General features: G+C 39.0%; 8 protein-coding genes and 1 long non-coding RNA gene across 16 annotated transcripts in view; 6 read left to right on the forward strand and 3 right to left on the reverse strand.

Moving 5' to 3' along the window:
- Positions 1–3,711: 3,711 nt before the first annotated feature.
- LOC137040944 (leukocyte elastase inhibitor-like) lies at positions 3,712–21,552 on the reverse strand. The gene is made up of 6 exons (XM_067416785.1): positions 20,451–21,552; positions 9,950–10,087; positions 9,750–9,867; positions 9,491–9,633; positions 6,542–6,709; positions 3,712–6,467 (listed from the first exon to the last, which is right to left on the reverse strand). Exons 1-6 carry the CDS (start codon positions 20,682–20,684, stop codon positions 6,054–6,056), a joined length of 1,215 nt encoding a protein of 404 aa, XP_067272886.1. The 5' UTR covers positions 20,685–21,552; the 3' UTR covers positions 3,712–6,053.
- On the forward strand, positions 12,388–14,368 carry LOC137040949 (uncharacterized). Its single transcript, XR_010898012.1, has 4 exons — positions 12,388–12,599; positions 12,675–12,790; positions 12,926–13,020; positions 14,000–14,368. It is a non-coding gene; the product is annotated as an uncharacterized lncRNA (long non-coding RNA).
- A 114-nt stretch (positions 21,553–21,666) lies between the features above and the next one.
- On the forward strand, positions 21,667–30,393 carry LOC137040941 (leukocyte elastase inhibitor-like). The gene is made up of 6 exons (XM_067416784.1): positions 21,667–22,006; positions 25,323–25,460; positions 25,543–25,660; positions 25,798–25,940; positions 29,322–29,489; positions 29,645–30,393. The coding sequence occupies exons 1-6, from the start codon at positions 21,773–21,775 to the stop codon at positions 30,056–30,058; spliced, it is 1,215 nt and encodes a 404-aa protein (XP_067272885.1). The 5' UTR covers positions 21,667–21,772; the 3' UTR covers positions 30,059–30,393.
- Positions 30,394–31,456: 1,063 nt separating this feature from the next.
- LOC137040945 (leukocyte elastase inhibitor-like) lies at positions 31,457–55,695 on the forward strand. 5 transcript variants are annotated; one of them, XM_067416790.1, is made up of 7 exons: positions 48,696–48,785; positions 49,868–50,037; positions 52,199–52,336; positions 52,419–52,536; positions 52,664–52,806; positions 54,254–54,421; positions 54,496–55,695. In XM_067416790.1, the coding sequence occupies exons 2-7, from the start codon at positions 49,870–49,872 to the stop codon at positions 54,907–54,909; spliced, it is 1,149 nt and encodes a 382-aa protein (XP_067272891.1). In that variant the 5' UTR covers positions 48,696–48,785; positions 49,868–49,869; the 3' UTR covers positions 54,910–55,695. The 5 variants fall into 5 exon arrangements, with proteins under 5 accessions (XP_067272892.1, XP_067272891.1, XP_067272888.1 ...); XM_067416787.1 differs by lacking the exon at positions 48,696–48,785 and adding an exon at positions 49,698–49,767 and having other exon boundaries at positions 49,853–50,037; XM_067416789.1 differs by lacking the exon at positions 48,696–48,785 and adding an exon at positions 49,700–49,767.
- LOC137040947 (leukocyte elastase inhibitor-like) lies at positions 39,024–76,505 on the reverse strand. The gene is made up of 7 exons (XM_067416793.1): positions 76,354–76,505; positions 43,018–43,196; positions 41,177–41,314; positions 40,977–41,094; positions 40,718–40,860; positions 39,524–39,691; positions 39,024–39,449 (listed from the first exon to the last, which is right to left on the reverse strand). The coding sequence occupies exons 2-7, from the start codon at positions 43,183–43,185 to the stop codon at positions 39,039–39,041; spliced, it is 1,146 nt and encodes a 381-aa protein (XP_067272894.1). The 5' UTR covers positions 43,186–43,196; positions 76,354–76,505; the 3' UTR covers positions 39,024–39,038.
- Positions 55,811–67,511, forward strand: LOC137040946 (leukocyte elastase inhibitor-like). Its single transcript, XM_067416792.1, has 7 exons — positions 55,811–56,287; positions 56,430–56,606; positions 59,963–60,100; positions 60,183–60,300; positions 60,417–60,559; positions 63,037–63,204; positions 63,294–67,511. The coding sequence occupies exons 2-7, from the start codon at positions 56,439–56,441 to the stop codon at positions 63,711–63,713; spliced, it is 1,155 nt and encodes a 384-aa protein (XP_067272893.1). The 5' UTR covers positions 55,811–56,287; positions 56,430–56,438; the 3' UTR covers positions 63,714–67,511.
- serpinb1 (serpin peptidase inhibitor, clade B (ovalbumin), member 1) lies at positions 70,190–76,493 on the reverse strand. Its single transcript, XM_067416794.1, has 7 exons — positions 76,354–76,493; positions 76,030–76,208; positions 72,732–72,869; positions 72,532–72,649; positions 72,252–72,394; positions 70,735–70,902; positions 70,190–70,647 (listed from the first exon to the last, which is right to left on the reverse strand). The coding sequence occupies exons 2-7, from the start codon at positions 76,195–76,197 to the stop codon at positions 70,240–70,242; spliced, it is 1,143 nt and encodes a 380-aa protein (XP_067272895.1). The 5' UTR covers positions 76,198–76,208; positions 76,354–76,493; the 3' UTR covers positions 70,190–70,239.
- A 6,781-nt stretch (positions 76,506–83,286) lies between the features above and the next one.
- On the forward strand, positions 83,287–139,908 carry mylk4b (myosin light chain kinase family, member 4b). Of its 3 annotated transcripts, XM_067416798.1 has the most exons (15): positions 83,287–83,411; positions 91,845–92,065; positions 122,857–122,944; positions 124,590–124,947; positions 128,812–129,032; positions 129,113–129,218; positions 129,734–129,827; positions 130,610–130,719; positions 132,170–132,311; positions 136,732–136,802; positions 136,890–137,018; positions 137,097–137,249; positions 137,327–137,405; positions 137,597–137,645; positions 138,516–139,906. In XM_067416798.1, exons 2-14 carry the CDS (start codon positions 91,934–91,936, stop codon positions 137,639–137,641), a joined length of 1,728 nt encoding a protein of 575 aa, XP_067272899.1. In that variant the 5' UTR covers positions 83,287–83,411; positions 91,845–91,933; the 3' UTR covers positions 137,642–137,645; positions 138,516–139,906. The 3 variants fall into 3 exon arrangements, with proteins under 3 accessions (XP_067272899.1, XP_067272898.1, XP_067272896.1); XM_067416797.1 differs by lacking the exons at positions 83,287–83,411; positions 91,845–92,065 and adding an exon at positions 101,765–102,254 and having other exon boundaries at positions 138,516–139,905; XM_067416795.1 differs by lacking the exons at positions 83,287–83,411; positions 91,845–92,065 and adding an exon at positions 119,179–120,354 and having other exon boundaries at positions 138,516–139,908.
- A 1,776-nt stretch (positions 139,909–141,684) lies between these two features.
- The window catches only part of gmds (GDP-mannose 4,6-dehydratase), a 105,611-nt gene continuing 103,116 nt past the window's right edge, over positions 141,685–144,179 (forward strand). Inside the window, exon 1 of one of the 2 annotated variants that reach the window (XM_067418443.1) lies at positions 141,685–141,985. In XM_067418443.1, the coding sequence (XP_067274544.1) occupies positions 141,890–141,985 (96 nt within the window). In that variant the 5' untranslated portion in view covers positions 141,685–141,889. The remainder of the gene's footprint in view (positions 141,986–144,179) is intronic. The other variant, XM_067418444.1, reaches the window with a different exon arrangement.

Here is a 144,179-nt window from a genome sequence, read left to right on the forward strand (position 1 = left end):
AGTAAACACAGTAGCATATTTTAAGATTGATTTAAAAAAGTAACTTCAACTAAGTAAATACAAGAGACAGAAGGAACTTACATGAGCTCCTGTGTCCCAAATGGGCGCTCCCTGGAGAGACCTCGGTAGTTGCTGTGGGGAACACGGTGAAACAAGTGGGGTCTGGGCAGGAACAGACACTTCATTTTGGATATTCTCTTGCTTTTGATCCTGCTCCAACATTACCCTCCACTTCTCCCTCAGCTGCCTCGGGATTCTGAGGCTTGAGACAGGCACAAGTACTGGGGCGTTGCGTAAACGCTGCCTAAGCAGCTCTTTGCTCCGCAGCTCAGGGTTTGTGACGTGTATCCACTCGGAGCTCGTGTTAATAACCGATGCACAACAGACAGGGTCTAGCTTCAGGGAAGGGGCTAGAGGCTTCTGTTGCAGCAGCTCCTGTTTAGGTCTGTCCAAAAACTTGCCTGGCATGGGAGCCAAAGGTGCCCTCAGAGGCTTGTTGGGCATAGGCGTTTTAGAAGAGGTCTTTTTTAGATTCTCAGTTATATGCTCAGAGATCCCGAGTTGTCCACTTTGCTGGGACCCGATGGGAACAGGTGCTCCCTGTGGCTTTTTTGGTTTTGACTTTCTCTGCTGCTCTGTGGTCTTTAGTGTGTCATCTGAGAAGCCTGAGTTCGGGACCTTCTCGGATGCATCACCCAGGGATGAGGTGAGGCCCTCCTGTTTGAATCTGCCTGGCACAGGTGCTCCCTGGTTGGACCTGGTGGGCACAGGTGCTTCCTTCAGCTCAGATGTCAATGCTTCAGGGATCTTTGGTTTTGGCCTGCACTCTACAATCTGTTCTGGAATGGGTGCTCTATGTGGGGAGCATGCAAGCACCTTTGAGACAGGTGCCCTCTGCAGAGACTTGGCAGGCTTGGCAGTTTCTAAAGAGGCCTCTTTCAAATGCTTAATTAGGTACTCGGGGATCCTGAGTTTCCCTCTTTGTTGGGACCTCATGGGCACATGTGGCTCCTGGCAGGACCCAGCAGGCACAGGTGCTCCCTGTGGCTTTTTCAAAGTCCACTTTCTCCTCTGATCTGTGGAACTGAAACCTGAGTACTGGACCTTCTCAGATGCACCAGTGAAGGCCGGCGATGAGGCGAGGCCCTCCTTCTCAGAACTGGCGGGCACAGGTGCTCCCTGTGTGGACCTGGCGGGCACAGGTGCTCCCTGAGTGGACCTGGCGGGCACAGGTGCTCCCTGCGTGGACCTGGCGGGCACAGGTGCTCCCTGCGTGGACCTGGCGGGCACAGGTGCTCCCTGCGTGGACCTGGCGGGCACAGGTGCTCCCTGCGTGGACCTGGCGGGCACAGGTGCTCCCTGCGTGGACCTGGCGGGCACAGGTGCTCCCTGCGTGGACCTGGCGGGCACAGGTGCTCCCTGCGTGGACCTGGCGGGCACAGGTGCTCCCTGCGTGGACCTGGCGGCAACAGGTGCTCCCTGCGTGGACCTGGCGGCAACAGGTGCTCCCCGCGTGGACCTGGCGGGCACAGGTGCTCCCTGCGTGGACCTGGCGGGCACAGGTGCTCCCCGTGTGGACCTGGCGGGCACAGGTGCTCCCCGTGTTCCCCAACACTTGCCTGAAATGAGGTCCCCATTCTCCACAGGATACTCAGGGATGGGATCTGAAATCTCCATAATTGCCCACCAACGCCCTGCAGCAAGGGCCGCCGTGAGCTCATCCGAGTATTCAGATGTCTCCTCTGTCTCAAAAATTGTGGGCATAGTTGACATGTTCGTGATGTTGGAGAAAAATGATCTAGACATGAAAAATACTTTCTATAACTGTGAAAAACTATGAAAGAAAGAGAAAAGGAAGCGATGAGTTGAGTAAACATACAGTATACATACAGTATATCAGTTGGTCAATGAAATATAAATTATCAACATTTACAGAAAACTGGTTTAATCATTATTGGTTTGCATATCAGCCTCCCAATTTCACACAAACCGCCACTGTGTAGCATTTATTCATCTAAATGTACTGTAAATCAAGACAATTACATCCAAGTTTAAGCAGATTGTTCTCTGAGGTAAATTAAAACCAGTTTAAAAAGCATAGCATACTCACACACTCGCCGACTCGCTACAAAAAGCAAAGGCCGTTGCGCTCAGCATTATACTCGCCGAACGTTCTAAGGCGACCTGTGACGTTACAGTCGAACTCGATCGTTTATCAGCGAGGCCGGTTATTTAGATTTAAACTGAGCATGCAATACAAATACAAAGAGCAAGCTTTTTTTTATTTTTTTATTCATGATTATCCATACAAATATTTGTGCTGTCTATTATGTTTAGCATTTGCAGCTGGTGCATAAACTGGAGAACTGCGGGTGGGCATACGTTAATTATTAAGCAGACCACTCATCAAACTCAGTCAACAAATATTACAATAAAAGCACATTTCTGAAACCGTATAATTCTCAAAAATATATATTTTCTATTTATCTATAATAATATTAGCAACATATCATCAAGATTGCTTTTATAGTCTACAAATAAAAAAGACGACGTTATTATTAGGCTAAAATTCGACTCTTTTGACATTCTGCCATATATCGCCAACAATTAGTTCCCAAATAAGTATCTTTAAGAACAGAAGCACAGATAGGACTGTCGTGTGTGTGCGTGCGTGTGTGTGTGTGTGCGTGCGTGTGTGTGTGTGTGGCTACCCGTTACAGACGCAACAACATAGAAATAAATGTTTAATGACAATATACACATAACTGTTGAATAAATGTTAACTTAAATGATGCACACAATAAAAAGTAAAATAAAAAAGTGCCAGAGTTTAATTTTTTTTTTAAAGTGCTACTCTAATATCGTATTAATAAAAGGCTATTATGCTAAATTAACTGCTAAAGTGTTTTAAGATGACGTTAACATTACAAAACACTAAAGTGTTGTATGCCTATTTATAAAATAAAAATGAATAAGTGATTTTGATGGAGGGGCATAGGCCTACTTTTAAGTTGTTTACATTTATATGCATTTGATCGGTTCTTTATTTACATGCATGGTTGCTTGACATGATTTCGTTTTCTCAACTTTCTTTTTTCGTGCACAACTAAAGTCATAACATAATACCTTTATAAATCATTAGCTAATGATTAATTAAAGCAGACAACTGGAAGTTGAAATGCATGGCTTTGACCCCTTGTGGTAATTAACATGTTAATTTAAATTATTAGTTAATATAATGTTATTAAGGAATTAATAAATTGACATATTTAACTAATAACAGCTTAATGATTACTTTATCTAGCCTATTATCATTTTGAATCTTCATTAGTTGCTGATGCAGTAATCATTAATAAATGGGTTAGTTCTTCATTAGTATTACATTAACTCCTGATTATCTGTGCATTAAGCATGAATTAATGCATATTAGTGCACCCGAATTGTAAAGTGTTACCGTAATTTCTCGCTAGAAATGACATTGGGGACCGAGGGGTGGCAACACTTAAGTAAGCATCTATGCGTGGTTCTTGTGGATTGAAGTAATAATGTAGGGTACATATTCAGTGTATATACACAGGGCACACATTTTTAATGGCCTATAAAGACTGTTGTGTGATAGATTTAGCCTGAACCGGATAGCTGGACTGGAAACTTAAAGTGAGTACAAGTTCATATCAATAATAATTTACAAAGCATGACAAACAATACAGATTATATATGAATATAAGCCTCAGTGCATCAAGTACTGGTTTATTTAATCACCAACAGATAGCAGATACATATAAACCACAAGTAGTGCATTTAGTTTAAGATGTGGTGCGTTCAATCACCAACTAGGCTAATATTTTCAAAAGAAAAGAAACAAAAATACAGGTTTAAGATTGTATTGGTTTAACGGATTGGTTTACAAGGTAAACATTACTGACATATGGTCCTTTAACCGCTTCAGCTCTGCGCCCCACCTTTGGGTGCTGGTGTCAAGCTCTCTCTTCTCTTTCACTGTCTGAGCTCTCTTCCTCCCTTAGCCGTCTCTCTTCCATCTCTTCATGCTATATTTTTTTCTGTATCATCAACTCTATCTAGCTGTTTATCATCCATTTCTATTTCTTTCTTCCACCACTCCATCTTCTCCTCTGCTGCCTTCCACAACTTCATTTGTATGTATACCTTTTTCTCTTATCTGCACTTTCCACTCCCACATTATCTGACTCTGATTTTTCTTTGCGTTTTGGTTTAAAAAAACAACTATGGATGTCATGTCAGCCTTTCGTTTCATAGTATCCCGCAAGACATAACAATAAGTACAAAGTTATAGCTTTCTAAATGTACACTACAGTAAATAGTTTTAAAGTTAAAGTTTTTAAATAGTTAGTAAAACATTAAGCCTGTTTCACACACAGCCTACTCGTCTGCAGGGCCTACGTAACTGATCCGCGATTGTATACCACAGACACAACATTTATTCATTATTTTTATTACAAATCCAAAGGTTTTTACTGAACATGATGGCTTGTCAGCATTACAATACACCCTTGCATAGATGGCACGTTTAATCGCACTAGGCCTACATTTACATTTACAATGTTTTATTCAATTAATCACTTTATATTACATTGCTCACGCAAGTGGAAAAACATTTTACATCAAAACTTACAACAGAAAAAAAATCTAGTCTTTAATTTCTTTCATTTTGAATCTTTTTACAAGAAATCTTTTTCTTGAAGGTTTCTTCACCTTCAAGAAAGGACGAGTGCTCTCCATTATGTCTCCCTATTTACCTAAATGTAATTTTCCTTGCTTTATCCAAAGCAAAAATGTGTTGACTTTGAAACGGATTAGACTTAAAATGATATGCATCTGTGGTGAAATAACTATTTTCACTTCAAAACATGTTTATTTTAATGCAAACAATGCTCTGTCACTTTAATTCAGCGCGTCCAGCAGCAGAGGCGGACAGTAGTGGAGTATTTTTACTTTCTACTCAAGTAATTTTTTAAGTATACTTTGTGTCTTTCTTTAGAAAACTTTTACTTCACTGCATTCCAAAGCATAATATATAATGTTATACTTTTTACTGCACTACATTTCATAAATAAAAGTTGTTGTTTTCTTATCTTTAATACTTCATTACATTAAAAATTTGGTACTTTTTACTTGTAAAACTTACTCAAGTAAAACGTTGAATTACTTTTACTTAAGTAAAAGTATACAGTACTACATTTTTTAATGTAATTAAGTATTAAATGATATCCAATATGAAATGTATTGCTGTAAAAAGTACAATATTATGTTTTATAATGTTGTGAAGTAAAAGTTTTCAGAAGAAGAACACTGATAAAGTACAAATACTTGGAAAAACAAAATGACCGCATCCATGTGCAGCGTAAAGGCTGTAATCCGGTAACATAGGGACGGGGGAAAAAATATACGCACTGCAAACAGAGTATGTGTAAAACAGGCAATAAAGTCATTTATTTGTGATCGCTAGTTGCGTTGCTGATCACTAAGCAGTTCATAAGAGTCATTTTGTTTAGAAAACTACGCAGAAAGATGTGTTTTCTTGCTATTATTCATTTCATCAAATTGAAGCGCTGCTGATGTAAATCGGAAGGGGAAACCATTTATATTTTATATATTGGTAATTTGGAATACACTGCTGGGGTGGCAATGGTCTTTCTTAGGGTGGCGGTTGCCGATCCACCCCTGCGTTTTCCAGGTCTCAGAACATCTGACTAAAATCCGAGTCACTATCACAAGTGCCCATCTCTGTCTCGTAGTAGCCATCAAGCGAACTCACAGAGTAGCATTATAACAAATCAGCACACTCAGATGGGTCTAACATGATAGCGTTGTGTTTCAAGTGGAAGAAGCACTCATCTGACTAAAAGCTCAGCAAATCCAGGCGTCATCAAGCTGCGTCTTTGTTTTGAATAAGCGACGAAAGATTACATATTGTGGCTTTAAAAGGAGGTTCAATATTATTATTCTTTCTATAAATTATCTGGAATAATCTCATTTGTGAAGACATTCAGAAAAAAAAAAACATCACGTTTCTAGACTGGGCCTCTGAATCTGCCAAGAAAGAGGATGCTGTTAGTGGGGTTGTGTCTGATAAAGAAAATGAAGGGGTGATCAGCCCTGAAAATCTGGAATTCTGGAATCCAGCTGTTGGTCACCAAAAGGACTGCAGTTGCTGCTGTCGCCTCAGTGCCTTCCTCATTCACGTTCACAAAGGCCTTGTGAATCATCTCTGAAATGAAGAGGCCGTCCTGACTGCTCATGCCAGTCAGATTAGCCTTTAATTCCTCGAACACAGAGCTCATACCCATCCTGTGCAGTGTTGCTGATAGGGAGCTCTCAAACTCCACCTTGAACTTTGGCAAATAGACTTTGACATCCATCCGTGTGGTCATGTCATCTCTATCGGTCCAGTCAAGCAGCTTGTCAAGGGTCAACTCACACTCCAGCTGTCAAACACACACACATGCTGAAAAATAACATACACAGCAACAAACTATCTGATTATGGGACTTTTGCTGACCTTCAGAAGAGGATCAGAGCCGTCCTGAGTTTCTTTTGGAAGAAGGATCAACATGCTGAGCTCCTCATTTTCATACGGCAACTCCAGCACCTGCACATCATGCTCTGGGATGCTCCTGATGGGAAATATTTGCTCCTGGTACATCATTTTCACAGGCCGGCTCTCATTCTGATGGAAGACAAATGTTATCAGATGAAGAAATACACAGCATATAAAAAATTAACTTTTACAGAGTATCTATTTACATCATGTGCAAATAACTCTCCTTGTTTACACTAACTCCGCTCACTAACTTCTGATTGGACCAGACAAAATTACAGAAGACACTGGACTGTTTACAGTAGCAATGGTGTTTGACATGAAGTTTTGACGCAAATCAATTCTTGGTTCAAATACAAAAGGCACACACCTGTCTATATAAGGTCCCACAGTTAACAGTGCATGTCAGAGCACAAACCAAGACATGAAGTCCAAGGAATTGTCTGTAGACCTCAGAGACAGGATTGTATCGAGGCACAGATCTGGGGAAGGGCACAATGAACACAGTGGCCTCCATCATCTGTAAATGAAAGAAATTTGGAACCACCAGGACTTCCTAGAGTTGTCCACCCGGCTAAACTGAACGATCAGGAGAGGAGGGTCACAAAAAACCCAAAGGTAACTCCGACAGAGCTCCAGCATTTCTCAGGAGAGAGAGGAGAACCTTCCAGAAGAACAACCATCTCCGCAGCCCTCCACAATCAGGCCTGTGTGGGAGAGTGGCCAGACGGCACATGAAGGACTCTCAGAAATCATGCTGTGGGGATGTTTCTCAGAGGCAGGAACTGAGAGGCAGCTTATCCAGAGACCTACTTGATGAAAAGCTGCTCCAGAGCGCTCTGGACCTCAGACTGGGGCGAAGGTTCATCTTCTAACAGGACAACTACCCAAAGCACACAGCCAAGATAACAAAGAGGCTACGGGACAACTCTGTGAATGTCCTCGAGTGGCCCAGCCAGAGCTCAGACCTGAACCCGATTGAACATCTCTGGAGAGATCTGAAAGTGGCTGTGCACTGAAGCTCTCCATCCAACCTGATGGAGCTTGAGACGTCCTGTGAAGAAGAATGGGACAAACTGCCCAAAAATAGGTGCGCCGAGCTTGTAGCATCATACTCAAGACTTGAGGCTGTAATTGGTGCCAAAGGTGCTTCAACAAAATAGAGTAAAGGCTGTAAATACTTTTCACATGTTTTTCTTTATTTTTTAGAAATGTGCAAATATTTCAAACAAATTTATTTCACGTTGTCATTATGAGGTTGTCCCCTACCACATTCAAGCAGGCTCAAGTAACCCCATTGCTTAAAAACCCCACATTAGACACATCACTTTAGAGAACTACAGACCTGTTTCTCTCCTACCATTCATAGTGAAAACACTTTTACGAGTTGTTTTCAACCAGGTCTCATCTTTCCTCTCACAGTCTAATCAACTGGACGTAAACCAGTCAGGTTTCAAAAAGGGCCACTCAACTGAGACGCCATTATTGTCAGTTCCTGAAGCCCGGCGGATGGCAAAAGCTGCATCCAAATCATCAGTCCTCATCCTTCTTGATCTGATCTGCTGCCTTTGACACTGTAAATCATCAAATTCTTCTGTCCCTCTCATCAATGGGCATCACAGGGACTCCACTCCACTGGGTTGAGTACTATTTCACAGGCAGGTCTTTCAAGGTTTCCCTGGAGAGAAGAGGTATCCACATCAGCTGTCACATCAGCTGTCCACGGGGGTTCCTCAGGGCTCAGTGCTTGGACCTCTCCTCTTCTCCATTTACACTACATCATTGGGACCCATCATTCAGGCACATGGCCTCTCATATCATTATGCTGCTGAAGACACACAGCTCTTATTTCAACCAGATGATCCCATAGTACATGCTCAAATCTCAAGCTGCCTGGCGGATTGTTACATGTTTGGAGGAATATGGCTGTTTTTTTCCCCCTTTCTCTTTCTCAAGCTGGGTTTTTAGCCACTTTTAGCTACTTTGGGATGTAACACAGATGTCTTGGCAGGGATGAAAATACATCACCTGCAGCTCAATTTAGCAAAGACTGAGCTGCTCGTCTTTCCTTCTAATCCGAGCCTACAATACGACTTCACCATCCAGCTAGGTTCATCTTTGATTACCCTTACAGGATCGGCCAGAAATCTTGGAGTAATCTTTGATGACCAGCTGTCCTTCACAGAACACATTTCAAAGACAGCTCGGTAATGCAGGCTTGCGTTGCACAACATCAGGAAAATCAGACCTTACGAAGCATGCAACACAGCTTCTTGTCCAAGCCCTGGTCATTTCTAGACTTGACTATTGCAATGCGCTACTGGCTGGACTTCCATCTTGTGCAATCAAACCGCTGCAAATGATCCAGAACGCTGCGACACGTCTTCTTCAATGAACCCAAAAGGGCTCATGTCACACCTTTCTACATCTCTGCATTAGCTACCACTCGCTGCCCGCATCAAATTCAAAGCTCTGACTTTTGCTTATGGATCCACCACAAGCTCAGCACTTTTCCACCCCTTTTCGGTTTTTTGCTACTCTGAGTAATATCCAAATCTCTGTATTTAAAAGCACTTTTTTTGCGTTTCTTCGCCTCTTTATGGCAGAACGCTTTCTGTACTCCTCATTTGAAAATCACTTTGGCTAAACGCGTCTGCTAAATGCATAAATGTAGAATAGGGTATTGTTTTGAGGGAAACAATTTATTTAATCCATTGTAGAAAAGGGCTGTAACATAAAATGTGGAAAAATTGAAGCACTGTGAATACTTTCCGGATAACCTCCGGATATAGTGTAAACTATAGCTAAGAAAACATTTAAACTGTAAATCTGTAAGCACAATCAGTTGTAAAAGATTTTAAAAAGTGATCTCCAGTTAGCATCACCCTTGAAATAAAAAGTGGATTGTACCTGGTTTATTTTAAATGGCATTTCTTTAGTGTTTCTTGCATGAAATTTGTGCCTCCAGTCCCCTCTTAAGTAGATGGCATTAACCAGAACTAAACTGGTCATCACAGTCACCACTCCCGGCTTGAGAAGATCTTTGATTTTATCTGAAAAACACAAGTTTGTGTTTCTGACTTCACATCTGTGGCTTTTAAAAAAGGTTTTCTCGCAACAGATGATTGTTTAATTTGAAACAGAAGTCTATATGAAGTGTTGTTCTCACTCTCCGTCTGCTCCTCCACCCATGTGTTAATGAGCTTTCGTGAGTCCTCAGCCGCTCCAATGAAGTCCACAGCCTGAAGCTCAGCGTGGTACAGCTTCAGCGTGGACTCCAGATACTCCTGCAGCACAAAATAAAGCCACCGTCTCACAGCACACAGAGAGCATCAACATGTCTCATTATTACAGGCCGAATGGACTCACGGGTAAGAAGCTGTAAGTTTTCTCTCCATAGAGGCGGTTGGCCAGTTTGAGGATGTAGGAGGCCGATGGACTGTTGATCGATGAGGTGAGGGACTCAAAATGAGAGTGAACATCAGAGACAGAACTGAAGGACAAAACCTGCAGAGCAAGACAACAGGTGAATCTCACAAAACCCCTCAAGAACATGAACATGTTACACTTCACAAAATCAAAAGAAAAATGTATGCATAAAAAAAATTAAGTCTATTTTTAAAACCATTAATATGCACTGATTAGGCATAACATTATGACCTAATATTTTGTTGGTCCCCCTTTTGCTGCCAAAACAGCCCTGACCCGTCGAGGCATGGTTGTTCACACTGCAGTCGAGGGGTCGGCTGCAGTGTGAACAACCAAGGCGGATTTGATGTGACTTTTACATCAATCTCAAACTGTCACGGTTCATGGGTTCAGTGACTCATTCGCTCACTGTGTTTGTGTGTTGGAGGCGTGGCTACTGATTGCTCCTCTCATCACCTCCAGCTGCACCTGATTATCTCCCCTATTTATTCACCACACTCACCCACTATCGCGCGCGCGCTTCCCTGAGGTTCTTAATCTGGTCTTCTTTCCTGGAGGATCCTCGTCGTTGGATTACCCATTGCGTAATTATATTATACCCATTGCAGTCCTGCATGCCTGCACCTCCTGGCTGGAATCCTGTCACAAGCAGCGGGTCAGACTTCCTGTTTATCTTGCTTTTTGTGAGACTTGAGTCAATAAAGCTACTAACTCGCTTTTGGATCTTGTGTATTTTTCCAGTACACCTAAGCTGATACAAACTCGCTCCAATTCTTACGCTTGCCTGTTTTTCCTGCTTCTAACACATCAACTTTGAGGACAAAATGTTCACTTGCAGCCGAATATATCCCACACACTAACAGGAGCCGTGATGAAGAGATCAGTGTTATTCACTTCACCGGTCATAATGTTATGCATGATCTGTGTATTTTGGGATTGTGATAGCATGAGTGTATGACTGTCAAAAAAAATATACGATCAGCAAGTCATGACAACATATGCTTTTACATGATTACTTTTACTCATCAAAATAAGTTAAGCAAGTTTCAATGCATTTTTAAGCCAGTTTAATTGAAATAACTTATGAATTAAGTTGATTGTACACTGTAAAAAATCCAACTTGCAAATTGTTGACTCAGTTTCAGATTTTAAGTTGAGTGGACAAATTTTTGACCACAATGTTGAGTTTACTTATAAGGACGATTTCACTGCAAGTTTACTAATATGTCGTCCACTGAACACAAACAAGTAAGTTGAGAAAACTTAATGTTTTAATTTATTCATAACTTCCCGTCATCGCGCATGCGCAGAATGTCAGCGCTGTATCTTGCACGGGGTTTCCTCCTTCAACCACGCTTTGGAAGGGACTGGATTTCATCTGGTTGAGGTAAGTTTTCTTTAAGCTTTATGAATAATTTAAGCTACATATATGGCACACCTTGTTTGTTAAATGTTAAAAGACTAAACTCATACTAAAGCATGTGATTAGTTATCTTGTTTGTTATCTGTTATGTTCGTTGATCCTGTTAGCAATCTGTTAACATTTGAAGGTATATATCAACATATACAGCTAGAGTATGGCTGGATGGACTATATTTTTAATGGAGACTATATAAAATGTAGGCCTATTTTGCTAGAGATTGTACACGTAGCACAGTAACGTCTATTTAAAGCTTCACTTTGTAATAAACTTTTTTTATGTTCAAAATTGACGAAATAGATACAATGAGCAAGTACTTTATGAATCCATTTTTTAAACCGTGTTTTTGTCTTATTTTGAATCATTACGCTACACCTATAATACATGTTTATTTTGGGACTATTTTAGCTCAGTCGGCGTCGATGCGGAGTAGCACAGTACTTTCGGCGTGACTCGTCCTCATAGACATAAACAGAGAGAAGTAGCTCCGACTACAATGTTCTTCCGCAAGACGCATGCACACCGTTTTGTTTTGATTAACGCGCGCCAAAAGTTACAGCTTCAACGTTATTGTCAACTTAGAGAAGTGTGAGGAAACATGCTTGAACGAGAAAAGAATAAGAAGGACGTGCATGATGTTAAAAATGTTAAAGACAGCATGTAAGTGCTAATCTTTTGTGTTTATTGCAATTTGATAGTGAAACATATACCCAATTTTGTCAAAAAGCTCACAGTGGGTAGCATTACCTTAAACACAGTAGGTTATGTCTTAATTGAACATAAATAATTTAGTGAATCCAAGATGTTTTAGTAGGATGTATTTGATATGTGCTTTAGCTCTTAAAGTGAAAGCAATCTAAGTACCTGCCGTCTTGTGTATATATTGTTACTCAAACAACAAGACAACATCACTTAATGCTCTTTTGTATCTTTATAAATACATTTATATTTAATTAATACAGTGAAGACTATGCATTGGGTTGTAATATCTTTTTATTATTCCATTTCTGTAATGCTACATGATATATTAACATACTGTAACTGCTTTTGCGTTTGTTTTTGTATTTGTCCTGTTTAGAAAAGAAAAAAAAAGCACCAACATCAAACATCAGTGATGCACTGACAAAAATCTGGCAGATGTGCAAAAAATGTGACCTTTTGAAAGATCAGGTGAGTTTATTATTTTTAGATCTAAATGAAGTGTACACTTAATTTTTACTGTTTTAACAAAGTTTTTTTTTTCAGGGTCTGTGCTGAGTATTACAGGAGAGCACCTTTTCCCTTCATTGGATGAACACACATCTAGTTGTACAGAGAATGGAGATGAGATGAAGTTCTTACTAGACCAACATGAACATCAGGTAATTGTTTAGCATGTGATATATGTTTGATTAAAGGTTGAATGGTGTCATCTCTCTGTCAAGCTAAGTCCCATGCCTCTCTTAGGATATAACTTGGATATAACTTGTTCCATATTTGTTTTTTCTGTCTTTCAGTCACTCCATTGTACTTGCTCAAAGAAAGGCCACAACTTTCAGAGGGACCTTTGTTTATAAGAGAAAAGTTTGGAAACATCCTGAAGACTTGCCTGGTAAGATGATGTGTGTCATCATCAGCATATACACTCATGCCTGAAATACTTCACCTGTTCACCTGTTTATCAGGTCCTTTTAGGTGTACAGAACTTATCATTTGCTCTCTGTCAGCCAAAAGGCAGAGTAAAGAGACAAAAGCAGGGTACAAAGTCATGGTAAAAAATACTAAATTGAAAAATCATATTTGAATCTTTCTCAGTGATCAGTTTGATTTCATCTGAGAGCACAAATTCAACAAGTTGTTGTTGAATCAGCATTGTAATTACATCAATGCTGAAATGGCTTCTAACAGCACAGGTTCAGGTGTGGCAGTGTTTGGGCTTGGGAAATATATTATGTTTATCAGTTATAGTTCAATGGCTGAATTTGAACAAGCTTAAAAGGTTAGTTCAACTAAAAATGAAAATTAGCCCATGGTTTGTTCACCCTGAAGTCATTCTAGGTGTATAGGACATTCTTCATATACGCAGAGTTAAATAAAAAATATCATGGCTCTTCAAAGCTTTATAATGGCATTGAATGGTGGTTTCTGTTTTGAAGTCCATAAAAGTGCATCTATCCATCATAAAAGTGTATCATTCATTCAAGCGAAGTAGCGTGTTTGTGTAAGAAAAATATCCATACTTAAAACTGTATAGACTAAAATATCTAGCTTCCAACGGTATGCAAGTCAACATGCGCTTGTGTGTGGGGCAGTTATATGATGGATAGAGTAGCTGATGGATGGGTAGGTAAAAATGCGCTTTTTAATATATAACTCTGATATAACTCTGACACAAAGAAAGTTATATACACCTAGGATGGCTTGAGGGTGATTAAATCATGGTCTAATTTTCATTTTTGTGAGGAACTAACCCTTTATAATCAGGGCCACCTTTACTTTTCAAATAAAGTTACATGAGCATGTTTAGGAACACACTGAACACACTGTGGTCCACTGGAAAATCCCTAATTTTATGCTTATTTCTATTGCAGGACATAGAGCCAGGATAAAGGGAGAAGATGAGGATCTTAACCATCTTTGAAAATGATGCCACCATCCACTCAAACCCAAATATAAGGTGCCTCTCTGTAGTACTAAGAGCAGATTGGACCAGGTAATGTGCAATACCTTTGCTGCAATTGTTACTAAATATTTTTTTCAAAAGTGTTTAATGTTCTTGACCCCCAGTGCTCAGCAAGAGTCTGGTCCTTAAAAAAATTGCTGCAGTCTTTATGGATAATCATAAGGTTGAGCATTTATTTATTTATTTCAATTTGTACTCTAATTTAGTGCATAATCTTTTTTTGTTTATAAATATTGAAGAGTGGAGTAGAAGTTCATCACCTTCTAATGTACCTATTGGAGACAGAAAATGCTGTTTTGCAGAATTGTCAATAAATTTTTTCTGTAATGATGGCAATGTATTTTGTATTGTGTTATTTCAGTGTGGTTTGTTCTGGGTGCATTTGGATTCTTAATGTGGTGGGTACACAAGTATCTGGGTTAGATATTTGAAGAAAGTTGAACCAACTTACAAAAAGTACAACGTTGAGTTAACTTAAAAAAATAAAGCAACCAGCTGCAAAGCATTTTTGAGTTTACTGAACTCCAAGACCTCTGAAGTGTGCTAACTTGTTTCTTTGAGTTGGACTGGTAAGTTGAAAAAGTTGAACCAACTTTTTGGTTTCAAAGTTGAACCAACTTACAAAAAGTACGAAGTTGAGTTAACTTAAAAAAATAAAGCAACCAGCTGCAAAGCATTTTTGAGTTTACTGAACTTCAAGACCTCTGAAGTTGGGCTAACTTGTTTCTTTGAGTTGGACTGGTAGTTAGATGGACTTACTGAGTAAAGTATAATTAACTTAATCAAATAAGTTTAGTGAACTTTCAAAAATGATTTGACATAACTTCAACCACTGAAGTTGAGTAAACTCAAAAATGCTTTGCAGCTGGTTGCTTTATTTTTTTAAGTTAACTCAACTTTTTTTTTTTTTACAGTGTACTTTAAAATGTTTGATATTTTGAATTGTATTACACAATGATGAGTAACACGTGCATGAAATCAAATTTTAAAAATGCATGCGTAATTGACGTGCTGTCAAAGGGAGGGCTGCGAGGTCAGAATTTGGCCCAACCCCAGAGTCCCACCCACTAACAGGAGCCGTGATGAAGAGATCATCGGTGTTATTCACTTCACCTCATAATGTTATGCCTGATCAGTGTATTTTGGGATTGTGATGTATGATAATAGCATGAGTGCATCACTGTAAAAAAAAAAAAAATCTGTACATGAAATCAAATATAATAATTTATGCGTAATCGACGTGCTGTCTGGGGGAGGGCTCACTCTAAAAAATAAAACATTGGGTCAACAAAAAAAAATATGTTAACGTTTTCCACTAGAATTTTAATGTTAAGACTACTGGCAGAATTACATTAATTCTAAACGATATTTTGAGTATGGTGAATTACCTTTTATGCAACAATAAAACACATTTTTAAGTAACATGAACTTAATAATTTTCTACATGAATGCAAGTAATTAAGTTGATCCAACATAATGTTTTAAGTTAGGTGAAGAAGTTTAGGCCACAATAAAAATGCATTTTTAAGTAACATGAACTTAATAATTTTCTACATGAATGCAAGTAATTAAGTTGATCCAACATAATGTTTTAAGTTAGGTGAAAATGTTTTTTGGCCACAATAAAACACATTTATAAGTAACATGAGCTTAATAATTAAGTTGAGCCCTGTCCTATAGAAAATAATTTTTCCTGTGTTTTCCAGGAGGCAATTTTTTAAATATAAACAGACACCATTAATGATAAAAAAAAAATTTCCTAATGATATTCAGGCTTACCATGTTTTTGCTCTTCTGTCATGACCGTGAGAAAAAATCTTTAGCCACACTCAGCCTCCCGTTTGTTCTGACGCAGAAAAATATAACGTATATGTAATAAATAAAAAATATATATCGAACGTTTTATCGAACGCATTTTTATTAATAGCCTATTGATTACATGTCTATCTCGAGACATGTCGTTTTATCGCCCAGCCCCACTGTAACCCATGTGTTTAACTAATTATCACATTCACGGTCTTAACGTGAATATTAAACCTTATGAAATATGGTTCTCCAAAATAAATTCTTAACAGACGAGAGCAGGCTGTAAAACACACTTTTTTTGTGGTAAAATACGAGCAGAAGGTTAAAAAAAAAGAAATTTGGAGAAATAAATAAAACGAAATTTAGGAAAAAATAAAACGTAATTCATAGGGCCCTACATAATTCCGACTGGTTTTGAGCAAGTATCTGAACAAATAGTGTAGCTAAGTTAGCTCAATTAGTGACAGGCTACAGCTATAACGTTAGCTAACTTTACCTCCTCGGTACACAGACTAGTTATAACGTTACTATCAACACTGCGCAGATTTCAGAGTAAGGACTTACAGATTTCAGTATTTGGTTACAAGTATATTTGGCCACGGGCCAAAAAAAAATTGCCACTAGATGGCGGGCCAGAATATAGTCAAGGGATAATTTAATAAATAAATAAATAAATAAAAATAAGTCAAAACATAAAAGAGGATTTGAATAAGCCCATTATTGGCATGTTTGATTGCTCTTAACGAACTATGTTTTATTATTTCCACTTTCCATATTGTGAATTATAAATGTATTTTAATTTGATTGTTACACATGGAACCTATTGTAATACTTATTTGACGTCATGTAGCATACTTTTAGCTCAGAATTATTCCTTGGCGTCCTCACGTAGTAAACTGCATTTTTTTTTTGCAATCGTTTGCGTTTTGGAGGCAGGCTAAACTCTCCAAGTACAGAGTGATGTTAACATTTAAGATAGCACTATCAATTGAGTCTAAAGAGGAAAGTTAACAGCAAAAACAGGGCATACAATAAGAATGGGAAGACATCTGTGCATGCATCCTACCTGGTTTTGTGAATGCAAAGCTGGTGTATGTCTAATCTGCAACGAAGTTGAAGCATGGCACCTTTTTGCTGGTTCTTGTCAATATTTTTTGATAAAAAGGAAGCTGAATTTGAGTTGTTATTGTTCACGTGTTGGTGCTGACGCCCCGCGATATAATCAAACGTTTCAATATTTCACTGTTCGTTTTGTCATCATACCAGACATTTCATGACGGCTCTTTTAGAGGCGTGTCTAGCGATCTATTCCACAGACTCTTGAATGTCTTTCAGAACTTTTCAAATTGAAAGCTCTGAATTTATCCTAAAATAAAACATTACTGCTGAAACGTTGCTGTATTTTTTTTAAAGGCAAAATCACTAAAGACCAAATTGATTGAATGTTGATATAAATTCGCACTGCCCGCTCTGAGCGGGGCTCGAACTCGGGTCTTTTCTACACGGAAGTCTGACGCTCTAACGATGAGACTAAATGCTGTGTAACTTTCCACTGGCCACTAGACGAAGTGATCGACTCTTGAAATAACGGGAGTTTACCTGCACAGTTCTCATTAACTCGCCTTCGTTACACTGACAGATATATTTCAGAACCAGCCGCTATCAAAACAATCTGCCAGATTCGGCAGATGCGGGCGCGCCGCGGGCCAGATATTATCGCTGGCGGGCCACTTTTGGCCCGCGGGCCGCCAGTTGCCGACCACTGAAGGCTGTCACCAACTGAATCCTGAGCGAATGCGAATATGTGTAATTAAGCATAAAACTACTTACCATTCACCACATGCTTCACTCGTCTCGTTGCATGGCCTTGCGCGCGGAAACTGTGGGCTAGCTGTTTGCACGTCATCAAATTGTTTTTTACATTAACAGAACTTAAAATTAAATTGTTTCTTGATTAACTGAAAATGTTAAACTCTGACAAGTCATGATAGTATATTTCATCAATAGGCATAATTTGTGTGTCATCCCAACTCAATAAAATAACAATTACAATTAAAAAGTCTAATAGTTTCTCAGAACTTGATTTTTTATTTCACAACAATATATATATTTAAGTAATGACTAAAGGTCCTCTGAATTAGTTTTTAGAGTGCTGTGAGGTCAGAATTTGGCCCAAACCCAGAGTCCTCCCCTTCCTTGACTGGGATAGAAACAGCCAAGAGTGAGGCGATGGGGTGGTGGAGGGATGCTGTGAAACTTGTCGTGGGACAGAGCTGAGAGACGGATATTATATGTGTAATATATACTTGTTTCCTCTTTTGCTGAATGGTTGATTTACACCTGAACGTGCTCCTCCAGAACTTTGTTAAATAAAACTGAATTTATAGTTTATGTCATTAAGAAATGTGTTTGATAACTTTTCATATGGCATTTATTAGAATGGGTTTATGTGAGGATTGTTACTTAATTGTTAATTAAAAGTTATTTTTTAAAACCTAATAAATGTTGAATTTAATAGCTTTCAATTCTACTGCAAAGTTGATTGTCTATCATTGGCTATAACTTAATTTTATCATAATATAGATGACCAACATAATAAAGGCGCAACACGGGAAACATAATCAACACAATAGCGGAGAAGAAAGAAAGAAAGAAAGAAAGAAAGAAAGAAAGAAAGAAAGAAAGAAAGAAAGAAAGAAAGAAAGAGGAGAGCGACAGCAGCTGTATTTCGGTGCGCTCCATCGGGTTTGTCTTGACAAAGTCGGACCAACAAGATCTTAAAGCTGCTGAATTTGCTGCCATTGCTGAAGACATTAATTTTGAATTGCAGCTTCAGGCATGGTATAGCCCAACACGATGGGCTCTAACTAGAGTTTTTACGGATGAAAATATATATTCAATATATATATATACAGTACAGGCCAAAAGTTTGGACACATTACTATTTGTAATGTTTTTGAAAGAAGTTTCTTCTGCTCATCAAGCCTGCATATATTTGATCAAAAATACAGAAAATAAATAAATATTGTGATATATTATTACAAATTTAAAATATTTGGTTTTCAATTTATTATACTTTAAATAATCATTTATTTCTGTGATCAAAGCTGAATGTTCAGGATCATTCCTCCAGTCTTCAGTGATCACGATCCTTCAGAAATCATTCTCAGATGAGGATTCATTATGAGTGTTGGAAACAGTTCTGCTGATTAATATATTTGATGAATAAAAGGTTAAAATGTGACCAAAGAAATGACTCGGCGGACAGCGCTGTAATTGATTTAGCACAACTACTCGCTGCCATAGTTTGACCAAACTCCACAATCATTCCCTTTAAATGGTTTGCCAGCTGATGTAGCCTACCTTTGGATAATAAAGGCTAATTAAAAAGCAAACAGACATCATGACAATTGTATTATTTGGATGAAAACACTTAAATTAGCCTCACGTCATTGATTTAATCCATATCTCCCGATTGCAATGTAACATTTAATTGCGAACCTATTATTTATTTTGTAAATAAAGCTTGTCATAATATTCAAGTCTAAAACAGCATTCACATAAAAATGTTTTGAGTAAACGGTGTGCATACATAGGGGCATGAAATGAACAACAAGAAGAATAAACGAAATTCGTTAATAATAGCCTATAAATATTTCTCAAACGGCAGTATTCCCCCGCCGATGACCCAATGCCCGTCCACTGGATCTGCTCTGGCGCCGAATATCAAAATATACTAAGTTGTAGACTAGCTACATTAATTTGGAGAGTAGGCTAAAAAAAAAAACTTTAAAAGTAGCTATTAGCCTATAAATAATTGCAATTAATTAAAATATATTAAATATATATTAATGCTAGTTTTTCTGCATTCTATAATTTATCTGAATAAAAAAAAACATTGCATAAAATCTTTACAATAAAAATCACCATGAAAAAAAAAAAGCTTCCCGAAAAGCTGCATTCACACGAACGAAAACGGCCAGGAATAATTGTGTGCTATTAAGGTACGCTAATTAGGCTACATGGAGTTGTATTCGTGAATATGTATCTTGTAAATATGATTTGATTTAGGCCTATGTAAAGTTGAAATTAGCTTTAAAAAAACTCGCTCATTTAAACGTGCATTTATTGCATCCAATAAGTGTTTAAAATGCAAATGCATATTTCAGTTGATATCTTGCCCTCTTTGGCTAGCTGCTGATGCTGTAAACTCAATTTACGAGGCAAACTGACTGTATAACAGCACTGAGAAGGCTCTGTTTATCTTTTAATCAGTTTAGGGCCATTCATACAGGGCGCGTTTTTGAGGTTAAAACGCTAATTAGATCTATAGAAAGGTTTTCTTGTTGTTGTTTTTTTAAGAAACGTTTTTAAAATTTGGTTTAACTTGAGTGCCGCGCCATGCACGATATTCTGCAAAAATAATAGATGCGTCTGGGTGATGCTTCCATAAATAAAGAAAAAAACTGTATAAAAGTAAGACTTGATTGACTTCTGAAGTTTGTCAAGTAGGCTAATGTATTTAAAATGCCTTGAAATAGTATTCCTCATACCTTCTCCATTTCTTTGGCTGTGTCTCCTCGGGCTCCCAAGTAGACCATAGCGAGCGCGGCGCTGACGCTCAGCGGGGAAAAGAACATGTTTCCCTCCGCGTTACTCGCGCTCAGAGCCCGATAGAGATCCAGAGCGAAGAGACTGTTAGCGCGACTGAGACCCTCCATAGCTGGGGATGAAGACACTGCCACAAATAAAAGCCAAAACATCGGGTTTAAGAAGTGACGAGACATTTTGAACCGAGGCGTCGGAGTTCTGCCAAGAGTAGGCTATCCTAAGGATGAGCGTGCCAAATGAAGCCTCGAGTCGAGGATTGTGTTTTTAACGGAGAAATTACGTGACCACTGACAAACTAGGCGTCTGAGTTTGTATCAAAGTCGAGAATAAGGATGAGCGTCCCAAATGAAGCCCCGGGAATTGTGTTATTAACGGAGAAATCACGTGACCACTGACTAACGAGGCGTCGGTGGCGTTTCTGAGCAGCACTGCAAGCGGCAACATCCCGCAATACAAAAGTGACTTAAACTGAGTGAGAACTAATCATTTCACTGTTTTTGGGGGGGTTTTATGGTCGGAAGGAAGTGGAGGTGTGTGTAGGGGAAACGGAGATCCGGGGATTGTGTTATTGAAGGAAAATATGTTTTGTGAGTAGGCTATTGTGACCGACAATAGGGTACCTCTATAGGTAGGCCTATTCATCCAACAGGAATGTGCAGTGAGCATGTTTTCATAGATGGGAAGTTTAAGAAAGAAAGGGGTAATGATGATGAACCAGTTACAAAGTTTAGGATAGAAGAGAGAAGTTTTAGATGTAGGTATTTTAGATTTTAAGTGCAGAGAAACAGGAAGGAGGAGAATATTTAAGATAGGCTACTATTCGATTTTTTAAAAGGAAACTGGACTGGACAAAATAATACAAAGGGAAGTTAATAGCTGTGCCGCGGTATTAATGTAAATTAATGTTATAAAAAATGCACCCCCCTCAGTTGTCATGAAGTGCAAAATTGGCTATATATAACCTAGCCCTAGAGACCAAAAGCACAATTTAAAGCAGGCTGTAAAGATTTTTTTTTTCTGCTGTAAATTTGGGCATTTTATATGAGGCTCAATGAGATTCTGGTCCTTCTGGAGTCTGCAGTTTAACTCACTTCTGTATTGGCTTCTAGAGAAACTGGGGGATGCTGCCGCTTGCAGTGCTGCTCAGAAACGCCTCCGACGCCTCGTTTGACAGTGGTCACGTGATTTCTCCGTTAACCTAAAATTCTCGGGGCTTCATTTGGCATCCTTATTCTCGACACAAACTCCGACGCCTCGGTTCAAAATGTCTCGTCACTTCTTAAACCCGACGTTTTGGCTTGTATTTGTGGCAGTGTCTTCATCCCCAGCTATGGAGGGTCTCAGTCGCGCTAACAGTCTCTTCGCTCTGGATCTCTATCGGGCTCTGAGCGCGAGTAACGCGGAGGGAAACATGTTCTTTTCCCCGCTGAGCGTCAGCGCCGCGCTCGCTATGGTCTACTTGGGAGCCCGAGGAGAGACAGCCAAAGAAATGGAGAAGGTATGAGGATTACTCATAAGCCTTTCCTTACTTTTATACAGTTTTTTTTAATGTAAACGTCACCCTAGACGCATAACTATAGCTTTTGCAGAATATCGTGCATGACGCGGCACTCAAGTTAAACTAACTTTTATGAAATCGTGTCTATAGACCTATATGGCGTTTTTAGCCGCAAAACGCTTCCTACCTATGTAACTAAAAGATAAACAGCGCATTCTTATTTCAGTGCTGTTATTTAGTCAGTTTGCAGCATCAGCAAGCCAAAGAGGGCAAGATTTCAACTGAACTATGCTTTTGCATTTTAAACAATACATGTTCTCTCCGTACATGCAATAAGTGCACGTTCTTAAATGAGCGAGTTTGTTTGCTTGTTTTAGTTCATTTCAACTTGGCATGAATCATAAATCAAATCATATTTACAAGATTTTCACGAATACAACTTCATGTAATTACCTAGCACACATATTTCTGCCCGTTTTCGTTCGTGTGACTGCAGCTCTTCTGCAAAGCGCGCGAGTCGTGCCGCGCCGTTACTTTAATTTAATAAAGGAAAACATTGTGCAGTAGGCTACTGGAAATCTGGTGTTATTGTTCTGATTATTTGTTAGATTTAGCAAAACTTTCAACACAGAGCCCTCGTTTTAATCAATGCACGAATGGTAAAAACATTACATAATCAGTTCCTCAATTCTGATGGGATGGGCTCAGTGAGAGCTGCTGTGCTCTGCACCACTGACTCAGGCCGTCACATAGAAGGGGGAAAAAGAGAAAAAAGTTCTTGCTCCCAGGGTTGCGAGAACAAACTGTTTTGGGAGTTCTCGCAGCTTGTTCTCGTCTGAGCCATAGACATAACACTTTTTTTTCTGAGCAGAACTTTTTTCTTGCGGTGTCCGAGTGTGATCATTGGTCATAAATCTAAAGTGGGCGGGGTTAATGCGGTGGCACCTGATTCTCGTGAAGCCACCTCGAGAAAACAGACAAATATCTTTGTTCTTGCAGAGTAGGCTATGTCCCACACCAACTCGAGATGAATACCCTCACACCGAGTCAAAATAATGTAATAAAATAATATACATTAATGTATATATTTAATATATGGTTATTAATTGCAATTATTTTATAGTGTAATAATTTCACAGTTACTCTGCAAATTAATGTAGTAACAACTTAAAAATGTACTTAAAGTATATTTTAAATGTTATTTGTAATGTCATGTTTTTATGAATGGAGGCCAGTATCTCCGATACTAATATAAAGATACTGATGTCTCTATGAAACATATTTAAAAAAATTAATGATAGACAATCAACATTAAAGTATTGAATTGAAAGCTATTTAATTAAACATTTATTGGGTTTTAAAAATACTTTTAACACACAAACCTATTATAATGAATGTCATATTTACCTGTGGCCTTATCACCTGAATAAAGTTCTCAAACACCTTTCTTAACGGCATAAACTTTAAATTCCGTTTTATTTAAAAAAAAATGTCGGGAGGAGCACGTTCAGGTGTAAATCAACCAATCAGCGCAAGAGAAAGCAAGTATATGATACTGATCATATAATTATTAGAATATCATCAAAAAGTTGATTTATTTAACCAATTCCATTCAAAAAGTCCTGTTGGAAAATGAAATCCGCATCTCCATAAAGTTGGTCAGCAGCAGGAAACATGAAGTGCTCTAAACTTCCTGGTAAGCTATATGGCTGTAGACCTTGCTTGGACCTCAGAAAACACAATGGACCAACGCCAGCAGATGACATGGCACCCCATTTCATCACTGACTGGAAACTTTACACTTGACCTCAAGCAACATGGGTTTTAAACCTCACCTTTCTTCCTCTAGACTCTGGGACCCAGATTGGAAATGCAATATTTACTTTTATCAGAGAACATATCTTTGGATCACTCAGCAGTCCTTTCTGTCTTTAGACCAGGTGAGACGTTTTTGACACTGTTGTTCAAGAGTGGCTTGACACAAGGAATGCGACAGCTGTAACCAATGTCTTGCATACATCTGTGCGTAGTCGTTCTCGAAGCACTCCAGCTGCAGTCCACTCTTTGTGAATCTCTCCCACATTTTTGAACAGGTTTTGTTTCACAATCCTCTCCAGTGTGCGGTTAACCCTATTGTTTGTTCACATTTTTCTTCCACAGCTTTTCCTTCCCTTCGCCTCTCTATTAACGTGCTTGGACACAGAGCTCTGTGAACAGCCAGCCTCTTTTGCAAGGACCTTTTGTGTCTTGCCCTACTTGTGCAAGGTGTCAATGGTCATCTTTTGGACAACTGTCTAGTCAGCAGTCTTCCCCATGATAGTGTATCCTACAGAACTGAGAGACAATTTTAAAGGCCCTTTGCAGGTGTTTTGAGTTAATCGGCTGATTAGAGTGTTGCACCAGGTGTCTTCAATACTGAACCTGTTCTCAATATTCTAATTTTCTGACATTTTGAATTTGGGATTTTCCTTAGTTGTCAGTTATAATTATCAAAATGAAAAGAAATAAACATTTGAAATATATTAATCTGTGTGTAATGAATGAATATAAAATAAAAGTTTCACTTTTTGAATGAAATTAGTGAAATAAATCAACTTTTTGATGATATTCTAATTATATGACCAGCACCATCCGTCTCTCAGCTCTGTCCCACGACAAGTTTCACAGCATCCCTCCACCACCCCATCGCCTCACTCTTGGCTGTTTCTAACCCAGTCAAGGAAGGGGAGGACTCTGGGTTTGGGCCAAATTCTGACCTCACAGCCCTCCCCCAGACAGCACCTCGATTACGCATACATTATTATATTTGAGTTCATGTACAGATTTTTTTTTTATAGTGATGCACTCATGCTATTATCATACATCACAATCCCAAAATACACTGATCAGGCATAACATTATGAGGTGAAGTGAATAACACTGATGATCTCTTCATCACGGCTCCTGTTAGTGGGTGGGATATATTTGGCTGCAAGTGAACATTTTGTCCTCAGAGTTGATGTGTTAGAAGCAGGAAAAATGGGAAAGCGTAAGGATTTGAGCGAGTTTGACAAGGGCCAAATTGTGACGGCTAGACGACTGGGTCAGAGCATGGAAGCCCCACCTTGCAACTTACAGGACTTAAAGGATCTGCTGCTAACATCTTGGTGCCAGATACCACAGCACACCTTTAGGGGTCTAGTGGAGTCCATGCCTCAATGGGTCAGGGCTGTTTTGGCAACATAAGGGGGACCAACACAATATTAGGTCATAATGTTATGCCTGATCAGCTCATCTTAATGGTTGTGAGATTCACCTGTTGTCTTGCTCTGTGCAGGTTTTGTCCTTCAGTTCTGTCTCTGATGTTCACTCTCATTTTGAGTCCCTCACCTCATCGATCAACAGTCCATCGGCCTCCTACATCCTCAAACTGGCCAACCGCCTCTATGGAGAGAAAACCTTCAGCTTCTTACCCGTGAGTCCATTCGGCCTGTAATAATGAGACATGTTGATGCTCTCTGTGTGCTGTGAGACGGTGGCTTTATTTTGTGCTGCAGGAGTATCTGGAGTCCACGCTGAAGCTGTACCACGCTGAGCTTCAGGCTGTGGACTTCATTGGAGCGGCTGAGGACTCACGAAAGCTCATTAACACATGGGTGGAGGAGCAGACGGAGAGTGAGAACAACACTTCATATACACTTCTGTTTCAAATTAAACAATTACATGCAAATTAGTTTAGACCTGTTGCTAGTATACAAGCTTGATCTTTAGACAAAGATGTGAAGTCAGAAACACAAACTTGTATTTTTCAGATAAAATCAAAGATCTTCTCCAGCCGGGAATGGTGACTGCGATGACTCGTTTAGTTCTGGTTAATGCCATCTACTTAAAAGAAAACTGGATGCACTTATTTGAAGCAAGAAACACTAAAGAAATGCCCTTTAAGATAAACCAGGTACAGTCCACTTTCTTTTAAGGGTGATGCTAACTGGAGATCACTTTTTAAAATCTTTTTACAACTGATTGTGCTTACACACACATGCACTAATTTACAGAAAGTATTGACAGTGCTTAATTAATTTTTTCCAGATTTTGTTGTTACGATAAAAAAAATCCCTAAATTCTACAAACAATACCCAATAATGACAATGTAAAATAAGTTCGCTAATAATAAAAAAATACGTTTTTCCATATTTATTTCCGCAAACATTGAACATAAGATTAATGTAAATCTACGTTAGACTCTGGCAGATAAACGTGTTTCCCTGGCAAAGTGAAAAGATGAGCACGAGATCCAGACAGAGAGGTGGAAAGAAGAGGTGGATGGCTTTAAGCACTATGCAACCCCACTGTTGCACATTGAGAACATGCCATACCTCAAGGCCCCCAAAAATGCTGTTCTCCCTCATCTGCAAGCCATGGAGAGAAAAGAGCAAGCAGCTGCCCACACTGAGGAGATTCAGAAACTAGAGCGGGAAGGTTATGCAGTCAAGGTGGAACCAAGTGCAGAAACATCCTCAACCAACAACTGGTACATTCCCCATTACCTGGTCCAACACAATGGAAAGAACTGAGTTGTATTTAATTGCTTGTTTCAATATCAAGGTCAAAACCTTAACAAGCTCTTGCTCCTAGGGCCTGTGTTAGGTGCATTCCATTGCCATCAGCAGAAGACAGGTCACTTCTGTGATTCCTCTGGAGGGGCCTAAAAACACAGTATCCACCCAACGTTTATGAATGACAGGTTCTTCTCTTCGGGAGAGCGACACCCACGAATCAACTCTTTGGCTTCTCTGGAATCACCAAACGGACACGCTTTCTTACAAGTATCGTCCCATAGCAACCACTGAGACAACCATTCGTACCATTTACAAAATTGTGGCCAGTCAATATGACCCTTTGGGGTACCTCATTCCCTTCATCACTAGAGCCAAACTCATAGTGCAGCACCTTTGGGATAAGAAAATAGACTGGGATGAACCACACTTACCTGAAGATCTTCTACAGAACTGGTCAGAGTGGGTAGATGAGCTGCCTGTCCTGCAAAACATCGTTCTTCAAAGGTGTTACACCAGCCTAATCCGAGACACAGACCTGAGTCAGAGAAAGGTACACATTTTCTGCGATGCCTCTGAGCATGCTTATAGTTCAGTTTATGGTTCAGTCGCTTACCTCCACACAGAGGATCAACGTGGTGAGGTAGAGGTGACCTTCCTCACAGCCAGATCATGGATGGCACCCAGAAGACAACAATCGATCCCTCGCCTGGAACTCTGTGCTGCGCTGACTGGGGCACAGCTTGCCAAAGTAGTCAGAACGGAACTGAACCTGCCCATACACCAATTCACTCTGTTGACTGACTCCACTACAGTCCTCACTTGGCTGCATTCAGACTCTTGTCGATTTAAAGTGTTTGTCAAAACCAGAGTCGCAGAGATTCAGGATCTAACAGAACAGCACACATGGCGTTATGTACCATCAACTCATAACCCAGCAGACGATATAACACAGGGTAAAAGCCTATGTAGGCTGGGAACAGACAGCCATTGGTACCAAGGGCCATCCTTTCTCAAAGATCCTCTAAATCTGTGGCCAGAAATCCCACATCCTGTGGCTGGGAATGAAGAGGAGCTTTGTAAAACAGTTAACTGCCTTCTTACCTGCTTCACATTTAGTCAGTCATTTCCTGACATTAGGCGTTATAAGACTTTCAAAGAACTACTAGAGTCCACAGCCTGTCATGGGGCGGCCGGCAATAGTCTGAGAGCTGATGACTACAAAACAGCAGAAATTTGCATTCTACATCAAGCTCAAGAGGAGCGCTTCCCCTCGGAGCTGGAGCAGTTAACCACAGGCAAATCACTTCCGAGGAGCAGTCAGTTGAAGGCACTTGCCCCCGAACTTGACCATGAAAATCAGCTGATCAGAGTAGGAGGTCGCCTACGGTGAAGCCCTTTTCTAGATCCGGATAACGTGCACCCCATTGTCCTAGACCTGAAACACCTGGTCTCTAAATTGCTCATACAGACTTACGGCACTAAACTCCACCATCCAGGCCCTAAAAGAGTCTTTGCCGAGCTTTGGCATAAATATTGGATTCTCCGAGGTAGAGAGGCCATCAAACGGTGTCACAGTGCTTGTGTTGACAGTGAGAAGTGGAGAAGAAACCCTGAGGTACCAAAAAACATAGACCTCCCTCCAGCTAGATTACGTTTATTCAAGCCTGCCTTCTACTCAACAGGAATGGATTGCTTCGGTCCATATACTGTTAAAGTAAGTCACAGAAATGAGATGAAATGGGGCATCCTGTTCAAATGTCTAATGACTCGGGCAGTTTACATCGACGTCCTTCACAGTCTCAACTCTGATTCATTCCTCATGGCTCTCAGACGATTTGTTTCTGAACAAAGCAAGCAAGCTGTTATCAGATCAAGAGACCAATTTCAAAGTAGGGCAGAGAGAACTGACAGAAGCATATGAAGCCATTGTCCCAGTACTGCAAGAGCAAATACAATTCCACTTCAATCCTCCTAATTCTCCACATTTTGGTGTGAGCTGGGAAAGAGATATTCATTCCGTAAAACAGGCCTTGCGGACACACTAGGTGCCCAGTCTGTCACCTTCGAAGTACTGTACCCTGTGTTGGTGGAGATTGAAGGGATCTTAAATTCCAAGCCACTAGGCTACACTTCATCTAACATTTCTGATCTTGACCCCATCACACCAAACTCCCTTCTGATGGGGTGACCAGATTCTTCACTTCCTCCTGTGACATACCTGGAATATGAACTTATCATTTGGCGCAGGTGGTGCCATAGCCAAGTTCTTGCGGACCAATTCTGGATGCGCTTCATCAGGTTCTACCTTCCCACCCTGCAAACGCGCCAGAAATCGCAATATGAAAAACCTGACCTCCAGGTTGGCACTATCGTCCTGATCGTTGACCCCAGGTGTTAAATGTATTCCCTGGAGTAGACAGCAGAGTAAGATCAGCTCAAGTTAAGGTGGGGGACAGGTTTTACACACGCACAGTCGCACAGCTAATCAGATTGCATGCCATACCAGATTAAAGCTATTTTGAATGGTATAGGTTAAAGGCCTTTTTATGATTATACATATGGGGCGGCTGTAAAAAAGGCCAACATGAAGGTTACATTTCTAAATATCAGAAAGCCATATGCCAAATCACATCATCTGTCGCATCATCCGTCCAGTGAGTAAATAGCATTTGCCAATCAGGCGGGTTATTTGCACATGATGTAAATAGATACTCTGTAAAAGTTACTTTTGTATATACTGTGCATTTCTTCATCCAATAAAATTTGTCTTCCATCAGAATGAGAGCCGGCCTGTAGAAATGATGTACCAAGAGCAAACGTTCCCCATCAGAAGCATCCCAGAGCATGATCTGCAGGTGCTGGAGTTGCCATATAAAAATTATGAGCTCAGCATGTTGATCCTTCTTCCAAACGAAACTCAGGACGGCTCTGATCCTCTTCTGAAGGTCAGCAAAAGTGCCATAATCACTTTTCAAAAAAATAATATAGTTTGTAGCCAATGTTATTTTTCTGTGTGTGTGTGTGTGTGTGTGTGTGTGTGTGTGTGTGTGTGTGTGTGTGTGTGTGTGTGTGTGTGTGTGTGTGTGTGTGTGTTTGACAGCTGGAGAGTGAGTTGACCCTTGACAAGCTGCTTGACTGGACCAAATCAGATAAAATGTCCACGCGGATAGATGTCAAAATCTATTTGCCAAAGTTCAAGGTGGAGTTTGAGAGCTCCCTATCAGCAACACTGCAAAGGATGGGTATGAGCTCTGTGTTCGAGGAATCAAAGGCTAATCTGACTGGCATGAGCAGTCAGGACGGCCTCTTCATTTCAGAGATGATTCACAAGGCCTTTGTGAACGTGAATGAGGAAGGCACTGAGGCGACAGCAGCAACTGCAGTCTATTTGGAGGGCAGTGCCCTGGTTCCAGAAACCCAGATTTTCAGGGCTGATCACCCCTTCATGTTCTTTATCAGACACAACCCCACTAACAGCATCATCTTTCTTGGCAGATTCAGAGGCCCAGTCTAGGAACGTGAAGTTCTTTCCTGTGCACTCAAATGAAGTTGTGAAGAAATACATTTCAGTTGTGAAGAAATACATTTTCTTCACAACTGAAATTGTCTTCATGAATGAGATTATTTCAGATCACTTATAGAAAGAATTACAATAATATTTAATCTTTTCAAAGCCACAATATGTAATTTGTTGTTACTTATTCAAAACAAAGCCGTAGCTTGATGACGCCTGAACTTTTAACCAAAGCTTTACAGAGTATTTTTGTATTGCACTCATTATATTGCACTATTAATGAAGTTTGTTTCTCTGTATGTTTATATACAATAAACATTTGGATTTGCATACTACATTATTGTCTTGTGCGCTATACATTTATGCAAAGCAAGGCTATTATCAAGCTGTTGGAAAAACGAAGACAGGCCAATACAGATTTATATGAACATTTTTCAAAAATACTATAAATTTCAGCATATTATATGGGGATTCTTTGATCTAGCTGAGTGTGAACCTGGAATTCATGTACAAATCATAATGGCCGCGAGACGAGACCAGTGTGTCATGCAGCTGGCACTCATTAACACTCGTCACTGGCCTGCTCTCGCGGTCCCTCGCCCCGCTGCTTGCCACAACCGCGTTCCAAATTATTATGCAAATTGGATGTAAGTGTGATAAACATTCAAAAAAATTATAATTCAATTAAACTCATGGATGGTATTGTGTCTCAGGGCTCTTCGGACCACTGAAATTAATCTTAGACATCTCTGATAATTAGTTTGCCAGATGAGCCCAATTAAAGGAAAACTTAAGAAGGATGTTCCACATTATTAAGCAGGCCACAGGTTTCAAGCAATGTGGGAAAGAAAAAGGATCTTTCTGCAGCTGAAAAGAGTCAAATAGTGCAATGCCTTGGACAAGGTAGAAAAACAATAGATATTTCACGAAAACTTAAGCGTGATCATCGTACTGTGAAGAGATTTGTGGCTGATTCAGAGCACACACTGGTTCGTGCAGATAAAGGCAGAATGAGGAAGGTTTCTGCCAGACAAATTCATTGAATTAAGAGAACAGCTGCTAAAATTCCATTACAAAGCAGCAAACAGGTATCTGAAGCTGCTGGTGCCTCTGGAGTCCCGCGAACCTCAAGGTGTAGGATCCTCCAGAGGCTTGCAGTTGTGCGTAAACCTACTATTCGGCCACCCCTAACCAATGCTCACAAGCAGAAATGGTTGCAGTGGGCCTAGACATACATGAAGACTAATTTTCAAACAGTCTTGTTTACTGATGAGTGTCGTGCAACCCTGGATGGACCAGATGGATGGAGTAGTGGATGGTTGGTTGATGGCCACCATGTCCCAACAAGGCTGCGACATCAACAAGGAAATGGTGGAGTCATGTTTTGGGCTGGAATTATGAAAGAGTGTAGGAGCCCGAGGAGACACAGCCAAAGAAATGGAGAAGGTATGAGGAATACTCATAAGCTTTTCCTTACTTTTATACAGTTTTTTAGTGTAAATATCACCCTAGACCGTTAGACTGTTGTGCTCGCATCTCTTACATAGCCCTGCTCTTTTGCAAGTTCTCCCACTTGGAAATCATGGAGGAGTCTGAAATTGTCATCGTAGGTGCATGTCCACTGTGAGAGACAATTTAAAAAAAATCAGAAATCACAATATATGATTTTTTAACTATTTATTTGTATGATACAGCTGCAAATAAGTATTTGAACACCTGTCTATCTGCTAGAATTCTGACCCTGAAAGACCTGTTAGTCTGCCTTTAAAATGTCCACCTCCACTCCATTTATTATCCTAAATTAGATGCACCTGTTTGAGGTCGTTAGCTGCATAAAGACACCTGTCCATCCCATACAATCAGTAAGAATCCAACTACTAACATGGCCAAGACCAAAGAGCTGGAGACAAAATTGTACACCTCCACAAGGCTGGAAAGGGCTACGGGAAAATTGCCAAGCAGCTTGGTGAAAAAAGGCCCACTGTTGGAGCAATCATTAGAAAATGGAAGAAGTTAAACATGACTGTCAATCTCTCTCGGACTGGGGCTCCATGCAAGATCTCACCTTGTGGGGTCTCAATGATCCTAAAAAAGGTGAGAAATCAGCCCAGAACTACAAAGGAGGAGTAGGTCAATGACCTGAAAAGAGCTGGGACCACCATTTCCAAGGTTTCTGTTGGTAAACACTAAGACGTCATGGTTTTAAATCATGCATGGCACGAAAGGTTCCCCTGCTTAAACCAGCACATGTCCAGACTCGTCTTAAGTTTGCCAATGACCATTTGGATGATCCAGAGGAGTCATGGGAGAAAGTAATGTGGTCAGATGAGGCCAAAAAATAACTTTTTGGTCATAATTCCACTAAACGTGTTTGGAGGAAGAAGAATGATGAGTACCATCCCAAGAACACCATCCCTACTGTGAAGCATGGAGGTGGTAGCATCATGCTTTGGGGGTGTTTTTCTGCATATGGGACAGGGCAACTGCAATGTATTAAGGAGAGGATGACCGGGGCCATGTATTGCGAGATTTTGGGGAATAACCTCCTTCCCTCAGTTAGAGCATTGAAGATGGGTCAAGGCTGGGTCTTCCAACATGACAATGACCCGAAGCACACAGCCAGGATAACCAAGGCGTGGCTCTGTAAGAAGCATATCAAGGTTGTGGCATGGCCTAGCCAGTCACCAGACCTAAACCCAATAGAGAATCTTTGGAGGGAGCTCAAACTCCGTGTTTCTCAGCGACAGACCAGAAACCTGACTGATCTAGAGAAGATCTGTGTGGAAGAGTGGGCCAAAATCCCTCCTGCAGTGTGTGCAAACCGGAAACGTTTGACCTCTGTAATTGCAAACAAAGGCTGCTGTACCAAATATTAACATTGATTTTCTCAAGTGTTCAAATATTTATTTGCAGCTGTATAATACAAATAAATAGTTTTAAAAAATCATACATTGTGATTTCTGGATTTCTTTTAAAAATTTAGATTATGTCTCTCACAGTGGACATGCAGCTACGATGACAATTTCAGACCCTTCCATGATTTTCAAGTGGGAAAACTTGCAAAATAGCATGGTGTTCAAATACTTATTTTCCTCACTTTACATAAAGATGGCCGAGGCTATAAGAAGATTGCCAACACCCTGAAACTGGCTGAGCGTCAGCACGGTGGACAAGACCATACAGCGCTTTAACAGGACAGCTTCTCAGAACAGATCTCTCCATGGTCGACCCAAGAAGTTCGTGCACATGGTCAACATCATATCCAGAGGTTGGTTTTGCAAAAAACAGATGTTTGAGTGGGTTGAAAGGGATTGAGGGGTGAGCCTGTCATTGCTCAGACCATACGCCATACACTGCGTCCCAGAAGAAAGCCTCTTTTAAAGATGATACAGTGGCAAATTTTCCCGTCAAGTTTGTTTTTATAAATCAATGCTTATGCAGTATATACAGTATAAAGATAAACTGTACATATGTATTGATAGACTATATATTCATTGTTAATGCCTGAAAGTCTTGATGATGATCTTGCATTATAGATAATATAGATAATATAATTTGCCTTTTTCACCTAATTTTGCCTTGTTCACCTGCCCCCATCTGACAGCAATTTAAACACAAACTTATTCAGCCCAAAAGGACCCATGTCACATCTCTCTTAATTTCTTTGCACTGGTTAACAGTTGCTGCTCTCATCAAGTTTAAAGCTCTGACTCTTGCTTATAGATCCGTCACAAGCTCAGCTAGAAGCTCGACTCCCTCTACACTCCCACCGGAAGCCTTTGCTCAGCTCGTGGTGCCATCACAGAAAGACATGAAATCCCTTTCCAGAACATTTTCATTTACTGTTCCCAGCTGGTGGAATGATCTTGCATCTGGATGGCAGAATCACTGACAACATTCAAAAGACAGGTATAAACTCATCTCTTTCGTGAGCACTTAATCTTATCATAAAAAAATATATAAATCTTGTTTCTCTATTTTTCTCTATTCCCTCCCTATTCTAGCTTATGCTACTCTGAGTAATGTCCAAAACTTTGTATTTAAGGCACTTTTTGCATGTCTTCACCTATTCGGATCGCTTCCTGTACTCCTCAGTTGTAAGTCACTTTGGATAAAAGTGTCTCCTAAATGCATGTAAATGTAGTTCGAAAGTTTTGCACAGATTTGTAGGGCAAACCAGCGCTGGGTAAATATTGGACAGAACACATGCTGGGTTAAATTAACCCAGTGGCATTTTAATCCAGCAGGCTGGGCTGTTGAGAAAACCCAAAATGTAGTCAATTTTTTACCATTAATGGATTTGCTATTCTGTGTTATTCTTGCTGGGTTGTTTAAAAAAAATCTCCTGTGCATCAGCCTACTGTAAAACTAGACAATCATGAAAGAACAAATGAAGAATGCATGTTTAGACTGTTAAAAGAATAATTTTTATTGCTTGACAAATTGTACAATACACAAATGTGTTAAAATTGGCAAAAATTACAACTACAAGCCTAATATATTCTGTCAATTTATTCACGTTTAAATTGAACTTTTATTTTGACGGGTTGCCGTGACTTTTGAGTCTGTGTTCATGATATGACATGTGCCCCCGTCATTCACACAGAAACGCAAGACATGGAAGAGTAACGTTAATATTTAAATAGTATTTAATATACACAGACACTCGTATATATTCGGCTACAGTCTGGAGCCCTGCGTGACGCGACTGAACGCAGCTGCGGGACCGAATATAGTCTACTTGTGAGTCGATGCTATACAGATACTATCGTCACATTTTTAACATTTCAGTATGTACTTGGTACCGAAATACCGGTACTTGTGACATCCCTACATACAACCATGTTTAATTTTCGTAAGGGGATCATGGTTCTGTGTAATCACAAACTACCACGAGCCAGTACATTGCATCTTATTCTGAGGTAAAACTTTTGTCGTCTTAACGTCATGTAAGCTTAAGAATTGTTGCTGCGAAGAAGAAAAAAAACTATAATTATGCTAATTAAAATTATTATTATTGAAAATATATGAACTTATCTTAAAACATCTGCAACCAGTGGCTTTGCCTTTTGCATTGTCCTTTCAAAATGACAGTTTGGGAGCGAATTTAAACGAATCAAGGCGGGAAGCACGTGAAACAACCAAGCGCTGGGTAGAATCAACCAAGCATTGCGACCCAGCAGGTTTAACCCAACGACTGGAAATTTGAAACTACCCAATGGTGTTTAAAATGTGATCAAATAAACCAACAAAAATTACCCAACAGTCTTAACCCAGCATTTTGGGTTAAAAAATAACCCAGCATTATTTAGAGTGTAGAACCTGTAAAGTGTTCATCTATGTGTCAGGTGCATGTCTTTTAGATTTTTGATATTTAATAATAAAAACTGTCATATCACATGGAAATATGGATTTCAGGCTACTGTATGGGCCCATACACAAAATATTCTAGATTTAAATGTCATAGCTGACAGAACGCTGATGATAAATATTGTTTTCAGACAAATATCTGTTTGTGTTTCTCTGTCTAGATTAAGGATCTTTACACACAATCTTAACACCCGATTCAATGTTCTATTTTGTTTCGACAATAGATTTGTGCTTCTCATTACAAGTTTGTTTACAATAAAAGTTTGTTTATTTTACATAAACATACAGAGAAACAAAAAAACTTCATTAAAAGTGCAATACACTGAGCGGAGTAGTAGAAACGCTACAAAAGTGATGTGGCTAAAGCAATCATACTACGACCAAGGTGAGAAGAAACCCAGAAAACTATTGGCATGGAGAATAAAAAATGCAAACAAACAAAGCTATAAACTCTGTTTTGCTAAATAATGGACAAACCTTATACCCCAAAAGGTCTAAAACCAGGCAAATCCCCAAAAGATAATCATATCAGCCTATTTCATTGATTTCTTGCGTTACAAAAATACTCTGTAAAGCTTTGGCTAAAAGGATTCAAATTCATATACTAAACATTATCCTGCATGATCAGAATGGATTAGTTCTTGGTAGGCAGGCCTTTAATAATACTCACAGAATTTTAAACATATTATATAAAAAAGCATAACACCAAAGACCATGCAAAAGCGTTTGATAGGTTTACCTGTTTGAGACACAGAAATAAGCATGTTAACCATGTTATCAATGACATCATGCCCACGTTACCCTCAATTTCCGGTTAAATCGGTTAAATCTGGTGTTTTTTATTTACCGCACAGAGTACCATGTTTTACCACCTAACCTCTTTCACTCAGGGCCATTTTCTGGATTTGGCCTACCCAAATTGAAAAGCTTCCCATTCACACATACACTGGTCTAGGTTCCAAATTTTGGTGTCATTTTACAGGAAACCCTTTGAAGTTACATAAAAAAACTGCTAAAAGTGATTAACATGTAAGTACATTTTGTCTAAGCTGTAATAACCCCCCCCCCCCCCAAAAAAAGTTGGCGTTTTTTGATTTTTTTTCTCTCCATAAATTCATTTTTGAAAGTGTGTAACTCAGGCCCTGTGTGCTCTAGGCACCTGCAGTCAGTTTGGGCTATTTCCACTAAATTACAGAAAATAGTGGAAAAAAGAATTTTGTCTGTGTCATGTTGTATGCCAGATTTACTCAAATGGGTCTGAAGGGATGACCCCTCTTTTTTTAACCCTTTTTGCCCCTCCCCCGACCCTGCTACCCCCCTCCCACCACCATATACAGTCATATAAATGCAATATCCCAGTGTCATTAAAGGGTCATGAAACCCCAAAACACTTTTTTTGAGATGTAAACAGATATGTATAGGCTGCACATCATTGAAAACACTAAGGGTACTCATTAATGGTATTCATATGTGAAAATAGTTATTTTTGCATTTTTCAGAGCGATTTCTGTCTTCCAGTTTGAAAAGCTTAGTCGGAGCAACGTCACAAATGCTGACGTCAGCGCGGGCTTTTCGGCCTAAGTATGGGCTGCTGGGCACATGCTGACGTCGACCGCTCCGAGCGATTCTCGATATATATTCATGACATAAAGCTCATTCAGTCCAATCCCTGCGCTGTAGTATGCATACAAGATAATTTAGTTAATATGCATGAGACAGTCACTTCTGTCAGGCTCGTCTTCCGTCATTATTGTAGAAATATGGTGGGGAAGTTTTGGAAGCAGCGTGCGGAAAAGTCAAGGAGGTAAGCTAGGCGTTATGCTCAAACAAAGTAATGTAAGGGCGCGAGCGAGCTGTAACCGGCGCCGTCTGTGGAAGCCTTTGCTACAAAGGCTCGCTAAAGTAAAATTATCTTGAGCAATCGCATGCCGAACCTGCAAGCGTTAACTATCTAATTTATGTCAGGAGTGCAAAATAACCAATCTGTAATCTGTAGGCTAATGAACAAAAGCCACGTCCTCTCCGTTTTATTTGTGGTCACAGCCATGCACTAAACCGCATGTGTTCGGGCTCTTAATGAAACAGTGTGCATATTTGGACAGATATAGATTTAACTGCCAAGTGACCGCGCGGATCGTCACGGCAACCCAGCGCGCGTCGCTCTGTGCTTTAGTGATCAAACCCCTTCGCTTTTACCCCGATCTAGAATTACACATCTCTGTCGCATCCATAGACTGTAGGTCGCATCGCATGTTGGGTGGGTTACGTTCTCTTATCACGTTGGCGCGGTGTTCATCTTGCCAAACAGCATGCATATTTGGACAAATATAGTTTTATCACCTTTGCAAAATATTTCGTCATGCAGAATAACATTTATTTTCATTTCTCACTGAATTATGCTGGTTTGAAGAGCTGAATGATTTGCGATCTCTGCTGCACACCACTCATAGCTCTCTCATTCGCTGTACTCATCCTTCATTTAATCTCACTGTGGTAGCCTAAACTATGCCAACGTGCACAAAGAACATGTCTCAGAACCGCTGTAACTGCTGCTGTTGGTATCGCTAATCTTAATGCACCTACTGACACTCCCCTATTTATGCAAACATTCCCTCTTTCCACACAATACCATCCCACCGTTTCACAGTCGACAACTCCCCTTTTAACAAGCTTTTTCAAATCGAAGGTGTGAAAAAACACCACTGCAGCAGGGGGGTTTCATGACCCTTTAAATTAATTATACATACTGGAAGCAGCCCAAAGTGTCTGCAGGGTCCTAGAGCACACAGGGCCTGAGTTACACACTTTCAAAAATTTATTTATATAAAAAAAAATCAAAAAGCGCCTAATTTTTGGGCGGGTTATAACAGCTTACACAACATATACTTACATGTTAATCACTTTTAGCAGTGTTTTATGTAACTTTAAAGGGTTTCCTGTAAAATGACACCAACATTTTGAACCTACACCACTGTATGTGTGAATGGGAGGCTTTTCAATTTGGGTAGGCCAAGCTAATCCAAGCGGAAATGACATCAGAGTAATTCAGTGTAAATACATTACTTTGTGTAAAACAAATGCCAAAGTGATGCATATCTCCAGAAAGTAGAGACTCTAAGCTTTCAAATGGTGCCACATATGACATCATAGCTCCTCCACAGACATTTAAAATGGAAAGTAAATACATGACAATGTCATTTCCGACCCTATACCGGGTCCTCGAAGTTTAAGTAGCTAATCTCTCACTGCAGTGTGAACAAGTGTCTCATAGTAGCGCTGAGTGAACGCACAGAGTAGCATTATAACATAACTCTCAACACAATCAAATGTGTGTGATATGATAAAGTAGTGCTGCGTTCCCACACACACACACAGGACCTGAAGAAGGAGAAGTGCTCATCTTACAGAATAAAAGCTCTGCGAAATCAAGCTACGGCTTTGTTTTGAATAAGTGACCTCTAGTGGTGAAAAATTACATATTGTGGCTTTAAAAGGAGATATTATAATTCTTGTTCTATACTCAATAATTCTTGAGTATTATAATTCTTTCGGTAAATGATCGGAATAATCTAATTTGTGAAGACATTCAGAGAAAAAAAACATCACATTTCTAGACTGGGCCTCTGAATCTGCCAAGAAAGAGGATGCTGTTAGTGGGGTTGTGCCTTACAAAGAAAATGAACGGGTGATCAGCCCTGAAAATCTGGCATTTTGGTCGACTCCTGTAACACTCCACAAAACAGACTGCAGTTGCTGCTGCCGCCTCAGTGCCTTCCTCATTCACGTTCACAAAGGCCTTGTGAATCATCTCTGAAATGAAGAGGCCGTCCTGACTGCTCATGCCGGTCAGATTAGCCTTTGATTCCTCGAACACAGAGCTCATACCCATCCTGTACAGTGTGTCTGATAGGGAGCTCTCAAACTCCACCTTGAACTTTGGCAAATAGACTTTCATCCGCGTGGACATTTCATCTCTTTTGGTCCAGTCAAGCAGGTTGTCAAGGGTCAACTCACTCTCCAGCTGTCAAACACACACACATGCTGAAAAATAACATACACAGCAACAAACTATCTGATTATGGGACTTTTTCTGACCTTCAGAAGAGGATCAGAGCCGTCCTGAGTTTCGTTTGGAAGAAGGATCAACATGCTGAGCTGCTTATGTTTATACGGCAACTCCAACACCTGCAGATCATGCTCTGGGATGCTTCTGATGGGGAACGTTTGCTCATGGTACATCATTTCCACAGGCCGGCTCTTATTCTGATAGAAGACAAATGTTATCAGATGAAGAAATGCACAGCATATCCAAAATTAACTTTAAGTATCTATTTACATCATTAGCAAATATTCTGCCTTGTCTGCAAATGCTGTTTACACTAACTCCGCTCACTGACTTCTGATTGGGCCAGACAAAATTAATCAAACAATACACCATAATGACAACATGAAAGAAGTTTGTTTGAAATCTTTGCAAATTTATTAGAAATAAAAAAGTGAAAAATAATCACATGTACACAAGTATTCACAGCCTTTGCCATGACACTCAAAATTGAGCTCAGGTGCTCCAGTTTCCACTGATCATCCTTCAGATGTTTCTACAACTTGACTGGAGTCCACCTGAGGTAAAATCAGTTGATTGGACATGATTTGGAAAGGCACACACCTGTCTATATAAGGTCCCACAGTTAACAGTGCATGTCAGACAGGCCTGTGTGGGAGAGTGGCCAGACGGCACATGAAGGACTCTCAGACCATGAGAAACAACATTCTTTGGTCTAATGAAACAAAGATTGAACTCTGGCCTGAATGCAAGCATCATGTCTGGAAGAAACCAGGCATCGCTCATCACCTGGCCAATATCCTCCCTACAGTGAAGCATGGTGGTGGCAGCATCATGCTGTGGGGATGTTTCTCAGTGTCATGATCTGGGAGACTATTCAGGATCGAGGGAAAGATGAATGGAGCATGTACAGAGACATCCTTGATAAAAGCAGAGCGCTCTGGACCTCAGACTGGGGTGAAGGTTCATCTTCCAACAGGACAACGACCCAAAGCACACAGCCAAGATAACAAAGAGGCTACGGGACAACTCTGTGAATGTCCTTGAGCGGCCCAGCCAGAGCTCAGACTTGAACCCGATTGAACATCTCATGAGAGAAAAATAGCAGCTATAGCCAAGTAAACATTTAAACTGTAAATTAGTGCATGTAAGTACAGTCAGTTGTAAAATATTTTAAAAAGTGATCTCCAGTTAGCATCACCCTTGAAACAAAAAGTGGATTGTACCTGGTTTATCTTAAATGGCATTTCTTGAGTGTCTCTTGCATTAAATTTGTCCATCCAGTCCCCTTTTAAGTAGATGGCATTAACCAGAACTAAACGGGTCATCTCAGTCACCACTCCCGGCTGGAGAAGATCTTTGATTTTATCTGAAAAATACAAGTTTGTGTTTCTGACTTCACATCTGTGGCTTTTAAAAAAGGTTTTCTCGCAACAGATGATTGTTTAATTTGAAACAGAAGTCTATATGAAGTGTTGTTCTCACTCTCCGTCTGCTCCTCCACCCATGTGTTAATGAGCTTTCGTGAGTCCTCAGCCGCTCCAGTGAAGTCCACAGGCTGAAGCTCAGCGTGGTACAGCTTCAGCGTGGACTCCAGATACTCCTGCAGCACAAAATAAAGCCACCGTCTCACAGCACACAGAGAGCATCAACATGTCTCATTATTACAGGCCGAATGGACTCACGGGTAAGAAGCTGAAGGTTTTCTCTCCATAGAGGCGGTTGGCCAGTTTGAGGATGTAAGAGGCCGATGGACTGTTGATCGATGAGGTGAGGGACTCAAAATGAGAGTGAACATCAGAGACAGAACTGAAGGACAAAACCTGCACAGAGCAAGACAACAGGTGAATCTCACAAAACCCCTCAAGGACATGAACATGTTACACTTCATAAAATCAAAAGTAAAAATTATGCGTAAAGAAAATGAAGACTGATCAGGCATAACATTATGACCTAATATTGTGTTGGTCCCTGTCAAGATGTTATGACCTGTCAAGGCATGGACTCCACTAGAGTAGTTCCAGTAATATCGGGCACCAAGATGTTTGCACCAGATCCTTTAAGTCCTGTAAGTTGTGAGGTTGGGCCTCCATGGATCTGACTTTGTTCAGCACATCCCACAGATGCTCGATTGGATTGAGATCTGGGGAATTTGGAGGCCAAGTCAACACCTCAAACTCGTTGTTGTGCTCCTCAAACCACAAGTACATTAAATAAAATATAGATATAGCTGCAAGCTGCAATGCACAACAGAAGCAAACAAGGAAGCTAGCAGACAAACTGCAAAAATGAGTAAAGACATTTGGAGACAATTTTAAGCAAAAATGTTGAAACCCCAGACTAATCGAGTTGTATAGAGCCAATTATATGTTTTCCAACATCTTCCAGTGTTAATTTAATGAAAAACATAGTAAGTTAATTTTGTTTACCTTTGCTGAAACCATGTGAAACCATTTATAAAAATCGTTGGGCTTGTTTAATGAAATGTCTCTTCATTAGTTATGTGTGTTAGATTTGATTTAATTTATTGTAATGTCCTTGAAAACAAATTCATTCAACATTGGGAAAGTAAGTCAGTAAGTAATTCATTAAAATGTAATGTAGCACATTTAAAATACTGTATTGTGTGACATTATGTAATTCAAAGTATATTGTACAATGTATAGCTAAGTAATAACACATTGTATTGTTATTGACTACAAAGTGTATATTTTTAGTCATTTGAATGAGTCAAGGTAAATAAAATATATATTATATTCATAGTATATTGCTTGTGTTCTGAATATACTGGTAATTAATTTTTTAATTTATTAAAACACAAATAAAGTATGCTATAACACAAAGTGTACTTATAATACAAATAAAGTGTACTATAACACGAATAAAGTATACTTATAATACAAATAAAATATACTTAACTCAAATAAAATATACTTATAATACAAATAAAGCACATTTAATATCACTAAGCACGTAATTAGTCCCTATACTTAAAGTGTACTAAGTATACTTAAAGTAGTTCCAATTTAGCACACAAAAATATACTAAATACACTTAAAGTTGTGCTTTAACACAATTTAATTACAACTTAAATATACTTAGTACAAAATTAGTTGTGTCAAAATAGCACACTTCAAGTTAACTAGTCATTAACACGCTTCAAGTATACTGAAAATGAGTCTGGCCGCAAGTATAGTATTTTTTTTTCACTAGGGTTCTCCCGAAATTAGTTTATAAAACTTCAATTATGAACAATAGGCTATTTATTTACCATATTTATTTTGACTCTTGGTGTGAGGGTATTTAGTAAAATCTCGAGTCAGTGTAATATTTATTTAGAGTCAGCACTCAGCAGTGTGTATGATTCACAGAAACAGCTGCTCTCACATCACATAAAGCACCACAGTCATTATTAGAATCCAGTGCTGAAAAATCTGATTTGAAATTTGCCAAGTGTGCTAATTTATTATAATCGTAATGACACTGAAATGAATCGCACCAATAATAACGCGTCAGTTCCTCATACCTTCTCCATTTCTTTGGCTGTGTCTCCTCGGGCTCCCAAGTAGACCATAGCGAGCGCGGCGCTGACGCTCAGCGGGGAAAAGAACATGTTTCCCTCCGCGTTACTCGCGCTCAGAGCCCGATAGAGATCCAGAGCGAAGAGACTGTTAGCGCGACTGAGACCCTCCATGACTGGTGACTCTGCTACAAATTGTGAGCCGGACAGCCAGTGTTGTCTAAAATACAGTTCCTGTGAAGAACTGTTCATGTGGGTTCATGAATATTCATGATATGTCCCGTGTGTGGGCGTGGCTTTGAGACAACGCAAACTAACGGAACTGAAAAATATACAGCACGCCCCTCAAATCGCATCCTGTTTCATGGATTATTTCGAAAAAAGATAATGACGTTACAATACTAGGCATTAACTGCAACAGTCAGTTGACACTTTAAAAAACAATTGTTTAGAATTTTAGACCAATTGAATAGTTTGTGTGATGTGATAGGACATCGTCTGAGTTGTTGTGCAAGATTGATTAGGCATTCAGATGTTTCGTCTTATTTAAGAGCAATGTATGAGCGAATAACCTACACTCGTCTAGGCTAACACGCATTTTCCCCCATGTCTTTATAGCTTTTTTATTTCATTTGTGAGGCTTTAATTTTAATAGTAAATTTACTTGTACCACTCCGACACATTTTTAAAGCTTTATCAAAGCAAAATCTTTACATATAGGCAACACCTGCTGTTATACTTTGTTATGCTGTTTCTATGATTAACTTTTTCATATTCTCTATAACATGAGCCACATATTTATAAGAAATGGCTTAAATTATATATTTAGGTCTTCTTTATCACTTAAACAGATATAGCATAATAGACACTAAAAATACTATTTTGTATTTTACAAACTTTTTTGATATATGCTTTCAAATTCATCATGTCCTCTGTGCAAAGTAATCAACTTTCACAAGAAGTAAACCATGAAAAGGAAAAAAAAACTAAAATTATTTTTAGATTATGATGTAGAATACACTTAAATTTGGCTAACTGAAAAATTTAGATGTGATCAGTCACTAGAAAATGTTCAATTGGAGACCTGATTTTTTATTTGCAGTGTGGGCTAAACTCTAATTATACATATAAATCATGTGAAACTATAGTTATTTATTTGTTTGTTTGTTTGTTTATTTAACAATTTTCTTAATTTACTGTGTCCCTGAAGTCATCTTACACCCTATTAGTACGTTCTTTCTCGACTTCCAAAAAAGACCACAAGTCCATGGAGACCATTTTCGTAAATAAAGAAATGTATTTTTCCTGCTGCAATTCAACTGTACAAACCGAAGTAAACTTCAGCTCTTACTCCTTCCTTTTTTGTAGTTTTTGAATGGTTATCTCACTCTTAAAGATCCACCCTGTTATAAAGCTATATGTTTTGAAGAATACTTGTCAGATAAAAAATGTAAAACATATCTGACATTAGAAGGTTGTAGAAGGTTAGCTCTATATTGCAATGTCAATAATAATGACAACAAGATTAATAAAACATTTTTCTTAGCAGGTATGTTAACAGAAACACTGGCTAATATAATTAACAAGAAACTCACACCAAGATAGCGGAGAACTGAGAACAGTTTTTCACGGGAACTGAATATTACACAACACCTTGAACCGAAAATATGGTAACACCGGTTACCTACTTGCTGAGAACCCCTATGAGAGCCGGTGATGTGTAATATTCAGTTCCTGTGAAAAACTGTTCCAGTGGGTGGAATATTCATGAATATTCATGATAGTTCCCGTGTTGTGGGCGTGGCCTTGAGACAACGCAAACTAATGGAACTGAAAATATTCAGCACGCTCCTCAAATCACATCCTGTTTCATGGATTTTTCGAAAGGATAATGAAGTTACGATGTTAAGCATTAACTGCACAGTTTGTGTAATATGATGAATTGTCTGTGTATGTTTTCCTGACATATGCATTCAGATAAATAGGTAAGGAAACAGAGCAAACAATGAGCGAATCGTCTAGGCTAACATTATTCATTATTTGTGCACTAATAAAATGTTTAAAAACTATCTTGGTGTGACTTCAGGGACACAGTAAATTAAGAAAATTGTTAAAGAAACAAACAAACAAATAAATAACTATGATTTATATGTATGATTAGAGTTTAGCCCACACTGCAAATAAAAAATCAGGTCTCCAATTTTCTAGTGACAGATCACATCTACATTTTTCAAATTTAAGTGTATTCTACAACATAATCAAAAAATATATTTCTTTTTTTTTTCCTTCTCCTGGTTTAGTTCTTGTGAAAGTTGATTACTTTGCACAGAGGACATGATGAATTTGAAAGCATATATCAAAAAAGTTTGTAAAATACAAAATAGTATTTTTAGTGTCTATTATGCTATATCTGTTTAAGTGATAAAGAAGACCTAAATATATAATTTAAGCCATTTCTTATAAATATGTGGCTCATTTTATAGAGAATATGAAAAAGTAAATCATAGAAACAGAAAGTATAACAGCAGGTGTTGCCTATATGTAAAGATTTTGCTTTGATAAAGCTTTAAAAATGTGTCGGAGTGGTACAAGTAAATTTACTATTAAAATTAAAGCCTCACAAATGAAATAAAAAAGCTATAAAGACATGGGGGAAAATGCGTGTTAGCCTAGACGAGTGAAGGTTATTCGCTCATACATTGCTCTTAAATAAGACGAAACATCTGAATGCCTAATCAATCTTGCACAACAACTCAGACGCTGTCCTATCACATCACACAAACTATTCAATTGGTCTAAAATTCTAAACAATTGTTTTTTAAAGTGTCAACTGACTGTTGCAGTTAATGCCTAGTATTGTAACGTTATTATCTTTTTTCGAAATAATCCATGAAACAGGATGCGATTTGAGGAGCGTGCTGTATAATTTTTCAGTTCCGTTAGTTTGCGTTGTCTCAAAGCCACGCCCACACACGGGATATATCATGAACTGAAATTTACACAACACCGGTCGAGCCAGTTGTCGAAGTTTGCCTAATTAGTTGGCGATCAAGCCTGAGGTGAGGCACGTAGGCCTGTGTTAAGTTACGTAATATTACTGTTGCAGACAGTTAGCGTTGGATTCTGAAGAAAATAGACGAGAGATGGATCATCTTTAGCGTTCACGGCATAGGCCTATTTATTTATTTTCTAGCTGACGACACTTCAGTCTCACGGTCAGACAGCTTTCAAACATCCTCATTACGCAAACGCGTCTTTTTTTATTTTCTTTCAGTATACACTTTCAGAGCCCCCTTGTTGTGGCATACACATATGCATAACAGAGAACAGTATAACATTACATTATATACAACTGAGGACATAATGAACATATTTTAACAGCCTGCTGGAAATATGCTTATTTATTCCCAGATAGCAACATTTGATTTGTCTGGCCCACCACCGTGTCCTTTTTACCGTTCTGGCTGGGTCCCCAGCAAAAAAAACTACTACTGGCCCACATCTTGTTAAATCTCTTATTTATTGTGTTCTTAGCCCAGATCTGGCTGAGAGTCGGCTGGGTCCCTGGGCCAGATGTGGTCCAGAAACTGGCAGTGAAACACAAATTAAAAAAAACATTAAGGATTTTAATTATAAATTAACAAGAACATTTAATATAAACATGTATTAACAATAAGCAAATACACTATAATATTAACATATAAACAACACATTTTTTAAACCACAAAATAACTATATTATATTTACTGTAGCCTATATATCATTCTCTTTCACACACAAAAAACTCTTTCTACGGAGCCCCGCACGTGCATGACATGCAGGAAAAAATAGTATAAATCATGCTCATGATTTACTAACAAATATCCCATTCAGTTCAGTGTTGTTTCAGTTCTGTTCAATAACTTTGAAAAGTTAATTAATTATAAAATGTTCATTTGAAATATAAAGCAGCTCTGGAGAAAACAGTGATGTCATCGTCTAGCTCAGTTCATTTCTCATTCAATAGTGTCAGTGCAGTCAGATCAATAATATTGTTGAATATTACAGTATGTGTCCCCAACTAAGCAATCCAGAGATGAGAGTGTCAAGAACCCAAACTCCATCAGGTGACAGAAGGGAGAAAGGAGAAAAATTGTTTCATATTTCCTCAGATTTAAAATATCTTTAAAAAAACATACTACAGCATTCTACATCAAGCTCAAGAGGAGTGCTTCCCCTCGGAGCTGGAGCAGTTAACCACAGGTAAATCACTTCCGAGGAGCAGTCAGTTGAAGACACTTGCCCCTGAACTTGACCATGAAAATCAGCTGATCAGAGTAGGAGGTCGTAAGGGTAACGTGCACCCCATTGTCCTAGACCTGAAACACCTGGTCTCTAAATTGCTCATACAGACTTACGGCACTAAACTCCACCATCCAGGCCCTAAAAGAGTCTTTGCGGAGCTTTGGCATAAATATTGGATTCTCCGAGGTAGAGAGGCCATCAAACGGTGTCAGAGTGCTTGTGTGGACTGTCAGAAGTGGAGAAGAAACCCTGAGGTACCAAAAAACATAGACCTCCCTCCAGCTAGATTACGTTTTATTCAAGCCTGCCTTCTACTCAACAGGAATGGATTGCTTCAGTCCATATACTTTTAAAGTGAGTCACAGAAATGAGAAAAAAATGGGGCATCCTGTTCAAATGTCTAATGACTCGGGCAGTTTACATCGACGTCCTTCACAGTCTCAACTCTGATTCATTCCTCATGGCTCTTAGACGATTTGTTTCTGGACGAGGCAAGCCATTCAAGCTGTTATCAGATCAAGAGACCAACTTCAAAGTAGGGCAGAGAGAACTGACAGAAGCATATGCAGCCATTGTCCCAGTACTGCAAGAGCAAATACAATTCCACTTCAATCCTCCTAATTCTCCCCATTTTGGTGTGAGCTGGGAAAGAGATATTCATTTCGTAAAACAGGCCTTGCGGACACACTAGGTGCCCAGTCTGTCACCTTCGAAGTACTGTATACTGTGTTAGTAGAGATCGAAGGGATCTTAAATTCCAATTCGATCTACTGAGTTGTGGGGACAATAAATGGGTTATTCCTGTATACTTGATCTTCTGTGTTATACATCTCTCAGCGGATGCTCAACCGATAAATTCAAATTGGGAGAGCTTCTAATAGCTATCCTATTTACAGTAAGTGTCAAGGCCAGAAAACCACACTGCATGCTCGCGATCTTTGGGCCCTTAGACGGCACTGCATCACATGAAGCAATGCTACTTTAATGGAAATCACAACATGGACTCTGGGATACTTCCAGAAAACTTGTCAGAGAACACAATCCACCGTGCCATTCGCCTCTGCTGGATAAAACTCTAGAGGTCAAAAAAGAGCTGCAGAACTTCATGTCACACACCTTACCCCTTCACCATTGCTACTGTAACAGTCCAGTGTCTTCTGTAATTTTGTCTGGCCCAATCAGAAGTCAGCCAGCAGAGTTGGTGTAAATATCATTTGCCAACAAGGCGGGTTATTTGCACATGATGTAAATAGATACTCTGTAAAAGGTAATTTTGTATAAGCTGTGTATTTCTTCATCTGATAACATTAGTCTTCCATCTGAATGAGAGCCGGCCTGTGGAAATGATGTACAAGAAGGAAATGTTCCTCATCAGAAGCATCCCAGAGCATGATCTGCAGGTGCTGGAGTTGCCGTATAAAGATGAGGAGCTCAGCATGTTGATCCTTCTTCCAAAAGAAACTCAGGACGGCTCTGATCCTCTTCTGAAGGTCAGCAAAAGTCCCATAATCAGATAATTTGTTGCCGAGAAACATGTTTTTTTCATATGTGCACTCAAATGAAGAAACACACTTTCTTCACAATTGAAGTTGTCTTCTCAAATAAGATTATTTCAGATCACTTATAGAAAGAATTACAATAATATTGAATATCCTTTCAAAACCACAATATGTAATTTTTAGTTGCTTTTTCAAAGCAAAGGCGTAGCTTGATGACGCCTGGACTTTTAGCCAAAGCTTTATTTTTGTATTGCACTCATTATATTGCACTATTAATGAAGTTTGTTCCTCTTTATGTTTATATACAATAAACATTTGGATTTGCATACTACATTACTGTCTTGTGCGCTATCCATGTGTGCAAAGCAAGGCTATTATCAGGCTGTTGGAAAAACAAAGACAGGCCAATACAGATTTATATGAACATTTTTCAAAAATACTATAAATTGCAACGTATTATGGGGATTCTTTGATCTAGCTGAGTGTGAACCTGGAATTAATGTACAAAAACATAATATAATTGTATAAAATAAGCTTATCATAAAATTCAGTGAACAAGCTAAACTTAAATGAAGCCAATGGATTTTATTACAGTATTGTATAGTGTAGTGTTAGTATAGCGCCACTTCTGTCAGATGTGAAGAACTGTAATTATTCAGCCATGGAGGGTCTCAGTCAGGGACAGAAGACTGTCTGACAGGACACACAATATAATAATAGTGCCTTTAAAACTGGTGGATGAGTAGATATATCTATCTATCGATCTATGGGTGGATAATTTCCTTTTTTCCACTTCTTTAACTGTTGCGAATTTACATTATGCATTTAAATTAACATTACCCAAAAATTATAGAAGGAGTGGCCAGAGTTAATAAAGGGGCGTCCTGCAGAGTGTAGCCTAAATGTGTGCAAACACTTTCGCACAAAACCCCCAGCACAACTGAACGACGGCAGAAGGACAGCGTTTACAAATGTAAAATTAATTTATAAGTAAGTTGAAAGATGGTTGCACAAACTCTAGTACTTAAACCCGATGTTCTGGCTTGTATTTGTCGCAGTGTCTTCATCCCCAGTCATGGAGGGTCTCAGTCGCGCTAACAGTCTCTTCGCTCTGGATCTCTATCGGGCTCTGAGCGCGAGTAACGCGGAGGGAAACATGTTCTTTTCCCCGCTGAGCGTCAGCGCCGCGCTCGCTATGGTCTACTTGGGAGCCCGAGGAGACACAGTCAAAGAAATGGAGAAGGTATGAGGAATACTATTCCTAGCATTTTAAACACATTAGCCTACTTGATAACCTTCAGAAGTCAATCAGATTCTAATAATGACTGTGGTGCTTTATGTGAAGTGAGAGCAGCTGTTGCTGTGAATCATACACACTGCTGACTCAGACTAAATGTTACACTGACTCGAGATGAATCACTGAATACCCTTACACCAAGAGTCAAAATAAACAATTAATATTGTTCATAAAGAAAAATGGCCTTTTTGGCCTTTTTTTGTTTGGCATTTTCATGGTGATTACTATTGTAAAGCTTTAATGCAATGCTTTAGTCAGCTATGACAGTAAAACATTAGTGCTGTCAATCAATAAAACATTCTGTAAATCAATCACACATTTTTCTTTCTGTAATTTATTGTAATTAAAAACAATTTGAGTTTTAGCTAAATATTGTAATAATTTAATTTCACAGTTACTCTCCAAATCACTGTAGAAAACAACTTAATGAATGAAGGCCAGTATCACTGATACTAATACAGATACTTATGTCTCAATAAAACTGATTAAAAAAAAACAAAAAACATTAATTATAGACATTCAACATTACAGTATAATAGAAAGCTATCAATTTCAACATTTATTATTTATTAAATTTAGGAAACATGGTAAATTCACCTATTTGTTTCTCATTAAATGTCTGTTTGTGTTTTGGTCAGTGATAACACACACCCCCAGTTTACCGAGTAGTATTTCGACACCACAGGTTGCCAGTTGGCAGAAAACACAGCATATGAAGGCCATGGAAGCCAGCCAACAAACTGGGTCAGTGAACGCAAGAAAAAGCCTCAGAATCCATCAAAAAATTGTCAATTGTGCTCTCTTCAGGTGTGTGTCTCGAACTGGCAACCTGTGTGAGCGTCAAGTCTTAGCTGGAGGGGGCGGGGCAAACAACTCTCCAATATTTTGAATTTGGATTGCAGTACCCATTTCAATCCTATTTCTCCATTTTCCCTTTGTTCTTTCATTAACATAAATGACAGACGTCACAGCGACTGGTTTATTAGGCTGATGTCACTTTAAGATCTGCTGCATGATGCGGATCTGACGCGCTGTCATGCGCATCTCATTTTGCTTCCGATTCATTTTAGACGTTATTTAACTCATTGAAGTGTGCTCTTGTGGAGCCGTCTCAACAAAACGGACATTTTGGCATAATTGTGTGAACGAAAGAAACTCAATACCGGTATGAGTCTTTCTCTGCGTTGGCCTTGACAGCACTTATATACAATGATCAGGCATTAGTGGGTGGGATATATTAGGCAGCAAGTGAACATTTTGTTCTCAATGTTGATGTGTTAGAAGCAGGAAAAATGGGCAAGCCCAAGGATTGGAGCCAGTTTGACAAGGGCCAAATTGTGACGGTTAGACGACTGGGTCAGAGCATCTCCAAAACTGCAGCTCTTGTGGGCTGTTCCCGGTCTGCAGTGGTCAGTATCTATCAGAAGTGCTCCAAGGAAGGAACAGTGGAGAACCGGCCACAGGGTCATGGGCGGCCAAGGCTCATTGATGCACGTGGGGAGCGAAGGCTGGCCCGTGTGGTCCGATCAAACAGACGAGCTACTGGAGCTCAGACTGCTCCAGAAGTTAATGCTGGTTCTGATAGAAAGCTGTCAGAATACACAGAGCATCTCAGTTTGTCGTGTATGGGGCGGCATAGCCGCTGACCAGTCAGGGTGCCCATGGTGACCCTTGACCCCACCGAAAGAGCCAACAGAGGCACGTGAGCATCAGAACTGGACCACGGAGCAATGGAAGAAGGTGGCCTGGTCTAATGAATTATGTTATTTTATAATATATCAGTGCTGTAAAACTGTTAGCTTAAAATTTTCAGCTTAATTAATTTCCACTTAACTTACATTAAACTGGCTTAAAATAAGTTGGATCTTGTACAACTTGTAAAAAAAAAAAAAAGGTTTTGATGAGTTAATGTAATATTCTCTTGACTAACTGATCATATAATTTTTAAATACTCATACTATTGTCATTACAATGTCAAAATATAATGGTTGTAAAAATAGTCTTCATTTTCTTTATGCATACATTTTTCTTTTGACTTTGTGAAGTGTAACATGTTCATGTTCTTGAGGGGTTTTGTGAGATTCACCTGTTGTCTTGCTCTGTGCAGGTTTTGTCCTTCAGTTCTGTCTCTGATGTTCACTCTCATTTTGAGTCCCTCACCTCATCGATCAACAGTCCATCGGCCTCCTACATCCTCAAACTGGCCAACCGCCTCTATGGAGAGAAAACCTACAGCTTCTTACCCGTGAGTCCATTCGGCCTGTAATAATGAGACATGTTGATGCTCTCTGTGTGCTGTGAGACGGTGGCTTTATTTTGTGCTGCAGGAGTATCTGGAGTCCACGCTGAAGCTGTACCACGCTGAGCTTCAGGCTGTGGACTTCATTGGAGCGGCTGAGGACTCACGAAAGCTCATTAACACATGGGTGGAGGAGCAGACGGAGAGTGAGAACAACACTTCATATACACTTCTGTTTCAAATAAAACAACATGCAAATCAGTTTAGACCTGTTGCTAGTATACAAGCTTGATCTTTAGACAAAGATCAGAAACACAAACTTGTATTTTTCAGATAAAATCAAAGATCTTCTCAAGCCGGGAATGGTGACTGCGATGACCCGTTTAGTTCTGGTTAATGCCATCTACTTCAAAGAGAACTGGATGCACTTATTTGAAACAAGAGACACTAAAGAAATGCCCTTTAAGATAAACCAGGTACAATCCACTTTTTCGTGGGTGATGCTAACTGGAGATCACGTTTTAAAATCTTTTGCAATTGATTGTGCTTACCCACACATGCACTTATTTACACTTGAAAATAGTAATACACTAAAATATTGCCAAAAGTATTAGGACAACCATCCAAATCATTGAGTTCAGGTGTTCAATCTCTTCATGGCCACAGGTGTATAAATCAAGCTGTAGGCATGCAGACGCTTCTACACACATTAGTGAAAGAATGGGTCGCTCTCAGGAGCTCAGTGAACTCAAGCGTGGGACTGTGATAGGTTGACAACTGTGCAATAAATCCATTCCTGAAATTTCCTCACTATTAAATATTCCACGCTACACTGTTAATGATGTTATAACAAAGTGGAAACAACTGGGAACAACAGCAACTCAGCCACGATGTGGTAGGCCACGTAAAATCACTGAGCGGGGTCAGCGCATGCTGAGGGTCACGGTGCGCAGAAGTCACCAACTTTCTGCAGAGTCAATGGCTACAGACCTCTAAACTTCATGCAGTCTTCAGATGAGCTCAAGAACAGTGTGTAGAGCTACATTGAGTGGGTTTTCATGGCTGAGCAGCTCAAGCCTTACATCACCAAGTGCAATATTGCATTAAAGTTCATGTACATGTTAAGTAGGCGTCCCAAAACTTTTGACAATATAGTGTATTTATTATACTTCTAAATAGTTGCAAATACTATTTGCATCTTAGTGTTGTTGTACATTAATGCAATTACAACAGTGGAAATGATTGTATTTAATAAAATGGTTAAATGGAGGCCACATTATTGGGACAACAAAGCCCTCCCTACACCATCCTTAAATGGGGCGGCAGTGGCTCAGTGGTTCATGTAGGTTGTCTACAAACCGAAAGGTTGGTGGTTCAATCCCCGGTTCCACCTGACCAAGTGTCGAAGTGTCCATGAGTGAGACACCTAACCCCAGCTGCTCCCGACGAGCTGGATGGCGCCTTACATGGCTGACACCGCCGTCGGTGTATGAATGGGTGAATGTTAGGCAAAAATGTAAAGCGCTTTGGATAAAAGCGCTATATAAATGCAGTCCATTTACCATTTAAATGATAAATCCTTTATTATTAAACATAGGTTAGACCCTTTATATCCTTTTTTCTAATATTTTCTTAATTTTTATCGAAAAATAAATACCTTTCCGATCTGATATGTGGTGGAAAAGAGGAGTAGAGCTTCATGTCACACACCTGACCCCTTCACCATTGCTACTCTAAACAGTCCAGTGTCTTCTGTAATTTTGTCTGGCCCAATCAGAAGTCAGTAAGTGGCGTTAGTGTAAATAGAATTTGCCAACAATGCGGGTTATTTGCACATGATGTAAATAGATACTCCATAATAGGCTAACTTAATTTTGTATAAGCTGTGTATTTCATCATCTGATAACATTTGTCTTCCATCAGAATGAGAGCCGGCCTGTGGAAATGATGTACCAGAAGAAAAAGTTCCCCTTCAGAAGCATCCCAGAGCATGATCTGCAGGTGCTGGAGTTGCCGTATAAACATAAGCAGCTCAGCATGTTGATCCTTCTTCCAAACGAAACTCAGGACGGCTCTGATCCTCTTCTGAAGGTCAGCAAAAGTCCCATTATCAGATAGTTTGTTGCTGTGTATGTTATTTTTCAGCATGTGTATGTGTTTGACAGCTGGAGAGTGAGTTGACCCTTGACAAGCTGCTTGACTGGACCGATAGAGATGAAATGGCCACACGGATGGATGTCAAAGTCTATTTGCCAAAGTTCAAGGTGGAGTTTGAGAGCTCCCTATCAGCAACACTGCACAGGATGGGTATGAGCTCTGTGTTCGGATCAAAGGCTAATCTGACCGGCATGAGCAGTCAGGACGGCCTCTTCATTTCAGAGATGATTCACAAGGCCTTTGTGAACGTGAATGAGGAAGGCACTGAGGCGACAGCAGCAACTGCAGTCTATTTGCTTGGCTGTGCCCGGCCTAAACCAGAATTCCAGATTTTCAGGGCTGATCACCCCTTCATTTTCTTTATCAGACACAACCCCACTAACAGCATCCTCTTTCTTGGCAGATTCAGAGGCCCAGTCTAGGAACGTGCACTGCTCATCACCTGGCCAATCTCATCCCTACAGTGAAGCATGGTGGTGGCAGCATCATGCTGTGGGGATGTTTGTCAGTGGCAGGATCTGGGAGACTACTTAGGATTGAGGGAAAGATGAATGCAGCATATACAGAGATATCCTTGTTGAAAACCTGCTTCAGAGCGCTCTGGACCTCAGACTGGGGCGAAGGTTCATCTTCCAACAGGACAACGACCCAAAGCACACAGCCAAGATAACAAAGAAATGGCTACGGGACAACTCTGTGAATGTCCTCGAGTGGCCCAGCCAGAGCTCAGACTTGAACCCGATTGAACATCTCTGGAGAGATCTGAAAGTGGCTGTGCACTGAAGAAACTGGCCAAAAATAGGTGTGCCAAGCTTTGGCATCATACTCAAAAGACTTGAGGCTGTAATTGGTGCCAAAGGTGCTTCAACAAAGTATTAAGCAAAGGCTGTGAATACTTATGCACATGTGACTTTTTTTAATTTCTGTTTTTTTCTTTTTAATACATTTGCAAAGATTTCAAACAAGCTTCTATCACAATGTCATTATGCGGTGTTGTTTGTAGAATTGAGGAAAAATTATAAATTAATAAATTTAGGAATAAAGCTGAAACAACAATGTGGAAATGTGGAATAAGTGGATAATCTCAGTGTAGATAGCAGCTATAGCTAAGAAAACATTTTATTTTCAAGTGTTTCACAATCAGTTGTAAACTATTTTAAAAAGTGATCTCCAGTTAGCATCACCCTTGAAATAAAAAGTGGATTGTACCTGGTTTATCTTAAAGGGCATTTCTTGAGTGTCTCTTGCATTAAATTTGTGCATCCAGTTTTCTTTAAAGTAGATGGCATTAACCAGAACTAAACGGGTCATCGCAGTCACCATTCCCGGCTGGAGAAGATCTTTGATTTTATCTGAAAAACACAAGTTTGTGTTTCTGACTTCACATCTGTGGCTTTTAAAAAAGGTTTTCTAGCAACAGATGATTGTTTAATTTGAAACTGAAGTGTATATGAAGTGTTGTTCTCACTCTCCGTCTGCTCCTCCACCCATGTGCAACATCAATATGGTGTTGAATTCGGTATTTTAACATCATTGTCTTACTGTGACTATAAGTGACTATAAATGTGGATGAGGACAGCCTTGTTTTGCCCTCCAGGTGGGCGTTACTTAAGCGTGTGACGACACGTGAAAACTGGATTGCTAGACGTGATTGGCAAACGGTTTGTCAGCATAGCCTATACGCTGACCCTTCTGCTTGTCTAGCATTGTATGGGGGTTACTGATGCTTTATTTATACCGCATGACTCTCGCCTCTCTCTCATACAGACGTACGTTTGGGACAAGCATCCTTCATAAAATGTAAGTAGGGCAGGCTACTTTATCTATACACATGATGCGACCACGTAACTGTAGTTGTGTTTCCCATAGAGGATCTTCCGCGCTAGTCAAACTTCTGCGCGAGTGAAAAGCTGATCTCATTATGCGTTGGCTCTTTTTGCAGTCACCAGCCATGGAGGTTCTCAGTCGCGCTAACAGTCTCTTCGCTCTGGATCTCTATCGGGCTCTGAGCGCGAGTAACGCGGAGGGAAACATGTTCTTTTCCCCTCTGAGCGTCAGCGCCGCGCTCGCTATGGTCTACTTGGGAGCCCGAGGAGACACAGCCAAAGAAATGGAGAAGGTATGATTATAGGAGTCAAGAGAACAAGCAGGGTTTCCAATAAATTTTTAAAACTGTGAGTCAACCTAAGTAACTAAAAATAAAGAGATGGGACCCTGTATGATGGGAAATGGGGTGAGGCTCAGATATCAGAAGCATAGCACATAGTTTGAGCTTATACAGAGATGCATTGATTGAACACAAGTCTCCCCATTAAAAGCCATCTCCTAAGCACAAAATTATGATCTCATAATTTTATGTAGCCAATATGACAGATTTGTGCTGAACTGTATCCTTTTTTGAAGTGATTCACATCATATTTCAGGTAAATTAAAACTGATGTAGACAACGCTGTTATAAAATTATACTAAAATATGGAATATGAAAAAAAAATAGCTAGATTTATGTTGCAATATGAAAAAATACATTGTCACCATGTGAAAAGGGTTCATTGTGTTAGGGGTTAACAGCTTATGACCCAAGACCAGTTGTGAAAAATGAAGACCAAGAGTCAGGAGTGTAATTTAATTAAAATATTTTTTTTTTAACTTAAGAATAGTTTGCAGTTTCATCAGCAGAAGCCAGCTTCAAGTCTCACAAGGAGTTCGTAGGTCCCGCTCTTACCGTCTCGTTGCCTCGCCCTCTCGTACATACAATTGTCCCAAAAGTTATACTGTTTTCAAGGTCTATCCACATCATTCTGATTGGCTCAGATAAAATGCAATGTAAGCAACTTTCAGATAGGAGCACATATCGCCAAACTAGGTAAACAAGTCGTTGCCCCATAACCAGAATTGCATCACCGTGACCTCCACAGAAAAGAGTCTTCAAGTCTGGCATTGTCTGCAGAAATGTCCATCCAACATTAGGCCTGCACAGATCTGCTACACACACACACACACACACACACACACACTAGAGAATACCGGTTTCCTCCAAGGATGAGAACATCTAAACTAATTATCAAAACATTTATCCAAAGCATGCCGATAACATACTTTCTCTCAGTGAGAGGTACACACAATAGTACAGGCAATATTCGTCTAGACTCGCATGTCAAGTGTGAGCAGACGGGCCTTCCCCTTTCTCTCCCTCCCTCTCCCGAGCACGTGCACGGTGTTTTACCAGTTGAGTATGTGCATGACTACATGATGCCTAGCCAGGAAGCACGCAATGCAAGTCTCTTTCAGTCTAGATCGGGCCTACTACAGTGTCCGACTCTGAGGATTTAGGGCCTGTTTCCCTTGATGACGCTTTCCCGCCTAGCGGCCAGCAGGCGCGGCCTTCTGCGGCCAATTCAGAGCTTATTGACGTGCTTTCACTCGCAACCGAGAAGCTCGTGATCGACTGGCCAAACGAACCGCACGAATCTCAAACCTCTAATCTCTAAGCTCGTTGAGAGGTTTTTGAGTGGTATTAGTGCTCACCCAGCGAGGAGAAAGCTGCCGTTCTTTAGTGATCTGCATCAAGAGATATCCAGATCCTGGAAGCAGCCATTCTCCACCTGCCTGACTAACACTGCAGCTGTTTACTTTACCAAGCTCGTGGGTTCAGTGGAGCACGGTTATTCTGCCATTCCGGTGGTCGAGGATACGCTGGCCTCTCATCTTTCCGACCTCTTCGCGACTGAGGAGTTGTCCCAGTGCCCATTTTGGTTCTCCCTGAGCCCTCCAGCCATGCTGGGTCTGGATGCATTCGCTCATCCTTGTCCAAGGCTGAGACTTTATGCATTTCCGCCCATCAAGTTGATTCTGGCGGTTCTGCACAGTGTGCGTCAGAGCGGAGTCTCTCTCACCTGCTGGTGGCACCATTCTGGTCGTACTAGATATGTTTTTCAGAGCTGATTCCCCTTCTGGACTCCCCTGTATGGGAGATTCTGATCAGGGAAGACCTGTTGTCCCAACTTCAGAGCAGGATCTGGCATCCTTGTCCGGAAATTTGGAAGCTGTGGGTCTGGCCAATCAAGGGCCACCCACTATGAGCGAGTCTTCCTGCTGACATTCAGGAGACCATTGATAGTGCTAGAGCTCCCTTTACTAGAAAGCTCTATTCCTCAAAATGGGGAGTTTTTGGGATATGGTGTTCAGCTCGGGCAGTGTTTTTTAGCATTGCTTAGGGTGTATATAGCTGCCATGGCTGCTCATAGGGAACTGGATGAAGTTCCGTTAGGGAAACATAGATTGGTTTCCTCTTTCATGAGAGGGGTAAGGTGCCTGAGACCAGTTCGCCCCCCTGGTGTTCCCTTCTGGGACCTGTCAGTTGTCCTGGTGGGATTGTCGGAGGCTCCCTTGCTCGAATTCTAGCTCGAATTCTGACTCTTAATGTGGCTCTTTTGTTGGCCTTGACCTCTCTTAAGCGAGTAGGGGACTTACAAGCTCTTTGTTAGTGAGACTTGTTTGAATTTTGCTCCTGGGTTAGTTAAGGTCTTTTTAAAACCCAGGCCGGGTTATGTACACAAGGTTTTGTCCACTTCTTTTCGCTCTCCGCCATTCTTTCCACCCTCCACCTTTCACCTCTTCGGAGGATGAAAGGTTGCTTTTGCTTTGCCCGGTTCGGGAATTGTAAATATATGTGGACCGTTCGGGTGGCTGGAGGAAGTCTAACCAATTACTGGTATGTTTCGGAACCGGCCGTCGGGGGCTGCTTCGAAACAGAGAGTTTCACATGGGCTTACAGATGTTATTTCTTTGGCTTATGAGGTCCTTCACCTCTCGGCATTCTGGCTCACTCTACTATGGCGCGTGCGCTGGTATAGGCTCAAGGTGTTGAGCAGAGGGGCGGCGCTGTTCCATCAGCCAATGAATTGGCATGATTCTATAAGGGCTTCAAACAATCGGCACACCCAGAGGGCGTTCCCTAATGCGTTACTACGCAGCGTCTTATTCCCTATTCAGAGAACATATGTTACGTGAGTAACCTGAGATGTTTTTGCTACAAATTCAAATTAAGTGAGCTACTCAAATTATCCAAGTAAAATAACCAACAAAGATTTATTTGTAAAAAAAATTTACAACATTTTTATTAAAATGCTAAATCTTGATATCAACAACTCAATTTCAACTAGTAAAACCTCTATCCTTCTTGATATCAGAAATTGTATTTTCACTTGTGAAATCAATATAGGCCGCCATTTAAATTATATTGTTGATATTCATCGTTATCGGCCCAATAAGAATATTTGCCTAAAGATGATAAATAAATGTATTATTTCCTTCAGCTGAGACACTTCAGATGTGCACTCTTCACATGATGGTAATGAATTGCTTGAAATAGGATTGGAATCACTTTAAAAAAGGAAAATACAGTTCAGCGCACATCTGTCATATAGAATAAGTTATAATATGCTGACAAAGGAGAACTTCTCTTTCCCTGTGCAGGTTTTGTCCTTCAGTTCTGTCTCTGATGTTCACTCTCATTTTGAGTCCCTCACCTCATCGATCAACAGTCCATCGGCCTCCTACATCCTCAAACTGGCCAACCGCCTCTATGGAGAGAAAACCTTCAGCTTCTTACCCGTGAGTCCATTCGGCCTGTAATAATGAGACATGTTGATGCTCTCTGTGTGCTGTGAGACGGTGGCTTTATTTTGTGCTGCAGGAGTATCTGGAGTCCACGCTGAAGCTGTACCACGCTGAGCTTCAGCCTGTGGACTTCATTGGAGCGGCTGAGGACTCACGAAAGCTCATTAACACATGGGTGGAGGAGCAGACGGAGAGTGAGAACAACACTTCATATACACTTCTGTTTCAAATTAAACAATCATCTGTTGCTAGAAAACCTTTTTTAAAAGTCAAAGATGTGAAGTCAGAAACACAAACTTGTGTTTTTCAGATAAAATCCAAGATCTTCTCAAGCCGGGCATAGTGACTGCGATGACCCGTTTAGTTCTGGTTAATGCCATCTACTTCAAAGGGAACTGGTTGCAGAGATTTAAAGCAAGACACACCAAAAAAATGCCCTTTAAGATAAACCAGGTGTGATTCTTATTTCACATGGAAACATGAATGTGCTGATTCTTTTATGGTTTCAGCTGGTTTTAAAGGGATGGTTTCCCCCAAAATTTAAATTTGCCCATTATTAACTCACCCTCAAGCCATCCATAGGTTTATATGACAGCTTTATAATTGCAGTGAATGGCAGCCCCAAAAAAGTGCATCATCCATTATAAAAGTGCTCCACGCGGCTCCGGGGGGTTAATAAAGGCCTTCTGAGGCGAATCGATGGGTTTTTATAAGAAAAATATCCATATTTAACATGGTACAAAATAAAATATCTAGCTTTCTCCAGACCGCCTTTTGTATTCAAAATATTAAAAAAAATGGTAACTGGCGCAATGTATGTCAGACATAGCATTAAGCATTTTGAATTATGAGAGGCGCTACACTTTCTGTGTAAGTTGTATTCTACATATTGTCTCTTCTTCTTGAATCTCTCCTTCATTGTCCAACTCCGGTTGAACATAAAAGGTTGGACAATTTCTGACTTTTTCAGTGTGTGTCTGCGTGAGGTAATCAGGGCTGCTAATGCAAGCTCTTGAAGCTCCGCCCTCTTCCTGAAAGGGGCTCATTTGCATTTAAAGGAGCACACACAAAAACGGCATGTTTTTGCTCACCCTCAAAAGCTGACAATTTTAACATGCTATAAAAAGTTATCTGTGGGCATTTTAAAGGATTAGTTCACTTCAAAATGAAAATTTCCTGATATTTTACTCACCCCCATCTCATCCAAGATGTTCATGTCTTTCTTTCTTTAGTTGAAAAGAAATTAAGTTTTTTTGAGGAAAATATTTCAGGATTTTTCTCGACATAATGATTTATGGAACCAATGGTTGAAGGTCCAAATCAATGCAGTTTCAAAGCGCTTCGACTGGCTCTACACTATCCCATATGAGGAATAAACATTAAACAAATAAACATTTATATACTTATTAACTTCAAATGTGCAACTTAGTAGGTGGAATTACTGGCCCAGTGTTAAAACAAACGTGCAAAGACTAAATCAAACACCCTTTACAAATATAAAGGCAACACAACAATGTTTGAATTGTTTTAAAGTTGGAGGAAAACAGTACTGGGTACTGGGTCGGTACTTCCATTTGCATCATGGTCGTGACCTTTCCAATGTGATGTTATACACACACCTAAAGGATTATTAGGAACACCATACTAATACTGTGTTTGACCCCCTTTCGCCTTCAGAATTGCCTTAATTCTATGTCTATGTTCTCATTATGTTTACGCCAAATTCTGACTCTACAATCTGAATGTCTCAACAGAAATTGAGACTCATCAGACCAGGCAACATTTTTCCAGTCTTCAACTGTCCAATTTTGTTGAGCTGGTGCAAATTGTAGCCTCTTTTTTCCTATTTGTAGTGGAGATGAGTGGTGCCCGGTGGGGTCTTATGCTGCTGTAGCCCATCCGCCTCAAGGTTGTGCGTGTTGTGGCTTCACAAATGCTTTGCTGCATACCTCGGTTGTAACGAGTGGTTATTTCAGTCAAAGTTGCTCTTCTATTAGCTTGAATCATTCGGCTCATTCTCCTCTGACCTCTAGCATCAACAAGGCTTTTTCGCCCACAGGACTGCTGCAGACTGGACGTTTTTCCCTTTTCACACCATTCTTTATAAACCCTAGAAATGGTTGTGCGTGAAAATCCCAGTAAATGAGCAGATTGTAAAATACTCAGACCGGCCCGTCTGGCACCAACAACCATGCCATGCTCAAAATGGCCTAAATAAACTTTCTTTCCCATTCTGACATTCAGTTTGGAGTTCAGGAGATTGTCTTGACCAGGACCACACCCCTAAATGCATTGAAGCAACTGCCATGTGATTGGTTGATTAGATAATTGCATTAATGAGAAACTGAACAGGTGTTCCTAATAATTCACATTTAGGTGAGTGTACATCGTGAAGAACAACAACACAGAAGTTGTGCATTTAAGGTTAAAATGTATATAAATGTTTTTGTTTGTTTTTTAAATGTCAGATGGTTTGTCTAGATAAGACCCTCTTCCTTGTGTGGAATCGTGTAGAGCCTGAAACTGCATTGATTTGGATCTTCAACCGTTGGTCCCCATTGAAATCCATTATGTGGAGAAAAATCCTGGAATGTTTTCCTCAAAAAAACGTAATTTCTTTTTCGACTGAAGAAAGAAAGACACGAACATCTTGAATGAAATGGGGGTGAGAAAATGATCAGAAGGCCAAAGTGAACAAATCCTTTAAGCTAAAACTTCACACACACACACACACACACACACACACACACACCCTGGAGACCTCAGAGACTTATTTTACATCTTGTAGAAAGGGGCTTTACAGGACCCATTTAAAAAGGTGCTAAATTTACCTTCATAAAACCTGCAGAAACCCCAAATCATTTCCACCTGACAGAGTCCTATTCTTGCTTCTTACTCTCTCATTCGTACATGTTTCTGTCTTCAATTAGAGTGAGCGCCAACCAGTGAAAATGATGTACCAGAAGAAAAAGTTCCCCTACAACTACATCTGTGAGCAGCGCTTGCAGGTGCTGGAGTTGCCATACGTAAAGGAGGAGCTCAGCATGTTGATCCTTCTTCCTGAGGAAACTCAGGACGGCTCTGATCCTCTTCTAGAGGTCAGCAAGAAGTATTTTCTACTGATCTTGATTGTATATGGTATCTTATATGTTTAGAGACTCACAATATATGTATGTGTGTTTGACAGCTGGAGAGCGAGTTGACCCTTGACAAGCTTCATGAATGGACCAACAGAAGCAAAATGGACACCCAGATAAATATCAAAGTCCATTTGCCAAAGTTTAAACTGGAGGTTGAGAGTTCCTTAGCAGACACATTGATGGGGATGGGGATGACTTCTGTGTTCCAGGATGGAAAGGCGGATCTAACAGGAATGAGCAGTCAGGGTGGGCTCTTCATTTCAGCGGTGGCCCACAAGGCATTTGTTGTTGTAAATGAAGAAGGCACAGAGGCGGCAGCAGCCACTGCAGCAGTCGCGGTTACCAACTCTGTGGATCAAAAAGAGGAAAAAAAGATCTTTATGGCAGATCACCCGTTCTTATTCTACATCAGGCACAACCCCACCAACAGCATCCTCTTCTTTGGCAGGTTCAGAAGCCCATCTTAAATTTGTGATGTCTGTTTAAAGGTGCCCTAGAATGAAAAATTGATTTAACCTTGCCATAGTGAAATAATAAGAGTTCAGTACATGGACATCACATACTGTAAGTCTCAAACATCATTGCCTCCTCCTTCATATGTAAATCTTGTGCATGAAAAACACCACAGAAAAATAAGTGATTCTCAACATACCGCCAACCGTGAAGCAATCGTTTGTGATCATTAATATGTCCGCCCCCAACATTTGCATCTGTTCAAACATGTTCATTGTCAGGCGGAACCGAATCTTCGGGACTGCAGGTAAACAAGACACTTGAGGATACCGAAAACGGCTCTCATGGACACACGGCATGTTCCAGGCTGTGTAGGGGACGTGAGGACTTTTCATTTGTCAAAAGTCATGGTTGATGTTTATTAAAATCGGATACCGCAAAAATTTAATTCAAAATCGTTAATTTGTTCGGCCCATTTCAAGCAAGCTTCGCCCAGCGTCCTGTACTTAAGAAAGGGGCAATTACAACTGTATTCCTGAAATCAGTAAGTAGGAATTTACCCACTTATTGACTAAAGTTAGCTGTTTAAACAATTTCTTATTAAATTGAAAGTTTCTTAGAGAGACCGCATTGTCTAGATAACGCAAGATGCTAGTACAGTAACAATAGGAAACTCCAAGTACCATACAAAATGAAATAGTGTGTCTAATGACAAAGGTTAATATTATTTCATAATACAAAATAACTGTTACAACCGTAGATACGTTGCTTACAGATCGTTTACTCGATCCCTCAAGCAAACCTCACCTGAAGTAATTTAACAAGGCTATTCATTTTGTAAAAATATATATATTTATATTTTTGAGAACTGAAAGTGAAAACATGCTTGTATTTCAGAGTATATTACATCGCGTGCATATGGTTGCCCAGATTGAAGTGTTTAGGTAAAACACCGAATAGTATACGTGTTCTTTTCACAGAAAAGCTCGGATTGGGGAGTTTAAATTACTGAAATCTGGCAAACGCAAACACGCAAGCTCCCTATCAAGCTTTGTTTATACTTTCAACTGGCTCCGCTGCGCGAGCCTCCGCTGACTGCGCGCGCTCCTCCCCAAATGGGCAAGGCGTTTATACTTGACATGCTCGCCGTTGTGCTATTCTTTGAAACGACAGAGGGCGATCTGAAGTAATTGTTCTATAAACCCTCAGGAAAAAAGCGGTGAGAAGAAGTGGGCTAATGTACACAGGTGATGATATTTATTTTAGTATATTTCACCAAAAACACACTTCTAAAGAATCGTGTAAAACTCAGTAAACCTTGGCTTGATATTATTACTTGTGACATGAGAACAAAATATATGTATGGTATAAATATACATATACAAAATAAATATACATATATTTTTTTAATTAAGGGGTAATTATACTGTAAGTATTTTTTAATTAAGGGGTAATTATCCGTGTAGTTACGGGGTAAGTATGAATGTGCGGGCTGTAAATTAAAGTGGCTCTTGTTCTCCTCTTGTTTCATGTAATTACAGGGTAAGTACAATAAAAACACAAATACAATCTGATATCATTCAGAAACCTTTATTTAAAAAATGAAAAAAAAAACTTTAGATTTAGAACACATTAATTTGCTTCATCCTCCTCATGTTCCTCTTCTTTTTCTTCCTTGCCACAGATGAATCTTAAGAAGGATACCACATATCTCTAGCTAGTATTCTGTAACTGTTACACTGAAAATACAGTGCGTGCAGAAATATCCTCACCGTTTACTCGTCTTTTCAGCACATCTCACTGATGCTCGATTGGATTGAGATCTGGGGAATTTGGAGGCCAAGTCAACGCCTCAAACTCGTTGTGCTCCTCAAACCATTCCTGAACCATTTGTGCTTTGTGTCAGGAGCATTATCCTGCTGGAAGAGCCACAGCCACCAGAATACCGTTTCCATGAAAGGCTGAACATGGTCTCAGCAATGCTTAGGTAGGTGGAGCTTGTCAAAGTAACATCCACATGGATGGAGGACCCAAGGTTTCCCAGCAGAACATTGCCCAAAGCACCACACTGCCTCCGCCGGCTCGCCTTCTTCCCATAGTGCATCCTGGGGCCATGTGTTCCCCAGGTAAGCCACACACACACACCCGGCCATCCATGTGATGTAAAAGAAAACGTGATTCATCAGACCAGGCCACCTTCTTCCATTGCTCCGTGGTCCAGTTCTGATGCTCACGTGCCACTGTTGGCTCTTTCGGCGGGGTCAGGGGTCAGCATGGGCACCCTGACTGGTCTATGCCGCCCCATACACGACAAACTGAGCTGCTCTGTGTATTCTGACACCTTTCTGTCAGAACCAGCATTAACTTCTGGAGCAGTCTGAGCTCCAGTAGCTCGTCTGTTTGATCGGACCACACGGGCCAGCCTTCGCTCCCCACATGCATCACTGAGCCTTGGCCGCCCATGACCCTGTGGCCGGTTCTCCGCTGTTCCTTCCTTGGAGCACTTCTGATAGATACTGACCACTGCAGACCGGGAACAGCCCACAAGAGCTGCAGATTTGGAGATGCTCTGACCCTTGTCAAAATCGCTTTAATTCTTATGCTTGCCCATTTTTCCTGCTTGTAAGACATCAACAGAATGTTCACTTGCTGCCTAATATATCCCACCCACTAACAAGTGATGTGATGAAGAGATCATCAGTGTTATTGACTTCACCTGAGTGGTCAGAAATGTCATGCCTGATCTGTATATATGTAGATGTCTCTTCCAAAAACTTTGCAGTGTGTAATAATTAGTCATTGTTCCTCTTCGCAGCATGGAAAACAATACTTTTATTCAATGGATTATAGCTATATAACCTTGAAAGCGCAAAAGAGCCCAACAGACTGGGCCGTCTGACCAATCAGAATATCTCACAGAAAGGAGGAATTTAGAGAGACTGATTCATCCAATGAGTTGTTTGAGGATCATTGAAAAATGTGGTGATGTGCAATGAATATTGAGAAAAAAATTGTATTATTGTTTTTTACCTTTGATGCATGTAAATGAGACTACAAAACAAAATTAGGAGGCTTTAAAATAGCATAATGGGGCACTTTAAAATAAATTTCAAAATGTTGGTTCAGTAGTCCCTAACGGATGACAAAATGTGCTTCTAATTAAGTGATAAAAAGCAGTTACAAAGTTTTAGAAAATACACATAGGCCCTATTCATCTCTTTATTTCAACATGCAACACATTTTTAGTTTTACTTCCAAATTGTTTGTAATATCTAATTAATCTAACTTGCCCTGCAAAGTTTCCATGACATCTCATTTCCCTGCACATGAGTTCCTGAACACGATGCTATTCGCTCGACCTCAAATACCGCTCTGAAGCTGTATTAGAGATAGTGCTGATGTAGTGTTTCAGCTGCATTTCCCATTCTTTAGCAAACAGAAGCATAAGCCTGCCTCATGACTTCTTTTTGTCAGCTTGCAAATTTCCAGAGAAGCACCTGGCTGCAGCCTGCAGATCGAGGCGGGGCTGCACGTGGGGGCGGGGCTGCACGTGTCGCCCCGCCCACAACGCTTCTCATTGGTTAGTGCCAAAGTATGACGTCGATTGAGGCGGGGTTGCACCTGGAGCGGGACTGCACGACTCGTCCCGCCCGCAACTCTTCTCATTGGTTAGTGGCGTCAAGTCTGACGACGACGTTACGGCAAACAGGAAATGCGGTTAATAATATCGTTTCTTATACTTACTTATGAAGTACTAGCATGCATAAAAAACTAAACGGTGAATCCGTTAATTACTTATACCTGGTGATAATATATAGGCCTAGTATCAAACACAACACATTGTAAATTGGTTAATTTTTGGAAAACGTTTTATGTATGTAGTAGTGTTGTCAAAAATATCGATATTTCGATATATATCGATACTGGAATATCTGAAACGATACGATTCTCAGTTTTTACAGTATCGATATTAGCTGCGCTCTCCTCTCCGACCGTCAGCGAGCTGACACACACCGGCATATTCTCACTCAGCCCGGTTAACCTCTGAGCATGGCGAACGCGCGTTCTGCTGAACTTTTTCCTCATGACAGTGTGTTAGTGTTAGTGTGTGATCGGTCTGAATTTCGCGCGGGATTGCACATAAATTAATTCTAGCCTACTAATGCCCGCAGATTTCGTGCTCCACATTTGAAGCGCACACACACATAGCCTACCCTAATAAAGCCGCCTCTGACATGATACAAGTGCAAACATTTGCTTCCTTTTCCAGCATATTATTGGTCAAATACACTCAAAGAATGATCAGTGCACATCTGGAAGAGTATTAACGTAAACACAGTCGCAAACAGTTCAGGAAGAACGAGTAACAGGAGCAGTGTTTAGGATCCGTGCGTCTGTTAGTCTTAAAGGGACCGCAGTCATTTGCTATTCAAACTACAAAAAGACAAACGATCAACTGCTCTTGACTGATCGACTTGTGTAACTTTAATAGTTTCATCTGTACGCTATTGAATTTTTTACTAAGAACATTATCCAATGTTGTTTTAAATGTAATTACTATGCATTTTTTAAATTCAGTTTCTTATCTGAATGTTAGACCTACCTGAAAAAATAAAGCAGTCTGTTTAATTTTTATCTTCTATTCTATTGCATTTATTTGTGCTATTGTTTGTAATCTGTTTATTTGTTCTTATTTTATTACTGTTTACTCATCTTTTTAAATTCAATTTACCATTAGAAATCAAGCTTTCTTGTGCTGTGTGTAAGCTACTGCAACACAATTACCCCATTGTAAAAAATACATTGAGATGGCAAAAATTTTTGAGATAATTTTAATAGTAATTGATCAATTGATCAATAATTGTTCAAATCAAAATGATGCCCAACCCTAAGGAACATGCTGGCCACATGAATTTTTAGTAAAAAATAACAATGAATAATAAGTTCTGTTGTCATATTAAGCATCTTATCTTATTTATTTATTAATTTTTTTACTGTGGTATCGATTTAGTATCGATATATCGATATTTTAGTCTGATATCGTATCGAAGTCATAATTTTGGTATCGTGACAACACTAGTATGTAGACTACTTTCCTAACAAGGTTAGGTTACTGCTTTTGACTTCACATCGCAATTGTAATGTTACAATGCAATAGTTTTAAATTATTTGTATACTGTATATTATTTATTTATAACTTATTTGTAAGTTATATATCTTATTTGGTTGTTTATATTGTTATTTTAGTATATTATTTGTGGTTACACGCATGCATTAACATATAAATAAAAGTTCAATGTTCTCAGCAAGAATGTCAAGTCTTATTGTGTTATTAAAATGAATAGATGATGGGTTTACTTGATAATGAAAGGGGTTAGGGTAAAAATACCAGCATGGTTTGTATGAATAACATGCCAAGACAAATAGTTAAATGTTATTGAGATATAAAAAACGTTTAATTAATTCAATAATTCAATTCAATTCACAATATTATTCAAACTGGTGCAATAGTCCTTAGTCTCCTGAAGAAAATGAATAAAATGTGGCTTGGATCTTGACCATTTCTTTTTGTGTTCCCAAAATAATAAAAAGTTGTACAATAAAGGTGAAATTATTATTATTATTATTATTATTATTATTATTATTATTATTATTATTATTATTGCATTCATTGGAATAATATACAAATATCAAAATTATTTAATTTAAATATAACATTTGTTTTCCTTCTAATGAAATTTTCCACGTCCACCCAAAAAAATCTTTGTGTATATACAATAACAAAATAGATGAATAATATACAATTTTTCTATTGAACAAAAATCTCATGAATAATCAATATATAAATTAAACCTCTCTATCACACTTTTAGCTGGATATATACCATGTAAAAATTTAAATGTAACTTCTTTTACTTTATTATTTAAGCAGTTTGCTTAAAAAATACACCAAGCTTTATTCCAGTTTATATTTCTAAATACACTGTTCCACAATAAACTTTTATGAGTAGCTGTTTCACCTGTTATAATATCCCTAATATGTTTATTAGTAGGCCTACAACTGTGTTTCAGAATATCAATGTATATACTGCCTCAGGACATTGTTATTAACCGCATTTCCTGTAACGTCAGACTTGAACGCCACTAACCAATGAGAAGAGTTGCGGGCGGGACGAGTCGTGCAGTCCCGCTCCAGGTGCAACCCCGCCTCAATCGACGTCATACTTTGGCACTAACCAATGAGACGAGTTGTGGGCGGGGCGACACGTGCAGCCCCGCCCCCACATGCAACCCCGCCTCGATCTGCAGGCTGCAGCCAGGTGTACTTGGAGATCCACAAAAATATTGTGCATTATCAAAATTTGTGTTAAATGTATTGCATTGCATGCAATAATTTCCCCTAAAATTAGTGTTTATTTCAAGTAAATATTTGTAGACATCATCTGTGTGGTGTGGTGCTTCCTCTTAATAAACACACAAAATGTCAATGGTTTAATAATAGCATTTGTTTATATTTTGTTGTTAAACAGACATCACAAATTTAAGATGGACTTCTGAACCTGCCAAAGAAGAGGATGCTGTTGGTGGGGTTGTGCCTGATGTAGAATAAGAACGGGTGATCTGCCATGAAGTGCTCTTCTCGAAACATACAGAAGGCCACAATGGCTGCAGTGGCTGCTGCCGCCTCTGTGCCTTCTTCATTTACATCAACAAATGCCTTGTGGGCCACCGCTGAAATGAAGAGCCCACCCTGACTGCTCATTCCTGTTAGATCCGCCTTTCCATCCTGGAACACTGAAGTCATCCCCATCCCCATCAATGTGTCTGCTAAGGAACTCTCAACCTCCAGTTTAAACTTTGGCAAATGCACTACGATGTCTGTCTGGGTGTCCATGTTGTTTCTGTTGGTCCATTCATGAAGCTTGTCAAGGGTCAACTCGCTCTCCAGCTGTCAAACACACATACATATATTGTGAGTCTCAACATACAAGATACCAAATACAATCAAGATCAGTAGAAAATACTTCTTGCTGACCTTCAGAAGAGGATCAGAGCCGTCCTGAGTTTCCTCAGGAAGAAGGATCAACATGCTGAGCTCCTCCTTTACGTATGGCAACTCCAGCACCTGCAAGCGCTGCTCACAGATGTAGTTGTAGGGGAACTTTTTCTTCTGGTACATCATTTTCACTGGTTGGCGCTCACTCTAATTGAAGACAGAAACATGTACGAATGAGAGAGTAAGAAGGAAGAATAGGACTCTGTCAGGTGGAAATGATTTAGGGTTTCTGCAGGTTTTATGAAGGTAAATATAACACCTTTAATAAGGGGTCCTATAAAGCCCCTTTCTACAAATGTAAAACAAATATCTGATGTCCAAAGAGTATATGTGTATGTGGTGAAGTTTTAGGTTAAAGAATTACTTCACTTGAAATTTAAAGTTTCATGATATTTTACTCACCCCCATCACATCCAAGATGTGTCTTTCTTTCTTCAGTGGAAAAGAAGCTGTTTTTAATTTTTTTAGGAAAACATTCCACGATTTTTCTCCATATAATGGACTTCAATGGGGACCAACGGGTTGAAGGTCCAAATCAATGCAGTTTCAGAGGCTCTGCACGATCCCAGGCGAGGAATAGGGTCTGATTTTTGCTTATTTTCTACACTGGGTCAGTACTTCTACCTAGATCACTCATGACCTTTCCGACGTGTTGGCATTATACATCATGCAAAAGCAAACACAGAATTTGCGCATTTGAGGTAAAAATTATGTAAATGTTTATTAGATTTTGTGTAGAGCCAGTCGAAGTGCTTTGAAACTGCATTGATTTGGACCTTCAACCGTTTGTCGCCATTGAAAACCATTATGTTGAGAAAAATCCTGGTATGTTTTCCTCAAAAAACGAATGTCTTTTCAATTGAAGAAAGAAAGATATGAACATCTTTCATTTAAAATGCACCACAGATCACTATGTACAGCATGTTAACATTGTCAGCTTTTGAGGGTGAGCAAAAAAATGCAGTTTTTGTGTGTGCCCCTTTAAATGCAAATGAGCCCCTTTCAGGAAGAGGGCGGAGCTTCAAGAGCTTGCAGCCCTGATTACCTCACGCAGACACACACCGAAAAAGTCAGAAACTGTTCAACCTTTTATGGTCAAACCGTAGTCGGACAATGAAGGAGAGACTCAAAAAAAAGAGACAATATGTAGAATACAACTTACACAGAAAGTGTAGCGCCTCTCAGAATTCAAAATGCTTAATACTACGCAGTCAAACTTTTTTCATAATTTGAATACGGAAGGCGGTCTGGCGGCAGCTAGATATTTTACTTTGCACCGTGTTAAATATGGATTTTTTTTTTTTTACTAAAAACAATCGATTCATCCCAGAAGGCCTTTATTAACCCCCCGGAGCCGCGTGGAGCACTTTTATAATGGATGGATGCACTTTTTTTTGGCCTTCAATTTTTGGGCTGCCATTCACTGCTATTATAAAGCTTGGAAGAGCCTGACAGATTCAGCACATACATGTTTCCATGTGAAATAAGAATCACACCTGGTTTATCTTGAATGGCATTTCTTCTGTGTCTTGGGCATTAAATTTCTGCAGCCAGTTCCCTTTGAAGTAGATGGCATTAACCAGAGCCAGTCTGGTCATCCCAGTCACCATTCCCGGCTGGAGAAGATCTTTGATTTTATCTGAAAAACACAAGTTTGTGTTTCTGACTTCACATCTTTGTCTAAAGATAAAGCTTGTATACTAGCAACAGGTCTAAACTGATTTGCATGTAACTGTTTAATTTGAAACAGAAGTGTATATGAAGTGTTGTTCTCACTCTCCGTCTGCTCCTCCACCCATGTGTTAATGAGCTTTCGTGAGTCCTCAGCCGCTCCAATGAAGTCCACAGGCTGAAGCTCAGCGTGGTACAGCTTCAGCGTGGACTCCAGATACTCCTGCAGCACAAAATAAAGCCACCGTCTCACAGCACACAGAGAGCATCAACATGTCTCATTATTACAGGCCGAATGGACTCACGGGTAAGAAGCTGAAGGTTTTCTCTCCATAGAGGCGGTTGGCCAGTTTGAGGATGTAGGAGGCCGATGGTCTGTTGATCGATGAGGTGAGGGACTCAAAATGAGAGTGAACATCAGAGACAGAACTGAAGGACAAAACCTGCACAGGGAAAGAGAAGTTCTCCTTTGTCAGCATATTATAACTTTGTCTATATGACAGACGTGCGCTGAACTGTATTTTCCTTTTTCAAATACAATTCATAACCATCATGTGAAGAGTGCACATCTGAAGTGTCTCAGCTGAAGGAAATAATACATTTATTGATCAGCTTTAATATATCGAGCAATTCTTCTTATTGAGCTGATAACAATGACTTTAAAAATAAACTTGCTGGCTGATATATTGTGCATCCCTACTGTAAAGGCTGCATTATGCTGCATGCCAGACCAGAAGGGAGAAACACATTTTTTTAAACCATGCTTTGCACGCTGGTGACGCCTGCTGGTCAGAAAATACAGCAAAAACTCATGCCAGGCATAAAAATACCCTTTACAAACACACTGCAAAGGTTTTATTGAAAGTGTAATCTATCAGATGCAATTAACTCATCTAATACCATTACATATTAAGTGTCTGTATAAATGTATTCTTTTAACAATTCCCAAGGGCTTGTTTTGTTTGTTCAACAGAGGTCAGCTAAACAGAGACTACTAACTACTATTATTCCTATTAAAGCTGCACTATGCAACTTTCCGTCCACTGGAGGGCGCCTATTCAAAACAAATGTGTAGTTTGATGGCAAAGTGTGAGCGCAGCATCTTGGGAGATGTGGTCTTCACATCACAGCCGGTGGAAAATAGGACTCGGGCAGAAATCAAGTTCATGGATGCGGTTATTAACGTTACTGTAGTGTAAAGCAGAGCAGGACCGAGTGTTGTAGAGCTGAGCACGGCTGCTGGAGCGATTGTTAAACAAATACCCGCCTCGTGAACACCGGGACTTTTATTATGACGGGACGGGACGGGACACATTCGCTGGGCGCCTGCACTGATCCGCTCTTCTGGTCATGATTACAAGGTAATGCCGCTCTGTTTATCATATTAGATACATTTAAGTGTGTTTAAAACGATGTTATGATGTTACTCCGTGCGTTCACTTGTTCACACTGCTAAGAGTAAAGCGCTCCTGCCAAATAAAACTCGAAACCGAGGGTAACGCAGATAAGACGCAATTGACAGGCGACTCCCTCAAACGCAATGCTGAAACGTCCCGGTCCTTAGTTAAAATAGCAACTTTCTCACAATTTACAAATAGTTGGAAACATTTAGGATAATGTAGGTACTCAACTGAACAAAATATATAACACCGGCCTAGTGGTTTTTGGATATTTTACTGCAAAAATACTACATAGTGCACCTTTAATTATACAAATACCTCATCATAACATCTACAAATTTGTATTAACGCATGATGTCCCATTTGTCATATTCGCGTTTTTGTTGTTTACATGGAGACGATAAAGACATCGTTTTCACAATCTTGCACTTTGAAACCCATTTTCAAAAGCTTGAGTTTTCAGGCACCAAAAAACGCTGTAGTTGTGTAAATGAACGGCCAAAACGCATTAAAAGTTTTCCGTTATCAGTTAAAAACTGTGTTGTGTAAATATGCCCTAAAACAGACACTGGTGGAGAGTGAGAGAGCAGCTGTGATCGTTTGTTTACATTCTTTCTTTCTCTCTCTCTCTCTCTCTCTCTCTCTCTCTCTCTCTCTCTCTCTCTCTCTCTCATTCTCTCTCTCTCTCTCTCTGCATATTCAACAACTAAAACAAACAAAAAACTGTTATTAATGATGTGCAGTCAGCATATAGACAGTATTCATGCAAAGAACATTGTCATTTCTATTATCCAGTTAATATGTAACTTCAGTGGCTATTTCCTGCTATCATGACTTTAGTAGCTTATGGGTCAGATTTCCTAACAGCTTGCTCCAGCTCAAACCCTCTTTTGGTGTTAAAACTACTGTGAGGATTTACTGAGGACTCGCAGTGAAACATTAGCGCTGAAAGGAGTGGACAGGGTTATTTCTGCAGCTGATCTTATTGCATTTGTAGGAGTTTCTCTTTCAGACGCAGTATTTATGGGAGGAGAGTATTTAAATCAATCATGAGGTGAATTACTAAGGGTTGTGCTCGTCAGTTTACTGGTGTTTGTGCCTTTATTTACCGCACAATATAAGCTTGTCTTAAACCAGACGCTAACTGGTAGATTGTGTAGGTCATGATGGAAATGATCAGTCTGTGATGAGTCTATGTGCTTTAATTTGCATGTCGCAGAACTTTACACTCCCATCTGTGCTTTTATGGGATTGTGCTCAGGCTAATTTGCCCTGTTTAGTAAACCTGGCCCTATAGCAACTTGAGTGACAATATGTTATTCTTAAAGAGAGCACTCTTTGCTTCGTTAGTTGTATTGAAGTGCCACGTGAATAATTAACTGAAATGACAGTTAGAATAATTCAAAGTAAAAAGGGATGCACTATATCGGCCATCATATTGGTATTGGACGATATGTTCATTTTAATGTTATCGTTATCAGCCAGATATTTGTTGCCGATATAGTTGATAAATAATGTATTATTTCCATCATCACTTTAGGTTTAGGTTTTTAATTACATGAAATATGATGTGAATCACTTCAAAAAAGGAAAATACAGTTCAGCGCACGTGTCATGTTGGCTGCTTAAAATTATAATGAGAACATCATAATTGTGTGCTTAGGAGATGACTTTTAATGGTGATACTTTTGTTTTTATAATCAGGCTCTCAACTAATTTTATAACAAATTTGGATTTAGATTTATCGGCCAATATATCAGCTATAAAATATAAACAATTATTGGTATTGGCCAACATTTTTAAGTATAGGGGCATCCCTAAAAGTTACACAACAGAACACTTCCATAATTGTTGCTCAACCCTAAAATTAAAACATTTCTCAGGCTGTTTGAGGATTAAAGGCATTTTAACACACAATCTAGCTTAGATAAACTCACTAGATAACCATTGCACTGTGAGCCATTGTTTGAATGTGATCAATGCATCTCTGTATAAGCTCAAACTATGTGCTAGTGTTTCTGACATCTGAGCCTCACCCCATTTCCCATCATACAGGGTCCCATCTCTTCCTTGTTAGGTAGTTTCGTTTTCAAGCAGGATTTCCCAATCACGTATTTTAAGTGTGTAATGTAGCCTACTTAGATTCACAGTTTTAAAAATGTATTGGAAACCCTGCTTGTTCTCTTGACTCCTATAATCATACCTTCTCCATTTCTTTGGCTGTGTCTCCTCGGGCTCCCAAGTAGACCATAGCGAGCGCGGCGCTGACGCTCAGAGGGGAAAAGAACATGTTTCCCTCCGCGTTACTCGCGCTCAGAGCCCGATAGAGATCCAGAGCGAAGAGACTGTTAGCGCGACTGAGACCCTCCATGGCTGGTGACTCTGCAAAAAGAGCCAAAGCATAATGAGATCAGCTTTTCACTCGCGCAGAAGTTTGACTAGCGCGGAAGATCCTCTATTGGGGAAAGAGCTAAACTTCCGCGCTCGCATCATGTGTATAGATAAAGACAAAAAGTAGGATACTTACATTTTATGAAAGATGCTTGTCCCAAACGTACGTCTGTGTGAGAGAGAGAAACCTGCGCCAGAGTCATGCGATATAAACCATCAGCAACGCCCATAAGCAGAACAAGCCAGACAAGCAGAAGCTCGACAGGTGAGTCAGTCTAACACCCCCCGCCCTTTAATTACCTTCTTTTCATATGCTTCCCTTATTTTACTGCATATCCAAAGTGAGAAGAAAAAGTGCGTGGAATAGAGTGCTTTTCTTTGGATTGAGACAGAAAGAGAGTGAGAGTGTGAGAGAGAACAATAGCAAGCAGACTTTGTTTTGTCAGCAACACAGCGCAGATGCATCCAATGAATGTGACAGAGGACAGCTCTGGACTAATCAGCTGGACTCTGTGTATAAAGGGCGAGTCACACACTGTTGGGTCAGAGGTTCTGCAATAAACCATCAGAGGCTTTCACAATAGGGCTGCGTTCATCAGAAAAATAGTCCTTCTGTCTAGTGCTTTTCTATAAATGTAGAATTTGTTTTTATTGATCTATTGGGAATTGACTATTGATTTATTCAGGATACCTGAGGTTTTTACCAGTTAAGAGATAACAGCAGTTATTTGGCGTGATAAGGAATAAAGAATGAAAGAGTTGTTATCAAAAGGTGTATAATTGCACATTAAGTGGCAGATTGAGCAATTCACAGAAATTTGGACATTGTTCTGTTAACTTAAGGTTGGCCCTACACACACATATACGCTGGGTTTCCATGGGGATTGACATAATTCTTTTTACACATACACACACATATACACACACATGTAGTGTTTCCATGTTTTATGGGGACTTTCCATAGGCGTAATGGTTTTTATACTGTAAAAAAACGTGTTTTCTATCCCCTTACACTGCCCCTGCCCCTAAACCTACCCATCACACACACACACACACACACACGTAGTGTTTCCATGTTTTATGGGGACTTTCCAGGCGTAATGGTTTTTATACAGTACAAACCGTATTTTCTATCCCCTTACACTGACTCTAAACCTACCCATCACAGGAAACATTCAGCATTTTTACTTTCTCAATAAAACATCATTTAGTATGTTTTTAAAGCTATTTGAATTATGAGGACATTTGAAATGTCCTCATAAACCACATTTATAGTGTAATACCAGTGTAATACCCATGTAGTTATACAAATTTGTGTCCCCATAAACCACATAAACAGGCACACACACACACACACACACACACACACACACACACACACACACACACACACACACACACACACACACACACACACACACACACACACACACACACACACACACACACACACACTGCACCTAAACCTACCACAGGAAACATTCTGCATTTTTACTTTCTCAAAAAAACTCAACCTGTGATTTATAAGATGTTTTCCTCATGGGGTTCAAAAAATGTCCCCTCAAGGATTTCGGATGTTGCCATCTTTGTCCCCATAACGTAGGGATTACCAGCCCTCTCTCTCTTTCTCTATCTCTCTCTCACACTCACACTCACACTCACACACACACACACACACACACACACACACACACACACACACACACACACACACACACACACACACACACACACACACACACACACTGCAATAATTTGGGGTGGGTACATTTTTTGTATGTTTTTGAAAGATCATCTCGGCTCATGTATTTGATCAAAAGCAGTTATACTGTCTTCAGTGTCACACGATCCTTCAGAAATTATTCTGATATGCTGATTTGTCACTCAATAAATATTTCTTATTACTATCAATGTTGAAAAGCAGTTGCCCTCTGGAAAAAAAGTTCAAAAGAACAGAAATGTTTTGAAAAAGAAATCTTTTGTTGCAATATTATTGTCTTTCACTTTTGATCAGTTTAATGCAACGTTACTGAACTATTAATTTCTATTAAATGTTTTTACATTATTCAGCAAACCCTTTGACTGTGAACAATAATTATTTGAAGAGCTGAGTAGGAGTATTGTACTGGACATTTTTACAGATATATTTCATATGCAGAGTCATGCAAAGAATGCTTGATATTACACAATCACAAGGGCTAGTCCAACCACACATGAGGTCAGCTCTCATTCGTCGTTCCACTTATTTGAACCAACAAGCTTGCATTTCACAAGAAAAAACATTATAGTTAGATTTTCACCTTTATCTTATATTTTTTGCTTACACACAATTTCTGAAACTATGGCTCTATTTCTCAAAACTCCCCACACAAAACCACAAAACATGCACACAAGTTGCAAAACATCACATCTTTTGATAAAAGCAAACACTTGCAACACTGTTGCAATTGCTTTTTTGTATAGTAAGTAACTCCATACACACAAACATCAAATCACTGGCCACATACACACCCAGCTACACACAGATGTGGCAAATGTAAAACACGGCTCTCTCTGTCCTTGGCTTGTCCAGTGGGCAGTGGAGTGGACAGGAGTTTGTTGTGCACAAATATACATAAAGTTAGTTGATCAACTTTACAGTTATTGAACTGATCTGAATCAACACTGAACTGACTTCAGCTGAATAACGCATTTGAATTTGTTGAGGAACTTTTGATAAGATGATCTAAGTTTGGTGAAAATCAGACTTTCACCAAACTCAGATCATCTTATCAAAAGTTATCAAAATCTTTTTGATAGACCAAGCCGGGTTTTGTAACGCACCAACAAATGAGTTGGTATGATGCCAAGCCGATTCTGAAGCGTTTCGGCATTTTGACACATTGATTGATTTTAGAGATTGTATTTGTGATATTTCTGCTATTTTGACAAAAATATTTTTAAAATGTCATGAATTACTCATTGTTGCAATTTTTCAGCCATGCTTGCATGTCCACCCCTGGCACAGCGCCAGCATCACGTGATGCGCTGACCGTTTTAATCACACCGGTGTGATCATAGGCAATGAGGGGTTCAATTACAGAAAACACAAGAGCAGCATTTGGTGTGAACCTGGATTGGCACATGTTTACAGGATAATATTTAGAAGAACAGGAGTCAATATTTAGGAGCACTGCCTAAGTGGCCATGCGCAATGATATTCCTCAGCCACTAGATGGCAGAATTACTCCCTTTTTGTAGCATGCAAGTGTATCTATTATCAAGTATGATTATATTTAAAAAAATAATGCACACCTTTTTTTCCTTCTTAAATTTGCTGTCACTAAGAACTTATTTGAAGAAAGTTTATTGCAAAACCACTGGCCGATATTCATTTTTCTCCAGCAGCAGCACATACATTGACCTGGCCATTGATCTGGAAGAGGAACGGCTCTCTGGCCACTGAGAAGGACTGTCATTCCCAAGGAGAACTGATGATGAATTGGGTGCAAAAGGTAGCCCTACACCATACTAATAAATAATTGTGGTCTAAAAGAGTTTCATCCAACCCCTGTAGATATGTCTTGTACACACAGACAGACAATCACTCACGACATACACACACATCATTGCGGCTCTTGAATTACACACAGACAGCAGCATTTACTTGCACGTCAGAATGAGGTTTAAATAAAACTCTTCATGTCAGCACTATGGTTTGCTGTTTCCACACCTCAGTCTGCATGCATACTTCCTCCAGAGAGTGTGTGTGTGTGTGTGTGTGTTCATGCTTTTCTATCCCGGTGGGGACTTCAACCTGAATGCAGACTCATGGGGACTCGCGTCACCGTTGGGACCTAAATTGAGGGGGGAAAAGCTTAAAAAACATACAGAATGACTTTTTTATTTTATTTTTAGGACTGTGTGTGTGTGTGTGTGTGTGTGAGCTAGGTTTAGGGGTATGGTTAGTAAATGGATAGAATATACAGGTTTACAGCATAAAAACCATTACATTTATTGAGAGTGCTCACACAATGTGTGTGTGTGTGTGTGTGTGTGTGTGTGTGTGTGTGTGTGTGTGTGTGTGTGTGTGTGTGTGTGTGTGTGTGTGTGTGTGTGTGTGTGTGTGTGTGTGTGTGTGTGTGTGTGTGTGTGTGTGTGTGTGTGTGTGTGTGTGTGTGTGTGTAAAAGTAAGGCCTGGTAAACCACACATTATGTCCCCTCAAAGATGGTAATATCCGAAATCCTTGCCCTTGTGGAGACATTTTTTTGGTCCCCATGAGGAAAATTGCTTATAAATCGTGTGTGTGTGTGTGTGTGTGTGTGTGTGTGTGTGTGTGTGTGTGTGTTTGGGGGGACTAATTAGCCATACAGTGTGTCCCAAGAAGTTAGCTAAATCTGACAAACTCCCTTTAGGGATTAGGGACATCCCCTAATTAGAAAACTGATTCATAAATAAATAACATTAAAGTGGAATAATACACTTTAAATAATACAATAGTAATCTATGGCATGTACTCATTTAGATAGCTAACTAAATAGAGAGGAGAGAGAATTAGTCAAGAGGGACTAATGGGTATACTTTGTCTCCCTGGGAGTGGGGGAGGAACGGCTGGATATGAAAATACTGTATGTAACACTGCTCAGTGGCTGACAGACAGGCAGGCACAAACATACACATCAGCTCCCTAAGGGTGCCAAACATCTGTAAATGTACTGAAACACCTACCCCTACGACACACACACACACACACACACGCAGAGAGAGAGAGAGAGAGAGAGAGAGAGAGAGAGAGAGAGAGAGAGAGAGAGAGACAGATAGACAGAGATACACCCAGACGCATGCACATTCCTCAACCTCAATTCCGAAACAACTAATACAACAAATAATAATGAAATATTTGTAATGTTCTGTTGTGTTTATAAAAGCATGTGGCCATGAAACTTCAGAACCCTTTTAAATGCATTACATGCTCGTACAGGTTTTATGAAAGGACACGAGCAGCTGCAGTTTGGCTTTGATCATGCTATTTTCAATGAGAACTCAATCCATCATACACAACAGAACCAGTGCCAGCTCATAGCTAACCTATATTCAACACTATAAAGGAATCTTTACAGCTTTAACTACAGGGACGCCGAGTGAGAAGAGACCATCACCTGTCTTAAATAAGCCAAGGAGAACAGACTTTGACATGCTTCTTCTGTCTGGTGGTCTGTCCCTTTTTACTTCACTAGATTTGCCATTCTCAAAATTATTATTTATCTGCAGATGTGAATTTGCCATATTGCCTAAATTTGACCTCTGGTGTTAAACCTCAAACAGCATTATTGAAACTGCATTGTTTCAAAAATAGTGCACACTTAAAGTCTTATAGACTAAGTCCATGAGGTGGTTCCTCACTGACGTTTCAATCACAGCTGAAGGCTATAAATAACGAGTGACAAGACAAAGGTTTATTAGACCTCACAAAGCCAGGGCAGGTGCTTTAGACTGATTCTCTCCAATGTGGAATAGGGAAATATGGCATTAAACCTTTCAGTTAATACTTTCATATACTTGTGCTTTCAAGTCACAGACTTTACTTCTGGTCGCTAAATTCCTTCCCAAGAAATCAAATTTTCCTTGACATATAAGGGGTCATCATACTATAATAATATCCTGTGAGTTTCAGAACTGAAAACTTCCTTGTTAGTCCAGAAACAGCTTTTACTGTTACAAAGCCCAGAGAACAACTCGTTGTGGAATGAGCCTGTAATAGATGGAGAAAGATCAACGCCCACTTCATCATCACCATTTTAGCCCCGCCCACTTCATCATCATCATCATCATTATAACCCTGCCCACTTCATCATCACAGCTTTAGCCCCACCCACTGGAGTGTTAGTGAGATGATGAGGAGAGAAGAGCGATACAGTAACGCCAAAACATTTCTCTTGGGATGAAAATAATCTGTTATTTAAACTGTGATTAAATTATATAAAGAGATCAAAGAACAATCACTGGAGCTGTCAATCAAACAGAGCGAGTTTATCAGAGTTCTGGACTCGAGACAAAACTCCCGTAATAATAATAATAATAATAAATAATGCATTTTATTTAAAGGCGCCTTTCATGACACCCAAGGTCACCTCACAATGAAAATACAGAACACTGCACAAAACACACAACGAACACTCCACATATACAATAGATAATATGTAAAAAAAAAAGAAAGAAAAGTGCTGTCAAGACTCAGTAAAAAACATTATAAAAAAGCCTGTATAAAAAGATATGTCTTAAGACGCGTTTTAAAAGTCAATAAACAATCACTGTTACGAACATCAAGAGGAAGGGAATTCCATAAGCGGGGGGCAGCATAACTAAATGATAATAACATAATAATCAACGAATCTCTTATTGACATTGTGTTTGCACTGTTAGTTATGAGGAAAGCATTCGTTAGTGAGCAGAAATCGAGTTGTAATGACGAGATCACAGCATTCATGAGCTCAACATGTCTGTGATCGGCTACAAAGATCATCACTGCAACCTTTCACGATCTGAATATGATCGACAATATATAATCGAAAATATGACAATATTTGATGTAAAAAATCATACTAACAGTATAATTGCACCACAGGAAACGTTATCGAACAATGCAGTACATGACTTCTTTAAGTATTTATTACTTAAGTATTTATGGGGTATTTTTTATGAATTTATACTGGATATCTTTAGTTTAATATTTAGTTATATAATAGTTTGTTTGGGTTTGTTGACTTTTACGGTCATGGAATTGCAACACACACACACACACACACACACACACACACACACACACACACACACACACACACACACACACACACACACACACACACACACACACACACACACACACACACACACACACACACACACACAGAGGAAAGGGGAACACATGGCACTGAAATTCCACACCCTCTACAATAACACGTTTAGCCCTCTTCCCTCTCCTTGCGCTCCTCTCATCCCCCAGCACACATTTACACTTTGACTTGTCTCTGACTTTGCTGACCTGTTTCCACATCTCTCAGACTCTCTCTTGCTTATTTGACCGTGTGCCACTTATACAGTGTATACTATGCGGACAGACACCACGTCTGAGGCTGTTCACAGATTTATGGATAAACATCCTTGATAAAGACTGCAACAACAGGAAGAGGAAAGGAGAAGCCGACTAATCAAAAGTAAGTGGAAAACAAATTACTTTTTGTATGGTATCACAGTAAGATATTGTAAGTATGCTACAGTACTGCAATGAAATATGCTTTTATTGAATTAACAGCTGGTGTAATGTTGCATTAACAAGCGTGTACATGCAAACACACATATGCATGCCTAATGATCTAATAAGATGCATTATTGTCAGTAAATGTTTGTGTTGAATCGATTGGTGTAAGTGAATAGTTCATTGAAGTATGTGCAATTTTACACTGCACTGTTATTACCATTAGGCAGCTGCAAATGTGATGGTGTTGATACGAGATATGAGATTAAATGTTCTGGGTCATCTACAAAGTACAAAATGGCTCCCCAAGCTTTATAGTCATCATATTTTTAACACATGAATTCACTAATAATTCAACAGGTTCCTGACCACCATCGATTTAACCCAATGTGAAATATCCTTTATTTGTGCTGCAGTTACGTCTGTCGATCTTGGTGTATGGAAGCAAAGGTTTGAAGCAATTAGCCTTGGCTTCAAAACTCAAATGTTTCTCCTAACATATGTTATCAAGTGAAAACTGTCAGTCAAAAATAATTAAGAAGAAGTGACGCCAAAGAAGCGGCGTTCCAAGAAACACCCAGCCAAAATCTCACTGAGGTCTTGGCTAGGGCGGTGATGTAACGATATATTCTCAAAGGGCCATATCAAAGGAACGTCCTAACTAATCATATCTGTTTAGAAACCCTGGCCATTTCAGTATATCTAATTTATATCTGTGCTTTTCCTATAGAGATGTAATTTGATTGGGATAGTTCTCTCAAAAATGAAAATTCATGTTCAAAATTCACAGTAAAAAATAGTCGTGCTTTAACGGTAAAAGACTAAATGATAAAAGGTAAAAGACTAAATAACGACAAAAAAATGCTACGGTGAAAAACAGTGACCTGGTTAACAGAATGTTTCTGTACCATGTACGCGTGACACTTCACACGTTTATACTGTTTTTTACTGTAAATTTAAACTTAAATCTGTAAAACCTCAAATGTTGCTACCGTATTTTTTATGGCAAAGAGAACCAAAGTTCTGGCAACCACCGCTGCCATATTTTTACAGCAAATTTTATGGAATTATTGGATTTTATGGGATTAAACTGCTTGATTCATATGGATTAGTTTTACGATCTCTTAATGAACTTTTTAAGACGACAGACGCTGAAAACACTATGAGCATCACGTGTAGAGAGAGCAGGTGCGAAAGTACATTTTTCTGAAAAACACCATTTTAAAAGATTAGAGATATATTTTTGCTGTGATCAATAACTTACAAGTGTGGTCTATCAATAGCAGCTGGTATTTTGTACAGATGTAGAACAACTTAGAGTAGAACAAGTAAGTAGAACAACACAGGTGGGTAAAAAATAACACACAGGTGGGTCAAAAGTAATACATGATCAAAGGTGGGTCAAAAGTAACACACAGGTGGGTCAAAAGTAACACAGGTGGGTCAAAAGTAACATAGGTGGGTCAAAGGTGGGTCAAAGGTGGGTCAAAAGTAACACAGGTGGGCCAAAAGTAGCACAGGTGGGTCAAAAGTAACACATAGGTGGGTCAAAAGTAACGCATAGGTGGGTCAAAAGTAACACAGGTGGGCCAAAAGTAACACAGGTGGGTCAAAAGTAACACAGGTGGGCCAAAAGTAACACAGGTGGGTCAAAAGTAACACAGGTGGGTCAAAAGTAACACAAGTGGGTCAAAAGTAACACAGGTGGGTCAAAAGTAACACAGGTGGGCCAAAAGTAACACATAGGTGGGTCAAAAGTAACATAGGTGGGCCAAAAGTAACACAGGTGGGCCAAAAGTAACACATAGGTGGGTCAAAAGTAACACAGGTGGGTCAAAAGTAACATAGGTGGGCCAAAAGTAACACAGGTGGGTCAAAAGTAACACAGGTGGGCCAAAAGTAACACAGGTGGGTCAAAAGTAACACAGGTGGGTCAAAAGTAACATAGGTGGGTCAAAAGTAACATAGGTGGGCCAAAAGTAACACAGGTGGGTCAAAAGTAACACAGGTGGGCCAAAAGTAACACAGGTGGGTCAAAAGTAACACAGGTGGGTCAAAAGTAACACAGGTGGGTCAAAAGTAACACATAGGTGGGTCAAAAGTAACACACTGCTGGGTCAAAAGTAACACAGGTGGGCCAAAAGTAACACAGGTGGGCCAAAAGTAACACATAGGTGGGTCAAAAGTAACACACTGCTGGGTCAAAGTAACACAGCTGGGTCAAAAGTAATACAGGTGGGTCAAATGTAAAACAGGTGGGTCAAAAGTAACACACTGCTGGGTCAAAAGTAGCACAGGTGGGCCAAAAGTAACACAGGTGGGTCAAAAGTAACTAGGGATGGGACGAAATATCGTTTGACAAAATTTCGCGATACAAAACGTGACGAAACGCATCGAGGTCGAAAAAAATGGATCGCGAAATAAAGATAGATGGCACTGCTGCATGATTTGCGTAGTATATACATAATTTAGTGTATTATATGTGTGTGTGTGGGGGGGGGGGGGCAGACATAACAAAACGCAGCGCGCATTTTCTGTTTGATCTGAGGCATAGTTGGAAAAAGTGAGAGCAGTCAGACGCGATGCAACAGCAAACATTAAAAGGGAAAGAAAAGGGTTGACATTAGCATTAATATTCTAAACCAAAAATGCAGTTATTGCCTACATAAGCTACCATATTTTCTGTTTAACTTTTATAAGACTCCAGAAAGAAAAGTGTGTTTTTTCACTGAGCACATTCTCTGCAGTCTGAGCGCGATGCACTGCAGCTCACTCTCGCTCATGTCTGAGGTAAATCATTAACACCATAACCCCTTACAGAACACGTGTTTTATTGAGCTAAATACATTACAATCGGCTAAAACGAATGCACAGGTTACTTTCCTGAACAAGCGCGCTCCCGAGTCGTCTGTGTTCTTCACACTGTCCACGTGAATCACGGCCCAGTTCAATAGGGAATGCGGATCTCTTAAAGGGGCCGCACTATATTCCTACTCGTGTAATATGGACCTCCTCCAGGTATGGTGTGGTTCTGATTTGCTCACTGGTACACATTAACAATTTTTCATACGAACTTTGCCCTGTTCTGAATTAAACTGCCAGTGTAAAAACTCCCTTTTATATTGTTAAAATGAGAGAAATCACTACTTACTCATTATTTTTAAGTTTAGGCTTAAGAGACATGAACAATTTCTTAGATAAACATATCTATGACCTTTGATATGTCTAGTCTTCATGCTGTATTGATTATTATTGAATAAGTATGGTTTCACTAATAATAAATGTACATTGGCATAAAGCATGCATATTTGCCCATACCTATGTTGATTAGAATATTAAAAACTTAATTTAAACTTAATTTAAGATACATTTACAATTGCTAAAAAGGTGCGATTAAATTGCGATTAATCGCGAGTTAACTCATGACAATCATGCAGTTAATCACTATTCAATATTTTAATCGTTTGACATCCCTACAGTGCCCTCCACAATTATTGGCACCCCTGTTTAAGATGTGGTCGCGGACTTCTAAAAATTCTCCTTTTTTTTAAACAACATAGAACCAAAATGCAAAAAAAGAGAAAAATCCTACCTTTCGTTTTAGTACATTACTTTGGTGGTAAAAAAAAAAAAAAATCACAGATTTGGAAAGACTTTTTTTTTGGTATCGTGACGTATCGTATCGTAACCCTGGCATATCGAGGTGCATCGTATCGTGAGTTTAAGTGTATCGTCCCATCCCTAAAAGTAACACAGGTGGGCCAAAAGTAACACAAGTGGGTCAAAAGTAACACACTGCTGGGTCAAAGTAACACAGGTGGGTCAAAAGTAATACAGGTGGGTCAAAAGTAAAACAGGTGGGTCAAAAGTAAAACAGGTGGGTCAAAAGTAACACATTGCTGGGTCAAAAGTAGCACAGGTGGGCCAAAAGTAACACAGGTGGGTCAAAAGTAGCACACAGCTGGGTCAAAAGTAACACACAGCTGGGTCAAAAGTAACACACAGCTGGGTCAAAAGTAACACACAGCTGGGTCAAAAGTAGCACACAGCTGGGTCAAAAGTAGCACACAGCTGGGTCAAAAGTAACACACAGCTGGGTCAAAAGTAACACACAGGTGGGTCAAAAGTAACACATAGGCGGGTCAAAAGGTAACACACAGGTGGGTCAAAAGTAACACAGGTGGGTCTAAAGTAACACAGTTGGGTCAAAAGTAACACAGGTGGGTCTAAAGTAGGGGTTTAAAGTACTTTCGCCCCTGGTTTTCCCTTGAGTGTGTTGACGAAATGGTGTGGCTCATTTTTGTGCGCTTTAATATTCACAGACCATTTGATTTATTGAGCAGTTCTACTTTTGATTTATTCATCCATCGTTCATTTTGCACAAAAATATAGTTTTATGTTCCTGTGATTCCCCCTGTATCACGGACATCATACAGTCTTAAGTTATTAAAGAGACATGCCCTTTTTTGCACAGAGGGATGATGTTCTTAAACATGTTCAACGTGTTTCCTCCTTTTGGAGCCACTTTGCGTCCACATTTTTTTCCACATTGGATATCTATCCTCAGGAATAACCACGTTTTTGTTTTTTTCTACACCCCAAATATTCCCATACTTCTTTTTCAACGGGGGATAAAGTATGTCTGGTTACTGAGAGTACCTCGGGATGTGCTGACAGAGAGTCCAGAGCTTGGCTTTCATCACTGCAGGATAAGCCGCTCAAAGCCCTTTAATTGAGACTGTGAAACACTGCACCAGAGAATATGAAAGCAAGGCTAAGGCCATGGTATGCACTCACTGCACCATATACAGGACAAAATGCCAGCAACATTGGGGGGGACAATGTTGTCCTTTTGAAAATGGGAAATGAGACTGAGAATGAAACGCAGATATGACGCCATTGAAAAGCGACACCCTCAGGCGTCCCGGTTCATTGGTTAAAATAGCAATTTTCTCTCAATTTACAAATAGTTGAAAACATTTGGGATATTGTATAAGAACTCAGTTGAACAAAATATATAACACTGGCCTTGTGTTTTTTGGATATTTTACTGCAAAAATACTACATAGTGCACCTTTAATTTAATTCATAACAGTTTTTTTCACAGAAATTCTGTGTTGTGTTTTTACATTTTTCTGGCATAAAACATTAATTTATTTGATCTTTTAATCATATGAAATAGACCTTTTGTCAAACAAAGGGCTGCACAAAAAAAAAAACATTTATGCATTTGGCAAATGCTTTTATCCAAAGGGACTTACATTGCATTCAAGGTACATATTTTACAATTTGTCAATTCTTGCTCTCCCTGGGAATCGAACCCATGACCTTGGCGTTGCTAGCGCCATGCTCTACTGTCTGAGCTATAGAGCTATAGGAAAGCCCCCGAAAGTTTTAATAATAATTTATTATTATTAGTGTTAGTACTATTATTACACTGAGATGTATCTAAATTCTACTGTACAAGTTTAGTTAAACTAAACTTTAGTTTTTTAAGTTAAACTAACCTTTTATTTTGACGGGTTGCTACACTCTAAAAAATGCTGGGTTAAAAACAACCCAAGTTGGGTTGAAAATGCACTAACCCAACAATTGGGTTGTTTTAACCCAATGGCTGAGTTGTTTTAACCCAGCAATTGGGTTGTCTTAAGCAATATTTAACCCAACCGCTGGGTTAAAACAACTCAACCGTTGGGTAAAATCAACCCAATTGTTGGGTTAGTGCATTTTCAACCCAACTTGGGTTGTTTTTAACCCAGCATTTTTTAGAGTGTATAAAGACCTTTGAATTACTGTGTGTGCAGGAGATGACCTTAGTTTTTCTCAAATGAAAGGGTAAAAAGCTGATGAAGTGATTTAGAGCGGCTCTGGAGATGAAGTTGAGACGGCAGAGGCTGAAACACCACGAGTGTCTAGCATGCTTCCGTGTGTGTGAGTGTGTGTGTGTGTGTGTGTCTGTGTGAGTGTGTGTGTGTTCTAAATAAAATTGCATGTCTGCGCAATTCATTCACACAGAGGCACACAGAACAAGCAGGATTCATAAATTTTTTTAAAATGTACTTAAAAAAATTATTATGCGGTCTAAAATTCACAAAATCTGGTCTATATTGTGATTTGAAAAGTGTACTTACTCATCAGTAATTTTACAAATTCTGTGAAATTCCCCAATATCCAGTAAATTCTTTTACCGTTTTCATGGATTCCATGATTCCTCTGCATTTTCTGCATAGCCCCCAATAGACTATTAAGGAAAGAGACCTAAAGTGAACATTAAATACAGCGGAAGGTATCCCAAACTAAAAGTGAGGACAACCAGAACCAACATTCTTACATCATTCTAGGGGATAACGCTTGACCACAGGCGCCAGGGCTGACTGAGGCTTGTGTCTGGTTTGGAAATAGAGCGTTTTTTCCTGTTGTTGGGGTGTCCCGGCCCCGGGGGAATCACTCCACTGTCCACTCTAGGACTCTCTGTTACCCCAGGGCATGCAGACGGATCAGCTTACTATGCACAGAATGGCATCTCAACTGATCCCTTGGAAACAGAACAACACGCTTAGTCCTCTTAGAGTACATTGAGCTAGAGCTGATGTCTAAATGAAGCCTGACCGATATAGTGCATATATTAAGTTATGTGAAGATACAATGCTTTAATGTCATATTGCGCGCTTATATTTTCTTTTGGAGTCCCAGTACTTTTTTTGGTCATATTGTAGACACTTATAATCAATATTATGCACTAATGCTAAATCATTAGATAAATACTTCAGTGTGCTCAGTGCACAGTGTTAGCTAAATGCAGGATCTTGCCTTTCTGAATGACATTACTTTGGCAAAGTCACCTCTGATAACAGATCCCTCTAAATTGTAATGTAGACGCGTGTATTTTCTGTAAAGCGTCTTTGAAACAATATATGTATTGTGAAAAGCGCTATTGAAATGAATTGAACTAAATGATAATTATATACCCTATGCATTGCTTAAAAGTCTTTCAAAATAAGCATTAACACCTGGACCAAATGCTTAAAGTTAAATACACAAAAGGACCGTCTGACCCCCATAAAGCTGCTTATAGCTGCTCACCCCAACCATCAGCCATCCTGGACGTCAGCACTGACCTGCACCTGCTCGCTGACCCAAAACACATAACCATGAACTCATAATGTGACACATTTCATACCAATCTGTTCTTGTGTGTCATGGAGTCCAGTAAAACTACAGACTTTCTGTAAAGATGCTTAGACTGTAAGAGACTCAACATGTTCTCATGAAATGTGTATATATATAGCACGTATTGTATTTATTGTGCGATTTATATGGCAAAATTAATTTTTACATGCATACGATAGGTAGGTTTAGTGATGTGGGGTGCATGCATATAACACGTTGTATATGATAACGCACTCGAAAACGGCGTGTAATACATATGCACGTAAAACTCATTTTCACGTATAAATCGCACAATAAATACAATAAGTGCTATAGATACGCATTTGCATCTTATTTTGTAGTGTGAAAGTAAGCCATTTTCTGTGAATACTAAAGAATAACAATCTGCATTAAATAGTAAAACTATTTGCGCTACAAAGCAGTGTGTTTATAGTGACAGTCATCCTTCGGTCTCACAGGTCCATGGTTATATTCATAAGTTGCGTTTTTTACAGCTAATTATAACTGCAGGCGAATGATGGAAGCCAGACCCATTGAATTTACAAATGGCTGCGCCCCCATGTGTTTTTAACACACAAAAAGCTGGATAACTTAAAAAAGAAAAAACTGTTTGGGCCAACTATTAGACATAAAACAACAAAATCAAGCTTCTGGGAGTGACTTTTTTCTTTTCTTCAAATAGTAAAAAGATTTGAATTGATTAATTTATGAATTGTAAAATGTTTACATTATTTTATTTATCCACTATATTGACGAGACCTTTTTGAACGATCTTGGTTTACTTACGGCACTTGAGCTGAACTGAGACTTGAGAGTTTGTAGACGTTTAAGAGGCCGTTGTGTTGACTTCAATTATTGCAGTATTGAGGTGTTCAGTTATATTTTGATTTTAGAAAATAAACATGATTTATGATCTTACAAATCTCTGGGATGTCTCTCAGATGTTGAGCACTAGTGCATCTTTGAGCCTATATTTGGTATGAGTAAGTAGGCCTACTGTTAAAATAAGATCCTCTAAGACTTTTACTCAAGTTGTATTGGAATTGGTGACTTGTAATGGAGTCGTTCTCCTTAAGGAATCTGGACTTTTACTCAAGTATGGTTTTCAGGTACTCGTTACACCTCTGAAGAAAAGTGACTTTGTACATTGATGTTGTAAATGTGACTATATTTAATTTGAACATTTTAGAATGATTTTTTTTTTTAACTTTTTTAATTTCAGAAGACAAAACCAAGTTTACCGCAGACAGGAAGAGGTGTGTCCAGTAAAACAACCCCTGCCCATGTACTGCATATCTTAACAACCGAGCCATGGAGGGGGACGAATCGCGCGTCAGGGGGCTTGATGTGGATCAGCTTGCATTTTTTGGGCACCTTGATCGAGTGGAAAGAATGCGCTGCTACTGGGAGCTCAAACATGTTCAACTGAAGACCCTAGAGCAGGTAACTCTCCATCAGGACTTTTAACCACACCTCATGTGTATACACTCACTGTCAGAAAGATTTTGTAAATATTTTTATTCAGCAAGGACGTATTACATTTCTCAAAAGTTGGATTTATAATGTTGAAATGCTGTTATTTCGAATTTTCTATTTAGAAAAGAATCCCGAAAAATAATATATCACGGTATCACCATTTTTTTTTACACTAATGAATTTTGGATGAAAATATCCGCACTCTTAAAAATGCTGGGTTAAAAACAACCCAAGTTGGGTTGAAAATGGACAAACCCAGAAAGTGGCTTGTTTGAACCCATTGAATGGACCCATTCAAACAACCGAATTTCTGTGTTGGTCCATTTTCAACCCAACTTGGGTTGTTTTTAACCCAGCATTTTTAAGAGTGTTTATTACACGGCTCTGTGAAATACTTGATTCTGATTGGTCAATCGCGCATTCCAGCGGTATGTTATTTCCAGATAACACCCGCTCATACGGGTACTACGAGTTATCTTGACCGGTGCTACTTCTGTGCTTAACGCTGGCGCCATCTTGTGGCTTAAACAGCCGTGGGTTACAATGGAAGACTTCAAGGCAGGTTTCCTTTATAACGTTTTTTAATACAGATATTTTTCTTACAAACGCATCGATTCCAATCAGAAGGCTCTATTAACCCATCGGAGTCGTGTGGGGCACGTTCCCAGCAAGCAATAGCCGTCATTTCACCGTCTAGATTAACTATAGACCTGATATAGTCCGGCTATGAGTAGACCACTTTTAGCCAAAATAACCTTGAATTTGGTTACATGTATTTTTTGTCCAAATAACTTGTGAGATGTATCATATTCCATCATGTAAGCAAAGTCAACAGTGATTACAATGTGTTTGGTTTCATTTCTTTAACGTGATATATTCATGGCTATGCCTAGCCACGGTTTAGCTCCTATACAGACCGGCTATTCGTAGCCCATTTTTAGTCAAAAGACTAAACTGATTAATTTTAGTTTTTGGCAATGTAGCAAACTATATGGTTGATATTACATCATGTTCGCAATGTCAATAATATTTGCAAGATGTGTAATTTCATGTCACGGTCTATCTGTAGCCACGATTTAGCTCTGAATTGGACGGCTATGTGTAGTCTGCTTTTAGCCCAACCTTTTGTAAACATTTGAATTAGTTTTAGCTTTGCTGTCTGGCATAACATTCACTTAAAATGTAAGACAGTCAAAGAAAATCGTAAACTATTGTCTCTTTTTAAAATAAAATTTAAAAAATCAATTACAACTCTCAACCGCTAGGTGGCAACTGTAGCCTGTACTACTGGCAACGGCAGATATCGCGAAAGACATTTCTGTCGGTTGGAGTGAAATTTTTTTACACAAGAGGAGGAGAACGGAGAACAACAACGGGCAACAGCAAACGTTAAAGGACATGATTTGGCCTTGTAAGTATCTGTGTTTTCGTTTTAACATGTGTTCATTATATACATTATTTGTTATCGTGTATGAACGGTGAGATTTTAGCAGTAATATTGTTTTGTAATAAGTAATATTGTCAAAGCCATGTGGTTAGCTTAACATGCTACATGTAGTACCTAGGCACCTTAAAAAGGGATAAACATGAAACGTGCAAACTATTATAATTTGTTATGAAAGCCACATATATCCTTTTACTCTTTGGATCATTATATGAAAATATGAGTCTTTGACTTGGCAAGGCAAATGTGTATTGCACATTTCACCAAGCCAAAAGTGCTTTACATAAAACATAAAAGCAACATTGGGGAATCTAAAAAGACAATAAAAGAAGACATTGTTCTATAAAATACAAACAAAAATTAAAACATGATAACAGCAGAGTAAAAGTTACAGTGCAGTGTAAGAAATATATCATTATTTATTTCCAGTTAATAAAAGGCAGTGGCAAACAGTAAACCTTGATTTAAAAGAATTAAGAGTTGCCGGAGGACTGCAGGTTTTCTTTGAGATTGTTCCAGATATATTATGTATAAAAACTGATTTCTGCTTCTCCGTGTTTAGTTTTGACTCGGGGGACAGAAAGCAGACCTGACCCAGACACCCTGAGAGGATGGATCATAATGCAGCAGAAAATCAGACATTTACTTTGGCCTTAAACCATTCCATTCAGTGCTTCCCCAATCATCTACCTCATTGTTCTAATGCAACATAACGGCTAAAACATCTTTTAAACCCAAAAATCAAGATGTCGTTGCTTCTTGTTGTTTCTTTTCATCTGTTCAACACAAAAGAAGAACCTGGGTAATCAAAAGCTTTATGGGCCGCATTGACTTCCATTGTATTCATTTTCCTACAATGAAAGTCAGTGGCTACCATCAAATGTTTGGCTACCAACATTCTTCAAATATATATTTTTGTGTGTTCAACAGAAGAAAGAAACCCATATAGGTTTGGAACAACTTGAGGGTGAGTAAATGATGACTCTTTATACATGTCACATACATGTATCTTAACCTTTTATTGCCCAGCTTTAGTGTGCATCCAAGCAAAAGAGAATGACTTCATCACAATTACTTTAAATAAAGTAAAACATTGTGATGTCAAAAAGGCTTTTCTTGTGCAATGTTTTGTTTGTTTTTTTATTTTCTTTTTTATTTTGCTTTTTTGAACATGAACATAAGTCAGAAATTAAGTGTTAGGAGTGACATGTTTTAAATTTTTTCCCCAACAAAATATAATCCCACAAAAATAAATTAAAAAAAATAAAATAAACAAATAAATAAATAAAATATGTTTTGTTTCTTATTTGGCAGATGCCGTGATGATGCGTTTTATAAACCAACAAAAGGGTTAACTTTATATATATATAATTTTAATTATATCACGTTGTTAATATTCCATATTTCTTATCCTAATTTTATGTTTAATTGTATTTGTAAAATTTTATTTGGTCATTTTTATGTTTTGATCTTTTTGTATGATCTTAAGTTGTCTATGTTGTTAATGTTCTTTTTCTAAATAAAACCTTTATATTTAATGTGTTTGGATGGATTTTTATTTTTTAGATCCTGTTATATTTGAGTGAAAAGAATCCTTTAGCCATTTTGTTGTCTATTAAATGTATATATTAGTCATTCGTTAGCCGTCTATTTGATGATTAGTCTATCCTTGGGCTATGGTTAGACGTCTATTAGATTTTCACTGACAGCCCAAATTTAGCCTAGTTTTAGCCTAGACCCATATTTGCTGTCTATTAGACGTATAGATGTAGCCATTCAGTAGCCGTCTAATCTTGGGCTATGATAGACGTCTATTAGATTTTCACTGACAGCCCAAGTTTAGCCTTGATTTAGCCTAGACGTCTGGGGTGTGTTTAGACGGCTAGTAGACGTCTTTTAGACGGAAAATTGCTTGCTGGGTTATTTGACGGACAGCTGCATTTTTTATGGACTTCAAACACAACAACTACTACTGCTTGGATTAACGTTAGCCTGGACTTTTTAAATATAACTCTGATTATTTGTCTGACGGAAGAATGTCATATACACCTATGATGACTTGAGGGTGAGTAAATCATAGGCTTGGTTTCATTTTTTGGTGAACTAACCCTTTCAGCATTCATTTTCAACATTTAGCAAGGGCATATGGCAAATCTTCAGCAATAGATAAAGGCTTAAAGCAGGTTGGAGCTGTTTTTCTTCGCGGAAGCTTTGCATAAGAGCTAATAAAATATTTAATCTCAAGACAATATTTTGTGTCTAATAATTATTTATTTATGACTAGCCGTGTAATAAGCGGGATAATGTCCACCCAGCCGGTTGTTATCGCAGAATAAACCCCTTCAGACTGAGTGATGCTCTGCTTCGCGTCGGGGTCCTGATCACTCTGTCGGGTTTATTCTGCGATAACAACCGGCTGGGTGGACATTATCCCTTACACAAACAACTAGAACAGTGTTATATATTTAGTTGACTTGTGTACTCACATTATCCCAAATGTTTCCAAGAATGTTTAAATCCAGAGAAATAAGCGATTTTAACCAGGACACGGACCGTTCAGTGACACCCGCGATACCCTCGGTTTCTTTAATATCTGATGTGTTTTATTAGACAGGAGAGCAACTGTTTTTAACATTGATAACATTGATGTTGACCACCAAATCAGCATTAGAATGATTTCTGTGACACGTGTGATACTGAAGAATGCAGTAATGACTGCTAAAAATTCAGCTTTTGCCATCACAGCAATAAATGACATATTAAAATGTAGGCTCATTTAGAAAGTTATATTTCACAATATTACTGTTTTTGATCAAATAGCTTTAAGGAGCATAAGAGACTTCTTTCAAAAACATCTTTCCAACATCAAAATTGTATACAAAAAAGCAGATCCAAGGCAAAGCCCTGATGAAGACCATTGCTGGTCGAAACATGTTGGCTCATGTGATTTTAAAAATGACTTACTTAAGCCATACCTTAATAAAGGCTTGTTAATTCTTTCTTTCTCCTTCGTTTACGATTGAGTGCCTTGGATCTGCTTTTTTTGTGTCATTGGACTTTTCCCTTTTTCAAGAGCACCTATTACGGACTATATAACTCTACCTGAGCGCCGGGTTGAACCTCTTGCAGTTCTTTAAAATTGTATAGTGTATTAATTGTTTTGTATGATTTTCAGCTAGTTGTGTTGCACTGTTTTAAATGTGCCCATAGAGGGGGCTGTATCTCCATAGATCACACCCATTGTAATTGAAGAAAATTGTGTATTTGCAAACTGAGGACATATTGTCTGCGGTATTTGTGAGCATGCACAGATAACATGAAATTTGAAAATTACTTGTGAATGATTTGGAGTTCAGCTTCCCTTTGAAACTGTTCATGCTTTCTTCACTTACGTGATATGCCATGGTTATTTTTGGTAGAGATTGCACATGCACACTTTAACACACAGTCCAACAGCATGCCTGCACACCCCAAAACGTTTATCAACTTTATCAACAAAAAGTACCAAGCTCATGTATACACGAGCGAGCTGCTGGCACTGTGAGCGTACAGGAGGGGGCGACACTTCATGAGGGAGTTTATCCCGCATTGCTTGCTGACTCACTGGGATAGAAAGAAATCTATAAACACTACACTAAGACATTTATTATTTGAGACTTTTGAGTGTTGGAATAACCCTTTAAATGTGCCTTTTGCATCTATCTATTTTGTTACATAGTGTTGGATGTTATTTATTTAAAGTGTTTTGTGTGGTTGATTTGCACACATTTTCACAGAATGTCTTTCAATTTCATCATAACACAATTTTTTTAACCAAATGTTTGGTTACTTTTGCCTTAGTGGGCTCTTTTGCTTGGGATGTATGTACAGTTTTAAAAGCTTCTCGGTAACACTTGACAATACAGGTGCACTAATATGCATTAAATAATGCTTAAATATACAGATAATCCTGAGTTTATGTATGATTCATGAAGAACTACACCATTTATTAATGATGACTGCATCAGCAACTAATGAACATTTCTTGTGATTAAGTAATATATGAATTGCTATTAATTAAAGGTATTAATTCTCTAATAAAATATTATATTAATCATGTAAAATATTAATCATTAGCTAAAAAGATTCAGTATTCCTTAAAATGAATAAAATCAATCAAATGCAAAATCAGAAAGCTACGCAAATATCCAATAATAAATGTTAGATAAAACAAATATTTCTCTTCATTGACCGATGTACTTTCTGCTGACCTTTGATGATTTAGTTATTAGTTTTTTTTTTGATAATGACAATTTTTAGTTTTTACACTCTAAAAAAATGGTGGGTTAAAAACAACCCAAGTTGGGTTAAAAATGGACAAACCCAGAAATTGGGTTGTTTGGATGGGTCCATTCACTGGGTTCAAACAACCTAATTTCTGGGTTTGTCCATTTTTAACCCAACTTGGGTTGTTTTTAACCCACCATTTTTTAGAGTGTATTTGTGAAGTGCCTTTTTCTAATTGCCCAAAAATAACATCTTTTTTGTTTTTTGTTTCCAAATAATAACTTAATAATAACTTTTCATGTTATAAAAGAAAAAGCAAGCCCAGGAGAGAAAAAGTAACGCAAAAGTAACGTAATGCACTTACTTTTCTTAAAAAAGCAACTAAGTAATGCAATTAGTTTCTTTTTAAGGGGGTAACTCAGTATTGTATTACTTTTCAGAGTAACTTTCCCCAACACCGATCGTGAGTGTGTGCCATGACCTATAGGTTGCAAAGCAAAGTCAGATATGAGTAATACAAGAACTGCAGTCTATTTAAATCATATCGCTACTGTTACGGTCGGTTTACCCCCCAACATGTCTCTTATCACTTTGCGAGTGTGAGTACACAGCCTTGGTCTTTTGAATAGCTGCGAGTGTGTGTTTGAATGTCAGCGTGCACGTGCGCATATCTCCAGTCTGATTATAGTAGTCACACATGCTGAGAATCCAAGACAAGTCGCCGTTTCTCTTTAAAATCTTCTGAGGTATCAGTGGACTGAGATATGCTGTTTGCTAGGGCTGTGTGAGTATGGCAAGCCTCTTATTCATTATGAATTCTCCATATCGGGAATTACATTTTCACTAGTTGAATGTCACCGTAGGCTGCCGTTCAAATTCAACTGCTGCTGATATCAACACTCAAAAAAAGGATTCTAGCTGTTTGCTGAGTTTATTTAAATAAAAGAAACTGAAACAACACAAATCTTTAGTTTTTTACTTAATTGCCATTTTACTCATTAACATTACGTTAAATGAAATAAAATTTGTAAAATGTTAAGTTAACCTAAACCATTTGTGTTGGGACTGCATGAATCATTTATGTTGTGCTGACTGAACTGGGCAGTGTATTTGTAGTCACAACACTGTAAAAAAAATTCAGGTCTCCAATGGAAAATGTTAATAATATAATTATAATAATAATTCATTACCTTTATATAGCGCTTTTCTAGGCACTCAGACACTCATTTTTTTTACTGTAAACATTTTTTTGATCACATTTAAAATTTTCAGTTGGCCGAATTTAATTTCTGTGAATTAAAGTGCATCATTTCGCAGAATTTCAATTCGGCAAACTGAAAAATTTAGATGTGATTAAAAAAATGTTTACAGTAAAAAAAAATGTACAGTGAATTTTTTTTTTACAGTGCGTCATGCTTTGCATAGGGATGGATCAGGAGAGTAAATGTGGAAGGTAAGTGCTGTTTAATGTGTTTTTTAGTAAAGGGAAAGACCTGTTAAAGTTTGATGTGATATTTGATATTTAAAAGTTGTGTTGTGTTGTGTTATGAAGTGTAGAGCTTGTGGTTCGGCTGTGCTGTTCTCAATGAGCTGCGACTGTGCTAATGCCAGCGATGTTTTATTTGATCATTACTTGGATGCTATACAAATGTTACAATTAGCATGCAGACAAGTGTTGTGTTGACTATTCATTTTTTATAGAAATAAAGAAAATAAATTAATTTGACAGTTCCCACAGTCTAAATATGGTCCTCAGTTCTACCCCTCTTTATCTTACTTTATCTATTTGGAATGACATGATTTTTTAGTAGTCTTAATTAAATACATTTAAGTTCATATAACACGATTACAACAAATTATTTCAAACCAATTCGATTTTGTTGGAAAAGCATAATTAAATTTCGTGGAAAAGCTTTCCTTAATTTAATTAAGTTTGTTCAACAGCTTATTTTTCTGATTAAAGAATGAGCATTTTAACTACACTAAAAAAATAAACTTTTCCATGTAATGTAAGCTTTTCCATGTAATGTAATTATGCTTTTCCAACAAAATCGAATTGGTTTGAAATTTAATCTTGTTGTATGAACTTAAAATCATTTAGTTAAAACTACAAAAATAAATCATGTCATTCCAACTAGATAAAGTAGGATAAAAAGGGATAAAATTGATGGCCATATTTAGTCTATGCACATGAATTTATTTTCTTTATTTCTATAAAAACTATTAGTCAACAACACTTGATCAATTGCTAATTGTAATATTCAAGTAATGATGAAGTAAAGCATTTCTTATCAAGCATTAGTTACAGCTCATTGAGAACAGCACAGACTTACTAAAAGCTCTACACTTCACCATAATGCTAAACTAAAAAAAAATCAACATAACATAACTTTTAAATATAACATCAAACGTTAACAGGTTTTTTCCTTCGCTAAAAAACACATTAAACAGCACTTTATTTCAACGTTTACCATCCCTATGCAAAGCATGCTGGGAACTAGAAATACACTGACCAGTTCAGTCAGCGCAACATGAATGATTCATGAAGTCCCAACACAAATGGTTTAGGTTAAAGGGTTAGTTCACCCAAAAATGAAATGTATGTCATTAACTCCTCCCCCTAATGTCGTTCCACACCCGTAATGCTGCGTTCACACCACAAGCGAATGACGCGATTCGCGCAAATGACACGGCAAGGATCACGCAAATTGAGCGTTATGAACGCGTGATTCGAGCGAATCACGCAATTCGCTCAAGTTGAAAAATCGGAACTTTGGTGGATATTCGCGCCGCGTTAACCAATGAGGAGCCTGCTTACTGCTGTCACGTGGTGAAGTGACGGCTGGGAAACCCCGAGGCCAGAGTAATTTAAAAATACTACTGTTATTGTGTCACAAAATGTAGTTTTAATAGTTTTTCAGGCGAGAATGTAGTTGTTTAAAGCTCAAATATGTGGTTTATTTATTAAGAGAGCTCCTATTTGAAAATTTGATCTGCCGTTTTCGGAGGTGTGAGACCGAGGGGATCAGCGGAGCTCAGCGCTCATCAACCCCGGTGAGAGCAGCCTTAACTCGGCTCGTCCTTCTGCCGACTGCCACTGCCTGGCAGAAGCCCCTCCCATGATGCGAATTCGCGTCTGTTGTGTAGTGAAGGTCACAAGCAAATGAAGCGGATTTCACGCGCAATGGATTAAACATTTTTACGTGTCCAACTTCGCACGAATAGCACGATTTATTCGCGTCATTCGCGTGCGGTGTGAACGCAGCATAAGACCTCCGTTCATCTTCACACACAGTTTAAGATATTTTATATTTAGTCAGATAGCGTATGCACACTATACTGTCCATGTCCAGAAAGGGAATAAAAACAATATCATGTAGTTCATATGAGACATCAGTGGGTAATTAGAGTCTCTTGAAGCATCGAAAATACATTTTGGTCCAAAAATAACAAAAATCACGACTTTATTCAGCATTGTCTTTTCTTCCATGTTTCTCAAAAAAGATTCAAACGGTCATGAATCAGTGAATCGATCAATGATTCGGATCGTCAATGTCACGTGATTTCAGCAGTTTGGCAGTTTGACGCACGATCCTAACTGCTGACTGGAGACGCTCTCGGACTAAATATAAAATATCTTAAACTGTGTGTGAAGATGAACGGAGGTCTTACGGGTGTGGAACGACATTAGGGTGAGGAGTTAATGACATATATTTCATTTTTGGGTGAACTAACCCTTTAACTTAACATTTGACAAATTCTAGTTCATTCAACGTAATAAAATTGAGTAAAATGGCAGTTAAGTAAAAAACAAAAGATTTTTGTTGTTTCAGCTTATTTAATTTAAATAAACTGAGCAAACAGCTAGAATAATTTTTTTGAGTGTTGTAAAAATGGACTTCCTGATATCGAGAATTAATATCCTGTGAATGAATAAAAGCCAAAACGGCTTGCCATAGTGTGTGTGATTATACAGGCCACGTGTTGTTCAGCCCATTGTGAGTGTGTGAGTGAGCACTTTAAGTGCTGTGTATAACGTTAAAGGATACGGCGAGTTCTTGCGGTGGAGCCAGACCTGCACCTGTCCGCCTCAGTCTCGCTGACTGGCAGATGCTCTGCTCCTCATACGGAAGAGGGGGAGCGTTCTCTTCCACCTTTCGTAATCTGGAGCTCGCCTGCACAGCTGATGTCAACAACACGTTAAAGGAAAACGAGAGAGAGAGCGCTAAACAGGCTGCCAAAACAAAGTTAAGGAGTTTAAAAAAGAAAACGAGACTTGTTGGTGTGAATGTAGTTGCCATGGAGAACTTCTTGCAGGATAAGGACCTCTGGATTGTAGGAAGTGTGTGTTTGGTTGCATCCATCCTATGGAGACGATTTTGGAATTTATTCACATATAAGAGGAAAAGAGACACTTCACCAGAGAGTGCATCTATTGACATTCAGGTATGATTATATCATTATAACTTATCCGGTTTGTATTAATGCACACTTATTTAATTGCATCTAAATTCAGTTTGAGTATATAAAGCACTGTTTCTCATTTGAATAATCCATAATAACATCCAATCCTTATGTAGGTCATATATCGTCAGAGATAACGAAAATATTCAGTATGTAGGCTATACACACACCTATATATATTTATGCTTTTATCGATTAAAAACAGCAACTTTTTTCAAAAAAATGTCTGTAATTAACCTGTAAAGAGTTTTTAATATTTTTATATTGCAATTATTGCACATACTTTCTAAATTAATGTACAGGAACAACTTAAAGACAGAATTTTGTATATTTGTTGTAATGTCATGTTTTTATGAATGAAGGCCAGTTACTGATACTAATACAGAGATACTGATGTCTCTATACATTTTTTAAACATATATAATTGACATTCAACATTACAGTATAATTGAAATGATTAGGCTTTTAAAAAACAACGCATTTTAAGTTAAGTGAACTTAAAACAATCCTCACATAAACCCATTATAATAAATGTCATATTCACCTGTGGCCTTCCTACCTATCTATACAGGAAATAAACAGATATATAATAAAGTTATTAAACAGACTGCACTGCATAACTTATAAATGAAGTAAAGGTTAATCTTTATTAAAGCTACAGTTTTCTCAGTTCTCTTTGTTCTCTGATGAACATTAATGACAGAATCACAGTGTCTGGTTTATTAGGCTGCTGTCACTTTAAGATCTGCCGACATGAATCTGACACGCATCTCACTTTCCCAACTCTTTAAGTTAATTTAAGTTGTTGTTTAACTCATTTAGTCTGCTCTTATATAGCCTGACAAGCCAGACCCACATCAAGATGTTTGGTCTGGAAACTCACCATTGACAGCTCAATCTGAGGGGCGGATAAACGGTTGTCTTTCAAACTCCCTCTGCACGCGATAGGATAGCGCTACACCAACCAGAGCAACGAAGGTGAAGCAGAGCTCGCTGATAAATTAAACATTCGCCGTATCCGGTCGGCTAAACTCCGAACACATCTTCCCTTTTTAAGAATGACTTCAGTGCCGTTCTTTGTTCTTTTCTCAGAGAAAAGCTAACTCCAAGTCCCCGCCGGCCGACTCTATACACGATGTGATTGGCCCGGCAAGAGTTTGGCGAATACAGCTCAGAAGGGTATTGAGAGTTGCTAGACGACACTTGCGGACAGATTAGATTTGCTGCCGCTAGGGTGCGTCTAGATTTCTAGGCTAGCTCTAATGAGGATACTGGACTAAACTGAATTTTGGCATAATTGTGTGTGTTATTGTTCATTCAAGCGCGAAATACAAACTCGATTCTGGCTTGAGTCTTTGTGTCATAGTCAGGATATTCACAGACAGCTCGTCTCTTCTGTCTTTCTGAGTGTTGTGTGTGTGTGTGTGTGTGTGTGTGTGTGTCATAATCAGGACAATCACAGACAGTGCGTTTTCTTCTGTCTTTCTGAGTGTCCTGTGTGTGTGTGTTTGTGTGTGTGTGTGTGTGTGTGTGTGTGTGTGTGTGTGTGTGTGTGTGGGTGTGTGTGTGTGTGTGTGTGTGTGTGTGTCATAATCAGGACAATCACAGACAGTGCGTTTTCTTCTGTCTTTCTGAGTGTCCTGTGTGTGTGTGTTTGTGTGTGTGTGTGTGTGTGTGTGTGTGTGTTTGTTTGTGTGTGTGTGTGTCACAGTCAGGACATTCACAGACAGTGCGTCTCTTTTGTCTTGTCGCATTTGAATAATTTAAAAGCACTTGCATGAATAAGAGCGAGATCATATAATGCTGATCCTGTGTTCAATATTTTTAACACGTTAAACTGGTTCCTGAAGGCATTGTGACATCTGTAAAGAAAATATATAATTTAGAACTACATTTTAACTAGTTTTGTTAATCATTATAATGCAGTAATGATCCGGAATGCTCTTATGAATAAACATTATTATGAATGTAGACCTAATAACGTTTTTTAGGGTTTATCCGAGAGTCTGGCTGGAGGATCGTGGTTGAAAACACACTGGATGAAGTGGTGCACACAAGAAATATACCTTAATGCTAAATAAAATGATGCGATTGATGTGTCCATTTCAAAGACTCCTCCGGGTTATATACAAGTAAATGTGTACATTTGATTTAGATTTAAAAGGGATGATCTTTGTCCTTTTTCACAGAGCAGCTGATATTGATTAGACTGTGATTTAAACTAGTAATAGATCTTAGTGTAGACAATCTGTGTGTGTGTTTTTTAACAGCTATAACATGAGAAGTGAATAAGCTAAGTGATAAGTGATGTGACACAACACGACTAACACATGTTCTGAACCTAAGACATGTTAGAGCACTTGACCCGTTTTACAGTACAGCTGCACTTCGTAAATCAATCAATAAACCACTGAGCAATCACAATTATGATAGCAGTATTTGACCAAACTGCACTGTTAATGTCTAGAGGGAAAAGTGAAACGCAGAGGAGTACAGTTGTACTGTGATCCACTGTTTTTGACACCGTTGTAATTTCAATTATCTGCCCTCCTACCCAAGTGGCATTTGGAACAACATGTGTCTCAACTACAAACATTAGTGTTGCTTTTATAGTACATGAGGTAATTATAACTGTGATGTATTATTGGTAGTCATGCTAGTTGTTTGCTTTTTATGTAAAAAGGGAGTAAAAATATTTACTTTTTTACCCATCATGCTAATTCGATATAGAGTTTACCTGCAGCCGTGATTAAACTCACCTGCAGCTTTCTATAGGGCTCCTTGTAAAGGTGCAGTGTGTAATATTTATGAGGATCTATTAACAGAAATGCAATATAATATACATAACTATGTTTTCAGTTGTGTATTAAGGCCTTACATAATGAGCTGTTACGTATTTATTACCGTCAGAGGTGGACAGTGAAGTATTTTTACTTTCCAAGTATTTGTACTTTATCAGTGTTCTTCTTTAGAAATCTTTTACTTCACAACATTACAAAACATAATATTATACTTTTTACAGCAATACATTTCATATTGAATATCATTTAATACTTAATTTCATTAAAAATGTAGTACTGGGTACTTTTACTCTAGTAAAAGTATTCAAAGTTTTACTTGAGTAAAAGTAAGAAAGTACACTGCAAAAAAATGTTTTTCTTACTTAGTATTTTTGTCACATTTTCAGTCCAAACATCTAAAAATTATTAAAACAAGAAGTATTTATTAGACAAGTAAAAGCAATTGTCTTGTTTTGGGAAAAAATTACTCAAAATGAAGAGAGTTTTTGCTTAAAATAAGGTAAATAATCTGCCAGTGGGGTGAGAAACATAATCTTAATTCAAACTGAAAACAAGATTAGTTTGCTTACCCCATTGGCAGATTATTTAGCTTATTTTAAGCAAAAACTCTCTTCATTTTGAGTCATTTTTTCCCAAAACAAGACAATAATTTGTACTTGTCTAGTAAATGTTTCTTAATGTAAGAATTTTTAGATATTTTGACTAGAAACAAGACAAAAATACTAAGTAATAAAAACCTGTAAATTAGGTAAAAACATTAGCAATTAGGTATTAAAGGTTAGAAAACAACAACTTTTATTTATGAAATGTAGTGCAGTAAAAAGTATGACATTATATATTATGCTTTGGAATGCAGTGAAGTAAAAGTTTTTAAAGAAAAATTTACTTAAAACAGTAAATTTACTTAAAATTTACTTAATACTCCACTAATGTCCGCCTCTGATGACCGCAGAATCTAGATGTGAGATTGTGAATTGCAACCTCCCAACACTCACCCTTCTCTATCAAAGCACATAGAGAAGCTACGGTGGCTGACACAGGACAAAGAGAGAGAGACAGCAGAGAGTGGGGTCCTGTCCCAAATTGCACCCTAAACCCTCATGGTCTTCCTCTGAGTCCGCACTTTCACAACGTAATGCCGCTTTGACTGCTGGGAAGAAGTCCGCTGCACTGTAAAATAAATTCAGGTCTCCAATTGAAAATGTTCTAGTGACTGATCAAATCTAAATATTTCAGTTGGCCGAACTGAATTTCTGTGCATTAAAGGGTTAGTTCACCCAAAAATGAAAATTATTTCATTAATTCCTCACCCTCATGTCGTTGGACACCCGTAACACCTCCGTTCATCTTCAGAACACAAATGAAGATATTTTAGTTGAAAGCTGAGAAAGGCTTCAGAAAGGCCTCCATTGGCATTCAGGACATTCCCACTCACAAGACCCATAAAGGCACTAAAGACGTCGATACAAAGTCCATCTCACTACAGTGGCTGTACAATAATTTTACAATGCGACGAAAATAGTTATTGTGCGCTAGGCATGTGCCGATATCAATTTTTCATGTTGCGATTAATTGATGAAGTTTTATCACGATATACGATATTATCACGATATTGAAATAAGGTGAAAAAAAAGTGTTGCCATAGCATAACAGCTTTAAGAACTATTTTTGTAAGAACAAAAATAACAATGTTTAAATCCAATAATGCACCAAAAATATATATAGCTCTGGAAAAAAAATTAAGAGACCCCTCATTGAGAAATCAATGTTAAGTGGTCTCTTGATTTTTTTCATAGCTGTAAAAGTGCAATTTTCAAACAGATTAAAGTGCAAAAGAATTAGGCTATAAAGAACAACAGGTAGGCTAACAAATTACAATAAGGTCTCATTACTTAATGCATTAACTAAGATTGAGCAATAGCTACATTTGGTACAGAAAGTATAATGTTTTTGTTAATGTTAGTTAAGAAATACTGATCATTGTTAGTTTTATCTTAGGTCCATTAAAAAAGTTATTTTGATTTTGATTTTAATGTTATTAAAAAGTAACTAAGAAATTAACATAGAATGATTAATTCTTCATAAGTATTTTTCATTGTCAGTTTGGTAATAATGAATTAACATGTTAACTAATGAAGTCGTATCTCAAAGTTATACTGAACAATAACAAATAATTAGAACAGTTCTAATCATTAGGGTATGTTGTAGTCCAGATTAAAACATAAAAATGTTTAAATTTGAAAATAAATAGCCTATTAAGTCTTTAAGTATTAAGTATTTGGTGCTGTGATGAACGACATTGAGATTACAAAAACGAATGGCTGTTTTGCCAACACGTGGTTTTTTTGTTTTTTTGCTGGTTTCCGGGGTAACCGGCTGCATTCTGCAGTTCATCAGCGCCCTCTGCTGTCCCTGACGCCGCATTCACACGGGGCGTAGGCGTTAACGCTTGACGGAGGGCGTGGCTGAAGCTGGGTGCTGACGCGATCGTCATAGTGACAACAGCCAATCACATTAACTTGCCGCCTTTTTTGGTTGTATGTGCGAGTGCGATTGCCCATGTAGTTGTTGTCAGCGCACTGCACAGGTGCACGAAGCTGTTAAGTACATTAAATCCTGAAAAAGCGCCGACAGCGGGAAGAATATCATGTAGTGGTCCAGGAGCTGCGTCTGGATTTTTAACGGTCTATGGTCTGGATGGTTCATGGAGCAGTAATGAACGCAATTGGCTAGCGTCTGCTGTAGGATATTTGCATACGGCGATCTGATTGGATGACGCCTGCGCTGGCGCTTGAAAAGTTGAGAATTCTTCAACTTCTGCCGCTTGCAACGCGAGTGAAGCGCCGCGACGGATCCCACATTTCAGTTCGGCAACGGATGATGTCACCCATTCAAAGTAAATGGGAAGCGTTAACGCCTACGCCCCGTGTGAATGAGGCGTGAGCGGCACTTCAGCAGCGCGTCTCCTTCACCGGTTCAGTCATGTGCAAACGCACGTTGGGCTTGTTTATATCTGAGCGCGTGTCCCTTTGACGCAGAATACAGCAGTGTTGAGCATTTATACGGTTGATAGGCAAAGTATTGTTGAGTGCATTATAATTTTTTTTTTTAATTGTTAATAAATTATTATTTACGATATTTTAAAGTGCCCACGATAACAATAGCGTGCATATTCATTATCGTGATAAATCGCATTATCGAAAATCGGCACATGTCTATTGTGCGCACAAAAATAAAAAGAATAATGATATAATCCACCAAATTATTGTCGTGAACTCGACGCATGCGTGAGAATATGACGCAGCTCCGGCGTTCGAATCATAGCGAATACATGACCCGGAAGAGGAGGAGCCGCTATCGCGTGAGTTCACATCCGAGACCTACACGGAAGACAATATCTTGGCAGATAAAGTCATTATTTTTATTTTTTTTGTGCACAAAAACTGTTCTCGCCGCTTGGTATAATTATTGTACAGCTGCTGTAGTGAGATGGACTTTGTAACGAAGTCTTTAGTGCCTTTATGGGTCTTGTGAGTGGGTCAGTTGAAATGTACTGAATGCCAATGGAGGCCTTTCTGAAGCCTTTCTCAGCCGTCAGCTTTCAACAGAAATATCTTCATTTGTGTTCTGAAGATGAACGAAGGTGTTACGGGTGTCCAAAGACATGAGGGTGAGTAATTAATGATATAATTTTAATTTTTGGGTGAACTAACCCTTTAATGCAATTTGGCCAACTAAAATTTTTAGATGTGATCAGTCACTAGAATATTTTCAATTGGAGACCTGAATTTTTTTACAGTGTGCGTAACCCACACCAGTGCTGTCTCGGCAGAAGTGTGGATCGAGGGCGCATATCGACCTCAAAGGGGCGCACGCGAGCACCCTTCTGACACCTAAAATAGAGGGAATGCACATGACGTCATCGTCAGCTGGAGTGACTGTGATTACGCCCCGCTGAGTGGCAGAAAGCCTGAGAGGCAGGATTGGTTTACAGCGCGAATGCAGCGAAAACTCACAAAACCAGGCCCGGCGCCAGAAGGGGGGTAGGGGGAGGCTTGTCCACGGACCGCATAGTCATCGCTGTTCTGAGCTTGAGACGGACTTGATAATAGCGTGTCATTTTCTCACTCAAACCACTGCCACCTGCCGCAGCTTCTGCTTTTAGAGTGAAAAGCTGCTCATAACTGCTTGTCTAGGATCTCTAATCCTCTGTAAGAATTCGTAATAATTGCATATTATCAGCGAAAAGGAGCTAGCAAAAGATCCAGTGTGTATCTGTCTTTGCACTCGTCAAATGATTACATTTCCAACGTGTTTTTGCCTCAGTGAGTAATGTAGCCAATCACAGACATGTTTGTGGACTTCTACAACGGAATTGGCCAATCACAGGTGTTGAATTTGGAATCACTCACCGCTCGAGTGTTTGTCCAGGTGCTGAGTTCAGTTAAACACACGAGGCAATCCTCTGTAAGTGCAGACATCGTGAAAATAAGAGATTCATTGTATACCAACGTCACTGCGGAACTTTGTGAGATTGCGTTTATTGAATGAGTGACAGCTTTTAGTGACTATAAAGTATATTACCACCACTACACGCTTCAAAACACGGACCCATCCACATATACATGCGGGATTCACTTGAAAAATGTGATGAATGACAGTTATAAACATTCTTGATGAAATGAGGCTCCTAAAAATGTCAGGAAAACACACAATTCCTGGCTGCATGTCATTATCCATGGATCACTGAATCTTTGGTAAGTTGTAAGGATCGTTTGCTCTACTCGTGTTTTCCTCAATTAACTCCAGTCATGCAGCAGCTCTTCTGCCACTCAGCCCCGACTGAGGGGGCGTTACGGCGGGAAAGTGACGTCGATGCATTCCCCCTATTACAAATGGGACACCCTGGTCTTGTGGACATAACGTACACGTGCACGCAGCGGCCATTGTAAGTCCACAAGACCGAAAGTGCACATGAAGTGTGCTATTTGGGACAGGGCCTAGCTAGAGCTCTTTACAGCATTTTGTCCGTTTAGGGCCACTGCACTCTCAGAAAAAAAGGTACAGTGCTGTCACTGGGGTGGTATCCTAAGGTACAAAAGTGAAAAGGTACATCTTTGTACCTTACTAACCCCTAAATGATACATATTAATAACTTAAATGGTACATATCAGTACTTTAAGAGTGCATATTAGTACCTTTTTGGTTTTGTACCTTAGGGTTCTGCCCCAGTGACAGCAATGTACCTTTTTTCTGACAGTGTGTATAAACATGAGGCCACAAAATGGCGACCTCTTTATTAGGAGATCCGCGGTTTATGAAAATAGAAACGGCTCATTCTAAGGATGTTCAACTTCAACTTCATTATGTGCTTTCTTTGTACCAATTCTATATCTAATAACATATTCGATCTATAATAATAACAAAGATATGAGCCCTGTGTGTGTGTTTGATCAGTGTTTGGCCTAACAGAAAAACTGTTTTAATGGCGAATATCAGCCGATATATCCCGTGGCGATTTTTGTTGATCTCTACCACACTGATCTGGCCTTTCAAACGATTTCACTCACAGCTCACAATCTGTTTTATAAATCAAAGTTTTGCCACGAAACAGTAAAAACAAATATATAAAATAAAGTAAAACTATGCATTGATGTGCTAAGAAAAGTCCCAAAATATAGTGTTACTCCTGGAATAACCCGTCCCTGGGTTCAGAACACTGTGTGCTAATGTGAAATTCTGTCTTAAGTCGAGTCTTGTCTTGGACTTTGATTTAGAGGTGTCTGAGGAGGTGCATATTGACAGCTCTGCATTATGAACGACTGCTAACTTGTTAGTTGAGTGTCAGTGGCAAAATGTAACCATATACATCTATTGAGAGGTATGGCATCTTGTCTGGCATGCACTCAAAAAAATATTTAGGTCTAAATGTAAGACCTGTGTATTTGAATTTTGTATACAGTTTCTATCCATTACACAGTTTTAACATAAAATAAAGAATAGATAAGCTACGGTGGCTGACACAGGACAAAAATGTTGTCGTCTGAGACAGCAGAGAGTAGCTAGCGCTCTGTAGAGCAGTTTGTCCCTTTAGGGCCACTGTAGAAACATGGCGGCACAAAATGGTGACTTCCTGTAAGGAGAGCCGCAGTGTGTGAAGATAGAAATGGCTCATTATAAAGGTAATAAAAACATAACGGTTCATTATCTAAGTAGTCTTTATACACCACTGACAGATAGTTGTATTATATTGCATTTCTGTCAGTAGATCCTCATAAATATTACACACTGCACCTTTAATGTGGTCATTATTTGTCAGCCATACATAAATGAAACTATAAATTGAATGTACCAAGAGCGTGTCATATACACGCCATAAAGTGCGCATCATATGCACGCGAAAAACCGCGTACCATACGCACGCCAAAGCTCATTTTGGCGTATACATTCCACGAGATTGCAAACTCGTACTATTTATACGCATGACCATGAGATCGTGTTGGTCTCCACGAGCCGCCATTGCTGTAAAAAAACATTCCATTGGAGTCTATGGAGTTGTCGCAACTCTCTTTCTATATGGCTCTGGTGCCTGTTTAATAAGACTGACAAATATGCATTACATTAAGCTTATTAGTTTGTGTTTAAAACTGTAATCTAAATGGATGGAAATTTTATGTGTTCAAATTTAGGCCAACTTTTTTTGTTGTTTTGTTCTCTGTGATACAGCACATCAGCACAAACTGCATTCATCTGACATCCTGAGCAAAGACTATTCATGTTTTCTGGTAAAAAAAATATGTACTTTGTTGAATCAATTTTAGATTTTATTTAGGTTTCAGGCTGCCTCTCACTTTTTGCTCAGTCCTTCAACCCTATAAATCTGCAGAAAACTTTCTATACCATCTGTGTGAGACAGAAAATAATCATTATAACTAAAAATATGTTTAGTATGATTGTTTTAAGCGTGTAAAACAGCACTGCGTTCCCCCACACGCACAACGAAAAGAGCGGAAGTGGCGACTGCAGCATAAGCAGAATAAAAGCTCAGAGACGGTGTTTGGCGCAGGTCTCTCTCATTAGCATTCGCTCTCGCGCGTCCTGCTTCATACCACCGTAACGCTAATAAAACTTAAATACATTCACTCATTCATGAACATGATTTCTGCCAGAGTCCGTCAGAGTCCAGCTAGGGTCATCCTTGATTTCCCTTAATGGTCGGTCAGTAATCTTTGATGACCAGCTGTCCTTCAAAGACAAGACCACGTTTCAAAGACAGCTCGGCCATGCAAACATCAGAAAGATCAGACCGTTCCTAACAGAGCAACACAGCTTCTCGTCCAGGCCCGGTCATTTCTAGGCTTCTGGCTGGACTTCCATCATGTGTGTGATGAAAAAGCTTCAAATGATCCAGAACGCTGCAGCACGTCTCGTCTTCAATGAGCCCAAAAGGACCCATGTGACTCCTCTCTTCATCTCTCTGCTCTGGCTAACACTCGCTGCTCTCATCAAGTTCAAAGCTTTGACTCTTGCTTACAGATCCATTACAAGCTCAGCACCCACATACTTCCACTCGCTCTACACCCCACCAGAAGCCTTTGCTCAGCTAAGGAGCGACGGCTCGAGGTAACATCACAAAAAGGCATGAAATCCCTTTCCAGAACTTTTTCATTCACCGTTCCCGGCTGGTGGAACGATCTTCCGACCTACATCTGTATGGCAGAATCACAGACAACATTTAAAAGACAGCTGGGAAACTCATCGCTTTGGATAAAAACGTCTGCTAAATAAATAAATGGAAGTGGCTTAATTTCCATCAGCTGTGGAGGTGAAGAGTCAAGACTACAACTCCCATGATTCCACAGAACCTCTAGCGGCGAAACTTACATACTATGCCTTTAAATTTCAATAAATTGCTCTGTTAAAGGGTTAGTTCACCCTTCAGGAAACGGTGTTTTGAAATCGGCCCATCACTATATAAGTCGTTATTTAGGGGGTTTTTTCCACAAAAACTATTCTGGTCTCTTCATAAAATGATTGTAGAGCCGCTGTAGTGAGATGGGCTTTGTAACGATGTCTTTAGTGCCTTTATGGGTCTTGAGAGAGGAAATGACATTGGTGTCAATGAAGGCCTTTCTGAGCCATCGGATTTCAACACTAATATCTTCATCTGTGTGTGAAGATGAACGGAGGTCTGACGGGTGTCCAACCACATGAGGAATTAATGACAGACTTTTCATTTTTGGGTGAACTGACCCTTTAAGTTGCTCCAAACCTGTATGAGTTTCTTCTTTTGAACACAAATGGAGATATTTTGAAGAATATGGTTGATGGACCCCATTGACTTCCATATTGGGGAGAATAAATACTATCAAAGTCGATAGTGTCCCATAAACTATTTGGTTACTGACATTCTTTAAAATATCTTCTTTTGTGTTCAGTACATACAGGTTTGGGGAACAACTTGAAAGTGAATAAATGATGACAGAATTTTCTTTTTTGGATGAACTATCCCTTTATGTGTGCCATGTGTTGTCGTCACCTGAAGTGAGTTTTCCTGGGACTCCCTCACATCAGCGTGCCCAAACTCAGGCAGTGCCGACCACATTTACTGAGAGAACCAGGGGAGGGGGGACTACTCACTGACCTTCCTGGGATGGCAAGTTTAAAGTTTAAAGGGAAAGAGGGACGAGAGAGCGGATGGAATCCATCAGGGGATGGGGGCATTTTGTTACCTCTGACCCTGAAATAGCTCCAGCGCATGCTCTTTCTATATATGCATACATTGACAATGAGACACAGCACTCTTGTGGACATGTCATGTATCGGTTTTAAACCTCTCTGCTTACAGTTTCTAGTAAGGAGCAGTGTTGGTGTACAGTTACTGGTGCACCTGTATATTTGTTCTCTCTCACATCTTACAAATGCACATTCTCTGGCCTGTGCACACATTTCCACATGCTTGCGCCAGCATGACACATTTATAAGAGGATTAGTTTTGAGGCATTAAAGAGGTGATGGACACTCAGTCTCTTCAGGTAGTTAAATGGGTATTCAGCAGCAGTCTGACTTAATGGGCTGTCATCACATTCAAACTGTTTTTTTTCTAGGGCAGGGTTGTCACACAAGGAGAAAGACACTGTGCTGATATTAAGTTACATTTTTTAAAACTATGAATTGACATTTCATGTGCATCCTTCCTTGATGTTTCTATTAGGTTTCCACAAAGTAGATTTCTAGTATGTTATATATAGTCTCTGCCCCCATGTGGTGAATCACATCAACTGTCAAGAATTAATCATATAAATATTTAATCAAATACTTATATATAAAAAAGTTGCATACAAGAAACTTTTGGCTTGTTTTTACCATAGACTTGAGTTGGAGTATTTTTTTAAAAATTCATTTTTTTAAAAATCAGTTTTTATATATAATAGACACCAATCAGGCATGACTTATGACCACTCAGGTGAAGTGAATGACACTGATGATCTCTTCATCACGGCTCCTGTTAGTGGGTGGGATATATTAGGCAGCAAGTGAACATTTTGTCCTCAAAGCTGATGTGTTAGAAGCAGGAAAAATGGACAAGCGTAAGGATTTGAGCAAGTTTAAAAAGGGCCAGATTGTGACGGCTAGACGACTGGGTCAGAGCATCTCCAAAACTGCAGCTCTTGTGGGCTGTTCCTGGTCTGCAGTGGTCAGTATCTATCAGAAGTGCTCCAAGAGGAACAGTGGAGAACCGGCCACAGGGTCATGGGCGGCCAAGGCTCATTGATGCACGTGGGGAGCGAAGGCTGGCCCGTGTGGTCCGATCAAACAGACGAGCTACTGGAGCTCACACTGCTCAAGAAGTTAATGCTGTTTCTGATAGAAAGCTGTCAGAATACACAGAGCATCTCAGTTTTGTGGATGGCCGGCTGCGTGTGTGTGTGGCTTACCTGGGGAACACATGGCCCCAGGATGCACTATGGGAAGAAGGCGAGCCGGCGGAGGCAGTGTGATGCTTTGGGCAATGTTCTGCTGGGAAACCTTGGGTCCTCCATCCATGTGGATGTTACTTTGACACGCTCCACCTACCTAAGCATTGTTTAAACCATGTTCACTCTTTCATGGAAACGGTATTCCCTGCTGGCTGTGGCTCTTTTAGCAGGATAATGCTCCTGACACAAAGCAAAAATGGTTCATGAATGGTTTGAGGAGCACAACAACGAGTTTGAGGCATTGACTTGGTCTCCAATTCCCCAGATCTCAATCCAAACGAGCATCTGTGGGATGTGCTGAACAAACAAGTCCGATCCATGGAGGCCGCACCTCACAACTTACACGACTTATAGGATCTGCTGCTAACATCTTGGTGCCAGATATCACAGCACACCTTCAGGGGTCTAGTGGAGTCCATGCCTCGACGGGTCAGGGCTGTAAGGGGGACTATCACAATATTAGGTCATAATGTTATGCCTGATCGGTGTATGTTCAACAGTGTTTTCAAGCTTTTCAGTTAACTCAAAAGTGTGATTAAAAATTTGGCATGGTGCAAAAAAAAAAAAAATGCTTTTTATTTCATATAAAAATGTGTTTTTAAAAAGATCTGACTGTGTTACTCTGATGTCAACAAGTGTGCCGTCTGTGGTCCCTGTCAGGGAGATTATGCAGTCAGTCTGCAGCTGCTGTAGTGCAAATAATGTCTCTGTGTGTGTCCTCTGTTTGTCATTCTGCACATATTCTACATGCTATATAATCCCCAGCTCTATGCCCATCTTGTGATCATCTCTTCAGGGCCGTCGTATCATATTCCCTCATTACATAACACACGCAATGCCATTACATTCTAGTCCATCCTGTTAACTTTCTACGTTTGTTTATCAGCCTCTTTCCATTAGTGCTATATACACTACTGGTCAAAGTGTGGAATAATTAAGATTTATTTTTGTCTTTAAAAGAATTCTCTTATGCTCACCAAGGCTGCATTTGTTTTACCAAAGATACAGTAAAAACAGTAATATTGTATAATATTATTACACTTTAAAAGAAGATCAAAGCTGAATTTTCATCATTATTACTCCAGTCTTCAGTGTCACAGCATCCTTCAGAAATAATTCTGATATGATTTGCTGCTTTTATGATTATTATAAATGTTCAGATACACAGTGCTCAAAAAACATTTATTATTAATGTTTAATAGAGTTTTTACAAAAATATTAAGCAGCAAACACTGATACAATACCATTCAAACGTTTGGAGTATAAGGTTCAAATGAATCAAATTAAAAATAAATAAATAAATTGATAATGCTTTTATTCAGCAAGGGCATTCAATTAAGACAGCAAATAAATTAATCACAAGTGACAGTAATGTTACGAAAGATTTATTTCAAATAAAGGCTGTTTTTTTTTAACCTTTCTATTGCTCAAAGATTCCTAACAAAAAAATCTCATGGGTTAAAAAAATTGCAGCAAATACTATTTTCAACATTATAATGATAATCATAATAACGGAGCATCAAATCATCATCTTATGATTTCTGAAGGATCATGTGACACTGAAGACTGGAGTAGGGATGTTGAAATAACATTTAGAAATATATTAAAATGGAAAAGTTATTTTAAATTGAAATAGCATATCACATTATTATTGATTATACTGTATTTTTGATCAAAGAAATGGAAATTAAAAACTAAATGTAAAAACACTGATATTTCTGGGAAAGCTTTCGTTACTTGGCAGTGTGCCGGTGGATAAAGGTCCCATCTCTATACGCCTTCCGATATAAACATTCATTATTGCACATCATTTTGTGTCCATGTGAGGCTGGATGGTTTAGTAATCTGTTAATTAAATCACAAATACACACAGTCGGGCTCAGGAATGTGAGCACAGTCTCTTTTTATAAGCTCTTGTTGTCAGAATGGTGGAGCTCACTTCACATTATCAAGTTCCCATTCCAAAGGTGCCACCAATCATCCTGAGATTACTGAATGTTCAGCGGCTATTAATACATCAGCCAATCAGAAAACAAACCATTACTGCTCCAGAGACTGCGGCGCGGTTCGAGTCCGGCTCCGAGCGGGCCGGTCAGGACCGGTAGCGTTCACTCAATCAACTGCTGGCTTTTAAAGAGGTGGCCTACAGTGTGACACTAACTATCCAGGCTAAAATAAGAGTATTGTATTAAATGTTATCGGTCCCTTTTCTTAGCTGCCTGTTTTGTTAACATATACAAGCTATTGGGTTTCAGTGTAGCGTGTTAAAGGATGTTTAGACTACTATATGTGTATTGTAAAAGTATACTGTAGCACCTGTTTGTCTGCGCTTAATGTCATTCTCTTGTGTAAATATGATTATTTTTTAATTTAACATCTGGGTGACTAAATAAATGGATATTGGACATCAGATTCTTGTATATTGCAAACAGGAAGGTGCAACTATAGGCCAGTTCACTGCTGACAGGATGAAAGATTAGGAAGATTGTGGAAAAGGTCTTGCATTGCCTATGTTGTGTGATCTGGAGGGGTGATGGAGATGGAAGGATTTTAAAGGAAAATTCCTGGGTTAAGCTTCATTAACAAATACAATTATTTCAGCGCACTCCTCAGATTGTAATCTTTCCATGAACGTCCAGAGCCTTTCCAGAAATCTATGAGATTTAAAAAACATTTTTTAGATATTACATTTGCAAAGAATAATTTATAGCCAGGTATTTTGAGCTGAATGTAGGCCTAGAAGACTTTCCCATGATTTTCCCAGTTCATGGGAGGCTAAAAACATTGTATAAATGTTACATTTACAAGGAGAATTGCTTGTCTGTTAAATATTTTCAGCTGAACATACAAAAGGTAGGCCTACTACACGCCATTTATTTATACTATAACAAATAAATAATAACTACATGAATATTCACTAGAAATTAGTGTGTGCTCGTCTGTCACTTTGATTGGCTGTCAATGTTTTTATTGTTCATCAGCTGGATAAGATCATTCTGAAAGTGATTCCACTGATATTGTTTTCTCTGTGCCATTATCATGAAAGTTGTGGTGTAAACTCTGCTATTCTTTAATATTGAGAACGAATTTTAGAACTATATATTTATTGTTATCTTCATAGGCCTATTCTTGGTATGAACGAGCCTTTAAACCTCTCTGATTGGTCATTGTGTTCACACCCGCCATCTTAAGTGAGATTCCAATCCAAAGGGATCGAAGTCGAACACGTGTTTAGTTCGAAAGGCAGAGGCAATAACTTAAGGGAACATCGATACATCACTTCAGGAAGTGGAGAGTGAAAATCACTGAAGTCTGAACTAACAATGGAGTTTTTAAACGGCACTGCGATGGAGGAGGGGAATTACGTATGCATTTGAGCATATTGTTATTACAAACTTGTCTGGCTATCACCAGACCAAGCTCAGTTTAAGACTGAACATTGGTCTGTGGAGTCTGCTCTGTATTTTCTACTGCACAAGAGGCGTGATCAACCAGCATTATTCAAATGACTCTGTATGCAATTGGATAGTCCTTTAACCAATCAGACCAAGAGAGGCGTGATCTACCAGTCATTGTGTTAAACCCGCCAATAGCATGGCAGGTGGATAAGCCAGTCTGTGATTGGTTTCCACAAAAGTATAACAAAAGCAGTAGAAATGAATGTAGAGGTTTCCAGACTGAGTTGCCGGGGAAAAATTAAATTGCCTGCAGATCAGGCTGAGTTTACCCAAACTGAGTATTTAAGAATGGTTATGGCAATGAATGTTAGTTTAGATATTCTGTTGAATATGTAAACAAAGTAAAATACCAATTATTAAGACCATTAATTAAGAACACATTTATATTCATAGCTAACAAAATCAAAGTTTTTTTTATAGATATTGAATGATGGTTATAGTACAATTTCAAATCTGTTAGTAGTCAATTAAATATACAAGTAAGCTATGTAATAAACAAATACGTTTTGATTATATTTATTTGATACATGTGCAATTTGTAAATATACATGCCTATTATATGATTTTTAATTTTAAAAGTTGGACATTTTTTTGAAACTGTCGAATGAAAAGCAGCTTCAGTTTTAAAATGATTGTAAGAACAAAACATTTCTGTGAATTTGTCAACACATTTTCTTTCCTTTTAAAAGACTTTCTTTAAGGTACTGTATCATAACACATTCTTATCCACGATGTTATTAGCATAGCATTTGCATAGTAGTTCAAATTCAATATCTTTATAGAACTTCTTAGAAAAATGAGATAGTGGAGTCATGTTGAAAATAGTCCTCTGAGCCATTTCAGCTATTCTGTCCCAGTTCTTGAGTACAGTCGGCTGTGCACACCTGCTCTCGTTCAATCAGACACTTTCGCATAGCTCATTGTGTTCTCAAGCCTGGAACGAAAAGATCAGGCAGGGTTACTTCAGTGACATATGGACACAGAGCCTTTATCTGAGGTGTTGATTGTGAATCAATCAGAGGAAATCTACTGGTTTAACAGTCGCTTCATTTAAAAGTTCGGCCAGTGGTGTTGATACGTCACTCTTTGAGTCCATCAAGCTCTATTCTCGCACCCATTCTGCTTTCGGCGTCTTCACACCTGGCTCTAGGATCATCCACAGCCCCTCCTCAGATGATAACAGTGACATTACACTGACCACTCGCACACCAGCCAATGGGAAGAAGAAGCCTGTAGACCTCTATAAAAAGCATCGAGGCTAAGAGAGCTAGAGAAGGAGAGCCAATGATCTGTGAGCATTGTCAAGAAGACGTGAAGAAAGCAAGTTCAACTCCGAACGTGTTTCATTATGAGCTCTAATCTTGTGAAGTCTCTTGCTCGGGTTTATGACCCCAAACCACTTCATGCTCAGAAACGATGCGGAAGAGCCATGGCAAGAAGAGCATCGCTTTCTACCTCAAGCAAACGTCCATCTTCTCCACTTTCTGATCAACCGTTATCAAAATCCTCCTCGTCTTCTGCTCTTGTGCACATTGAAGGACAAGTCAATGATCTGAGTGGTAAAATGGACAAACTCCTCGCCTTGCAGGAAGCGTCTCTGAGACGACTGGATGCCATTGGTCAAGAGGCCACAGCTGGACGGACCGCTGAGCAGATGTTGTGTGAAATGCGTTTTGTCATTGAAACCGTTCGAGAGAAGGAGGAGCAACAGAATCAGCGACTCGATGCTTTGGAGCGACTGGTTAGCAGCATTCAACAGGTTGTCAGTTTCATTGCTGAAGTGTTGAAACACTCGAGAGTGGCTGATCTCTTGAAAAACACACACTCCAAATCCAGCAGCAGGGTGAGTTTAAATGTTTTATACACCAATTTAGTGTTTAACATGTTTAAAAACACTAATTTAGATGCATATTCCTGAAGTACAGGAAAACTACAGTGAATTAACACATGTAACCTTAAAGGGGTCATGAACTGCATTGTTTTATAGAGTTTCCTGTGGTGTACTTATAATGTTAGTATCATTTTAGCATACAAAATTGTCATAATTTAAAAATAAAAGAAATTTTTCCTACCAAAATTTAGCCTCTGATTTGAATGCTCAGTTTAAAGGGGTGTGTCTGCTGTAAGACTTCAGTGTAAACGCCCACTGCTGTGATTGGCTGTCATCTTTATATACGAAATAGCTAGTATTACTAGCCTAGAAATTTAGACGCACCCTAGCAGCAGCAAATCTAATCTGCCGCGAGTCTTGTCTAGCAACTCTCAATACACTTCTGAGCTGTAAACACCAAACTCTGGTCGGGCCAATCACATCGTGTATGGAGTCGGTGGGCGGGGCTTAACATAATGACGGTCGAGTTGCGTTTGCGTGCTTCTAGTAAACACAGAAACTGGCGAACGGCGGTCTTTCGAATCAGCTTTGATCGCGACTCTGGAAGACTTGGAGTTAAGCTTTTCTCTGAGAAAAGAACAAAGAACGGCACTGAAGTCATTCTTAAAAAGGGAAGATGTGTTCTGAGTTTTGCCAATTGTGAAAGGTTGCAGTGCTGATCATTGTAGCCGATCACAGACATGTTGAGCTCATGAATGCTGTGATCTCGTCATTACAACTCGATTTCTGCTCACTAACGAATGCTTTCCTCATAACTAACAGTGCAAACACAATGTCAATAAGAGATTCGTTGATTATTACGGGAGTTTTGTCACGAGTCCAGAACTCAGTCTCTGATAAACTCGCTCTGTTTGATTGACAGCTCCAGCGATTGTTCTTTGATCTCTTTCTATATATAATTTAATCACAGTTTAAATAACAGATTATTTTCATCCCAAGAGAAACAATGTGAAGTTGAGCGTTTAGTCACTGGTTTGATTTACTGACACAGACAAAGAACATCTGACTGTACATGAATCATTACATCTCAGAAATCACTGGTCTCAGATCAGACATTATTAACACGGTTACTGACATGCTGTGGCGTTACTGTCGAGTCTGTATCGGAAAAGTCTGTTTGCAAAGCCTGCGCTGAAACTGTGACAGATTTCCCAAAGAATCCGCAGTGAAATGTAGCTAACACAAATAAATAATGCTCAACTGAGTCTTTCACATTGATGAAAATAAATAAGCACATTCCTAGCATTAGGATCCTTTGGAAGGGAATGTTATTTGTAGTCCATCTTGTATTGCTCTTCTCTCCTCGTCATCTCACTAACACTCCAGTGGGCGGGGCTGAAGTGATGATGAAGAAGTGGGCAGGGCTAAATCTGTGATGATAATAATGAAGCGGGCGGGGCTAAAGCTGTGATATTATGATGTAGATGGGGCTAAAGTGATGATGATGAAGCGGGCTGGGCTAAAGCTGTGATATTATGAAGTAGGTTGGGCTAAAGTGATGATGATGAAGTGGGCGGGGCTAAAGGTGTGATATTATGAAGCGGGCGGGGCTAAAGTGGTGATGATGAAGTGGGTGGGGCTAAAGTGATGATGATGAAGCGGGCTGGGCTAAAGCTGTGATATTATGAAGTAGGTTGGGCTAAAGTGATGATGATGAAGTGGGCGGGGCTAAATTGATGATGACGAAGTGGGCGGGGCTAACGTGATGATGACGAAGTGGGTGGAGCTAAAGTGATGATGATGAAGTGGGTGGGGCTAGAGTGATGATGATTATGAAGTGGGCGGGTCTAACGTGATTATGATGAAGTGGGCGGGGCTAAAGTGATGATGATGAAGTGGCCGTTGATCTTTCTCCATCTATTACAGGCTCATTCCACAACGAGTCGTTCTCTGGGCTTGGTTACAATAAAAGCTGTTTCTGGACTAACAAGGAAGTTTTCAGTTCTTGTTACACAAAAATGTACAAAAGAAGAAATATTTGTCTTTTTTCGCTGTATATTTGACTTAAAAATGTTATACATTTGCTTTTTGTGTTGTGTGAAGTTTATCTTTTATGTGACGTAAATGTTACAAAAGTTGGATTCATATATACATTAAATGTTCTTTATTCCACATGAGTTTAACTGTTTCCAATAGGGGATTTTCTAGAGCATGAGTTGTTAGGTTCATTGTCCTTGTCATTGGCTCAAGCCATTTATAAAACAGATTGAATGATGACTTGATGACATGATGATACGATTCTCAGTAGCAGTTCAAGGACACTCAGAGTCACAGCAGATTGTGTGTGTGATCAGAAATATCCGATTCATCGCACGTTAGCAGCTCTGAGTATCTGAATGAAAATACATGTCACTGAATAGCTTGAAAGCAGGTGCTTTTATTTAAAGGTGTGTAACCTAATAATGATATCCTTACCTTCTTTCTTTCTCTCCTGTTGTTTCTTTCTCTCTTTAGTTTAGAGAAAAGGATGGGAAGGAGAAATCTAAAGTGTACCCAAAGGGGTTAAAAACCCAGAAGAAAAAGAAACCACTGGATGCATCAGGTGAGGGGAAAAAAATCACCACCAATCTAGGACTCAAAATCTAATTTGAATCTGTAAATAAGCTGAAAATGTTAGTATTTTGTCACATTTAAAACAAAATTTTTGACATAAAAATGAAGAAATGTTTAAGATTATGTTCCATTTTGGGTCAATATTTTTAGGGGCCAAGCACAGAATGGTGAATATTGTATCCGTTAGTCTTCTGACTCTTCCTCTTCCTCTTCATCTTCATCTTCCTCTTCCTCTTCCTCTTCCTCTTTCTCTTCCGCTCTGGAAGTCTATAGCAGCCCATAGAACCGCTTGTGGTAAAGTTTTGACATTTGGCACACTGAGAGAGGAAAGTCTGAACTGTCACTAAGGCAAATTTGGAGTCTCTAACTCAATCCCTCTAGCGCCACCAACTGTCCAAAATGTCACCTGCATTTATGTTAATAACTTTTGAACTGTTGAGGCTAGAAACAAAATTCTTGTTTCCTCTGATTTATTGGCTCAAGTCAATTCGAATGCTATTCGATGTTCTGAAAATGTTCCCGCCAAAAAAAGTACTTAGACAGTTTGTTCGATTTTCACAAAAATGAATCAGATCATCTACTGACCATGCTAGCAAAAAGTTATTAAAAGCTTTTTGATAAACCCAACCATTCTCGAATAACAAGTGATTGAATTCAACGTCAAATTAGACATGAGGCTATATCTCCACAGCATTTGAGCATATTCAGACCAAACTTGGTACATGTCTTCACAAGCATGACCAGAGGCTACAAGCAGTATTTTGGCATAGCGCCACCTACTGGTCAGGAGATATGAAAAATGGCTATTTCTGCTTATAACTTCATGAATAATAAAACTGGTGTTGTCTGAATCAGTGCATCATGCCGAGTCGAATGATACCCAATTCCCATATTCACTATTGTTGTCGTCGGCCATTTTATGTTTCGTTCTAAAATGCTTTTAAGAACGCATTAGTGTATCATTACGAAACCCGGTGTGCGCCATCGGGATCATGCCCTGAAGGTACTCAAAACGTTTCAAGACACAAAAGTTACAATGAAATTTCCAAAAATGGCAATAACTTTTGGTTACTTTTGCCTATTTTTATCAACTGGTCTTGATAGATCCTTTAGGTCATGCTGAGAACAATGATAGCAATTGTTTTTTATGTCCGCCATTTTAAATTTCTTTGAAAACATAATTTTTCAAACTCCTCCTAGATCATTGGTCTGATTTTCACCAAAATTGGCTCAGATCATCTTCAGATCATGCCGGCAAATACATTATCAAATGTTTTCCTATAGACTAAACCATTCTTGAGTAATGCATCAACAAATTTGTTGGCATGATGCAAAGCCGTAACTCTGCAATGCTTTGGCATATTGACACCCCAAACTATTCTGTGACATTGTTACCTCACACTGACCACACAATAATAATTTGATAACAGCACCACCTATTGGTCAAAAGTGATAAGAAAGTAAATCATATTACAAGGATTGCATTGGTGATTTTTCAGCCATTTTGACTAAAATAATCTAAAACATCTTTTACTATATATTGTTGCAGTGTTTCTGAAACTACCTGCCATGCTTGCATGTCATATTGTTCCATTTATTTTCGTCTTTGTATGTACTGTACCCCCCCTTTCCAGACTTAGTTCAGGCTGGTTTTGAAGAAGTGCAAAAGCTCAATCAACAGAACAATCAGCTTTCTCAATGCAGAGCAGAGACAGCAGCCGGCACCACAGCGGCGCACCTGGATCTCACTGAAGAGGAGCGAAAAGGAGAAAGTCATGAGGAAACAAAGGATGACAAACAACGGACTGCAGTGGAAGAGGAGACAAGAGAGCGAGAAATCGCTGCTGAATTATTGCAGATAAAAGAAGAGGATAAAAATGAGGAAGAGGAGAGGTCAAAGAAAGAGGAGGCATTATGGCTATCAGAGGAGAGTCAACTAGCTACAAATTCATCAGGCCAGACCGATGAAAGCAATACAGTCACACCAGACAGGTACATCCTCAATGTGTGTGTGTGTGTGTGTGTGTGTGTGTGTGTGTGTGTGTGTGTGTGTGTGTGTGTGTGTGTGTGTGTGTTTACATTGTTTCAAATCATTATGCAAGTGACATACAGTCTTGTTCAAAATAATAGCAGTACAATGTGACTAACCAGAATAATCAAGGTTTTTAGTATATTTTTTATTGCTTCGTGGCAAACAAGTTACCAGTAGGTTCAGTAGATTGTCAGAAAACAAACAAGACCCAGCATTCATGATATGCACGCTCTTAAGGCTGTGCAATTGGGCAATTAGTTGAAAGGGGTGTGTTCAAAAAAATAGCAGTGTCTACCTTTGACTGTACAAACTCAAAACTATTTTGTACAAACTTTTTTTTTCTGGGATTTAGCAATCCTGTGAATCACTAAACTAATATTTAGTTGTATGACCACAGTTTTTTAAAACTGCTTGACATCTGTGTGGCATGGAGTCAACCAACTTGTGGCACCTCTCAGCTGTTATTCCAATCCATGATTCTTTAACAACATTCCACAATTCATTCACATTTCTTGGTTTTGCTTCAGAAACAGCATTTTTGATATCACCCCACAAGTTCTCAATTGGATTAAGGTCTGGAGATTGGGCTGGCCACTCCATAACATTAATTTTGTTGGTTTGGAACCAAGACTTTGCCCGTTTACTAGTGTGTTTTGGGTCATTGTCTTGTTGAAACAACCATTTCAAGGGCATGTCCTCTTCAGCATAGGGCAACATGACCTCTTCAAGTATTTTAACATATGCAAACTGATCCATGATCCCTGGTATGCGATAAATAGGCCCAACACCATAGTAGGAGAAACATGCCCATATCATGATGCTTGCACCTCCGTGCTTCACTGTCTTCACTGTGTACTGTGGCTTGAATTCAGAGTTTGGGGGTCGTCTCACAAACTGCCTGTGGCCCTTGGACCCAAAAAGAACAATTTTACTCTCATCAGTCCACAAAATGTTCCTCCATTTCTCTTTAGGCCAGTTGATGTGTTCTTTGGCAAATTGTAACCTCTTCTGCACATGCCTTTTTTTTAACAGAGGGACTTTGCGGGGGATTCTTGAAAATAGATTAGCTTCACACAGACGTCTTCTAACTGTCACAGTACTTACAGGTAACTCCAGACTGTCTTTGATCATCCTGGAGGTGATCATTGGCTGAGCCTTTGCCATTCTGGTTATTCTTCTATCCATTTTGATGGTTGTCTTCCGTTTTCTTCCACGTCTCTCTGGTTTTGCTCTCCATTTTAAGGCATTGGAGATCATTTTAGCTGAACAGCCTATCATTTTTTGCACCTCTTTATAGGTTTTCCCCTCTCTAATCAACTTTTTAATCAAAGTACGCTGTTCTTCTGAACAATGTCTTGAACGACCCATTTTCCTCAGCTTTCAAATGCATGTTCAACAAGTGTTGGCTTCATCCTTAAATAGGGGCCACCTGATTCACACCTGTTTCTTCACAAAATTGATGACCTCAGTGATTGAATGCCACACTGCTATTTTTTTGAACACACCCCTTTCAACTAATTCAACTTATTGCCCAATTGCACAGCCTTAAGAGCGTGCATATCATGAATGCTGGGTCTCATTTGTTTTCTGAGAATCTACTGAACCTACTGGTAACTTGTTTGCCACGTAGCAATAAAAAAATATACGAAAAACCTTGATTATTCTGGTTAGTCACATTGTACTGCTATTATTTTGAACAAGACTGTATCAGTAGGATTTCAGAACAATAAACATTCAGATATGCAGATATGGAGAGGAAGTAAGGTCTTTTTAAAGATTATGAGCATGAAATGATGCAATGTATGCACCCACTGTATAAAGGTCTCTCTTTATGGGCTTTGGGAAGTGGTTGAAATGCAACTTTACACACAACTGCCAGCCTGCATGGAGATGTTCCTGAGAGTCCAGAGACACCAGCAGACTCAAACACCTGTTTGCTGCTCAACACTGGCTTTTTTTTATAGCTGTTCTTTTAATACAATAGGTTTATTTAACAGACACTTTCCTTAACTTTCCTTTATCTGACAGTTCTCATGTGCTGTACTCACAGATTTTAGGATAGTTTGATAACCTACTATCAGTTTTCACACAATATTAGTTGTTTTCATGCCTTTTGTATAACATTGCACCTTTTCATATTCAGAAAGATCTTTCTTCCTCCCCATATTACACAAGAGCTGTGACTTGCTCAATAATGTGGCAAATAATGTAATTATTTATTTTATTCAGCAAGGACCTCTTTAATGTCCTTGCTGAATAAAATAAATAAATAAATAATTTCAAAAATCTTACTGACCCTAAACGTTTAAAGCAAAGGGCCATACCATACACACGCCACAATGTAGTGCCAGGCGAGTGTTTTTTGCTAGATTCAGCCTGACGCAGTTATCATTTTCCCGTCCAGCTCCACGTTGTTTAAATAGCAAATACACTCGCATCTATCTGTTCGCCCATTGGCGTCTGGTCTGAAAACCAGCTGTGTTCCGGAGTATTGTATTGTTGGCGCGTTGCTATTTTGAGGAACTGAAAATGACTGCACCATTGACCAACAAAAACCTGCTCTAAAGTCAGTGGCATATTTTTTTGTGTGTTATTTAAAGGGTGTGTTAGTAATAATCACCTAGGCGGGTGCACAACGCGTGTACACTCTGCTTATTACACACACAGGGACATGCAGCAGCACACACACATTTTTAAATATAAAAAATAACAGGATTCCTTTATGGAGAAGCTGAATGTCTCTCCTCTGACTGAACCTCTGAACTGAAGGAGACCGAACGTCTCTCCTCATGTAAATAGTGAATCCGTCATGGTGTGAGCACAACTGGCTTTTAAAGTGAATGGGAGATAAGACTCTGATTGGTTTATTGCATGTTACGCACAAAACTCACCCATGACTCATTAAAGGTGCACTATGCAACTTTCCGTCCACTGGAGGGCGCCTATTCTAAACAAAGGCGTAGTTTGATGACACCAAGTGTGAGCGCAGTATCTTGGGACGTGGTCTTCACCTCATGAAAAAATCATGTTGACGGATGCGGTTATTAACGTTACTGTAGTGTAAAGCAGAGCAGGACCGAGTGTTGTGGAGCTGAGCATGGCCGCTGGAGCGATTGTTATACAAACACATGGCTCGCGAGTACCGGGACTTTTAATATGACGGGACGGGACACAGTCGCCGGGCGCTCGCACTTCTGCTTTTTCCGGTCATGATTATAAGGTAAAGCAGCTCTGTTCATCATATTAGATACATTTTAAGTGTGTTTAAAATTATGTTATGACGTTCCTCTGTGCGTTCGCTCGGCGCTGCTGTGACGTGTGATCACACTGCTAAGAGAAAAGCGCTTCTGCTGAATAAAACCGAGGGTAGCGCAGATATGATGCGATTGACAGGCGACTCCTTCAAACGCAATGCTGAAACGTCCCGGTCCTTACTTAAAATAGCAATTTTCTCACAATTTACAAATAGTTGGAAACATTTGGGATATTGTAAGTACTCAACTGAACAAAATATATAACACCAGCCTAGTGGTTTTTCGATATTTTACTGCAAAAATACTACATAGTGCACCTTTGAGACTAAGGACAACCCTTTTGGACCATGTGCCTGGCAAAAGTGGATTCGGACACGCCGTAAGTGTACCTGCACCATGAGCTCAGATAATTAAAACAGGGCCAATTAATGTGTCAATAAATATTACATTTATAAATTAAATGCCAAAATATGCATATTCCATTTAAGATTGTAAAACCTCAATACAATTAATTTACGTAATGAATTATATATGAAGTATATTGATTTACTTTATGTCATATTTGTGTAGCTGTGAGGAGAATCTGGAAATAACTGTCAGCACTAAGAGGCATGTTGCTGACGAGACTCTGACAGATGACCTTAAAAAGAGCCGAGTGGAGGAGGCGTCAGAGGAAGAGGATAAGGAATTAAAGGAGGAAGACGAGGCAGGAGCGGGACCAGAGAGACCAGAGGAGGGGACAGAAGAGGACAGGAAAGATGCAGAGTCAGGCATTGACCAATATGTCATTGGTAAGAAAATCAGTGTTGGTCTGAGAATAATGTAAACCGATTTCCCTTTTTTAGTTACATATTCTAATCTTTTCCCACAGATTCTTCCCCTCCTCCACCTGCACCATTTGAGCACCGTCTCGTGACCCCCAAAACACACCAGATTACCAGCTATTACACCATCAATAAAGAGGAAGTCCTCGGAGGGTGAGCTGCAGAAGATATTAATATAACATCATATTACGTTAGGTTTGTTAGCGTCAGAGGAATTTTTAAAGCAGGATTCCTGCAATAATAATAAACCCATGGCACAAGATTCCTAAGCATTTAAGAGCTTACAGGAAACACGATACACAAGGGGATGAAAGTGACAGACAGGTGTGTGTGTGTGTGTGTGTGTGTGTGTGTGTGTGTGTGTGTGTGTGTGTGTGTGTGTGTGTGTGTGTGTGTGTGTGTGTGTGTGTGTGTGTGTGTGTGTGTGTGTGCGTGTGCGTGCGTGTGCGTGCGTGCGTGCCCGCGCGCGCGTGCGAGAGAGAGAGAGAGAGAGAGAGAGAGAGACGTTAAGACAGTGAGACGTGCAACATATTTTTAGACTTAAGTGAAAGTGAATATCTAGAGACAGGAGATTAAAGTGAATTTCCTTTGCGGTCTTAAAAAGAATGTGTGAATTTAGACTAAGTGCATTAAATGTGTGTTTAATTGTCTTATTTTGATTGTAACAGAGGACGCTTTGGGATGGTTCACAAGTGTGTAGAGAAATCTTCTGGGCTCATATTAGCAGCCAAGATCATCAAAGCCAGGAGTCAGAAAGAGAAGGTGAATGTCTATTTTAAGAGGTTGTGGTTCACGAAATGTTCAGTATTTTTTACACTGTAAAAAGTGCCCTCAACGTAGGGTTTATATATTTAAAATAGTTATAATCTAGTTTATTTTATTTGTTTTATACTAAAGAGAATCAAAATACTTCCTCTTTACTTAAAATGTATCAGTTTTTATATAACAAAATATTTTAAATAAAACCATTGCAATTTATTTGGGTAGTTATTTGTATGTGGTGATTGTGTACAAGAAATGTTATAAAAGTGAGTTGACACACAATTAATTTGAGCTGCGCTGTCGATGTGGCAGGTGTGTTCATCAAACGTAAATATTTTAAATTTTATAAGTTGGCATTATCCGTTTTTCACTGGCGAGGGGACTTGCCCAGGCAGATGCAGTATCTTCCTCGGCACTTCAACTGATCATTCGCGGCAGCGGATCTGAAGTTCAGGAACTGATTCGTTTTAATCAGCCAGTCAACATATGGACCACTTGGTTATTATAAGTGAGGAGTCAGTCGTTTACTAATATAGTATTTAATCATATTTTGAAGTTTTAGTAATTTTGTTATGTACTGTTTCATTATTTTAGTTAGTTGCCCGAGTAAACATTTCTCCTTTTCATGTTTCTCAAGTATGATTTTTTTTCATCTAAAATTTACGTTTCATCCTTATTTCAGTTAACAGACATGATTTTTAATCGTTTTAGATTTAGTTACCAACTCCATGATCAACCATTATACTTCATATAATTGATTTTGCATGTGTTTGTGTTGTCAGGAGATAGTAAAGTGTGAGATAGAAGTGATGAACCAGTTGAATCATGACAATCTGATCCAGCTCTACGCCGCCTTTGAGTCTCGACATGAAATCATTCTAGTGATGGAGTAGTAAGTTACATCCACAAACACACACAATTCTCTGTCTCACATGCGTCCATTACATGATGTGTGTATTTAGGTGTCCAAGTACATTATTTCCTTTTAAAATAATTCATGATTATATATATATATATATATCACTTTATTCTATAGCACCTATTTCATTTGAATTAATTTATTATTCATTATTATTTTATGGGTTTTTTTAAATCCTAAACCCCCAAAATGTCAGGTGGTGCAACTGTCTGAACAAATGAACAGACTAAAACTTTTTGTTTTTAAATGAAAAGCTAAACAGAAATACAGCTCTGGAAAAAATTAAGATACCACCTAACATTGAGAAATCAAAGTTAAGTGATCTCTTAATTTTTTCTAGAGCTGTACTATGGCATCTTTTAGGTTTGAAACCTTTCATATAAACAATTTAAATATCAGTAGATTTAAAGCTGTTAAGATCATTACAAAACCTTTGTCCAGCAATGTGCATATTCTCAAATGTCAGGGTGGCACAACTGCAAACATTGCTCTTTTATTATGAATTGTTAATAACAGTAATGATGATAAAGCATAATCCAGAGGAGCCCGAGTGAAAAGGTTTGCAGATTTCTTGTTAAAAAGTTAAACTGATCATTTCAAGTATGGGTAGGTTGATTCACTTTCCAGATCAGATGGTTCAACTACAGATCTCATAAAAGTGCATATCTATAGAACGAATTGTATTTATCTCGAAATTTATACGAAAAAAGTTTTGCGTGCATATGATACACACTTTATGGCGTGTAATACGCACGTAACCCACACCACTAATCCTACGCATGCAAAAAATCTTTTGGGTTAATTTAAAAGGGGCCTTGAACCTTTTAACAAAATCAGCAGAAAACAAGCTGTTGTCCATAAAATAATAAATAAAAAAGATAAATGTTGGGGTTATTATGTTCAGGTAAAATGAATTTAAACCACTAAGTTTGCCAGCCTTTGGAAGATCTAACAAATGAGTTTTGGAAACCGGGTGAAGAAAAACTGGATCTCTTTTGACTGACAACACAGTCTTCTCTAACGCTGCTCAGACAGGCCTCGTTTTTTTGCATATTCCATGGGTGGGGATTATTTAAATCAGGAACATTATGCCTTCATAAGATATGGAAAAAATGCATTGTAGGCACTCCTTAGCAGTGGACTTTGAGCTTTGTAACCTTTCAGATCTTTTTTATGCTCAAACCTCAACATTATTACACACTAACTAAAGTGGAAAAAGGGAAAAAACGTAATAGGACCCCTTTAAACACAATGTTCATGGATCAAAAATCTGCATTACAATAGTTTTGATTTATTTTAAAAACATCTCACCCTAATCTCATTCATGCTTTCTTTCTTCATAATGTGCTGCTAATCTTTCTTCATAATGTGCTGCTAATCTTTCTTCATAATGTGCTGCTAACATGTATTGTGTGCCCCCTAGTGTTGATGGCGGAGAGCTGTTTGACCGGATCATAGATGAGAACTATAAGCTGACAGAGTTGGACACAGTGCTGTTCATCAGGCAGATCACTGAAGGCCTTCAGTATATGCACAAGATGTACATATTACACCTGGACCTAAAGGTACCAAACACATTATTAAAATAATATGTAATTAAAGGTGCTGTATGTACATTTTTGAATGTATTAAAGCAGGGTTTTTCAAACTTTATGACGCCAAGGACCCTCAAATATGATGAACCTTTATGAGGGACCCCCTTATTTTAGGACCCTTCCTAAAATCTATTTTTATGTATAAAAAACAAATTTAAACTGTTAAATAGTAAGTGTGGCATTATAAATCCAACAAAAGTTTTCCAAACTTAAATTGGCTATTAATGTTGGATGTATAAACCTAAAGAAGAATAACCAACTTTCACAATAAATGTATGTAAGCAGCTTGCGTAAGAATACTGCCTAACAACCCCAGTGAGTGAGATAAAGGGCACTATGGTGAGTAAACCCACTAAAGATAAAGAGCAAACATACAATTCTGGAATGTATACGGCAGAGAAACATTTACAAATGTAACACATTAAGAATATCCAGTAGACTTTATTCAGTTTTTCTCTGTCTTTTTATTCTCTGAAAGTTTCTGGGGACCCCTTAGACCCTTCTGGAGATCCCCTGGGGGTCACCGGACCCCAGTTTGAAAACCACCGTACTAAAGCATACAAATACCATCATAAGTTTACGGATATTTAGGAAACATGCTGAGTTCACATACTTGTGTTAGGGGTTAACAGCTTATGACCCAAGACCAGTAGTGAAAAATGAAGACCAAGAGTCAGGAGTGTAATTAATTAAAGAAAAATTTACTGAAGAATAGTTTGCAGTTTGATCAGCAGAAGCCAGCTTCAAGTCTCACAAGGAGTTCGTAGGCCGCGATTTCTCCAAATATGCGCACATGATGGACTAAGAGCCCTGGCAGATGCTGGATATTGTATGTAGCCTATGAACACAAATAAAAAGCATGCTTTATGAGTGATGATTAACGTGTGTCTGTGTATGATCCACAGGCGTCGGGACCATTGTCTGTCGTGAGGACATTAAGACCCACCCACTTTTGAAGACCAATGATATTGGACCCACTTACTTTTATCGTCACTAATTCAACACGTCTGTTTACCAACCCCTAACCGAGAAAAACGTATTAGGTGTTTGACTCTTTTTTCCCCGCTTTTCTAATATTTTCTCAATTTTTATTGAAAATAAATGCCTTTCCGATCTGATATGTGATGTGAAAAGGGAGTAGAGCGAGTTTGGCAAAAGGTGGATTCGAACCTCTGATCAATTTGCGTCAACTTGATGTCATGCGTCTCTAACCCCTACTCTATAGTCAGGGCAAATAACTCAGTGATTTCTTTAATTTTGTCTGGCGCAATCAATCGTTTAGTAAACTGCGGTATATTTGTATCTAACGTTACGCCAGCAAAAGCAAATTCTGAGACCACCCACAGTTTTGCTTCTGACGCCCATGGTATGATCAAGTTTTAACAAGTAATTAAGGGGGGGGGGGGGGGGGAGAACACTCAGTTTCAGTCAATTTAATGTCAATCTTGAGTACCTATAAAGTAGTATTGCATCTTTCATATCTCCGAAAAGTCTTTAGTTTTATTATATTTATAAAAGAAATATGGGCTGTACCGAGTCTTTCCGGAAAAAACCGAGCGCCTGGAGGCGTATCGTGTGGGCGGAGCTAAAGAATGACGAGCGCAAAGCGATGACGTCCTCAAGCGTGGAGAAACCCATCTATCTCAGCTAATAGATATGATCCAGAATCAAATCTGAGGCTGAAATAAATTGAACAGGAAAAACAGCAACATCAGGACCTCCGTCTCTGTGGTATGTACTGTATTTAGTGGCCTTTGTGTGTGTTTACTCGCATTTTATGAGAACATGATTCGGTTTATGGACTATTGTATGCGACTAGACCTTAGAGGTAGCAAGCAGAACGGTTTTGCACGTCAGAGTCAGAATAGTGTAACGTTATACAGAACAACAATGGAGTAACCGTTAGCGCATTTGAATGACGAAGCACGCGATCGTGTCGTTTACTGATGTTTACTCACGTGACGATAGCCAACAGCACAGACATTTGAAGCCGTTTTACTCACCGGCTGCTTCCAAAGCAGGACCGAACCTTTATCGCTGGGACCGCTCCGTCAAAAACACACTTCTTTGGTATGATTTGGTGAAGTCCTGTGACAGCAGTGGCGTGTAAATCCACTTTGAGACGCGACTGAAGCGATGTTGTCAAGCTTCCCGTCATTTCTGCGTTCAAATCGGTTCAAATGCAGCGCTGCCTTCCCGGAATGCTGTGCTGAAGCGTTGAAGTCGCTCGACGTCACCCATAGGAATAAAGTGGAGCGCGGCGCGTCATAAGTCTTCACGGAGGACTGGATCTGCACCTGAGAGACTGTTTACAGCGTGCATTTCCTCTCTCTCTCGCTCTAGTCACGCGCGCGCACCCTACCGGGAGAAGAGCCCGTACAGCCCAAACAAGGACCTTCCGCTCTATTAACGTCAAGTGGACCCATACTCGAAAAAAACTCTCCGAAACTTGTGAGAAACCGGAAGGAGTATTTTGACACAGAAATACTCCATCAAACGTCCAACATTAGTTTTTGAAACTTTGACTATGTTTAGGATATGAATCCAAGTCTTTAACAGTGTAAAAAGCTCAGTATGCATGAAACAGCATTTCACCCCCCCTTTAATATTAAATAATCTGGGGCGGTGGGTCCATCTGTGCTCTTTGACGGTAAAGGGTGGTTCTACTACAACACCTGTCTGGTCACAACCGACAAAATAATGACGTCACACATTTTTTCCACCCAACTTTCAGCACCCCCGATTGAAATGGCTTCCAGCGTGCCTGCACATACACAAATACGCAGTCACTCCAAGGTTGGAGCTGATTAAACTCCAGTTCTGACCAGAATGTTCCCCAAAACATACTGATAACATGTGCTTTCTCACAGTGAGAGATACAGACATTAGTACAGGAAATAATTTATCTTGATTCTTTAGTGTTTCAGTAAAAGAATATATAACTCAAAATCTATATCACAAAATAAATTTCCCATCTCAGAGTAGCTTTATAGAATGCCTTTCAGTTTTATTTCATTATCAGCAATCACCATGTTGTCATTTGCAAGCTCCTGTTCTTCCCAGAGCTTTCATGAGGGAGGTAGACATTGAATCCTTAGATAGACAAAATACAGTTACATATTAGAGACCAGAGGCAAACAGTCACTGTAATACATGGTAAAGTGATGTACACTTTGCAGTAGAAGAAGCCATCACTTACCATAATTCTGGCCCTTCTTTGAACACCATCATGCATTTTAACTCCTCAACCTCTCCCTTGTCCTGGTACTCCTCTTCCTCTCCCTCGTGCAGATCTTTTTCTTACTTTCTTTGTGTTGCTCTATAATGTTCCCACAAGATCAGCCCAAAGAGGCTTTCGTTTGCTGTATATGGTCATGTAAATAAAAGAACATCAACACCTGAAAAATTCCTGGATGGGAATCAGTTGGGATTTATATATTTGCATAACTTCGATCATCTTTTTCTCAGTACCAATGGAATAAAATACAAGGGATATATTTGTGTTTCAAATCACAATATGAACAGCTGTTCACTTTAACTTTAGCCTATAAGGTTAGGTTTAGAACATAGTGTCCATTGTTTTGGTGTGTGTGTGTGTGTGTGTGTGTGTTTGTGTTTGTGTGTGTGTGTGTGTGTGTGTGTGTGTGTGTGTGTGTGTGTGTGTGTGTGTGTGTGTGTGTGTGTGTGTGTGTGTGTGTGTGTGTGTGTGTGTGTGTGTGTGTGTGTGTGTGTGTGTGTGTGTGTGTGTGTGTAAAAGAAGTTCAATCATTTTACATTTGTGTTAACTATATGCATTTTGTGTCAAAGAAACAATAAATGTGTTAATTTTATAGTCTACATGGACACATGCTGTGCTAACTGCGTTAAGAGTTTAGGAAAATTGTTTAAAGTTAAAATTGTTAAAACTGTAATCAGATCAACATTATATTTGGTCAGTCTAATCTAAGGCTTTTGCGATTGTTACATTGGGAAGATCTTGAGTTTTGGCTGAAAGCCGTGTCCATGTTTCGCCATGAAAGGAAGAGGAAGCTGTTGTAAGTCAGGCTTACAATCTCCGATCTGCCCCAAACTTCATATGTTTTATTAGAGACCTGGCCTGATAGCATCTACATTGCAATATTTAGTTATAGCGTCACCTGCTGGCAACAGGGAATGGCATGCTTTACACTGTTATTCACTCCCAGAGACATTTAAATATGCCATGAAGTGTTAAACATGCTAGAAACACATTAGATCACGCAACACTTGGCTAAGTGCTAATGCAAGGTGTGAGGGCTTTAATTTGAATTTGGACTGCAGTACCCATTTAAAATATTATTACATATAGCACCTTTAAAACAGCTACATAAGAAGAACAAGAAGTCTGAATATATTTTTACTGTGTCGATAGCCTGAAAACATTCTCTGCATCAGTCGAGAAACAAACAAGGTCAAGATAATCGACTTTGGGCTTGCAAGAAGGTTAGTGTTTGTATCTGTGTTTACAGTTACTTTCTTCATGAATCGACTGTTTTTCTCACACCGATTTGTTCTTCATCTTTATTTCAGATATAAACCCAGAGAAAAGTTGCGGGTGAACTTTGGTACTCCTGAGTTCCTGGCTCCTGAAGTCATCAACTATGAGTTTGTCTCATTCCCGACTGATATGTGGAGTTTAGGTGTCATCACTTACATGCTGTGAGTGTGTTACATAGACATCAGTGAACAATCATAATTTTGACATTTGTGAAAATGTGCTCATGTTTGTGTTTCTAGGCTCAGTGGCTTGTCTCCGTTCCTGGGTGAGGATGATAATGAGACGCTAAATAACATCCTGGCATGTCAGTGGAGTTTTGAAGAGGCAGAGTTTGCCGACATCTCAGAGGAGGCCAAAGACTTCATCACACGCCTGCTTGTGAAGAGCAAAAGGTTTGTGTGTTCTCAGAAATGAACAAAAATCTGATACCAGTGTTTGCACTTTGATACACATTTCTTTTTTTGTGCAGTTGGAGAATGAGTGCATCCCAGTCCCTGAAACACCCATGGCTCTCCGACCGAGCGCTTCACTTCCGTCTTCACCATAAGGTTAGCACTACAGCTTTGAGTTTGTGGCTAAATTAGTGCATTAGTGAATTAATGAATACTAGCCTTTGGGCTAATTTGGGTACATTTACATTCATGAATGTTGATTTATGTACACTGTCCCTTTTTGAAATAATGAAAATTAAGATAATTAATTAAAATTAAGATAATTAATTAACATGTTTCTCTCACAGAAAAACAAGTGTCACTCTTCCCACGCCCCTCCTCCAGAGGGCTAAACCGGTAAGAGATGCCCACAAACCATTATCTCTTTCCCCACCAAACACTGTTTCTATGTTGTCACATTTTTAACCTCCTGAAAGAATAGACTCTCCTGATCACAGTGTTGCCAAGCCAGTGGTTTTCCTGCTGAAATAGGCTACTTTTAAGCTGTTGCCGCGGGTTGATTTCACCCTCGTACGTACAATTTTGGCACTCCAACACCCCCCAGACGTAGAAATTCAGTGGAGAATTTGACCGCCCGATGGAGAAAATCACATTGGGCTATTCTTGGGATACTTTCAACTGGCCATTGGGCTACTTTTGTTGCACAGACCTGGCAACCCTGTGATCAAAACACAGGCAAAGAAGAAGCAGAAACAAGTGATATCATATCTAATCACATGCATATGTACAGTAAAATAATGCAATCACCAACATTAAACATCATATAAATCAAAACAGCCTAATGTTACTGAATGAAAAGTCGACCCAGGACGAGCTACAGGACTGTGAAGCTTTGGGGTGTTGATGGACTGAATCTACTCCATCTGCGTTTGATTATCGTCCTGAATCCTGTATGGATGTAGTCTTTGACAAAAATATGATGTTCTCAGTTTTTTTTGCTCAAAATGTGTTGTGTGTGATGAAAAAAGAATGCATGAAATAAGATTAAAAAAACAATGTTTAATAGCAGGGGATCTGTTCTTTCTTTTGATATATTGCATGTTCAGATATTCATACAAAAAATATTATGATAATCCTTTACACACTGGTGTATGTCACAATATTGAAGAAGAAAAAAATCTGTTGCTGATAAAACTATCAGTCAATATGTCATTGACTGTCCCAAACTTCACTTGTGGGTAACATTAATTTTCATGTTTTCTGCAGAAGTGATCATTGGCTCTCCTCGTGCCGTGGTGACAAACTGGACCAATACAGTTGTACATGAACAACTACACAACATCGGTTTAATATTACAGTCACATACTGTACTGTACAGTGTCTGTTACCTGCTTACCTCAAGCTAAAACAGAATACAACACATTAAACATACTGCTCTCCTCTTGTGCTGCATAAATATTTCATCATTTGTAAAATGGTAATCATTTATGGCTCTTTTATGACTAAATGGCCCTGTGCTCCAGTCTCGGTTTAAGTGGGTTTAACCGTCTTTATTTAACCAGTTTTCTTATGAAGAATTACTACAGACAGTTAATACAGTGATTTAGTCTTGCATGTGCACTTTATAATAGGACTGGAGGATGTCAAGAGTGCTCATCATACGCACAAATGCATTGAGTCTTATCATGGTAATATTCTGTACGTCACTGGTTTATGGTAACATTTCATTCACGTGGCATTTGTGAAGGCATTGGAACTACCGTACTGTATTTCACACTTGAAAGTCTAGAACCCTTAATGTCAAAATCCTGCAAATGATCTATGATTTGTTTAATGTTTCTGCTGCTTTTCAGGAAGTCTAAGTGAGTTTGTCTGTGTGCATGTAACTGTTGTTATCTGATACACATAGCCATGCCCCAAATGCACACCACAATTACCATATTTTCTAAAATGTAATTTAGATGGTTTCCTCTAGGGCAAATGTATACAAAACGAATAGTACAGAATCCCATGAGCTCAGAATGCCTTAGCTAAAGACTTTATTGTACTTATTTTTAAGCTTGAAATATGAGACTGGGACACTGGATCCAAGATCCACTGGCTGTTTTTGGACACACTATGGTCTTGTTCACTCCCTCTCTTTGTGGTAAACAGCTCACCTTCCATGAAGGCAAATGAAAAAAACAACACTACCTACAGATGTATTGTGTGTTTTGTGTGGTTCTACATATAATGTTTCGCTTCGATCACTGATGTTTACTTGAAAAGCTTACACAGTATACGAAATGGGATAAACTTTACTGTACATCAGCTAATGGCTAGCAGTGTTTAGAGTATCACTTTTTGATGTGTTTGAAAAGGTCACATTTTTAATCATGAACAGGAAAATATTTATTTTGTGTTTTCACTTTCTGTATATGTGAGGACTGGATTGAGTGAAGGCTGAAATAAAATAGCTCATAAACTAGCAGGAAAATAAAAACAATACTTTCATATGTGAGTTCTTGTATATTGCTGTAAGTGCCTTAGAACTTTAAATAGCCTATTAAATTAATCAAATTATTTAAAAATAAAGCATTTCATTGTTTCTTTCTTTCATTCCTTCATCATCCTATTTTATGCATACATGCACATGGGCTCCTCCAAGTGTGTGTGTGTGTGTGTGTGTGTGTTCACTACTCACTAATCCTAATGTGCGTGCACTAACTTTAGTTGTATTAAATGCAGAGGACAAATGCCAGGTTGCCATACTTTGCCTTCACGTCACTTAAAGTCAAATTGTGCTGTTTCACTTTAATTTTGTTAGCATATTTTTCCCCACACATGAAATATAAAAAATGTAAAACCTAAATAAATAACGATGTAAACCTAAAACACATTAGTGGTTTAAACCATAGATATCCATAATAAGGACTTTATTATGGATATCTATGGTTTAAACTAGCCAACAGACCGGCTTGACCGAGTAGTATGAAGCTGCAGACTCGGAGCCTGCATCCACAGTCCCGCACTCAGAGTCCCGCATTCTCAGACCCCTCGTTTTTAAGAAACAGCGCCTCCTGCTGTTCTGAAGACCGTACAACTCCCTTATCCAAATAAGTGTGTCGTTTCATTTAAAGTTTTCCAAATAAATCTAAACAAATTAACGATTTTGCAAACATCTTTGCATTCCCTAAAAATGTCAGTTTTCTCTGACTAACAAAGTACCCAGTAGTTTTTTGTTTTTGTTTTTTGTTTATTTAAATAAAAGAAAATTACTGATGGAAGATATACAATTACAGATTGAACTATCCTTTGAAAAATGTTATGTGATATTATATTGCTACAATGTTTTTTTAATTCCAATTCCAGTGTTTCTTTTAGCTCAACCTATGCTAATGGTCTGATTAACATATTATACATTGCTAGCATTAAAAACCTGTTGATATCTGGAATCCAAAGCAAAACTCAAACAAGAATAGACAAAACACCAATAATAAACAAATCTGTACAATTCAAAAATTGTATTACAGTAGTATTTACAGTATTTATAATTTTTCCTTATGCAATTGAAGATACAAAGTACAGTCACTGACACAATTCTTTCTTCCTTTTTTCTTTGCTTTGTCCTGTTTACCGCAATGTGATGTTAAGGTGATAGTTAAAGTAGCCTACAGACTCGTTTATTATTGGTGTTTTGTCTATTCTTGTGTGAGTTTTGCTTTGCATTCCAGATATAAAAAAATATGGTTTTGTAATGTTAGCATTGCGTATGATAGGCCTATGTTAATTAGACCATTAGCATGTGAACCTGAAAGAAACATTGAACAAAAAAAAAAGAATTGTAGCGATATATCACATAATATTTTTCAGAGGATAGTTCAATCTGTAATTGTATTTTGTCCATCAGTAATTTTCTTTCAATTGCCCACACTCTTTATTAAATAAATAAATAAATCTACTGCGTAGCCTACTTAGTCAGTGAAAACAATGACATTTTTTGGGAATGCAAAGATGTTTGCAAAAGCGTTGTTTTGTGTAAATGTATTTTTAAATGAAAACTTTAAATGAAACGACACCGTAATAATATATCTTATTTGGATAAGTGTGATGTACGGTCTTCAGAACAGCAGGAGGCGTTGTTTCTTAAAAACGAGGGGTCTGAGAATGCGGGACTCTGAGTGCGGGACTGTGGATGCAGGCTCCGAGTCTGCAGCTTCATAATGTTGGAGTGACCAGCCTGGGAAACCCGCAAAAACCCAGCAAAGCTGCTTTATCATTTTACATTTTTACTTAGGCTAATAAATGTGCTATTCATTTGACCGAATCATTGTTCGTCTGTCTGGATCTCACTGCATCATTTATTATTATTATAAAAGAGAAAGTAAAAAGTATTTTAATTCCTCCTAAACATCGAGTCCTTTAGGAGGCGCTGTGAAGCACACACACCCTAAGCCAATAGTATTATCTCATCTTTATTCTGTGGTGCGCACGTCACCAGTCTTCTGCTCTGTGATTGGTTGCTGAGCGCAGGTTCCTGATGTGTCGCTCAGGCTGCTGTAGTTTCGGATGTGTTTGCATCCGTGCCTGAAAGATAGACGACCTCGCAAAGTGGAACCAAACCTCATCGACTCCATCCAAAACCAGACCATATCCAGACAATGGCTCAATGTTCAGCAGCTTCGGCCAGTGGCGATGTGAACGGAGGCAGCAAGACGAAGAGAAAAGTGGCCATTATTACAGGCATAACCGGTCAGGTAACGTGAAATATTGTCTTTACACATGCGACGCGATGGTATATACAGGTAGTTCACCTGCAAATTACATCTGTCTTATTTACTCACCTGTATGCTGTTTCAAACGCGTAAAAGTGTCATTATTCGGTGGAAATCCAAATGAGATGTCAGGCAGAATGACATCCTCCTTAGTCAGTCATCCTTCAGTTTCATCAGAAGAAAAAAGAGATGAGAATAGTAACATGCGCTGTCAGTCTCTAACATATTGCCATTAGAATGAGTAAACGACGACAGACTTTATTAGACAGCTTTTTCCTAAACAAAAATACACTAACGGCAAGGCTAGACCTATAATTAGTACACTTGGTAACCATGGTAACTATAGTTTTCGCTAAAATAGCATAGTTGCTATAAATATTGTAATCTTTGTAAAATTGTAATACTTTAAACTTTTAACTGTCACCCTCCTTCTTGAGAAAAGACGTGAAAATGCACTATCCAAACTTAAAGGTGCAGTGTGTAATTTATGAGGATTTATTGAAAGAAATGCATTATATGTTTTTAGTGGTGTATAAAGACCTTACATACTGAACCGCTTTTATTACCTTTACCTATTACACTCACCGCGGGCCACCTTACAGTGAAGTCGCCATTTTGCGGCGTCATGTTTCTACATTGGCCTTAAACAGACATACTGCTCTACAGACGGCGTCAAAAACACATTTTACTCTAAAAATCGAAGCCATATAACCAAGTTGTGTTTTTAATTTGAAGTTGATATCTTGAAAATGTAAGCTCTTATGCGATTTGTTTAGGTGTTGTATCAAAAATAGCCACCGGGTGTCACACACATTCCATGCATTTTCATTTCTGTAATAAATTAATGAATTTCTGTCCTAATATCACTTCTATCACAAAAGATGGAGCCTTGAGACTCAGACCTTTCTGACGATATGTGCTTAGTAAAGATTAGAAAAGGTTTCGATTAGAAAGTTTTCGTAATATGAAACCTGACGCGCCCATTAGGGGGTAGGGATGTCACGAGAACCGATACTTCAGTATCAAGTCGGTATCATTTTAAGAGCCTGACGGTACTTATTTTTCAACAGTATCATAAGTACCGATGGTATTGAACATTTATGCACTATAGCATGTAGATTGAACCCAAACTTAATATCAGAGCAAATCAGTAATTTTAAAAGGATTTGGTTTTAGTTTTTTTTACCGTGGTATTGATTTTGGTATCGAGTATCGTGTACTTTTGGTGGTATCGGTGCTGACTACTAGATTTTTGGTATCATGACATCCCTACTAAGGCCTGCTAAAAGTATTAAAAGTACCGCTTTAATGGTAACGCAAAAGTCCAGTTTCAAAATGGTTTTCGTAAAAAGTCTGTAAGCCTTTGAATTACATCAGATTTATGACTATTACTAAAATATGTGATAAGAAAAGCGGGACGGTGACATTTAAGGGGTTAATATGAGCTCTCTTTAGGCTGTAGCTTCCTGGTTATTTTGTCTTAAAATAGTGACGTTTCTTGAGCACACGTGGACATGTCCTGACTCACTGCATGAAGACAATAACTGACAACTCAGCTTGCACGACTGCCAGCCTCTTGCACAACATTCGTTTTGTTTAACTGATGATTAATGTTTGACATTATCATTACTATGAAGATGATTACCATGCACATTGACTAAAAGCTGTAACTATACATGCGAGAAAGCACTGCCCCCTTCATGGTGACCTGAATTACACGCCCAACCTTTAGAAATATAGTACTGTGCACTCACCCAGTGGTTTTCTCTTTATATTAATTGTTACAGTAGGTGCATGCATTGTTTTGTGTACCTGTGTGCTATTCTAAATAAAACTAAATGTAAAAACCGTTTTAAGATAACCTTTTAGTAACCATACCATACAGTAATTAGTAGTGTATAGTATGTCTTTTGGGACACAAATAGGTTGCATGGCCTAAAGAGAAAGCACGTATGTCTATATAACGGGCCCCGTTCTGTCTGTAATGCTGGTGACGTTTCTTTCTGCTATATACTTGTTTGTGGCTGAAATGAAAATGTTTGTTTTGACAATTTGCATACGGTAGGCAACACTGACAGCTGACATGTCGTGTACAAAAAGGAGCGTCTTATTCAAGGCCTGTAATTGAAGGCTGTTGCTTATCTATCCCCACCCATGCCCTTTTCATTATGAATGA

The sequence above is a fragment of the Pseudorasbora parva genome, chromosome 15 (genome assembly GCF_024679245.1).
Source record: "Pseudorasbora parva isolate DD20220531a chromosome 15, ASM2467924v1, whole genome shotgun sequence".
Taxonomy (NCBI): domain Eukaryota; kingdom Metazoa; phylum Chordata; class Actinopteri; order Cypriniformes; family Gobionidae; genus Pseudorasbora; species Pseudorasbora parva.

Coding starts and splice junctions, on each gene's coding strand:
- LOC137040941 (XM_067416784.1), top strand. CDS start 21,773: ATGTCTCGTCACTTCTTAAACCCGACGTTTTGGCTTGTATTTGTGGCA. Junction 25,461..25,542: donor AAACCTTCAGCTTCTTACCC/GTGAGTCCATTC, acceptor TTTGTGCTGCAG/GAGTATCTGGAGTCCACGCT. Junction 29,490..29,644: donor GCTCTGATCCTCTTCTGAAG/GTCAGCAAAAGT, acceptor TGTGTTTGACAG/CTGGAGAGTGAGTTGACCCT.
- LOC137040946 (XM_067416792.1), top strand. CDS start 56,439: ATGGAGGTTCTCAGTCGCGCTAACAGTCTCTTCGCTCTGGATCTCTAT. Junction 60,301..60,416: donor GGTGGAGGAGCAGACGGAGA/GTGAGAACAACA, acceptor TGTGTTTTTCAG/ATAAAATCCAAGATCTTCTC. Junction 63,205..63,293: donor GCTCTGATCCTCTTCTAGAG/GTCAGCAAGAAG, acceptor TGTGTTTGACAG/CTGGAGAGCGAGTTGACCCT.
- mylk4b (XM_067416795.1), top strand. CDS start 119,860: ATGAGCTCTAATCTTGTGAAGTCTCTTGCTCGGGTTTATGACCCCAAA. Junction 129,219..129,733: donor AAAGAGGAAGTCCTCGGAGG/GTGAGCTGCAGA, acceptor TGATTGTAACAG/AGGACGCTTTGGGATGGTTC. Junction 137,019..137,096: donor GGTGTCATCACTTACATGCT/GTGAGTGTGTTA, acceptor TTGTGTTTCTAG/GCTCAGTGGCTTGTCTCCGT.
- LOC137040944 (XM_067416785.1), bottom strand. CDS start 20,684: ATGTCTCGTCACTTCTTAAACCCGATGTTTTGGCTTTTATTTGTGGCA. Junction 6,710..9,490: donor TGCCATTTAAAATAAACCAG/GTACAATCCACT, acceptor GTCTTCCATCAG/AATGAGAGCCGGCCTGTGAA. Junction 6,468..6,541: donor GCTCTGATCCTCTTCTGAAG/GTCAGCAAAAGT, acceptor TGTGTTTGACAG/CTGGAGTGTGAGTTGACCCT.
- LOC137040945 (XM_067416786.1), top strand. CDS start 49,828: ATGTTCTGGCTTGTATTTGTCGCAGTGTCTTCATCCCCAGTCATGGAG. Junction 52,337..52,418: donor AAACCTACAGCTTCTTACCC/GTGAGTCCATTC, acceptor TTTGTGCTGCAG/GAGTATCTGGAGTCCACGCT. Junction 52,537..52,663: donor GGTGGAGGAGCAGACGGAGA/GTGAGAACAACA, acceptor TGTATTTTTCAG/ATAAAATCAAAGATCTTCTC.
- LOC137040947 (XM_067416793.1), bottom strand. CDS start 43,185: ATGGAGGGTCTCAGTCGCGCTAACAGTCTCTTCGCTCTGGATCTCTAT. Junction 40,861..40,976: donor GGTGGAGGAGCAGACGGAGA/GTGAGAACAACA, acceptor TGTATTTTTCAG/ATAAAATCAAAGATCTTCTC. Junction 39,692..40,717: donor TGCCATTTAAGATAAACCAG/GTACAATCCACT, acceptor GTCTTCTATCAG/AATAAGAGCCGGCCTGTGGA.
- serpinb1 (XM_067416794.1), bottom strand. CDS start 76,197: ATGGAGGGTCTCAGTCGCGCTAACAGTCTCTTCGCTCTGGATCTCTAT. Junction 72,870..76,029: donor CAGCCAAAGAAATGGAGAAG/GTATGATTATAG, acceptor TTCCCTGTGCAG/GTTTTGTCCTTCAGTTCTGT. Junction 70,903..72,251: donor TGCCATTCAAGATAAACCAG/GTGTGATTCTTA, acceptor GTCTTCAATTAG/AGTGAGCGCCAACCAGTGAA.